At 37.4% G+C, this 144,179-nt stretch overlaps 3 protein-coding genes across 22 annotated transcripts; 1 reads left to right on the top strand and 2 right to left on the bottom strand.

The window, feature by feature from the left end:
• Positions 1-16,104: 16,104 nt before the first annotated feature.
• Positions 16,105-37,012, bottom strand: RBM5 (RNA binding motif protein 5). Of its 2 annotated transcripts, none has more exons than XM_034440830.3 (25): positions 36,518-37,012; positions 35,674-35,728; positions 32,915-33,125; positions 32,338-32,499; positions 31,397-31,466; positions 30,883-30,956; positions 28,796-28,879; positions 26,024-26,084; positions 25,807-25,872; positions 24,916-25,076; positions 24,401-24,498; positions 23,883-23,970; positions 23,204-23,281; positions 21,834-21,897; positions 21,519-21,610; positions 21,036-21,114; positions 20,538-20,629; positions 19,932-20,093; positions 19,392-19,538; positions 19,235-19,306; positions 18,900-19,079; positions 18,250-18,324; positions 17,643-17,740; positions 17,431-17,560; positions 16,105-16,729 (listed from the first exon to the last, which is right to left on the bottom strand). In XM_034440830.3, exons 2-25 carry the CDS (start codon positions 35,688-35,690, stop codon positions 16,604-16,606), a joined length of 2,487 nt encoding a protein of 828 aa, XP_034296721.1. In that variant the 5' UTR covers positions 35,691-35,728; positions 36,518-37,012; the 3' UTR covers positions 16,105-16,603. The 2 variants fall into 2 exon arrangements, with proteins under 2 accessions (XP_034296721.1, XP_034296711.1); XM_034440820.3 differs by having other exon boundaries at positions 36,410-36,831.
• A 2,820-nt stretch (positions 37,013-39,832) lies between these two features.
• RBM6 (RNA binding motif protein 6) lies at positions 39,833-110,783 on the bottom strand. Of its 16 annotated transcripts, none has more exons than XM_087887673.1 (21): positions 110,657-110,783; positions 106,711-106,798; positions 94,675-96,200; positions 93,959-94,048; positions 93,229-93,298; positions 80,596-80,669; positions 56,393-56,467; positions 55,510-55,585; positions 51,786-52,085; positions 51,511-51,671; positions 50,010-50,107; positions 49,285-49,327; positions 48,599-48,656; positions 48,115-48,206; positions 47,876-48,022; positions 47,512-47,601; positions 45,551-45,805; positions 44,383-44,457; positions 42,823-42,920; positions 41,998-42,127; positions 39,833-40,089 (listed from the first exon to the last, which is right to left on the bottom strand). In XM_087887673.1, exons 3-21 carry the CDS (start codon positions 95,743-95,745, stop codon positions 39,964-39,966), a joined length of 3,129 nt encoding a protein of 1,042 aa, XP_087743799.1. In that variant the 5' UTR covers positions 95,746-96,200; positions 106,711-106,798; positions 110,657-110,783; the 3' UTR covers positions 39,833-39,963. The 16 variants fall into 16 exon arrangements, with proteins under 16 accessions (XP_087743799.1, XP_034296755.1, XP_034296764.1 ...); XM_034440864.3 differs by having other exon boundaries at positions 94,675-95,980; XM_034440873.3 differs by having other exon boundaries at positions 51,786-52,079; positions 94,675-95,980.
• On the top strand, positions 110,782-132,937 carry MON1A (MON1 vesicular trafficking associated A). Of its 4 annotated transcripts, none has more exons than XM_060688436.2 (7): positions 110,782-111,369; positions 115,506-115,875; positions 119,901-120,062; positions 121,923-122,390; positions 126,970-127,735; positions 129,306-129,453; positions 129,935-132,937. In XM_060688436.2, exons 3-7 carry the CDS (start codon positions 119,942-119,944, stop codon positions 130,073-130,075), a joined length of 1,644 nt encoding a protein of 547 aa, XP_060544419.2. In that variant the 5' UTR covers positions 110,782-111,369; positions 115,506-115,875; positions 119,901-119,941; the 3' UTR covers positions 130,076-132,937. The 4 variants fall into 4 exon arrangements, with proteins under 4 accessions (XP_060544419.2, XP_060544418.2, XP_060544417.2 ...); XM_060688435.2 differs by having other exon boundaries at positions 110,786-111,369; positions 119,922-120,062; XM_060688434.2 differs by having other exon boundaries at positions 110,790-111,369; positions 115,506-115,871; positions 119,922-120,062.
• Positions 132,938-144,179: the final 11,242 nt, after the last annotated feature.

The raw sequence follows: 144,179 nt of genomic DNA, 5'->3' as shown, positions 1-144,179 counted from the left end.
AGTAATATTTCAGACATATGTTAGATGAATCTCTCGATACTAAATTAACTAAATTAGTGGCTACAAAATTGACAGGTTTTGATAGGTGAGAAGAAAAGGTTAGAATCTACATACAGAAGCGGCAATTGAATAAGCCAGCCAGAAAGAACAGAGGAACATGAGAACATATAGTTAATAGATGGATGACAGAAACTGCTAGTATACATACATAAAAAAGTCTATTTTTGTTTTATAGAATACTTCAAACTTTTATAGTGTTGATCATTTGAAGCCTCTCAAAAGAATGGGTATACTCCAGCATATGATTCTTCTGCTATGAAATTTCTACAGTAACCAGGAAGTCACAGTGACAACAGAATTTGGCAACACCAAATGGTTTACTATCAGAAAAGGAATCAGACAGGGCTGCACTCTATTTATCTCTTCAGTACATAGATTGAATACTTCATTTGGTCCAGAGGCCTAGAAGAATTAAAGGTTGGAATCAAAATCAACTGAAGGAATGTCAATAACCTGAGATGTGCAGTTAATACTGGCTTGGTTTTAGAAACTGAAGAAGACCTAAGAAAGATTGTTCTATTCCATAGTATGATGTGCAAGAGCTGGACTCTGCACAAGAGTCACGAGAAAGAATATTCCTTGAGCCATAGTGCTGGTGAAAGTCCCTTTGTCTTTCATGGATAGCCAAGAGAACCAACTTTCAATACCAGATGGTTCAATCCAGAACCAATCAAGACAGTCCAGAATATTCATTGAAAGCCAACCAATAACATAAAACAAAACTATCATACTTTTGAAACATCATGAGAGCGATGATGCTAGGCAAGATGGACAGAAGAAGAGGCTGACAACTCATGATCTGGATTGGCAAATGATTGGAAGACACATAAATCCCAACTTCAAGAACTGCAAAATGCAGTGAGAGACAAGACTTTTGAAGAGCTGACATAGAATCCTCGCGAGTTGACTTGATTGATTGTACTGTATTTCTTTTAAATACATTTTCTTTCTTATTTATATTTTTAAGTTATACAGCTTCATTAATTCTTCTTCATATTGCTGTCACCAGGAACACTCACCTTACAGAGAGAATGCTTCAAGCTGCAGTGCTAATAGGCTCCAAAAAATCTCCACCACTCTTTTTATCATTCTCTTTGAATAACTGGGCCTAGGGCACTTTCCCTCTTGAGCCACATCTTATCATTGAGCTAGAGCAATATATTATTGCAGCTTCAAAGAATCTATTGATCCAGGTGGTTAGAAGGCTGTACCAATGCTTTGTAATTCTGTTTGACTTGTTCACTCTGAGGCAGAAGTAATCATTACCACCGGGAGGAATTGCATAGGGAGGAAGGAAAGCCAAGGTGTTTTAAACAAGGGAATGTGGACTGAGAAGAATTCCGAGATCTATTTTCTTTGCTCGGTGAAGAGAGAGGCACCAGAGATTGTGTGGCTGAAACACAAAGAATGGGAGTTCAAGAAAGAAGATGCTCTAGGGCTCTTACTGCCCACACTTGGAGCACAGCAAAATACAGTAATTTAAAAGGAATCCAAATGGATAACAGAGTTCTACAGTTTGACCTCCTTCTTTGGTTTATGGGGATACCAAAATAAAGATCAACCACTTGCAGAAAAAGGTTTGAAAAACGAGCATCATTTGTGAAAGGCAAGTCTCCAGTCAAAGGATTGGGGAATCAATTTGTACAAAAGTCGCAATGGATCGTTAAAGTCTTTCATGAGACTAAGAGATTACTTGTACAAAGTATCTACAAGTTGTATTCTACTTCTTTGGTTTGATACTTTGTATCTTATTTATCACCTTCATCCTTTACGATTTAGGTCTCTTTAAAGTTCTGCAACTTTGTATTTCCAACTTGATATTTTTCAGTGTGAGATATCATAAAGTCTGGAGGCATTCAGGAAATGCTTCCCATATGGATCTTAACATAAGAAAAGCAAAGAGTTAATGTCTAAGATGTTGGACTGTGATATGGATGTCTTCCACAATCCCAGTCCATCTTAGAAAAGAGAAAGGCTGCTCACTGCTGCTTGCATGTTGAGATCTACACGGAAAGTTATAGAGTGAACAGATTTAAATAAGCTGCTTTCCAGTAATCAATGCAAAACGTGCAGGGAGCCAAGAACACGTCTGCATGTCTGATTTTCAAGCTATGTACCCTCTGAGAGGAAAATGTAAACATACACATTAGAGGTGATGATTTCTCCTTCCAAATAGCACTCAAAAAGAAAGTTAGTTTTGGGACAATGTTACAATATTTTGGACCCAAATGGACTCTTCGTGGCAGCTATGAGGCAAACAGAGCTGCAATGGCCACCACATATAATTAGGCCCTGAGTTAACTATGGCAGTAATTCCAGACAGAAATCCATATCTTGACTATATATTCACTGTTCCAAGTTTATTTTTCTCCTAACTGAGTTGACACGTGGTTCATTTTCCTTGCTGTTCACTCAGCACCTGTGTGGAAAAACAGATGGCTGATGGATTTGTTGAACTGTTGCCTTGGCAGAAGTACTATGGCCATTCTGCTATGCCAATGGGAGTTTCCTTTCCAAGACTAATAACAGTTAGAGGAATGCCAGGAAAGGAGGAGAGAGTTTTTAAAAATTCCTCCCTAAATGCCAGTGTCCTGAAGAAAATTACCTTCCTTCAACTCAATGTTGGTGAATAACTATTCCAAAAACATTCTCACTAACACAAATGTTGAATTTAGGATATAGGTTGATCCCAACATCTGGCGGAAGGAAACAATGGTCCAAAAAGCTGTCCATATTATCCAACCTTATCCTGATGCACATCTGGATGCCACCTTATTCTTTACATTCAGTACGAACCGAAGTCAGCCCTGTGCAAATAAATTTCTTCTTCACCTTGTTTATAGTGTGTGATTGAAAAGGAAATGAGCCTTGTTCCATCAGCATCAACAAACAATTTTAAAAATCCAAACAATAAAAGTGATGCCAACCTTTGTTCTCAACCTTTAAGCAATGATCAGCGCTTGTGTGCTTTCTGGAGAGTAAGGATCAGTACGGCAAAGATAATCTTTTGAGATTGCCCTGGGTGCCACTCGCTTCACCATGCCCATATTGTCAACAGCCTCTCTTGGTTAAGATTAGAAGTTGTTAATTAACCATGTTTTGATTGGAGCAGCCTGATCAGAGCTCTTAGTCCTGACTCTTTATTTACTTTCCCTTCTCTCTTTAGTTTAAAGAAGGAAAGCTCAGGGTCTGACTTGTCATCTCCCCTTGCCAGAAGGAGGATATTTTTGAACAAGATCAATAGACCCAAGGAGAGAATGAGACGGGGAAATGCATTTCATCGACCAGCTAAATCTCCATGCTGGGAAACTCTCCTCGGGAAATTGTTTCCCTCCAGTTAGAAACAATCACCCAGAGAATCAAAGCACTTATTGTGTGCATGGCTCTTTGCCAGCAAGGACGTGACAGGGGCTGCAGACGTAGAGGTTTCCTGAGGGGGCGCTGCAATCACACACAATAGGAAGAGTAACCTATTGTTCCAGTAGGATGAAAGGAAAACAGTTTTTAAAGGCTGGGCTGGATTAGACTAGAGATTTCTAGTCCAATATTCAGTCCTCGCAGTGGCCAACTAATTGCCTACAGAAAGCTCAGAAGCAAGACATTGGGGATATTGTATCACTCCCGTGGATACTGAAATGTTTATAAAATTGGAAATAATACAATAAATTCTTTAAGCCTTAAAGTGGTGGGGTATTGTCTCCATTCCAACATTCGCTTTGGGCAGCAGCAATAGAGAAATGATCCCCTGTCAGTGACAATTTGCTCCTCTTCAGGACTTAAAATCAAATTGTCATTTCAATGTCTAGGTAATAATGCAATACATTGGGTGAATATAGGCAGGTCCTCGACTTACAACAGTTCCAGACTTACAACATCTAGTGACCATTCGAAGTTGCAACAGCACTGGAAAAAAAGTGACTTATGACCATTTTTCACCTGTATGACCAGCGCAAATCCCCATGGTCACGTGATCAAAATTCAGATGCTCAGCAACTGACTCAGATTTCTGACGGTCCTGGGGTTATGTTATCCCCTTTGGCAATCTTCTGACCACCAAAGTAATGGGGAAGCCAGATTCGCTTAACCTGCGCATTTAACAAATGCGCCCAGCAGGGTCATAAAACGGGACAAAATTCACCTAACAAGTGTCTTGCTTAGCAACATAAATGTTGGGCTCAATTGTGGTCGTAATTCAAGGACTACTTGTACTAGGTTTACCAAATAGAATTTACCCCTTCGCATGAAACTCTTCGATAAATGGATTGTCGGTCTTGTCCTGTCAGGTGATTAAAAATGTTTACAATCTTTGTCTTCATCTCATGACAGTTTAAAGTCATGGCAGCCTTGGAAAAAGTGACTGACGACACAGTCTTGAAGTTACGACCATTGCACTACTGTGGTTGTCAAGCCATCACAATTCAGGCAGTTGGCAACCAGCTTGCATTTACAATGGTTGCAAGTGTCTTGAAGTCATGCGACTGTGATTTACAATCTGCCCAGCCAGCTTCCAACAAGCACAGTCTAGAAAAGCCAGATTCACTAAATGACTGCATGATTCAGTTAATGACTGCATGATTTGCTTAACAACCATAGTGATTTGCTTAACAACTGTAATAAAAATGGGACATAACATTGGGTCCAGTTGGGTGACTTGCTTAATAACTGCATCACTTAGCAACCAAAATTCCAGACTACTTGTAGTATGTAACTGTACATGATTGGAATTTGGAAGAGCAGAGGTCAATTCTCCTAATTTACCATTTGAAAATACAACACAAATAGAATAGAATAGAATAACAGAGTTGGAAGGGACCTTGGAGGTCTTCTAGTCCAACCTCCTGCCCAGGCAGGAAACCCTACATCACTTCAGACAAATGGTTATCCAACATCTTCTTTAAAATTTCCAGTGTTGGAGCATTCACAACTTCTGCAGGCAAGTTGTTCCACTGATTAATTGTTCTAACTGTTAGGAAATTTCTCCTTAGTTCTAAATTGCTTCTCTCCCTGATTAGTTTCCACCCATTGCTTCTTGTTCTAACCTCAGGTGCTTTGGAGAATACTTTGACTCCCTCTTCTTTGTGGCAACCCCTGAGATATTGGAACACTGCTACCATGTCTTCCCTAGTTTCTCTCTTCATCAAACTAGACATACCCAGTTCCTGCAACCGTTCTTCATATGTTTTAGCCTCCAGTCCCCTAATCAACTTTCTTGCTCTTCTGCAACATCATCTTTGTTGCTCTTGTCTGCACTCTTTCTAGAGTCTCCACATCTTTTTTACATCGTGGCGACCAAAACTGAATGCAATATTCCAAATGTGGCCCTAATAATCTAATGTGACCTAAATGATTAGTTTACTACTAAAAATGCAGCTCTAGAAGCACTAATGCTGTTCTGAATTTCCAAATTGGAGATTCTTAGGTTTCTCCTACTGGAGAAAGCTGAGAAGTGTAGAGTAGAGTAGAGTAGAGTAGAGTAGAGTAGAGTAGAGTAGAGTAGAGTAGAGTAGAGTAGAGTAGAGTAGAGTAATAACTTTGTCACTTTGAATGTACGCTAATTGGCATACATTAAAATGAAATTTCATTGCATACAGCTCTCAAAGGGTCACCACCTCCAATATACACTACATAAACATGGCAAAATAAATAAATAAATGCATGCATACATACATACGTATGTACGTACGTATATACATATATACATACAAAATTATGCATATATCCACATATATTATACATATGTAGACTTTCTCTTGGAATATTTAGTGTCTAATAAACTTACCCTCTTTGTCCTTTTAGACTTAATATAGTCTAAACTCTAGGTATAGATATAGAGTTTAGATAAAACTCTAGATATAGTTAATGAATTGGTTCTAACTCAGTCATGTATGATCTCCTAAATATGGATCCTACTGAATAAACAAGAAATGTTTACTAAGATTAGCTAAAAATTTCCTGTCAAACCTGCGGGATACTTGATTATTTGTTTTTCAAAAGTCATCTGGATACCGCCATGATCAAAGCAAGACTGCATTTCATTGTTGTCATGTGATAGTTCTGAGCCAGGAACTGTAAGTATCCAAGTATTATTTACATTGATTTGATTCGTTATTTCCAGTGTGAACAATTGTTTGTAACTCTTCATCTGTGATTTCTGTATTATTTATATTTGTAGCCAGGGTTAGTTAAGTTGAATTAAATGTTTGGTCTCTGAGGGCTGTCCAAGGGAATGGACTATTTTGATTGAAATAATTGCCAGAATGTGAAAAATTCTGACAGTTGCATGCAAAGCAAAGAGAAATGTCTATTTTATTCATTTTTGCTTAATACTCATGATTGTTGGAGTTCTTAAATAGCAAAAGCTACAGTTAATCCTGAAGGTGCTTTATTCTTTGCTAAATAGCTAAGAAATCTGAAGAAAATAAAATACTTTTTGTTTGTTTGCTTGTATGTGTTCTTTTTTGTTCCCCACAATAAATTTTTAAAATACATATCTATGACTATACATGGAAATATGATATTGGTATAAGTTGGGGTTGTTGTTTTTTTGTCAGAGTACAACTGAAATGGACCTTGGAGGTCTTCTAGTCCAATCCCTTGCTCAAGCAAGAGACCCTATATAACTTCTGGAGGCAAACTGTTCCACTGGTTAATTATTCTCACTATTAGGAAGTTGAGAAGACTTCAAGAGAAGGTTGCTTCTCTCTTTGATTAATTTCCATCCATTGTTTCTTGTCCTGTCCTCTGGTGCTTTGGAAAATAAATTGATCCCTTCTTCTTTGTGACAGCCCCCCAATAAAATTGTGGAATATTTTATAAACAAAAAGAATTATAAACATGCAAAACAGACTACATCACTGAATGTTCTTCTCCGGGACTCTGAAAGTTCTCTGATGTATTAATTATGAGATCCGGGAATGCGTCATTTAAGATGTGCTCAGTCTCCTTGCCTTTATACTGTAATTTTACTTTGCTGAGATTTGCACCTGAAGGATGCTTTGGGAAAATCATAATTGGTTTTCCCTAAGCTTCTCTGCAGTGCCAATATAACTACAAGTTATGCCAAATACTAGTAACACATTGGTAGTTCCTGTTTTATAGGTGACTGTATATGTTTGGCAGCCCTCCATAAATCAACTCGTTGGTTTACTTGGTGACTTGCCCAGAATGGGTGGAAATTTACTGCTGTGTTTATTAATGAGTTTTGAATTGAGAATACTTTTAACTTTTAGTTTATACCTTGCTTGTTTGAAGTTTCTAAGTTTATTTGTTCCGAGCAGATACACTATGATGAATCTGTGTACAGTTTTAATGAGGTCATATGTTTTAAACTCTTTAATAGCAGCTTAAGAAACTCTGGATCCCAGATGAAGTCAGATGTTTGCTTAAAGTCAGTGACAACCCTTTTCCATACTTTCATGTTTTAGAAGTTCGTTGATTGATGTGTATATTACAAAAATGTGGTCAAAGATCACTTTTTTCCATGAAGAAAATTGGTTTGGCTTAATTTGAGTAATTACATCTATCAGTATGGATTATTGCAAGGGAATTTCATTCATATATGCTTCTGCCATGTGTTATTATATGCCTTGTGGTTGTCAGCTGAATCAATAAAGAGAAGGTCTTGGTACAGCAATCTTTCCCAATCGTATGCCCTCCTCACATTTTGGACTTCAATTTCCAAGAGCTTTAACACATATTTGTATAATTAGTGTCCCTCTCCAATGTATTTATCATTTGCAGGATCCAGTCCAGGTCGATCACCAGGAACAGAGGTTTTTGTCTTCCGAGCTTTGGACCTGTGCTGGAGCCCATCTTCAGAAAACCTTTCTCTCACCAGAACATTCTGTTGAGTCAGAAGTTCCCTGATATTAAGATGTTACCAGGTTTTTTTTAAAAAAAGAAGAAAGTAAAAATCAAATTTAGGTCCATGGGGCATTTCACGAATTCTGAAATTTTACACCATAATTTTGCATAGCAGATCTTAAATTCTTAAACTGTATAATTTGTAGATAAAGTAGGTTACATTTTATGGGATAGTCAGATGTGTTCACTTAATCTCTGCTCAGAGCTTGCCACTAACTTTGGGAGATGGTAGAAATTGTTGATTGGAGTATGAGTGAGTAAGAAGGGGTGCTGGAATTGTGCCTTCAGTGGCACTAAGTCTTCAGCACATGATGGCCTAATCATCAAAAGGGGACAATGACAAATAGCAGAGAGATTGAGACTTATTCCGTGTACTCTCATTGTTTATCACTTTGACTTTTTGTTTAAGATAATAATTTTAGATCACCCCCTTCTGCATTTATACATACAGTACTTGCTTACTGAGTGTCTCTCTGGTAGGATGCAGTTAGCTAGGAGCTAGACTTTTAGGCATTATATATTTTCTCATTTCTGTAATAATTATAAAGGCTATTTCACTAATAATAACTCAAATTAGGTACTCACTTTCAGGAACACACACAGAGAACAAATAAATCTCCTATAGGATAGGCATATTTGTCCATTGGCACAAATGTCTGTGGAGATTCCCTTTCATCCAGGTCAAGGTTGTTCCAAAGGTGCTTTTTCAAAAAAAATAAAATAAAGTCTAGTTGCCTTTTGAAAAAGCATATTTGGGACATCCATGACTTGGATGAAAGAGAATCTCCATAGACATTTAGTTATGCACTTTGGGATGAACATCCTTCAGATGGTATTGGGAGTCCAGATAAATCTTTCTATTCTCCACCATTCAGTCAGAACTGAAGAAGTTTCTTGGATGAGAAGCAAAATGTCTTCAAAGAAAAAACAAAGTCCAGTTGCCTTTTGAAAAAGTACCTTTGGGACATTGGTGCAAATGTTTCCTTACTTACTTACCATACTTCCTTTGGCCACCAGACTTGCTTTATGGCACTTTTAAATTATCCTTGGTCATGGAAACCCACTTGTTATATCCCATAGCATTATTTCTTGCAGGTTCTTGACAACTTTCCAAGTGTTATTCTTATGCAGCACATCAGTCTCTTTTTCTGCATCCTTTTTCCATTTACCTCCTTTGTGGCTGATATCTTCTTTAGGTCCTTCCTTGTTCAGGATCCTTTTAGAGTTCTTCCACTTGTTTTCTCTTGCCAGTAAAGCATATTTTTCATGGTGAAACAGCATTGTGAGAATTCTTACAGGACTTGGACTCTGATGCCTCAGTTCCCCCTTCTGGCTTAGCCAGATAGTCAAGTTCCAGTCACATAATGAGGACCTCCCTAGAAGAATGTGGTCTTTGTGCTCATTGTTTGCTTGGACATGGAGGACAAAATCAGATACCTTGTGGATATTCTCATTGTTCCTCACCCCAAATACAGAATGATGTATGTCTTAATCATTTCTGGTGCAAGATCTTGCAGTATTATGAGTGTCCAACTTCTTTACACCTGCAGTTCAGTCTCTTTTCTTTTGACACATAAGCTGCCTTCAGTATTCTATCACATATGGTGCTACATCTGTAGCTTTCATCTGGAACATGTTTTACAAATAGCTGACTGTGCTAACTGCTTCTCCCCAGTATTTATTTGCCAATGCTGCATCTTGCAGTGTCAGGCACGGAACAGTTTTCCTTCTCTGCCATTATTATTTTCTGATGTATTGACCTTTATGCTTTTATGGATAAATCCCTTATTGGTTCAGTTACCACCGTATGTTATTTGCTATAGATTCACTATCTATACACATCTGAAACTTTTTCTCAAACATTGCTTACTAAAACCACACATTCTTTCAATTTCTTCAATACTTGACTTGTTTTACCATCAAAGTAGCAAAATATGAGTCTTGTATAGGCATTTATGTAATTTGGATCAGTGGTGAAATCTTCCCCGGTTTCCCACCGGTTTGCTGCCTGCGCATGTGTGGTGCACACCAAGTGCGCGCGCATGCACAGTGCGTGCCAAATGCATGCTGTGTGCATGCATGTCCAGTGCAGACCAAACACACGCTGTGCATGCATGCGCAATGCATGCCAAACACACACTTTGCATGGAAAAAGGAGGCTTGGGAAGGTAAGTAGAACAGCGAGGGAGGGAACAGCTGTGCCGTGCAATTTAGATTCACTACAAAGCAGGATTTCCTGCTTTCTAGTGATTTTAAATCACGCGACACAGCTGATCATCGGAAATACTTGTTTTGAGGAACCGGTAGCTTTTTATCACTACTGGTTCACCCGAACCGGTAGCATTTCACTGCTGATTTGGATATATTTGCTTCCAACTAGTGTACTGATATGAATTGGCCTAAATATGTTACTATGCCCTAGTTGTAATGACTCCTTTGTCTCTTTTTTTTCCCTCTTCACATTTATTGGCTTAACATTTATTTTTTACTTTTATACAACTTGCACAAGATTGTTAACTTTAGTCTTTTGCTTGGACATTCCAACTTATAAATAGTAATTGTGTTTCCTATACTCCATCTTCCTGGGCCATGCATTTATGCAATGTTTGTGATTCTTGTTTTATCATCCATGCAGTCTAATTCCAATAATCTTTTCTCATCCAAGAAGCTTCTTACTGTTTTTCAGTTAAGATGAAGATTGTTCTATTGTAATATGTAATATTCTACTCTAATATGTTTAAAATTAAGGCAACAACCTGTAGCTCAGGTTGAACCGTGGAGTCCTTGGTCCTCTCTGAACTTGATTGTTTAGGTAAAGTGATTGTGGTAAATGATTAGGTAAATCATGATTAGGTAAATCAGTGCAGGTCTGCTCAGTTTATATATAGTAGCTTGTCCTGCCAGTGTTGGTGGAAGTGTAGTTTCCTCCTTGGTAATTCTGATTATGGTATTGTTTTCTAGTTGTCTCCTTATTTACAACTAATCACTACCTGCTTTATCATTTTCAGGTTATTTGATCCTCCCTTGCTTGTATGGGTCTCTCCTCGTCCAATACAAAGATGATTCTTTAACACTTTCACCTTGAACGACTAGAGGGATTTTTTTTTTCCTTCCAGCTTTTTTAGAAGCTGAATCTTTCATTCCATTTCTATTCTAATTTCATTCCGTTCCTTTTTTCCCCTAAGCTTTCCTTTAGTTGCTTAAGATAATTATCCTTTTTCTCTGTTATGAAATCTCTTTGCGCATTCATTTCACTTTTACAGAAAGTGAAATAGTCTGTGTGAGAGAGAGAGCATTCCTGGGAGCAGAAAATTGACCTGAGTGATGATTTGTGAAGGTTTTATAACTAAAACTGAAAGGAAATACATCAGATATGGGCAAAGCCTGGTAGTAAGTTAGTTGCATTTTACCAAGAAGAGCTGGACAACATGTGCTTGAAACAAAGGCAGAAGAAAATGACCTAAAATCAGCAGTATCTTAGACAAAAAAAACAGGCAGAGCAAGAGTTAACTCTCCATCTATTTCCCACTGTCTGTAGCATTCATAGGTGATGAGGTGCTGAAGACTAGTTACATTCCAATCCATAGATTTAGAATCCTGGCTACAGAATGAATGGAATTTCTGCACTTAAATTTTGTCTGCATTGTGCCATTTGAATTCATGGAGCTGAGCTTTTCATTTACGTTAATTAAATGTATAATTTTGCAGAAATTACATTAGATTTTGCATTGTCAAGATGCATATTCCAGAAGTTTCAAAATGCTGAAACAATGGAATTCACCATGGCTAATTTCTTAACATTTCAAAGTACAGCATAACAAAAACTGATGCATATCAGTTCTTGGTCTCACAGAAATGATAAGGTCAACCTTCTAAAATTTAACATTAAACTGCATTTTCATATATATCTATGATACAAAAATTATGTATTGTTTGCTGTCGGTTCAAGGGATTATAGAATTTATCACTTCTTCCTTGCTACTTTCGTATTGAGGCATATGGAGGCTTTGGAACAAGATAATTGGTTCCAGAACTAATGATCTAATGATAAAAGTTGATATGGCATGGAAAGCGACCAAGGCGTACGTCCTGGAGAGTCAAAGGATACTAGTATTAAACAGAGAATATGATGCAAAATCAGCCGGCCATTTTGAATTTGTAAAAACCCTTCGTCTCGTGAAAAGAGAGTTTGTTGTTTAAAACTGATGATTACTATTTTCTTGGCTCTCTATGGACATTTTCTAGTTTTTGGATCAATGGACAGGGCCTTATGCTTCGGGACAATAGGTCTCAAGTTCTATTCCTGGTCAAGACAGAGACCGTGGTCTCAGATGAGGTATAGATGGATAGAATCAAGATCTTCTGATTGGACTTTGTGCAAACCATAGTAAAGGTTTCTTTATCTTCCCTCCCCCAATTGTTTTAACATGGCTGTAAGGTGATTTTTCTACAGACACATATGCATGTATATCACTCTAAATTAGGCTGGTTAAAAATGAAATATAGCCAGACTAAATGTTTAGGAACAAAAGGACTGCAAGAGGAGTTCTAGAACTGTAAGCAAATCCCTGGATTAAACAGTCAGTTTTACTTTAGTTCCATTGTTCTACAAGGTTGTTCCCTGATCACAAGCCATTGTTTTTTACCTAGCTCTGGCAGACCTTGAAATATCAATAAAGCAAAGCTTGCAAACCTGCTATTTTATCTGGCACTGATTGAAAGGAAAATCACCGGAATTACATCAACTAACCTTGAAATGGTCAGCTTCGTGTACATCTAGTTTTTGCTTACTGAAGGCAAGTGCTTTCTCTTGCATATGCATGCACTTGATGACTCAAGTTGCTGGAAACAAATAGCAGATGCTCCCTTCAACTATTAAACTACCACCTAAGCTAGAGAAGAGCAGACTTACAAAAAAAAAGGATGTACTTATTTAATTCTTAAATTTTGGCAGGAAAGAAAGTAGAAATTAAAGAAATTATTGCCTCAGATATTTCAAATCTGTTTAAATCAATTATCAATTTTTTGGACTTCTGGATATTAAAGAGATGTAAGGCAAGAGAACGATTTATTAAAAAATACCATGATACCGGCTAATTTTAATAAGTTTGAGTCAAACCACCATTCTGGAATATAGTTTGCCCCATTCATGATGTCAAAGGTAGCAGTCACTCTATTTAGTGGAAGATCTGTACTGTTTTGAAATATTGCTCAATATAAAAGCAATGAGGAAGTAAAGGGAGTTAATTATAATTATCATCTATTCCATCAATGCACCAGTATGATTCCATTTTTATAGCATAGCATGAAAGCATAAAAATAATAAAATAGCCTTGAAGAGTAAAAAAAGATACAAAGTAAGATATCTGGATGGTATAGAAATAAATTACAATGGGGGAGTGAAATGGGAAAGCTGCTCTACAAGTAAATTTTCTGGAAAAAGATTGCCTGTTTTATTTTAAATCCTGGCATTTGAAAGATAAGGGAAGCCAGGGTTATACATGTGGTGGTGCTGTTCTAATCTTCTGATGCCACCTATGGGTGGAATAAGAAAATATTAACAATTCCTAATCCAAAGAAGTGGAAATTGGGTTTTGAAAGCAAGAGAATAAGACGGGCCTGGTGGCTCAGCAGACTGATAGCATTGTGATTAACACCAGCTGTCTGCAATTACTGTAAATTCGAATCTCCCCAGGCTCAAGGTTGACTCAACCTTCCATCCTTTCTAAGGTAGGTTAAATGAGGACCCAGGTTGTGGGGGCAATAAGCTGACTTTGTATAAACATACAAAAGGATGAAGGCTATTGCTTAACACATTGTAAGACGCCCTGAGTCTCCGGAGAAGGGCGGCATATAAATCAATTTTTTTTAAAAAAAAAGGGGAAAAAAAGACGACAAATTAATGAAAACTGATGAAGTAGGGCTTCATGGACTTCTCTGAACAGGGATTTTGAAAGTTGTGACACTATATTCTTAGAAGCAAAAGCTGAAGAGGTTATATTTTTAATACTTGTACGCCCACAAATAACTGGAAATCTAAATTCCCAAGGAACCAGCTATTCATCTACCATGTGAAAACCTTGCATGCATTTGCCAATTTTTGTGAAGCAGCAAATCTGCTCAGTGGATCAGATCCCATTTTCATTGTAGAGCAGCAGTTCCCAACCTTTTTGGCTTCACAGGCCAGCAGCAGGGGGAATTTTGCACACACAACCCAATCCCATGCATACGCAAATGACTTTAAATGCTCACCAGCCACTTGTGCAGCCCAGTTCCCAACGGGTCATGGACCGATACTGGGACCTGTTTTAAAGTATAAAACATTGCAAATATTTGGCACTGTGGAATAGCATTTATGGACCAGCTTTTATCGATATGCTTTGCTTTATTGTGATTCATTGCAAAAATGGCTTTTGGTAAGAACAGTAATTGCAAATTGTCTGTAAATTGCCTTAAAGCAACCTTACTCAGGACCATAATAAACTTCCATTCAGGGAGCCAATGGATGAAAGCTATTCCTAAATTACATTACTGGAGTTATACTGCCATCTAGTGGGGATTATATATGTTGTTTCTCTATAAGACCCAATTGTCTTTTTGATAGATTTAAAATATGCCTTTGTGACCTCTATATAGATATTAAACTATTCAATGAATGTTTTCAACTTGACAAGCAGCCCCCAAACCAGCAACCTCATCATTGTTGCTGCTTAGTCATGCTCTCAATGCCATTGCCTTTTCCATAGACAATTCATTCCAAATACCTTGTACAGGTTCTTACTCAGTTTTTGAAATGGGTTGGAACATAATTTGCAGCCAACTTCCTCTAAATGCATCAAATTTATGGCTGAATGCCACGCCAATCAAGGCATGAACTACAGTAATAAACTTGATGGGCTCAATTTTTGACCCCTTAAAACTATGGCGGTGAAAAATCTTTCAGCAGTATTGGGAACATGTGGGGTTTTTTTTTTAGGTTGGCACACATGCAGAGCCACCACACCAAGCTGAAAAATTCAAATTTCCAGGGACCTAGTCTGGCAAATCATCCAACTAAATATGGTTCAGTAAACATACATGCATTCAAATGGCATGAAGAATGCCACTGAAGGCTAAATAATATTCTCTATTTTTATTTCCCCCTTCTTCCCTAGGGAATTCCTATGTAATGCTTATTAGCAGCACAGCCAAGCATGCCCAATTCCATTATTGATGTCACAGTTTATGCCTTCGGATTTAGCCTTGGTTTCTGGTTGCAGTTTTAGTGTATTTGAGCACGGATCAAGCTAATAGTTACTTCTTGGTAATTCAAATATGTAGAAAAAATTGAAATCCCAATTCAAAAGCAATTCCGAATATAATAATAATAAATTAACTAATTATTAGCTATAGTTCATGACTGTATAAAGTTCATGGGGGGTAATGAGTACCAGTTGCCCAGGTAGCAATATTTAAATAAGAGTTTATCATTTTCTTTTTAGCATATTAGGATTTGGAAAATAAAAAAGCACAAAGTAAATAAATAAAATGAAACTTTCAGCTGGCATAAACCTGAAATGATGTTCTATAGAAAAATATTTGCATTTTGAATTCTCTGTCATCAAAGTAGTGTAAGCAAAGTAGTTCTGATGCTTTGGTGTATGCTGGAGCATCAAGGGCCATTAAAATTGTTATAAAACTAGACAGGATACACAGGCTTCCTTTCTCCCACATTAATCGTTCTTGTGCATATCATGAAGCCCTTTGCATTCCTAAACAGGCTCAATACTGGAACAGAGCTTTTCCTGTACTACAGATGCTACCTAGAGTAAAATTGTTGAAGTAGTATCATCCCCCCCCCCCAAAAGAACAAAACCCAATCATCCAGAAGCCAAGAGGCTTTCACCCGTCTGATAGGAAAATAAATGGTAATTTTCTTTATTGTAGCACAGTAATCCCTTCTAACAATTGTGTCAGGAAGTAGCACACTATCTCCAAAAGAGTGGGGATTTCATACCTCACCCCAGCTCAGACTGAATGAACATCCTAAAGAAATGCTGTCCTAAATTACCATTTGTTGCACACTTTTCCCCTGCTGATGAAGACTAAAGCAATTCCCATTCATTCCTGATTTTCTACTTATGATTAATTTAAATTTATTTAATCCACATCACAAAATAACCCATGTTCCTTATAAAAAACTCAAGCTTGGTTCAGGCTTTATTTCTTTTTAAAAGAAGTCTGGACTGGCATCTAGAATCAAAATCTTCAAAAAATCTATACAAATACATATGTTACAAAATGTACAGGAAACTGCCAAAAATGATAAACAATACAAAGTAAGCAGAGAACAGCAGTGTCAAATCATATTAACACTTCCTTAACTGCTCCACAGGACAGAAGTGGTTTTCAGAATACACAAAACTCTGAACACAACACATTATTTTACACTATTTACATAAATGTATAAAGATGCAGTATCTTCTTTTTAACTTGTTGGGGTTCTTCCAACATGAAGCCACAGTGCTTTGCATTCTATGATCTATCATGTACCAAGAGAAGCAGTGCTGGAAGGAAAAGAAAAATTAAAATAGAAGTGATTCCAACCCACAACCTATATACTGCAGTGCCTCCAAGGCCTTCAAGGTTTTAACAGTCAGTTTGGAAGAGTGAAATCTTATGTCTCCAATATGGACAAAACTTATTCCATTTCAGTGAATCGGGCAAACATAGCTTTCCGTACGGCATCTTTGTATGAGTCAGCTGTAGAAACACCGTAAGAACTACCTTTTGCTCCTAGCCCAGCTCCCCTCATTCTCACTTGAGCCTGCAAAAGAAAATAGGTATCTTAGCATTTTCAAAGAACAGTTGTATCTCATGCTTCAAGACATCAATGTTTAAAGAAGGCATTGTTAAAGTAACTAGAATCTATTTTTCAACATTAAGATCTTGCTAGGACAATGTCTTCCTGACTATGGTGTGGAGACCATGCATGGTTGTAAAAGCTAGCTTCTGATCTAGGCAAAAATAAACTAAATTGAACACTATCTTGCCAAATATAGAGAAAATCAAATTTTACTGGCAGTCATTTGTGTCACAGCACATACAAGTGCTATATTGCCAGAGGTTTTGCCACATTGTGGAAATCTAGACGAAAAAAATAAACGGGAACCACTGTCCTACAGTGCATTTAATGTGTGGATTTTAATCAAGTATCTGGACTTAGAAATCATATTACTGTTGAGATGTTCCTAAAAATAGTATGAGGGAACAAATCAAAAATACTCAGAGAAGACTAGATTCTAGATAAAGTAATTTTACTAGCTTTCATGGGAATTAAAATAAAACATTTCCATTAAATTATAAGAAAATCTTCCACAGCAGTAACCACCAATCTGGCTGCTGCTGTTAGCACCCAAAGCCAATAGAATCTTTTTTTTTTTCTGCTTAGCAAAATCTTTCAAAATCTCTATTTTCTAAAATTTACCGCAGAATAAATTCAGTGTTACTATATAGATTTATGCTCACCTCAATTGGGGCTGTGATGCCTTGACATTTCCTTCCTAATCCTGACCCTTCTCTCCACCCCATGGCCTGCAGCATTTTGTTGCCAATATTGCTATGATCAATGCCATCTTTTGTGGGCTGTTCATAATTCCTGTAGATAAGCAATAAATACTTAACCCTTAAAAAGATCTGGGAAAAATATTGCAACAGTAATTGTAGTATAGAATACTTACACAGTGCCTGCATCAAATGCTTTTTTCCGCTTTGGTTCTGGTGGCTCTGGGATACCATATTTCTCACGTCTTTCAGCTGCTCTGTCTCTGTATTTCATCTGAAAGATAAATTCCATTATCACATATTGTTATCCTATTGCTTTGAGGTAAGAAAAAACATACTGATAACTGAAGAAAAGACCTCTCAGTAACATTTGCTATTAGAAGGAACCTATTCTACTGCCATTTGAGCAAGTGATTTTCAGAACTAAGATTTGTTACCTAATGTTGTTAAAAACAGCACTAAAAGGCCGTATTAGAACATTTTGAACACAGCAAACAAAAAAATGTTTATTCGCTGCACTGTAAAGAGCAACCACATACGAGCTTTTGATTAAATAGTTCATCTAACATCTACACCACAAAATAGCAGGATGCATGGTAATATTATCTTCTGTGTATCCCAACCAATGTCTAGTAGCTCTAAATGTGACAGGCAAGAAATCTGTTTTCTATGAATTTCATGTATGTTTTAAGTTTCAGCTCTGAATCTTTGTTTTTTAAATGTATGTAGCAAGTTTTATGATGCTTATGCTTTGAAGGTATTTATGCTCTTTATGGTACTAACCTCTCTCTCACGCATTTCCAAGGCTTCAAGTTCTTGCTCAGATAGCCTAGATCTTCTGTAAATGTCCATATTTTGCTAGAGAAAGAATATAACCAATGAACATGATAATAATTAAGACTGATTTAGGTGGTTAATAAAATGCGTAACCTTTCTAATGCAGAGTACTCAGACAATATAAACTTGTATTATAAACAATATAAATTAAATAGTCAATATCATTAATCTCCACCCATCTATTTAGCAATGTTTCTTTACTGCCACAATAGAAATAATACCACTGTTAATCACATGTGTAGATCTCTGGGGGTTGCACTCAAGGCTTTCCAGAGCTGCAAGCAGCCCAGGCCTCATATTGTGCATTTATAACATTTTCTCCATTCTATAAATGTTGCTTGTTCATTTTACATGTCCAGGCAGTGTTCAAAAATCGAAAATGATCGAACACCAGAAAAAACACTATCATCATTACTACTATATTCTGGCTGCCTAGTTGCTGAAGAAGCAGCACACAAATTTAAATCTGTATGTATATTAATAGATACAAAATACAAGCAAGCTCAGAAAGCACCAAAGACCCCTCATTTCAACCCTGAGCTACAAATATTCTCCTTTATTGGTATTGGATATATTGATTTGAAATAGGACTTTACCTTATGGAGATCAGAAAGCTGCTGATGCCTAACAAGAGCTTCCTTGTTGGGAAACTGCCTTCTACATAATAAACATGCTAACTTTTTCCAATCCGTTAGCTTTTCTTCCTCATTCTCCAATCTCTCTAAGAAGTCTTCTTCATTGTCACTATCCCCACTGTAAGCAGCCACCAAACCACGCTGTAAAATAACGTTGAACAATTATAGTGAATAAATTACTAAAAGGGCAACAGGAGATAAGTAGATTGCTTCGAAGAACAACACAATATAGGGATTCCCATTTTAAACAATTTTTTAAATATCACAAAAGTGAATGTAGATTTCTGTACACTCACTTTCAATGGATTATCATCATCACCATTCTTTATCACTTCTGTTATTATTTGTTGTCTCTCAGACAAGGTGCCCTAGAAAAAGAAGAAACCAGTAAATCCAAAATCTTCATATGATAGATTTCTTTTGCATTCCTTGAGTTAGCAGTCAACATTTTACCTTTTTTTCAAAGAGCGCAAAACCAGCATCTGCTGCTGCAGATTCTCTTCTTTCTTCTTCTCTTGCATTCAGGGGCTGAAAGCTGTTCTTGAAGTTCTCCTTCTGCTTGTTTAAGCTCTTAGCCCAACGTTCCATGTCTTTAGCAATCTGAACAGGAAGAATAATTCAATTAACTCAGTGTATAGTAAAACAAAGTTAACATTTCCACTCTATATATTTCTTTTTCTGCCATCATAGCATTTTAGATTATTTCCACAAGTGTTATTTGTAAATTATCTGGTGAAAAGACACATATTTGAAAATATCTACCATAGTGAACTTTCTATCAATGGTTAGAAATTAAAACTATTTTTCTCAGTTCAAACAGCACGATCTAGCAATTAAATAACAATGTCACTATTTTTTAGCTACTCATTCATTGCTTCTCTTTTACACAAGTTTTCTCTTCCTATCTTTTATACTACATAGCTTTCTATAAAATGAGTAGCCACTTATATCAAACAGAATATTGGACTTAGCAGCTTTCATTTTAATTATCACCTGTTGAGCTGTTTTACTCTTGGGTTTCTCTTTCTTCTCTTTTCCTTCTTTGGCTGAAGGTGCGTTATTTTGCTGATATGATGTACCTTCTGCAGCAGGCATGTAAGTCTCTTTTTCACCATCCCAGTACAGATACTGTTGTGTAACAGCATTGTAGTAATACTGAAAGAAAAAGCGAACTATTTATCTTTCATGCTGAAAAAAAATACTTTTACTTTCTAACTAAGTTGAAATGAGAAATAAGAATGAAATTTGTAGCCATAGTATCTGCACATAAAATGCTACACAAATTCATCTCTACACAGCTATAAATTACTTCCAATACTACTCAAAAATGAATTTGATGCTAAAGGCCTACTAGTTAAAATCACACTGCATCTTTGAACAAGATGTATTTTTATGATCCAGTACAGCAAGCAAACATGTCAGAATACATTGTTTCATGTACATTTTAAACTGGCTGTCCAAAAACAATAGCACATATGTAAATTAGATTCTCACTGTTACTTGATCAGCATAACGTAACATATTGACATTTCTCAAGTGTCTGCATTTCCAACACAAGAGTACTTTTACACTTAAGAAAAAATAAGGAGAGTTGTATACCTGAGAATTTGGGTCATAATACAATCCAGTCACAGGATCATAGTAGAAACCTGATGATTCATCATACTGATATGTTGAAGTGTCTGGAATGGCTGCAAGTTGAATGGATAAATTACTTAGATTAAATTATTGCTTTTCTAAAAAACCAAAAACGTTATCTTGAATTCAAGAATATGGGGAGATGTAACTAGCAGGCACAACAATAGATACTAATCTAAATGTAGGACAGAAAAAAAACTGTCTTAGAATTCTGCTGATTAGTGAAACAAATAAGCAATTTCTTTTACTTCATCCCTTAAATGTCTAGTTTATTTTTAAGAAATAATTTAATCCCATCACTGTCCCATACTTTCCCCAATCCTTCAGAAAGTAAGTTACACTTTCTGGATTTATATCTCAGGAAAACAATAAACTGAATAAATATAAATACTGATTGGTAACGGAAGCAATAGTTATTTTCCACTATCCAATGCTTCATCTAGCAATAGTTAATCTCACCATACTTGGTGCCAGGAACTATACCAGTTGGAGAACTGGATGACACTTGAGAACTAGTACTTGGTTGTGCAGCTTGCGTCTGCAGAAAAAAATATCATAAACTTAGAAAACCATAGCATTTATTCAAAAATACATAAATTTTCTTCAAGACATTATACTCAGAATAAGCAATTTATGTTTATGTGTGTTATTCAGACATATTGACACATGCAAAAAATATTATACTAAAATCAATAAACAGCTCTTAAGGCCAGTTTTGCACATACAAGACCCACAGTTCAATTTCCACTCAATTACTATCTCAGGCAAGTCAATACATCTTAATCCACAAATCAATACCTGTGCAACCAAACAGACAATGGGTATAATTTAAATTGTGCTAAAATTAAGATGAATATTCATTAAAATAATTTCACCTTGCATTCATGCAATGAAGTTCTACACTAAACCAATATTTTTACAATAGAAGACAACATAATTTACCGGTGTATCAGCTGAAGTGGTCTGTTGATTATACAACTGAGGACTCTGGGAAACAACAGCAGCTGTAGTTGTACCAGCAGTACTTGGACCACCTGCCAAAAAAAAGTGCATTGGATATTCCATGAAAAGCTCAAAATCTAAAATAGTACTGATAGAACTCATTGGAGTGCCTTGATTAGCAATTTCATTTCCTGGGGGAGTATTACTAATAACTATCAATTTATTACTTAAGCCAGAGTTGAATCAAGCTGATTAAGATGCTCATACAAAATTATGAAAAAAGTGTATTTCTCTGACACAAAGAGGAAAAATTACCAGAAGTTGTAGTTGTATCTGTGTCCAATGTTCCTGCTTGATTTTGGTAAAATTGCTGATAATCCTGTGAACATCATGCAATGGATTAAGATAAGGTTACTGTTTCATGATATGGATCCTTTAGGGAATGGGGAAAACCCTCATCCTCAAATGATCAGTTACACAGGAGTCAAGAGAAAAAACAAAAGTCAATCTATCCATCTAGGGAGAGCGCATCAAACAGAGCCCAGGAAAATCAAATGATGGACCACCAATCAAAATAATCTTTCTAAGGTGAGCTTTTAAAAGGAAGGGGGCCAGTATGATTTTCATTTTGTTTTATCCTTTTCTTTCTGATGAGAAAAGTTGACTCAAAACATGCAAGCATCCCTCAATTTCCAGAGATGTGAGAACTGGAGATACAAGAAATATATAGCAATTTAAGAACTACTGTACTGGAAGTTCAAATTAGAAATTTATTTCTCTCTTTCCTAAAAGTGACAGCGCTAGCATCTATCTTGTAGTGTTTCCCCAGGAGGTATGGAAAGATAAATGGCAGGCCCCTGCAGCACCCCTCATGGGAGGTCAGAGGCTTAATCCCTGGGCATGGATGTGCAAGCAAGTCCAATTAAGAATTCAAATCAGGAGAACAGAAGGATAGTTCCCCTCCTCCAAGCTTTTATTTTGAAGTTAAAAGGATGACTATCAGAAAGAAGGCTTTTTTAGTTGTGACCTTCTGGACATATCAATCAATATAAATTCACAAAGTACCAATATCCCATTTACTTCAGGGCCAGGCTAAGAAATCATCATCTTACCTTTTACATTTCTATCATTTCAGCCTATTTTTGGTGTTCATCTAGTATAGCTTAATTTGATTAGCTTTTATGCTGCATTTTTTTCATGCTGACTTTTGTACTGCTCCTTGTTAGTGGCTTTATAATGCACAATTGTGTATTTTAATAGTTAATACATTTCTTCTGTTAGTTCTGTATTAATAGTTAGTACATTTACTTTGCCTCATCTGCCCAAATTTTCACCATCTGTCATAAAGTTTATGGTCCAATCTTCCTAAGAGGTAGTTTAAAGCATACAAATGACTATGGAGATTCTCAGTCATCCAGATAATGGTTGTCCCGAAGACGTTTTTTCAAGAGGCAACTGGACTTTCTGTTTTTTCTTTGAAGATGTTTCGCTTCTCATCCAAGAAGCTTCTTCAGCTCTTCCCCACCATCGAGTTAGAGTTGAAGAAGCTTCTTGAATGAGAAGCGAAACGTCTTCAAAGAAAAACCAGAAAGTCCAGTAGCCTCTTGAAAGAGTACCTTAAAGCATGAAGAACACTTTCCTCCCAAGAACTTCAAGTCTTAATTTCTAATACTATTTACACATACCTGAGTGTACTGATTGTAACCATCCTGCCCAAGTTGAAGGTAGTTGAAATCAACAGAGCCTCCTTCTCCACTCTGAGGCTATAAATTAAAGAAAATGATTAAATAGTAAATAGAGCAAAGATTGTTCACATGAATGCTTATTATCAGTTCTGAAATCTTGCTTTCCACTAGCATAGAAATTCCCAAGTTTCTAACATGAACACATTTTTTAATTTTGAAAATATGATCAACATAAAGCCTTCAAGACACTCAACTCTTATCCATTAAAAGGCAAATTGATGAGGCTGCTCTCTAAAACCCAGTCTCTCAGGATGCTGCAGCCTCAATATAGCACTTTTATTTCCTTTTCCTTGACATATTTATAAACAAGCACTGAGCTACAACCCATTATCATTTTTATTCACTAAAATGAGATGTATTCATATTCAAAGCATTGATGGATATAGTGTCCCTGAGCGACATGGGTAGTTTTAGAAGTAGGAAGAATGAAAGAAAATTTATGTTTGATTTTATCACTGTTTTATAGCATGCTAACTCACTTTTGAAAAGAAAATGACTTAACTTTTGAAAATTAAAATGCAACCAAATAGAGCCCATGGGACCTGCAAGGCCAAGAGAAGAATCTATAGATACTATACTATAGACTTAGGAATCAGCAACTTTAAAAACAAATTCCTACCTGGGTTGATGACCACTGAGCAGCAGCAATGGCTGTGCTAGCAACAGAGAAAGCACTGACACGATTGCCATCTGGGAGAAGCAAGTCCCTGAAAAAGAAAAAGACAGTTATGTCTATTTCATAGGCAACATTACTAGAAATCATTGAGGAGCTTCAAAACAAAATTACAAGCAAATTACAATGTGGCTCAACTGTTGATAAACTAATTGCATCAGTTTCCCCACTGTATTTTCTGGAAATCAAAATAGTACTACACAGAATAAGAAGATAAATTGAAGATTTTTTATTCCATTACTTATCAAAATAAATGCTTAACTCCAAACATTTAGCTGAATTTAAATGCTACTATGAAATAGGGCTTATATTTTTAATGAGTACACACACAGAAACACATAAAACTTGTTTTCTTTGTAAAGTTTATTCATTAAAATTGATAGCTAAGCAATGAAGCAGCAATATAAATTTCTAATTGTACTGCATTTTAAGAATTGAAAGACAACTTTAGAAGTATAACTCACTTTCTAGCACTTTTTGCAAAATCCACACCAATTGTTTTGCCATCTATTTTCAGAGGTGGCTGAAGACTCTGCAAAATCTGCAACAGCTGAGAAGCATCCTAGGAAAAGTAATTGTTGGTATGAGACAAAGTTTAAATTGTTATATACAACCATTGTCAAAAAGGATTTATAAGAAAAAAATTCAACTACCAAAACTTCGTAAGGAAAAAACCCAGTACAATGCATTTATTCATTCAATTCAGATAAGATTTTGTATAAAGGGAATTCAGAGCTTGACATTAAAATATACATATCAGGATATTAACAATGTTATGGTCATAATAATTATTACACCTATTAAATCATGTACATATTTTTATCAGGAAGATAAATCTGAAGATATTTGATTTTATTATTTATGCAAATAAAAAGGGTTGCACACATCTAAACTGAACTTGAATGTAGGAAATATATACGAAATTTAATATTGAATACACACAAAATTTAATACTGAAATACAATAAAATATACTTTACCATGGCTGAAGACAACTGTACAAAAGCAAAGCCTCTATTCTGCTGGGTCTGTTTGTCTTTAATAAGGCGGATATTATTTACTGCCAGTGAAGCATATGGTGATAGTGCTGTCATGATTGATTCCACTACTGTATGAGGAGCTATATTTCTCAGAATAAGGGCTGTGGGAAGATAAAGATATGGTTAACACTTGTTCATCCACGGTACAATAACAAAGAAGAGATATACATAAAAGTCTATAATGCATTATAAGTAAAGCAAGGAAAAACTACATATTTATGAAATTCTGAAAAAGACCAAAAATTTATTGATATAATGCAGCTATATATGTTAGATTATCTATCATAATTCATGCTGGTACAATCCTTTCCGCACTTCCCAAAGCAGGAGTAGGGAAGGACAACCATTTTAGTTTAATTAAAATTTTAAAACCGTTCACATGTAATTTCTCTTTAAGGTAAATAAAGAGGCTGCAAAAAACAGTAAATACTAAGTACTAAAACTATAAGGAAGGACTATCTGGTGCAGCTGATGAATGAAAGAGGAACAAGAGCAATGCTGAGAAGAAATGAAAAAATGTACTCCAAGATTTGACAATAAAAGCTAATCAAAAAAGAAAAACAGAAGAAAAGAGATGTTAACTGCAGAATTCAGGCTGAAGAGAGCAGGATAAAAAGTCTCAATGCTCTTCATAGAAAGGAAAACGTCATACTTCCCATACTTCGTCAGGTTACTCATTTCTCCAGCAACTTTAACTTGATTTTTTTATTTCTTGTGAATTTCAGTTGTAAATAGCACCCCCCTCCCCAAAAGAATCTGGGTTGATGTCTGCATAACACAGAGACATACCTCTGCTAACCTATTTTTACAATACAATAAGAATTAACTTACTATCACAGTAGTAATCCACAGACTGTACAGCTTCTGGTCCTCCAGGTGGCACTTCCTGTTCTGAATCTTCATTGCAAGATAGGTGGAAAAACAAGCTTAATAATCAAGAACCTTGTGTTATGACATCAATAGACCTCTACCATGTCAGAAATGGAATTACATGCAGTTCAATTGTGAAATAAAAATGTTTAATATAACTTATTCAAACAGAACTTACCAAATTTATCTGCTCCACAACGGAAGCATTTTAGTCGCCTCCTGAAGTTGTAAAGGCAGCACTAACAAATAAACAAACCCATTACATTTTAGATTATACACCTGATCAAACATTCTGTAGGATAGACCATACCTGTAACATTGTTTTTAAAATAACCCATGATGGTAGTTTCATGTCATTACTGAAAAAAACTATTAATATCAATTTATTACCCAGCAAGAAATTGCAATAATGATAACACATTTGGAATTTAGTAGAATTTGCTTTGGCACCCATGAGCTTGATAATTAATTGAACTCCACAGTCCTATCCAGGACAATAGAAAGAGTACTAAATAAAATTAATATTGAACATTATGATTTCAGGGAATGCTTTAGTTCCTGAAGCTACAATTTTAAACATTAAGCTCTGTGTATTTTTAAGGTCTTCACTGTCCAGGAAGCATTCTAAGATATGAGAAATGGTGTTACAAAACTATTTTATTTCTAAATCCAATACTCTACATCTTCAGTATTAAAATACAATTTCTGCATAAATGAAAGAAATTAATGTAATGACTTTTAAAAAATCTCTCAAGGTATTATTAAGTCAGTTTTAATTACCAGACCTTAAATATTAAATAAAGACAAGATAGTGAGGAAGGAGAATTAAGAACTGTAACCCACGACTTCATGGAAAGCTGAGTGTGAGCTGATTTTTAAGCAGGAATTTATATTTGTTTAATTTTAATATTTAATTCCTGGTTCAAAGGTAAGCTCTTTTTTCTCTACCATTATGTGTTATGCAGTTGCAATATTGTTCATTTTAACTGAAGGGTAATGGAAAGGCTCATGTTTCCCTTCTATATATGAATGTAAAATCTTAAAATGCTGACATCTGTAAAAACGCAACAGTTGTTTGTATCTGCTATTGTTTCTTTTTTATCTTCTTTATTGTCAATTTATGAATTTGGGATGAACACTAATCCTATTCACTAAAATCTATAAGTATATTTAAAACTCTTAAGCATTTTTCTAGTGTTCTAAGCTTATGGGCGGAGGAACTTTGAGCTCAGGAAGGCACTTCTCTGAATGTCATTTCAAATTTTAGCATCTTTTGATTGGCTAAATATATATTCCAGATCATAGAAGAGCGTATAATTAACAGAGCAAGTTACGTTCCATTTTTGCTTTCATTAGTTATGTAATAGTGAAGTGGCTCAATTATTGATAACCTTTGTTTATTTAGCATAGCTTTTAATACTTTGTTAATTACAATGATTTTTAGGTATTTACTGATTAACATGCCCAGGGTCATTTATATTGTGATCGGTGCCTATATAATTAGGTAAAATAAATAAGACAAAGGGAAAACAACTTATCCCTGCCTATTCATCCACAAAAAAAAATATTTATACAGGGTGGGAAAGGCCAGGGCAATCCCTGGAAAGGGTTGGCAGAGGCTGTGTGCGGAATACAGGAAAAAAAGCTTGGTAGACTTGATGCAAGCCAGGAGCACATGAACACTGGGGGTGGGGGAGATGGATGCTACAAGACGAAAAGTGCAGAAATGCACAAGCACAGGGAGGCTGGTGTGTGGATGGCATGGTATGAGGGTAGGAAGACCAGGGAATGGATGATGTGGCAAGGGAGAATGGCAGACCACTAATGTAGGAAGGCAGGAAGAAATGACAACAGCCAACTTGTGATTCTTGCTGCCAGCTTTCCCATTGATTTTGCTTGTAAAAAGGTCAGAAAATGATTATGACTTCATGTTAAAACTGTAGTAAGTGTACACCAGATGCCAAGTGTCTGAATTGTGATTACATGACCGTGGAGGCACTGGAATGGCTGGTACTTCAAAAGCCAATTTTAAGTATCACTTGTTTAGCACCATTGCACCATTACTTAATGAACCAGCTATTAGTAAGCAGAGGCTACCTGTAGGCAAATTTACGGCAATTATCTTCTTTCCTCCACTGTGGAGAAAGTAATTTGTGAGTTGTCCTATGTTTGTCGTTCCTTTTACTGAGATTCCCAAATACATGTGCATTATAGATACTAAGGTCTCCTAGTTTTCAAATTGCCAACTACTACTACTTTGCTTTTTGAGTGTTGAAGACAAGCCATATGTGAGTACGTAGATTAAGAAGATACTTTAAGTCAATACACTGAGAAGTGTGTTTTTACTAGAACATTACTATAATGAAGTAAATCTATTGCTGTTACTTTAGATTTGTCTTTGTGCAGGAAAACTCTCCAGGCTAATATAGGATATTCAACTAATGCATCCATTGATTTTGTGAAAAATATGTTTACAATTTCTTTCAGGGTTTTTTTTTTATTTGAATGTATAAGCCACGCAACTCCCATGGATTCTTTTTCTCCTTTATATATGTTTTAATAGTTGATTGGTTAAGTAGCATTATGAAAAGGAACAAAAACAAGAGAGCAATTGGTTATTTTAAATTGAGAAGCAACAGCAGTCTCACACTAAATGAGTTCTCATTATTTTAAAATGCAATGTCACCTATAGTAATGATCACGATGGCTATTTCCACATTAACATACATATTTTATTAAACGCTATTTACTTCTTTTTAGCACTTCTTATAAATTGCTTCATGCTAAGCTATTTAATAATATCTGAAGTTCAGATATTTTATCTGTTAGTAGAAGTGAATAGTATGAGAATGGCTAATTACAATGGAATCTGTTAAAATACATTGAGGGAGCTGGGCAGTTAGTTAAGAATATGTATGTGTTAAAAATGCCTTTGTAAACACTACCATACCTTGTTACAAAGCCAGTCTTCAAATTTAGGTCTGGGGTTGCTGTAATGCATTGCAATTTGTTTCCCTTGAACCAACAGCTTTTTCTGCAAAAAAAGCACATTTAGTTATTCCAGTATCACAGAGCATGTGTCGATTTTCCCATGGTAGAGCACACTTCGGAGGATTCAGTGCTCATGAACTAAATGGACAAGATATGGGGAGGATGCAGAGAACCAACCACCGCCTCCTACACTCTGCCCATCCAATCCTGCAGGACATGGGCAGTAAGAAAATGGGATGTGCAGTGAAAGCAAACAGAATCAGGGAAGGTTGATCAAGCTGCCAAAACTAAGTGCTGACATGGAACCAGAAAGTGTCTCTACGGAGATCAAAATTCGTAAAGACATGGCAAAACACTGCTTTAAAGTATTAAGTGACTGCTTCACTTCTTTCCCCAGGACTAGACTTTTATAACTTCAAAACATATGAATTGTTTTCAGTTGTTTTCTTCATGATGTGCCCTTGAAAGTAAAGTAATTCTTGTCAAGATGACCTTATACTTCTAAGAAGCTAAATTAAAAGTCAGGAACTGAACACATGTTCAGCATAACTGTTTTCTGACTAACATGTTATATGAAAAAGCTACCGTGCGAATAGGAAGAAAAGACACAATATCCTAATATTTAATAACCAAATTCAACCGCCACTGACTTTTTTTTGCCAGTACAGTAATTATTTGTTTTGCTTTTGGTGCCCCTTCATACTTAGCAAAGTACTGGATAAGCTACTTAAATGTATAGAAAGAAGCCAAGTTTCTGAATTTTAAATTTTGTTCCTGAATATCCAAAACCTGTATCCCCTCTAAATCCTTCAAGTCTTTTACAGCTCTTCAGAGAGATGCACCTTTAAATGTGTCCAGGGGTTGTGTATGTTGACGAAACAATGATCTAATCTTAAAATAAGAGCTGACTTCAATAAGTCAAATTCTAATAGAAATAGTAAGAGCTTAAAAAGATTGAACAGACCTATGGTGCAAATTTCATGTTTTATTGCTACACTAGAAAAATGAGAAAATGGCCCAAAACTGGAATATGCACACAAACAAAATATGTTGGCATATTTACAATATATCATGTTTGTCTGACAGTTAACAGCAACAGGGCCAATAGGAAGGCTCAACTATTTTTTTCCCTAACACTAGCGTGGTTATGTTGGAGTGGATTTGAAACAGGATTCAAGATGAAAATTGACACAGCTTTGTATATATTAAAATTATGATTTCATAATTTGCTACCCTGATTTGTCCAGGTATTCATTCATGGACCAAAATTGCATGCTATATAAATCATACGGAACACTTGTTGCATGCAACAATTGGTTATTCCCTTCAACTTAATTGTTGGCCACGATATGAATTTAAGAGAAAGACAGTGTCCAAACATTTAATAATTAAAAATAGCAGTAAAATTCACATTAAAATCTTTTCTCAAATTTTATAATATAACTAGTTTTGCTCCTCGTATTTTTAATTTGGTCTAGAGGCACAGTTCTAGCTTGACAGCAATGCAGTAAAATAGTAGTTATGCTATTAACTGCTGAATCAAAATACCAATATATCAATATCTTGGAAATATACATTTTAATGCCTTAATAGTGTTTCTTGTTTTGATTATTCAGTCATTTTAAAAGCACTCCATTGCTTTTTAGAAACATTACTTGTTAAGTCATAGTGAAAATGTTTTTCCAGTTAGTTATCGCTATATAATCTGTAAATTTAGTTTTATAATTATTGATACCATACATCAGAAAAGTCTTTCTAGCTCAATACATAATAGGTTTTTTTTAAAAAAAGTCAATTAAATCAATCAATTTAGACACTTTTTGAGATAGCAAACTTTTTTATAGAAAGTAAATGGTCCAATTGTATTTTGGGGTAAAGCTATGAAATTTTAACAAAAATTTTAATATATACAAAGCATTTCATTTTAAGGAAGTTATGATTTTTAAATCAAACCACTCCTTCATTCAGTTTTATTTATTCCTTTTTAAAAACTGTACAGACTTGTTCCATGTTCAGGAATTATCTAGACTTTGTGAGTGAAGCAACCTGATTGGCTTCCATCCAGCTGGTAGCATCTTGAAAGTGATAAAACTCCACGAAGGCGAAACCACGGCTTACACCTAGAGACAGCATTCAGATATAGACGGGATACTTGTGTTAGTCAGTTCCTTTAAAACAGGTGAATCTCTCTCCAACTGCTTCATTACTTCATGACAAAGCAGTTTTATAAATGCGACGTCAACTCTGAATTTGCTTCTTGTTTTGCCATGGCAAGGAAACCAAGCTGCATTAATAGGCTACTTGAACAAGATAGATAACCATGCAATGGATTACTAAGACTTAAGAATCGAATTTATGGTGTTACTTACCGACATGTTTAAATATATATAAAAACTGAAGGCTTCTTCCACTACCTATAGCCTTTCAAAAGGCTAAATTCCTTATCCATGGCAAACCTTTCATTTTGTTTTGTACTTGCAGGTGAAGGGGACTTTTGGAAAATGTTTTAGGCCTGGGGAAGAGGAAGGCTGTGCCAAAAAAATAAGGTTAATGCTCTCACCTGTCTTTCTCTTCATCAATCTCACATCTGCAGGCCGAGGGCCTTCACAGGATTCAATGATCTCTCGTATCTATATGCGATTTTAATAATACTATTAGTGTTCACAAATTAAGCAAAACTACAAAGAAGGAAAACAACAGTCTGGTATTAACATGACTTCCAAAATTTATAATTATTCTAAATAATTTAGAATCGGAGTTAACAGTAATTGAAGATTTCAGAACAAAAATAATCTAGAAATCCTTAGGAAATAAGATCTGTTATGTCATTGTTATATGGTTCAAAATTTATAGATGCCAATCTTCAGCTATTATGTACCATGCTAAGTGATCAAGTTCAGTATAGTGATTAAGGAATTAAGACTAGAAGCCACAGGCCAATCAATTTTTTTCCAGTCATAGGAAGCTGATTGCCTATAGTATTGATGAGAAACTTCATCAATACTATAGGCAGTTCAAGAACTCTAAAAAGGGGGAGGGGAGGAATCATATGTTGTTCATCTATTTCTAAGATATTTCAAAACAGCGATTTTAGATTTTGTCCATATAAACTAGATGAATAAATACATTCTAGAATTTATGATGCAATGCTCTTCTTCTGAATTCTTATTCACAGCTGCCAAAATAAAAACTTGTAAAATGAGCAATCCTGTGAAAATAATTGGGTGGTATAATAGGAATCATACAAAGGATTTCAACAAAACTCTTCCTTTTAATCAGAGGAGCAGCTACCAGCAAGTGTTCAGTTTGGGGGAGGAGAGAATACTTCCTAACTGCAAAACAATTGGATACAAGGCATGGAGGCTACTTTAAAGAATAATTGTTATAAACACTCAGTTCTGAAATATGAAACAATATTAAGACATTTTCAGTGCTGTACAGGCTCTTAAAGAATTATTCTGCAAATTAAAATGTTTAAGTTAACAATAAAAAGTTACTTACATCATAGTCTGTAACAGTAATAGGGAGCCCACGCAACATGATGGTCTTGCTTTCTTTTTCATCATTTATGTCATTTCTATAATCATGTTCTCCATAGTCTCCATCAGAATGATAACCATCTTCTGATTTATCACTATTACGTCGCTCCCGTTCACGCTCTCTCTGTCAAGTAAATCCAGCAATTATAAGACTGGTCGCACAGTAATGCAAAATTAACTTAATTTTAATTTAAAAAATTAAAGATTTAAATGTCATTGTAACATTCACAGACTAATGTTGTAAGTAGAAAATATTGTTTCTGTGTACAATGTTCTGTAAATATTTTCTATAATTAATTTAAATATAAAATTTTGACAATCTCATTTCTATACAAAGACTCCCTGAAATAAAACATGATTGCTGGTGATTACATGAAACCTATCTGTGTAGTCTACTTGACAACAAGGAGATAGTTTCATCATTGCTTCCTTCTTCTTCCTGGTTAAATCCAACCAGGAAATATACAATTGATATTTAGCAAAAGAATACTATGTACTTATTTAACCAAAATCAAAAATACAGTAATCAGTTATCTCACCTCAGGGCTGTCATAATCTCTACCATCATAATCTCGGCCATCATAATCCCGACTATCATAATCCCGATAATCATCGTATCTGTCATTTCTACGCTCCTCACTAGATCTTTTATAGTCAGAATCCCGACGACGGCTTCTGGAATCCCGTTCATCTCGATCTTCTCTATCTATAATAGATCCATATCTTCCACTCCTTTCAGTTCTGCTCACACTGCACAGAGTTTATAAAGTCAAATAACTCAAAAATTGCAACATCCATGCAAAGATTATATAATAAAAAACAGAGCCAAACAGTACTATATGGTATAAGGAAATCACCATGTAGCTGGAAATGTTTGCCATTTTTGGAGTATTTAATTATACTTTGCATGCATTCCTTTTCTTCTAAAAACCCTGTGAATCTAAGTCAAGAGAATGGAGTTTTTATATTAAATTAAATCCTACTCTGATTTGTTTATTTAGGACTGATTGTGACTGCATGTATGTTTTTAATTTCTTTTACTTTTAAAGAATATTTAATGTTCAAAGTCCCTATACTTATTTTTAAAAACTTACTTTGCAATATATGTAAACAGCTACATAATAAGCTGTTACATAAAAAAGAAACCTAATCATTATATTTTTTTAAAAAATATGTTGAAGGGAAAAACTTTAATAAATCCTATTCTATGAACCACCTAAAACAAAAGAGACAGAGTAAATCCCTAGGAAATGGGAGAGATGATTGAACTTAGGCAACTGTAGGTTATTAAATAAGTGACCTTGTATATGTAAGAGTTACTGTACTCTTCTGAAACCTCCTATTTTTCCACTAGATAGAATCATTCATTCCAGAAATGGTTTAGAAATTTCTACAAATTCTTCTGAGTCCTTCGGGAGAAGGGCGGTATACAAATTTAAATTTAAATAATAATTTAAATAATAAATAATAAAATAAATCCTCTGAACTGGAAGTGGTTCATGAAATTCAGATATGATCTCGCTCCAAATTAATTCAGGATGAAATCTATTTTATTCAGTATACCATACTTAGAATACCAGAAACTGCTTCCAGTTTAGTAGTGAGATTCCAGCCAACTACATCAATTCCAGAATTGCAGGACCAGAATGGTCCAGAACGGTAAATTTGGGCCATTCTTACTGCAAGCCAAGGAAAATAAACTGACAAAAATTGCACAATTGTATACTGTATTTTACAGGAAGTGTTTAGTTTTCAAACTACCAAATGTGAAAACAGTGCATATTGTACAAGTATATTCATCAGAAATGAGCCGCAAGACAACAGCTTGAGAATCTATTTTGTCCATAGCTTTTAAAACAATGATTTTATTTGTACTGATTACTGATTTCATTAATTTACCTGGGATTTTTAAGATACTCAAAAAAATTATTTCCTTGACCAATTTTTCTATAGTCAAAATGGTTAACAGCACCCTTCATAGATTATCAGTTCATTTGTTGACATTTCCTTCCTAAAATACATTTATTAGTATCTGTGATATAAAAGCTTTATTCATATTTATTAACAGTTATGCTCAAAAGGTATTAGTGTTCTAAACTGCCATTTGTCAGGAGCTTGTGTGAATACATTTGAAAAATAAAATCCCAAATATGACTTGCCATGTATTTCACTGAATATCTCAGAACTCATTTCCAAATATCATAAGTCTATTATATTGAAATAGTATTATTTGGACAAAGTATCAATGAACTGTCAAACTAATTCTAGAAAAAAATCAAAATGATTTTGTTCATATCCTTTTACACTAGTTTCATATAATTCTCATACGTTCTTATACACTCCTAGTTCCTTGTTAAATATATAGCTGTGAAATTTAATCTATCATTTTCTGTTACCCCAAAGTAATTTACAGGTAAACCTTGGCTTAAACCATTCATTTAGTGACTACTCAAAGTTATAATGGCACTGAGTGACTTATAACCATTTTTCACATTTATGACCATTGGCAGCATCCCCATGGTCATGTAATTAAAATACAGACATTAGGCAACTGGCATGTATTTATGACAGTAGCAGTGTCCTAGACCCATATGATCAACTTTGGTGACATTCTGACAAGCAACTTCAATGAGGAAGTCAGATTCACTTGTTAGTAACTTAATAACTAAAGGGTCCTTAAATAAGGGAAAACTCACTGTCCTAGCAACAGAAATTTCGGGTTCAATTGTGGTTGTAAGTTGAGGGCTATTTGTACATACATCCTTAGCTAGCATTTCAGCTGGTATGAAAAATGCATCCATTTATTGGTAACAGTATTCCATGTTATCTTATTTACTCCAATGAACAGATTATCAGCTATTTGTTCTCTTTACCTTTTAAGAGGTAGAAGTCGGTGACTTCTATATGGCCCTAAAGTATAAAAAGCTTTCATTTCTTGGTTTATTAAAAACACTTTATCCCTTCCCTAGCCCTAGCTCAGTGACCTCATGAAGGAAACTACTCCTAAAATGGCTTCTTTCAGACAAAGGTAAGAAAATAGGAAGGATACATTATGCTTTTCTCTTCCTGAATTTAATTAATACTGAGCTCCTGAACAAGGCTAGAATATTTGAAGAAGTAGAACACTATAATCAATCCAAAGTGTGGTGTGATGGGAGGCAAAGAAATTTAATAAAAATAAAACAAATAAACACTGCAGCGCAAATCAGAACGTTCAATACTGAAATATAAGGTTCTAATTTTATTTACCAGACTGCCTTCAAAATATAATCTGAACATTTAAATCAGTATTACATACCGTTTGTCGGAACCCATCCTCTTGTCTTCAATTCTTGATTAATTAGAATATCAATCTAGAAGTTTGTTAAAAAAAATCAATGCATAATTCTTTACATGAGCTTGCTTACCAAAAAAACCCGCCCCTATAACACCATATATGTTAGCTAAACATGGCCGTCCATACTTTAAGCTTATGCTGTCTCTACGTAGAAAAAAAGCTTAGTCAATGAAACAAATTGCTTACGTAAAGCAAATCCAGATATGCTCAAAGCCTGTTTAAGAGGCAGAAGCTCGCATAAAAATAGACGTTGAGTAAATTAACAGCGAAACAGCCTGAGGTAGATGCAGGGGGCATTTAATGGTAACCGATTCTCCTCAATCTCTGCCAAAATATGTAAAACCAAAGCGCCTACAAAGACTGGTAATTGGAAAGACAAATATGCGACTCGGAAAGGAGATATGCCCAACTAGCTTTCCAAGCCCCGAATAAAAGAGGATGGGCGAATCGCCCCATCCGATCGACCAATGGCGGGACCCCGCCCTCTGCAGAAAGTGAACCGCGGGCCTACTTTAAGCGCCTTGGGCTTCTCCGAAATGGCTTTTTTTAAAGTGTCCAAAGAGAATTAACAACTCACTTGCCTTTTTAAAAGCAAATTTATCGCCATCGTTTTGTCAAACACCCAAATACGGATTCCTTACAACCTTTATATTGCATAGCCTTTCTCTACGTCATAAGCTTCAGGTTCGGTACTCACCGTGAAGAGAATAACGACTCGCCGCCACCGCAGCAGCCGCAAAACAACAACCAAAAAGCGCCACAGTTTCTCACAAGGACTACAAAATGGCGACAGCGTCGAACTCACCGTCTTCTACCCACAATTCTCAGCACCTGCTACCTCCTCCTTCGACTCCTAGAATATTCCAGCAAGTAGAGTGCGCACGCGTCGATCTTTCGTTTCGCGAAGCATTCTGGGTGATGTAGTACTTTTGTTTTCCCAGACCACCAACGAGCCTTATGGGGAAGGAAGACCCCGAGAATAGCGATGTTAGTCTTGCGTTTGTTTTTGTCCCATCGGCACAAATCCTAGCCTTTTCATTCTATCACGGTATCTGATAGTTGGGGCCGGGCAGACCTCCATCTTGTGAGGCTGATCTTTCTGGCAATCTCGGCCATTTCATAAAGTTGGCGACGTAATATGAGAGGCCCTTGTGGTAAAACAAAGGCGTACAGTGCTAGCATGAGACAGATTCTCGCTGTTTGAGTAGCTTGAGCTGTAAATTGATTTTTTTTTTAAATTATGGTCACGCGCACTACTATTTGATGGTCGTTTCACCGATGTTGGAACCTCGCTTTAGTGAAAATGGGGAGTGGCAAACTTTTGCTTTATGGGCACAAGCGGTTTTTTTTTGTTATTCTATAGAAACTTTTTTTACTCAGAACTCAGTTTTACTATTGGTAATTGATAATTATAAGGAATAGAGCACGACTGGGAGTTTTAACATTTAAACCCAGCTGCAGAAACGTTTTATTAAAAAGTCTGAAAAACTGAGTTAACCCCATTCTATGCTTTTTTTTGGCAATGGCACTACTGAAATGAATCGCAAAAATGAGTGCTTTAAATAAAAACACAGTACTACGAAAGGGTAATCTGAACCAATAATTAGTCCTCGATTTACGACCACAACTGAGCCCAAAATTTGTTATTGAGACATTTGTTAAGTGAGTTTTGCCCCATTTTACAACTTTAGTTGCCACAGTTAAGTGAATCAGTGCAGTTGATAAGTTAGTAACAGGTGTTTTAACACATGGGTCTGATGGGCATTTGCCTGTGGGCCCCACAAGCAGAGGCCCCATACTAATCTGTTTGTTAACCCCAATGCACCTTGTATCATATAAATACAGCAACTGTATAGCTTACTGAATATTATTGTGTTTCAAGCCTTATGTATGGTTCAAATATTTATCAGCGTTGGCGAACCTTTTCAGCACCGAGTGCCCAAACAGGAGCGTGCACGGGCGTGCATGCATGTCAAAAACCAGAAGAGCAGCTGCCTGGTGCGCATGTGCACACTGGGAAGATGATCATCTGGTTTGCAGTGCATGCATGCGGACTGGCCAGCTGGTTTTCATGCATGCATGCACCCCAGAAACTGGAAGACCAAGTGGCAGGTGTGCATGCACATGCCGGCACACCAGAACCCAGAAGAGCAACGGGTGATGGCTTGCGGGCCCAGAGAGATGGCTGTGCGTGCCACTTCCGGCACACATGCCATAGGTTCGCCATCACAGGTTTATTATGTTGATTAGTTGTTGCTGCACAGCATGTTTTTAATGTTTCAACACCGATTTTGTTGAAAGTGCCAATAAAATATATGTTTAATTTTATCGACCATTTACATTTTTTTCCTGTGAGTAGTTGTCATAGGGGCCCCAGTACACTGCTTTGCCCGGGGCCCATAATGCTGCTAAGACAGCCCTGAGTAACATGGTTTTTAAGTGAATCTGGCTTCCCCATTGATTTTGTCAAAAGCTTTCAAATGTGATCACATAACTTTGGCACACTGCAGCTGTCACAAATATGAATCTGTTGCCAAGCATCTGAATTTTGATCACATGATCATGGGGATGCTACAAAGGTCGTAAGTGTGAAATTGGTCCTAAGTCACTTTTTTCAGTGCTGTTGAAACTTTGAACAGTCACTAAATGAACTATTGTAAGTTAAGGACTACCTGTAGTGATTCATGAGGTTGTCTTATTCATTGTACATAGCATCTTAACTAATAAATATGACTCTGGGTAACTAATAGAGAATGTGAGGAACAAAAATAACATACCAAAATAAGATCAAAGACAAACTACAATCATATTTACATTCTCAACCATTGGAAAATGAGCTAAGCCAATGCCCTTGCCTAGTGCCTCGGGGAGGGGCCAAATTTTCAGTGGTGTACAGCCAACAGGATTGGGACCATCCAAATCTGAGATACACTAATCCAAAGGGCAGGCATCATGACAGAGAAATCACATCTTCTGAGACCTACAAAATGACATGGGATCTGGAGCATGCCAACCCTACTGAATCTTGTAGAATGGGCAGAAACAACTTTAGATATGCAGTCCCCAAAATAAGCTGGCCATGTCATAAAGAACTTTATAGGTTGTAGACAGCACCTTGAATTGCACCAAGACAGGGAGTTTTGAAACAATAGGGGTTTACGAAATAGAGGTATTACGTATGTATTGTGATTCATTATAACTTGTGGGAACCAATTGTAGCTACCAAATGTTTTCAAGGACAGCACATTACAAAAGTTCAAGAAGCTGTCCAATGAATGACAGAGTAAGGTTTGTGATCTATAAATAGCCAAATTAATGCACAAGACTGATTTTTGCAAAGGCCCCTATTGGTCACAGCTTTTCCTTAAAGAGGGGCTGAGGGTCTCAGCACACCCCCTCTTCCAAATTGCACAACAATTTTGTCTGGAGGAGTATATCTAAAACTAAAGATGGAAGATCTCGAGATCCAGGAGATCTAAAATTCTTAGCTATTTAGTCTTGCTAGGTTTAAGCCTAAACTTATTTTCCACTTCCAGCTTCTAGAAAGTGGGGAAGTATCTTTATTTCGTTGGCCAGGGTAGTTTAGCTGAGTATCATCAGTGCATAAGCTCCATACAGATGGAGGACCTCATCCAGCAGTTTCATGTAGAAATTGAATAGGAGCAGAGAGCCCTGACAGATACCACAAGGAAGAAATGTATAGCTAGAACTTTCTCCTCCAACCCACACCAACTGAAGCCTAGCCTGGAGGAAGAATAACCACCACAGCACTGTGCCCTCCCACCTCAACTCTGAAAGACAATCCAGAAGGATACATGAACAATAGTATCAAACATCACTGAGAGACTGGGGGAGGACAGCAGGATGGATGCACCCCCTTCAATCCCATCAGATTATTAAGCATTATCAATGGTATCTCAGTATTATATACCAGTCATCCCGAGTGAAAAGCATATTGTCCCTTTCTTTGCTATAGTATTTTTCCCACCAAATATATGATTTGTGGAGATAGCAGAATATAAACTGAATATAAAACATCTATAAATATCCAGAAGGCTATAATTTGATATATCTAGTAATTTTTCTCAGAAATTGGAGGGGGGGAGAAAGAAAACAAAGATGTTTTTTTCTGTTTTATTTCAAAAACAAACAACAAAACACACTTCAGCAGCAAAAAAGAAAAAAATTACAAAAAGAACACAAAGAAGGGACTGGAAGATACAAGATGTTTGGTGTGATTTCTTTCCATATTTATTCAAGTTCCTTGTAGCGCGCAAACATGACTCTCCGCACTGCATCTCGATAAGTTTCATTAGATTGCCTTCTACTGGGCCTTCCTTGGGTTCCTAAGCCAGCTCCCTTTTTCCGATTTTCTGCCTGAAAAAGAAATATGTAAATCTCATTGAAACAATTATGCTTTTATTGCCAGAGAGGAATTAGGTTTTTAAATAATATTTCAATCTCTTTTAATTATTTATAATTATTAAGCACTAAAAAAATTCAGTATTACTTCCCTTGTTACTTATCTGCAAGAGAGGAGAATTTTAACTTATATTATACTTATTTCATTCTAGAGTTTAATATATCTACTCCACTTTTTCCCTTCAATTAAGTCCTCGAGGTAGGTATTCTTATTAAAACAAACAGGCCAAACCCTCAAAGATCCCAGAGCCATCAATCCCAGAGTCAGCTAGTTGAGATATTTTCTAGACAGGAAATTGCTATAGTAAACTGTACCAGATCAACTTCCAGTAGGGCAATATCTTGGATGCTGCAATTATGGTGGATTTCACATAAACAAAAGAAAACCCGCTTCCTGACTTCAGTGATCGGGAAGAAGTAGAAAAAAAATATCCTTGAGATAATCATGCCTTAACTAGTTTTATGGAACCAGTTGCATACAAATCCATAGAGTTCAATATCCTTTCAGGAAATGAGGTAGTGAGATTGTATCTCATGCTCAGATTATGAAAAATAACTTTTGCTCCTTCCACTTTCTGACTATGCATATTTCAAATAATAATTTTATCATGATAGAAACAGATTTAATTCAAATCTTCGTCAGTGCACAACATGTCCAATGAGATTGGTTGAGCTCCCTCAGTGCACCCCCCAACACAATACAACTCACAGTGAAGACAGAAAATCCTAACCCAATAAATCATATTAACAAAATACCCAGTCCTATTGCACCAGTGTGAATATATAACACATTGCGCCGGCCCTGCAGTCCATCATACTACATAGTTATGATGTTATTTCTCATTCAGGAGTCTGACAGTCCACGGATAAAAACTGTTCTTCAGCCTGTTTGTGCGGCTGGCTATACTTCTATATCTCCTTCCCGATGGTAGGAGGGTAAAGAAGTGATACCAAGATGAGAGTCGTCCCCGAGAATTTTCCTCACTCTTCTAAGGCAACAAGCCCTAGCGATCTCATCTAGTGGTATCAGGGGACAGCCCACGATGTTTTGTGCTATGCTCACCACCCTCTGTAATGTTTTTCTATCCACAGCTGTCAGAACAGCATGCCATACCGTAATGCAATAAGTGAGGACGCTTTCTATTGTGGACCGGTAAAAGGAGGTCATCAGTTGTTGTTCCACCCTGTTTTTACACAAGACCCTAAGGAAATGGAGTCTCTGTTGGGCCTTCCTGGCTACCTGGATTGTGTTGTTTTTCTAGGTGAGCTGAGATGGACTCCCAGGAATTTAAAGGAGGAAACTTTCTCTACATAGCCCCCCTCAATGTAAAGTGGGGCAGGTTCCTCTCTCTTCCTCCGGAAGTCCAACACCACCTCTTTGGTCTTGCTGACGTTCAGGTGCAGGTTGTTTTTTAAGCACCATGTGATAGTTTTTGACCCATTTTTGGACCATGCACACAAATTGTATCTCTTCTGGAGCATTTCTTGCTCTCTCTCTTTTTAAAAAAAATATTCAAGTAGTATTATTAAGCTATTCAGACTGATATTCTGTATACTGTAGCTTTTCAGTGAAGACTCTCAAACATTGCAAATAAAGACATCAAGTAATTTTTCAAGTCATTCTTGATTACTGTTGTCTACATGGATTTATCCATGCAGTCTTCTTGACAATAATACAGAAGCAATTTGACAATTACTCCTCCTATGATGTTTTTCCAACTTCCAAGCTTGGTTTCTCAACATGAAATTTTATAGTAATCTCCAATTCAAATACTGGCTGGATATAACATTCCTTGAGATAAGTAAGGTCATCTAGATGCTGCCTGTTCAGTAAACATTCATTTGTAAAAACAGGATATTTACCTCTACTGGTGAGGTCATGCCCTGTTCATTGCGCCCTAGCCCTGAGCCTTCCTTCCAGCCCATAGCCTGCATCATTCGGCTTCCTTTGTTATTGCTCTCAGTTCTTCCTTTGTCTGTGGGTTTATGCTCACTGCAAACAAATACATGAGGGAGCATTTTAAGAAATGTACAGTACTTTTTGTATACATGCTTATAGATTAACTAGAATCTTAGGAGCCAGGCTGTCAAGTGTACTTAGATTTTTCTTTCAGCATAGGCATTTGCCAAGTTCAGCCTGAAAAACATGCATCTGTAATCCAGTATATTTTAAATTTACATAACCAATATAAGAGAATCTTAATACTTAAGAAGTAACATGTTAAATAATTCTGTGTATGCACTTTCTTTCTTTCTTTTTCTTTCTTTCTTTCTTACTTACTTACTTACTTACTTACTTACTTACTTACAATACATGAGTTATATTGAATCAAGCTAATTTTTGCATCACTGCAAAAATTTCAGTAACTAAGAAGGCTAAGTTGTAAATACAAAACTTAACAAGCCATTTTCTTTCAATGTTCTATTTTCATTTTTAAAGTAAAATAACACATTAAAAATAACATCATAGTATACTTTTGAGCTTTAGTTGTTTTAAAAACATATATCCTGTTTTATCATTAAAATCCCAAAGCAAGGCTATAATTCATCACAAAAACAATCCCAGTACTTAAATTATATAATTGTAAAATATATTAATTTCAAATACTGATTTTATCACAGTCTCATGCCATTTAAAAAGACATAGAAGCAGCTGCAAGGACTTATTTCATGAGGCTGTGTCAATACCTGTCAGAATTTCTGAAGTATTTTGGCCGTTTTCTCTCTGGAGATTCTCGTTCCTCAAATCTCTCTCTTCGGTCATTTCCCTTTTCTTTAAATTTTCCCTTTTTATTAGAAAACAGAATTACTAAAAATGCTTTTACTGATGTTCCCTCAACTCCCTAGTAGGGAGCCTTAACTGAAAGCCCATGCATGCCCAGCTAAACCAAGAAAGAAAAATCTGCAGTCATAGAAACACAGGGCTGGAAGGAATCTTGGGAGGTCTTCTAGTCTAATTCCCTGCCCATGGCAGAAGACCTTATTCCATCCCAGACAAATGGTTGTCCAATCTTTTCCTGAAGACCTCCAGCAATAGTGCTACTACAACTTTGGGAGGTAAGCTGTTCCACTGATTAACTGCTCTCACTGTCAGGAAATTTCTCCTTAGTTCCAGGTCAGATCACTCTTTTAACAAGCTTCCATCCATTACTTCTTGTCCTGCTCTCAGGTGCTTTGGAAAATGAGTCAACCCCTTCTTCTCTGCAACACCCCTCAAATACTGGAAGACAGCTATTCTTTAATGAAAAGAAGGACTAGGAGTGACATGATAGCATTGTTCTGATATCTCAGGGGTTGCCACAAAGAAGAGGGAGTCAAGCTATTCTCCAAAACACCTGACGGCAGGACAAGCAGCAATGGATGGAAATTAATCACGGAACGAAGCAGTCTAGAACTAAGAAGAAATTCTTAACAGAACAATTAATCAGTGGAACAACTTGCCTCCAGAAGTTGTGAATGCTCCAACACTGGAATTTTTTTAGGAAGAGATTGAATAATCATTTGTTTAAAATGGTAAGCAGGGGGTTGGACTAGAAGACCCCCAAGGTCCCTTTCAACTCTGTTATTCTATTCTATTCTATTCTATTCTATTCTATTCTATTCTATTCTATTCTATTCTATTCTATTCTATTCTATTCTATTCTATTCACCCTTAATCCTCCTCTTTAATAGACTAGACATGCCTAGTTCCCTTAACTGTTCATCATATGGTTTAGCCATTTTCATCTTTGTTGCTCTACTCTGTACTCTCTCTAGGATCTCAGCTACATCTTTTTTTGTATCTTGGCGACCAGAATTGGAAGCAGTATTCCAAGTGTGGTCTCACTACTGCAGTATAGAGCAGTACTATCACTCCTCATGATCTTGATGCTATCCCCTTGTTGATGCAGCCCAGGATTGAATTGGCTTTTTTGGCAGCTGCACACTATTGGTTCATATTTAAGTGATGGTCCACTAGGCTATCAAGTTCCCTCTCACTATTGTTTGAGCAAGGTACTACCTATTCTATACCTGTGCATTTGGTTTTTCCTGCCTAAGTGCAGGACCTTACTTTTCTCACCACTGAACTGTAAAAGTAAAAGCATTACTTTGGATTTACCCAGTGGATGTTCCTGCCTGCATCTAAGGACATGAATACATCCAACAGATGGGACACACATTGATTTAGTGTTTTGTTCATTTATAAAAACCCTGTTTCCTCAAGCCATATTGCAGCAGATATAAGGCAAAAATAAGTCTTTTAGTCACCTCTCGCTCTCGCTTCTCCAAATATGCCAGTTCTTTCTCTGATCGTTTTATTTTCCAGTGAATCTCTAAGTTTTGCTGTAAGAAAAAGCAAATCCTTAAAATATCAGCATTAGGATTAGCAATAGATATTTGAGAATAATGGAAACCCCAGAGTAAATTGTAATACCAAAGGCTACCAAAGTTCTACAGAATGCATAGCACAATAAGAGGAAACTTTTATCAAGGTACTCATTAAAGCAGCCACATTTTTCTTTCAAGAAGAGATCTTAGTGTGCTCTCTTTGTATTTAACTGTTAATTTTGATTAATTGAATCATATGAATGTTCTGCTGGAGAAGTCATAATCAGCTGTTTTGTGATTCTCTGATAAAGAGCCCCACATATTTCCATCTAAACTACTCTGATCTTTCTTAAAACCTCACATGCTCCCTCTCCTTTCAAATATCACCATAGATTTAATACATCTGTATCGTGTCAGCAACAATCACAGTTTTCTTTAAATCAAAGTTAAGATCAAGATTTAGAAAAAGATCTAATTCTTTGTCATACTTTAATATTTTGTCACTTAATGCTGAAAACAGTAAGAAGCAATTTGATTACATTTACCAAGTCAAGGTGTACATACTACATCTGAAGGAAGCACTTGTGAAACATGGAACTTCATTTTTTTCCAGTTTCCAGTAACCATTTAATGATCCACTTTGAACTACAGTAATATCTACTTCTATTACTAAGAAAACAATTCTTATGGCAAGTCGGTTTTCCCAGTCATTCTAAATCTTGTGTGCAGGAGGCAGTTTACATTGCTTAATTTTTTTTAGTTGACATAATAAGAAATTAATTGTGAAGAACTCAATTGTGAATAACACAGCTTTTTCTTTTACTGAAGATTCTACATGTTCCTATGGCAACCCCAATTTTTGCTTAGTTATCAAAGCCATGTCCATAATGAACTTGAAGAAACAGTCCAATCTATTAATTTTTGACTGCAGGTATTTGGGTAGGTTCCTTCAGTATTTGCAATGTTTGCACGGTAGTATGGTTCAGAATTCAGAACTGATATACTTAATCTGAAAACCTGTTTAATTTCTGTTTGTATTTCTGTCTAACTTGCCAACTATACTAAATGTACAGCAGAAGCTCTCAGAACATATTGCTTCCTTTCTTACTTTGTGAAGGTTGGATAGTTGTTGATGTTTAATCAGAACCTCTTTATTTGGAAACTGCCTCCGGCAAAGTAAACATGCTAACTTATTCCAGTCCGTCAGCTTATCTTCATCGCTTTCAACCTTTTGAGTCCGTTCCTCTTGCTGGACTACTGGCCGTGATGGCTGTGGCTGTGGCTCTTCATCTTCTTCTTCCTCGTTGTCGCTGTCTCCACCATATTCTCCCAAAAGCCCTATCAGAGGATTCACCACCTTTGGCTGTAGAAAAGGGATAAAAGAATGAATTCACATGCAGAACTGAAGGAAAATCTAGTCACTGTGTTTGAATGCCTCAAATGACTAATATGACATCAAAGATAATATGCTTCAGTCTGAGCATATAATTAATGTATTATATAGAGTAATAAATAAATTGTACATTAGAAAGCAGATCCAAATTCAAATTCTACTTTATCATGAACTAATCCAATGGCATTTCATTACTATCTGTAATAGAGGGGATATAGTCATAATGTAATGACTTGAAATCTGAAGTGATTATGCAGTCATGCCAAAACAAATGGAATAATTTTTAAAATATAAAAATTAGATTTTAAATAAAGCAATGCAATAATAGTTATAAATAAATTTGCAATATTACCATTAATTATCATTTACATCTTAATATACTAGCACTCTTCAATTACAGAGTGGGAGCCATGTTAACATACTACTAAAATTTGAACCCAGATCCTTCCTATTCATTAGACTTCAAAATGTATCACTTTACCTTTGTTCTCAAATTTACCTGTATCTCTCTCAAAGCTGAACACTATTCATGCTGAAATTTCATTGATTTGGGTGAAAACTATGCTAATGTTTCCCTATGTAAATAGCTTTTGATAGAAAAACATGGTTTTCCCTTATTTATGAATTATTTAAAAGGAACATATTTTAATAATTTTTTTATTTTATTTCACCTTAATCTGTCAACATCAAGTTGCCTAAAGTACTGTATAATACTGAATAGATTACAAAAATAAAAGGCAGCTCCCTTCTTCAGTAACATGCAGATACATTGTTAAACTATATAAACTGAATGGATAAATGAAGCTCTTCTTTTACTAAGAGACTAAGCTTTTAAATGAAGGTTACTGTATATGAGCTGCAAAACACAGATGATTATCTGAAAACAACATACAAAATATACAAAACTGTATCTAGTGATTTGAATTTTTACAGGCCAGGTATAATAGCCACAGGCTAGATTCAGTAACTTGTGTACTATCTCCAGTGTCTCTATGCCTTAAATATATTGAATCTGCCATAGGTCATGGACTAAGAGCAAAACCGAAATTCAACAACCAATACAAAAAACTAGGCCTAAAAGGACAACCATATTAAATTAAGTCAGCATTCTTCCTTGCTCATTTTTCTTAAATTCTATTAGAGGTCTGTCTGAGATGAGAGATGACCCATGCTTTACATTTAGTACCTCAGGAATGAACACTAAGTGAGAGTCCATCCACAAGAAACAATAACGCAAAGGTTCCCCATATCACTAAATAAAATAGATGGGTCTTTCACCACATCTATACCTTCTGACCATTCTATTATTACAAACAAAAAGATGGAAAATTCAGGCAAACTACAAAAAGTCTACTTTTTAAAGGGCTTATAGCTTTAGAGAGAAACCTCTTGAAGAATTCAAAGATCTTTCTTGCTTTCTAAAAGATTTTGCTTCAGGTGTGCTCTGCCATAAAACAGCCTGTAAAATAGCTATAAAGTGTACAACTGTGCCCCTTCCCTACACCCAGAACATATTAAAGCCAGCTCTCCTGAGACTCTTAGCTCAATCCAAAAGCATGATGGAATATGGAACATATACTTAAAAGAGTATTGTCAGGAGCATACTTTTACAAATTTAGATAAAATTACATTTTAAAATAAATTATTGCAATAATTAAATAATACATTCTTCTTACTGGAGGAGTACTTTCTTCTTTTTTCAATATTGGAGGTAGTGGCTTTTTAAAGACATCTTCTGCAGAAAATTTGTCCTCTTGATGCTCATTCTGAAACATTAAGCGACAATTTAAAAATTGTTTACAATTCCATTGCTTACATTTTCTCTTTCTCTCCATTGTTCCTACTTACTAGGACAAGTATAAGAACAAAATTTTTTGTACTTGACTATTTTATTTGCAAGAAAAAAGACAAGCTGGGCAAGCCTGTTATTCATCCATATTGGTTGAACAGAATTCCAACCCTTTTTCACTTTCAGCATTTTATACTTTAAATATGTAGGTTACATAAATTCATAACAATGTTTTCATGACCAATAACTACCTTGGCTGATTTATTTTTATGTCTTTCTCTTCTCTCTCTATTATCTCTACTAGATGGCTCATCTCTTTCACTGGTCCTTTCTTGGCTTTTATAATGCCTCATACTAGATGGTGGTGGTGATGCTTCTCGACCCATTGGTATTTCTCTCTAGATAAGGGGAAAAAAGGATTTTTTTAAAAAAAAGAACATTTCATAATAATGAAAAGAGAAAAGGAACTCATTTATGCATACAATCTCACCTGAGTATTGGAATCATAGTACACTCCACTTATGGGATCAAAATAATTTCCAGTATCTGGATCATAAATGAATGTAGACATATCAGAAGAAGCTGAAAGATGTAAAACATATCAGGGCAATTGTTACAACTTATACCTGCCAATCTGGGGATTGTAGCAGTTTATAAATAAACAGACAGGTAAATAGATAATCCTTTAAATAAAACAGATATAATCTTATATATTCTGGTTAATACGATAGAAGGTCCCAAAGAAAATTGAAGTCCATTTCTATTCTATTCTCATTTATGGTTGCATTTTGGGTTTTTAGGATATTTATTACTATGGTTTTTATATTTGGATTTGCTATTTTTATACTTTATATTTTATTTATTGCTTTGTGCTGCCCGAAGTCACTTTGGTGAGTTGAGCAGCTACATAAAATTGGTTAAGAAATAAATAAGAAAAATATTTTATAGTACAATAAGATTAAAAAACAACCTACACTCTGATTTTCGTTTCTGTGTGTCAGTGCCCCTTCTGTCATTCATGCTTCGTTTGCCCTGAAATACAAATAGAATTTTAAAATAAGAAACACAAATTTGCACATACCAAGTGATAAGACCGAATAAAATATTATCTGATATTTATCAGATGCAAAAAAATACATCTGTTGAAATCAATGTGCTCATTCACAGAATGCCCGATTGTCATTCTTATAAAGATCTAGTTTTCCCATATTTGAAAAAAGCAAGGAATTCCTGCTCCTTTATAAAGACAGCAAGAAGAATGGAAACTTGAAATCATAGATCATCATACTTTATTGTAATGGCATATCATGGTAATGGTATCCTAGATTTATCACGGTTAACCTTGGAATCTTCTTAGAACTTAGGATATAGCCATTTTTCTTAAATTTTAGAAAAGATTATTTCTACCTATACACTTTTATTTTTATAATTTAAACACATACACATGTTGGCCGGAGGGTGTGTATGTAACATTTTAATTATTCTGAGTTTGAGGGGGAATCAACTGTGAAGTTAATAGATCTTGCACATTTTTTCTGGTTACACTCACTGTCATAAATTAAATATAAAAATATACTTAAGTTTAGGAAACTAAACATTTGAAATGCTGGATGGCAGCAACCAATTTTCTTCGAGTGCTGTCATAGATTACAAGCAGTACCTGGTTAAAACGAGAAATATCACCTTGGTCTCCATATTCATTTCTAGCAACAGAAAGAAGACAGTCATCAAATCAGTTTAAGTGTTCCAAAAATACTACATGCAGTTAGCTAAGTATTCTTCACAAAAACTCTCTCATTGGACCTGCTGAACTATTAATAAGGTGAATGAAAATACTGTATAGTGAAGCATTGTTTTTGAATTACAGCTCATGCACAAAATTTAAAATCCTGACCTTACAAATCTTCCATACAGACATTAACTCAATAATTAATCCAATATGTCTTGATTTTACCATTTTAATTTAAATTAATGTTGTTACATCATCTAATGCCAGAAATCATTGTCAGTATTAAAAATTACCCAGAAAGTTGAGATCAACTTTTTGAATTTGCTACAGAGGATATTTTGACATGAAACGTCTGTGAACGAAATAATATTGCTATTAGAGTTATATCTAATTTTTCATTCAAGCTACTCTTAAATTTTCTCTCAAAATAGCTTAAATGTGATGTATGCTCATAACAAATAATTTCTTTAGAGAGATATTATAAAGGTAACACCACTTGATAAGGACATTCAGTTCCGCAAAATCATAAAGTATGCTAATTTATGAAAACTTGATTGCCTAAGCTTTCTTTGTTTGCATATTCAAGTATCTATCAAAATGACAAAATTCACAAAATGAAATCATATCAATGAATGTTGTAGTGACATCCCTATTACCTCCTCTTTCCTGTAGCTAGGTTTACATCCACAGCACGGCCCTCAATGCTGATTGGTGGATCTAGGTCTTGTAAAACTTTCACTAACCGGCGTGCCTCCTATAATGAAAAGAATCCAGGAATAAGCAAAAAGTAGGGATCTGGATGGGGACAATAGGTTTCAGCTGAACCCTGGCATGACAGAGTGGCTGTGGGTGCGGGGGACCCCATAATCCAGTTGTTTATCGTCTTTAATTCTGGATGGGGTTGCACTATCCCAGGCAAACCTGGTGCACAACCTGGGGGTTCTCCTGAACTTGCGACTCATGCTCAAAGACCAAGTGGCAGTTATGGCTAGGAAGGACTTTGCACAACTTTCTGTTGTGTACCAGTTGTGCCCTTAACTGGATCATGAGGCCCTGCATACGTTCAGTCATCTCCTAGTCATCTGTTGGCTAGATTACTGCAATGCATTCTGAATGGGGCTAGACACAAGAAGGAATTTGAATTCACCTCTCGCCTTGACTACTGCAACGCTCTCTACATGGGGCTCCCCTTGAAGAGCACCCGGAGGCTCCAGCTGGTCCAGAATGCAGCAGCGCGGGTAGTGATGGGAGCAACATGGCGCTCCCATGTAACACCGCTCCTGCGCGAGCTGCACTGGCTCCCGGTGGTCTTCCGGGTGCGCTTCAAGGTGTTGGTTATCACCTTTAAAGCGCTCCATGGCATAGGGCCTAGCTATCTCCGAGACCGCCTGCTGCTACCGACGACCTCCCACCGACCCGTGCGCTCCCACAGAGAGGGCCTCCTCAGGGTGCCATCAGCCAAACAATGTAGGCTGGTGGCCCCCAGGGGGAGGGCCTTCTCTGTGGGGGCTCCTACCCTCTGGAATCAGTTGCCCCCGGAGATAAGAAGAATCCAGGACCTCAATGCCTTCCGTCGTTCCCTGAAAACCCATCTTTTTCAACAAGCCGGGTTGGCCTAAGAAGAAATTTTTAAAATTTTAAAATTTTTAAATTCTTTTAATTAGTCTGTGATTCTTAACTTTTGGGCCAAAATTTATATATATTTTTAAATGTTTTAATATTTGTATCCTATGTTTTTTATCTTGGCTGTACACCGCCCTGAGTCCTCAGGGAGAAGGGCGGTATATAAATTGGAAATTAAATTAAATTAAATTTCTTTTCAGGAAATTACTATTACATTTATGCAATTCAGGAAGCAGGCTTATTTTAATAAACTACAATTAATAGTTTGAGTGTAATACTGTGATTCAGGAGCGGGAAAGAAGAAAGTACAAGCCTGAAGCTTGCACAGGCTTAATCTTACAATGCTAAACCATGGTTAATTGTTAAGTACAAATGTAGCTTCTGTTTGATAGTTTTGGATACAGCAGTGTGAGGAAATTTTAAAAATGTAAACTCATAATTACACAGGACACTGTATTGAAGATAGACTCTCAGAAGGAAATAACAGCTTAGTGTTTCGTTAATGTTAATGTAGCAATGAGAATGTCAACGTACAGCATGAGAATCAAGTTCAATGAAACCATAGGTGTAGCCCATCCGACCAGCTTTGTTCTTCATTACCCGCACACTTGAAGTAGAGAGACGGACATATGGTGCTAGAAGTCCTACAATCACTTCCGGTGGAGTGAAGCGAGGAATGCGTTTTAACATAATTGCTGTGAAAAGTGTAGCAAGGAGAAAAAAAGAATCATATATGTACTTCTGTTCAAATTTAAATCATCATTATAGAAATAAATTAGACAGTAAGTCCATAAATACGATCAACTTACTTTTACTCTCATCCTCCTGACGCTTATTTTCCACAGTATCTCTCCTTGAACCACGGTCTTGATTTTCTTTCCGGGGTGGGTACATTTCAAGGTCCCTCTTCTTTTCTTGTGTGAGCCACTCTTCTCTGTTTTTATCCTTCTTTTTGGGTTCAAATTCTTGAGGTGGGCATGGCAGCTCAGAATCTGGCTTTTGAGGCGGCAGTTCTTGAGGTGGAGCAGGGTCTTCGACAGATTCCCCCTTTGGGCTTGGTTCTTCAGGTACGGACTCTTCCTCCCCCTTTTCAAGTTTTTCTTCTGTTACTAGGAAAACAAATTTAATGAAGTCATTTCAACAAAAACACTATGTTAACACTATTTTCCTTACAGCATTATACAAGAATATTTAAATACCTTATTTGGATGGTTATGCATTATAAACGTTCCAGCTAAGAACACAACAATTTTAGACTTGTACTAATCCGTGAAATATGGAAAAAATTGTCACTATCTCCATGGGTCTCTACTTTTCTTCTTTTTTCATGTGGTAGTACTCCCCGTACATTACAATATCACTGAAAAGTTTCTATACTATACTCTTTGACCAATACACAAAGAAAAGCAACAAAGAGACATGCAGACTGAAGAGCTGTTACAAATCCAATCCAATGGATTTACTATAAAGGTCCATTTTTTTCAGCAAAATCAAGACACTTGAAAGTGAGTGTTTTCACTAATTCCTCAGGCAGTGTTTAGAGCTCTTCTGGGAGAGGACAGCCCTTTTGGCAGGAGGATGCTACAGAAAATAACTCCTATGTGGAACGGTTTAGCAACCTTACAGATATCTCCCAGGAGAGTCTTTTGGATGTGAAAGTGCCAATATGGCTATGCTTTGAGTGAAGGAGCTCAAATTTATGTGCCATCTTGTGTCCATGATTTTATGTTTTTTATCCACTGTGTTTTTTACAATCGATAATTTTAATGTTTTTCAATGTTTCTATTTTGTAAGCCGCCCTGAGTCATTGGACACAAGATGGGCAGCAAATAAAATTTATAAATAAATAAAATAAATTCCCTATGAAGGTTTATTCTTTATCTTGTAGCTAGTTTGATGCATGTCTTAATCCATCTGGAAAATGAGGCTCTACAGCCCAGATGAGAGTGACAAAAATATACTAGGAAGCTCTCAAATCTGATGCTCTAAACTCTCCTGTTCTACTGAGGAGATCCTGACAGTTTGCCTGACATCCAGTTTGCATGTTCTTTTTTAGGTGAGTTTTGGTTTGGGATTACTTTCTGCACATAATATAAATCGGATTCAGCTTGAACATAAAGGTCTGTGCATGGATTATGGTTGGGTAATGCCAAACTTCTTCCTACAGACAGCGCTTCTATTTCTATTTCTATTACTTGCACGGTTCAACATGATATGAAAGCAACATGTCCCTTTCTTGGAGAACATTTCAAAAGCCATTACCTTGAGGGAATTTTCTTTGATTGAATCACTTCATTGCCTCTAGCACTGCTGATATGGAACCTTGCTCAAGGTACTGAGTTTGTACACGTTATCATTTATCTCTGAAGACTGTCAAGGGTCAAGAGATATGGATGGTTGATTCAAAGAATATATGCAATTAGTTGTTAGATGATCGCCTTTCTTTGTTTGATGAGATCAGGTCATTTTTTGAGCTCCAGAACTGAATCCAAATATTATAAGATGTGCACTAGCTAAGAACTGTTCTTCTCTACATTAATCAGAAACCCCGATTCTTAAAAATTAATATGGCCAGACATCTTTCTTTCTTTCCTCTGTTCAACTGAGGACGTAAAATAAGGAACCATCGAAGAAAGTGCATGCATGTATTTTCCAGGAAATCATGGCTGATTATGGTCACCAATTAACCTTCATGGGACTCAACGGCAGAATTAATGAAAGGGCTTGTACTGGTAGAGGACAACCTGCAATTTGAATCTCAGGAACTTCTTCCGTGAGTGGTGATTAAGGTGTGTTTCTTTCATAGGAGAATTAAATGATAATTTTCTGTTTCAATATGACAGTTTTCCCACTTGGGTTTCAGAATAGTGCATCAACCTTTGTTCTTCTTAGGAACAATGGAAAAGTAAACTTCTGGCATCATATCATGGGACCTGTTTGATCACTGTATGGTCAAGAGGTAGTTATTGGCCTCTAGTACTAGTCAATGTTTGACTGATTTGCATGACATACAATCCTATCAGATTGTCTTTAAAATTCATGAATTTTAACATTACACATTTAGCTATGGGCTTTTTTGTTAGCCTTTTGCCCAATAATGATTGCCCGTTTTTTATAGGAAAACTTTCCCTTTTGGCTGGAATTGAGGATAGTATGGTTTGTTCTGAGATCTCTGCCACTCTCGAAGATGCTCTGGATTACATATAGTCTTATGCTGCTGGCAGGTATAGTGGGAGCTATAGGAGTGATGGCTCCAGTTCTTCAGGCCAAGAATCTTGCAGACTCTCTTGATATGCTTGGTGGATTCAGGACTGGTTGTCATTTCTCTTCCTCATCTAGGGACATCTGTCCCATCTTTCTCATTTATTAGTCCTGAAGGGAAGTATCTGAGCTGTATGTCATAGAGAGGAAAGGAGCTGGATATTTCTCCCCTCATTTGGTGGCATGACACTGTCCTCCTGTTCCTTATTTTCTAGAGCGGTAGTCTAAATAGGAATTCTCTGGAGTAGAGGGACCAAGAATGGATGTCTTTCTCAATTCTTTCTCCTCATTCTTCCAACATGGGCTGTCCAGCTGTAAAGGAGAATCCACGTTTGGTGCATTTCCTGCTTTTTTCCTCTATGATAGGGTATGTAACCAGCATTATTGGGTTCAAAACCTAAAGGGCATGGTTGACTGTTATCACGGGAGGTCTCTCCTGGGATGTGAAAATGCATGAGGTCCTCAGAGGAGAGATATTGCCTGGTACAACCAGTAGAGTGATTCTTGTGCTGCAGTTCTATGGAAGGGCAGTGAGGGAATGGAAGTCTAGCAGCATTGAGGGAATGGAAGTTTAGTGGCATTGACTTCTGCTCTTCTTGTGACAGGCCATCTAGCCTATGAGAGAAGGAAAAATGAGCCTAGTAGAGGCTGCAGGCAACTGGCACTAGATTCTCAAAAGGGATATTGGTTGTATTTCCACGCTGTCTCCCTTACATGCTCTCACATGTCGTAAAAATCTTTTGATGTGTCCATGAACAGCAACTTGCTGTTTATGTGTTTTTTGGCTATGAAGTCTGTCTCTACCTGATGTCTTAACCATTATACCAAATTGGCTCTCTATGAAACCTCTTAATTCTACTAAGTAAGTTAAATAAGTTACTAAACAAATTAACAAAGATCTATTTAGACTATGATCCTGGCCACATGACTGGCTGGTGGAGCTACTGGTTATTTAAAGTAACAGAGCAGATTTGGAGAAGAGAAGATAAAGTGGACTCGGAGCTCTAAACCCAATCTCAAGAACTAGTGAGAGAGATACTCACTTTCATATGCTGTAGTTCTGCTATAAGAAAAGATTCATTCTCTTTTTTATTTCTTGAATGTTTATATCATTTAAAATTAACAACTTGCATTAAAAACAGAATCTATTGTTTTGATCTAATACTAATAATAATATATTGGTGTATACACCAAAGATCTTTATTCATTGCAAATTAACACATTTATTTTGGTACTAAACCAAAGTTAAAACAGTAACAAAAGTAGGCTCACCATCTCTTGGTAGTTTACAGAAGTAACAAGATGAACGATACCCTTCTGAACGAAACCCTACCGTGCGTGCTTTACACTGCAAAGAAAAAAAATCTTATAACCTTTGTCTTTTGTCCCTTTATGCAACTCAACTTATAAAAACAAAAGTGGTAAGTTAAAGAAGCTTAGTGTTTTACCAAGACTCAAGCTACATGTTATAACACAATGTGTGTGAGTCACCCATCTACATCTGCAAGGTAATGAAGTAAAAGGAGCATGCTATGACTTTAAATCAATGTTCCTAAACAACGGAAAAGGAAGGATGAGGACACAGACACAGATTTTCACTTCGCATAAATACCTCTGAAATGCAACCTGTGATTCAGAAGAATTCTTTATTTAGGTAGCTCGTTTATGAACATACCTTTCTTCTACCAATGGGACACATGTGACTCCAAGGTACTGGTTGGGAGGAATCTACATTCAAATCTTTTACTGAATAAAATTCAGTGAGATGTATCTAATGTTACATAGCCAAGACTCCATCTAGATTGAGATTGGGATAAACCCCATAAATGAAACAAAACAAAATTAAGCTAATTAATATACAATAGACAAACAGGTTTCCATATATACAATGGATCATCCATGTATGGAAATATAGAGGGCAAAATATAGCAGCAAGTTGCAGGGAACAAACAAATCCATGTCACCAATGGTTTCAGATAGGAAAGAGTTGACTATGACTCATTTTATCCACAAAGGCAACTAGTGTGCCTTAGTGCTATGAGATTCCACTTGAAGAATCAACCAGTCAGTTAAGGATATTTTCATCAAGCTATTTCATTTCTTTCAAACTCTCTATTAAGTAACTTTCCATAAAGTTGTACTTCTACATACTTACACGCTTGCAATACCAAAATTCAGGGTATGGACTATATTCAAGTGTGACCTGTTTACCACCAATCATAAGATGTCCCTGTTGAAATAAGAGAGAGAAAATTATTAGTTTTTTTTTAAGTAAAACAGAAAAAATAAAAGATAGACTTACTAGGAATAGTGTCATCTAGCTGACAAATATCTGAAATACTGGTAATCAATGACAATACCAAAGAAAGGACTCTTGCATTCTAAGCACATATGCCTTGGATTGCTACAAAACTGTAGAGCAAAACATCAGGCCCTATCTCTGTAAAAGTAAAAAAAAAAAAAAGGGGGGGGGGGTGTCAAACAATAAACTGCCTTTTCGAATAAAAATATATGAAAATGTTACTAACATATCAGACAAAAACTGCTAGGAAACTGGAAATCAGGTTAAATTTTATATCTTTTCAGATTAAGCTAAAATTAATAACAAGGATTATTTCATATTCTCATCTTAAATCATTAATGTATTATCTATCTAGATTTGATTTCATTGAAATAACATTGTAATAAACGTTTGCATAGTAGGCAATGTGTTTTATGACACGGGGCTGGTATATTAGTATTCCTTATTTTAAATTCATTTGCTATTATTGTTAAGATATTAAGCTGTTTTTTGTAAGTATTTTCACACAAACTTTGATGTGTGAAGTTATGTCAGTATCTGATGTTTGGCTTCCCTATTTAGTCTAAAATGTGCACTTCAATGACATTATCATTATGTTAACTCAGATCTGTAATAAAATATTCTAATAAGAGCAAAAATAAATTATTTATTTTCCAATTTCCAATTTTTCTTTATTAAGCTTATACAAAAGGGGAAAAAATTCAAGGTCAATAACACAAGATTTCCAAGGCTATATGAACTAGGTTAACAAAATTAAAATTAGCCAATATAATCCATAAAAGAAAAAGAGAGAAAGTAAAAGTACTGTAAGGAAATCATGATTTCCTGTGAAACAAAATTTCCTAGAACTCTGGACTATCACCAGAGTGAAAAATCAGATATATAATACCTCAATGGAAATTTTGTTGAATATATCCATCTAAAAAGATAGGCCTTTCATTATCTGGCAGAGATATGAATCTGATTTTCTAGAAATCTCATTTTAGATGAAAAGGTAAACAGTAGGACCTATCCAATCTTAGCTGATTTCAAAAAGCTAAGGAGATTTGAACTTGGTTAATACTCAACCAATGAAAAAACAACCAGGAATAATATAACAAAATAATTTTTAGTCCAAAATTCCAAGAGTGAAATAGATGTGAAAATATCCATGGACACTATAAAGAGAATATAATAGCTACAAACAAGCAAAATTACTTTTACTCCCTTCAGATGTATACAGAGATGCTAATAAATATATTTCAATGTATTGGCATAATCCTTCCCTTTTCCAGTATAAATCCAAGGAGGATTATTAAAGCAGGAACTTTGGCAGATATATAGGAAGCAAGTAGTAAGGGATGAAAATATTCAAGCTAGGGAATAACTTGCCCATCACACTTTTTTAAAAAAAATGTGGGTATAGTTTTTGAACCCTAGTTATTGCTTAATATATACAAATAAATCCCATTAAAAGAATTTGAATATTCCACCAATATTTCTATTCATTTAGGAACTACTATGATCATGTCCCCCTATAATATCTCTTGCTAGACAGTGGCTGAAATGATAGCATTAAACATTATGTCTAGAATATAATTTCATCTGTAAAATAATGCATACTATGTTTATTTAAGGTAGGAACTCTTCTCCTTACAGGTCCAAATAAATACCATGTTTCCCGAAAATAAGACCCTGTCTTATTTTTTATTTTATTTTATTTTATTTTGAATTTGTATACCGCCCTCCTCCCTGAGGACTCAGGGCGGTGAACAGCCAAGTAAAAACATCAAGTACAAATATTAAAATACAATTAAAAATATATATAAATTTGGCCCCATTAATTAAAAATGATAAACAAAACAATTAAAAACACTTAAAAAATTAGGCCAGCCCGGCTTGCTGGAAAAGGAAGGTTTTAAGGGCACGGCGGAAGGCACTGAGGTCTTGGATTCTCCTTATCTCTGGGGGCAATTGATTCCAGAGGGTAGGTGCCCCCACAGAGAAGGCCCTCCCCCTGGGGGTCACCAGCCTGCACTGTTTGGCTGATGGCACCCCGAGGAGGCCCTCTCTGTGGGAGCGCACGGGTCGATGGGAGGTCGTCGGTGGCAGCAGGCGGTCTCGAAGATAGCTAGGCCCTATGCCATGGAGCGCTTTATATTTTTTTGAACCCTGAAATAAGCGCTTGGCCTTATTGCCATGTGCTCAAAAGCCCGATTGGGGTTATTATCAGGGGATGTCTTATTTTGGGGAAAACAGGGTATATTAAGCTTTCACTTTTCAAATTCCTGAGTCTCTCCCCAAGGCTAAGAAACCAGGCCAAAAACAACTTAGTAATGACCTCCAAGGTCCCTTCCAACTCTGTTCCTGTATCATCAATCCATCTCCCATACACTCATGCAGAGAAAAAATACTGATTTTTAAATAGTGGTTCTTGGAACTAAGAAGACTGTTCTATATTAGCCATTCATGTTTCAATAATTGTTCATTTGGGACAAAAAAATCAGTAGGCATTTCTGTTTACATTTTTTCCAAGAAATGTCACTGGAAGTAATGAGAATTTAGGCAATCTGATTATCAACCAAAGCTAATTTCCCAATTGGGGCTCTGCTTCCAGTCATCTAGTATTTGTGCACGTAGACATATATATAGATAGATCAAGCATAGGCATTTCTAAAAAGAAATTAATAAATAAAAATGAAATGGGAATGCCATATCAAATACTGTACTCACAGCTCCTGAAAAAAATCAGTGCAAAGTTAAATATATTTAAGAATAAAGTTTTGATCAACTGTCAAATTAACTTTCTAGCAAGTATGCTTAAAATTAACTAAGGATTGGTGGGGTGTGTGTGCGCGTGCCTGTGTGTGTAAAAAGAAAACTGTCAGGAAACTAAAACTGAGCCTCCCAGAAATGTTATTTTAGATAGTTTTCAAGTTCAAATTTTGTATAAGGTGCTTAATGTTCAAACTTACCTTCCTATTATTCCACAAGAACTACTAAGAAATTATTCTAAGGCTTAAATGCATTAAATTTATTTATGATTATTTTATTAAACCAGAGTACAGGAATATAGTCATTCATACACTGTTAAATTCTAACATCAGCTTCAGCCACCATGGCCAATATCAAAAATGAAGTTGTAGTCCAACATCTTGACAGCTACCAGTTAGCCATCCTTGTCAATTTTATTAATTTTTCATAATTTATAAGTTGTTGTAACTTCCTTCCACCCAAATAGATAAGATTAAAAAAATACAGAGCCAAATTCAAGCCTATCTTTGACTTCATATATCAGCCAAAGGAATTAATACACTGCCCATTTCAACTTGTGCAGTCATTTCTCCCACTATATCTGAGAGTAACCGTTTGCTTTCAAGTCTTTGGGCAGTGCTTAATTGGCTGTTTCGATCTTAGTCCCAGGCTCATGTGACTAAGTACGGTAATTAGATTTTATGTACCCACTAAGATCATCTAATGAATTCTTCTTCTGTATGGAGTCCATTATTCAAATTCAGTACTTTTCAGATTTCTTCATTAATTTAGAAATTTTTTATGGCTGACCTTTTTGTCTCATTGCCCCCATTTTAGAATGATTATTAGCTTTCTTTCACAGAAAACATTTAATGGCTATCCACAATAATTTAATCTAGTGTGCTTGTTGAAGGCTAATGTTGTATATAACAGAAAAGAAACAAACAGAGGAAACTCTCCCGAAGCAAGAGTTCATATCTCGAGGCTACCAGGAAGCATGTATCTCCCCAAAGTAGTAAGTGTGATCCCCAGAATCACTCCAAAAGTTGCTCAACTTTTAATTTCAAATGCAAGAGAAGGGATTGTTACATAATTACTTAAATATAACTAATTTTAATTTCCATGTTTTTATTGTTTATTGTTTGAATGAGGGCTAGGCACACCACTCTCTGTGTGGTTCTCACTGCCTTAAAATAAGTATTTCTGAATTTCTTACCCAGAGCATAAGCCACCACAAATCAAATAAAATATGCCAATACAGCCTCAATAAAATACAACAATTAGAGATTTTTTCTTTTCACAAAATAGAGTAAATTGAGTCTTTTAAGAAATAAATTTCCACAATTGATATCTTTACACACTTTCTACTATATACCGTAATAGCACTTAGCAATAGCACTTAGACTTATATAGTGCTTCATAGTGCTCTATAACTCTCTCTATGGTTTATAGTTAGCATATTTTCCCCAACAGTCCTCATTTTACTGACCTTGGAAGGATGGAAGGCTGAGTGAACCTTGAGCCGGTCAGAAATGAATTCCTGGCAGTGGAATGCAAAGTTAGCCTGCAATACTGCATTCTAACCACTGCAACACCACAGCTCTTAATAAGAGCTATAATGAAACCTAGCAGAAGTAATTTCTTTCTGATCAACATTTCTCAGTTAAAGCTGTAAATTCCATCTTCATAATATGTGAGCAAGAATACTGTTTTTAAAAAATAATTACATTTGAAAAATAAGTCAAATATATCTTGTGTTGTCCCCTTATATGGTACATCCCTTTAACCACTACAAGCCAACTTTATTATCCAGCTATTCCAACTCAATAAAAAAGTAGGAGCACCTCTTTGTAAATAGATTTTTATTGAAATAAGGTCAAGGCATATAATACATCCTTAATCTACCAAGATTAATGTTGCTATTTATCATATTATCTTCATGTAATCTGTTTCCATGTTCGTTTTATACAAATATGAACTGTGATGTGCCAATTTAGTTTCTCAGCTTCTTGACCCTCCTGTTTTCTTATATGGGAGGTGGTTTCCAACCTTGAAATAGTCGATCACCTGAAACACAAAAAATATTAGGGATAATATAGCCATATTGTATATTAACTTATTTTAAGTTAGTTTGTATTAACAATCATAGTTACTACTTACCAGATGGCAGTCACCAGCACCAAGTTTTTCTTTGTTTAAAAGAACTAGCTGTGTAATCAATGCTGTATTGCTCATGGATCTCACATTTTAAGAAGCCATCAATTCCATTAATCATTCATCAATTTCTCACCATAGTGAGAAGTCCCAAAGTAAAATACATCTTTTATATTTTGAAAATCATTTACTAGTTTTAAATCAGAAACATTTACTTATTCCAGCAGTTTAACAGCAGCTTTAGAAAAGAACATGCTAGTTAAAATTAACATCTTTATGTTTTATTTTAATATAGTAGCTTTCTACTTCTACCACTAACCTAAGCAAACAGATTTTTTCTTGATTCTCTTTCCTAATTTCCAAAACTGTTTCCAGAGATTTTTGAAGCAGATTTCAGAAGTTATGCTTTGTTTTTTATTTTTAAGTAAACATTTTGATAATAATCACATTCATGTACATATTTCATTAAATGTCAAAAATAATTACTAGAAATTAGACTAATCTCTAAGTTGCCAAGCGTTCATATTCACTGCAATATATTAATGTCAAGGGGCATACCAGGGGTGAAATGTAAAATTTGTTACTACCGGTTCTGTGGGCGTGGCTTGGTGGGGGGGGATTTAATGTGACTGAGTGGGCGTGGCCATTTTTTTTTTAACTTTTCAAAGCATTTTTTCTAATGCTTTGAAAAGCCTCTGCCAATCAGGCAACTCAGCTGGGATCGTCAGAGAGGCTTTTTAAAAAATGCCTCTCTGCCAATCAGGCAACTCAGCTGGGATCGTCAGAGAGGCTTTTTAAAAAATGCCTCTCTGCCGATCAGGCAACTCAGCTGGGATTGTCAGAGACTTTTCAAAGCATTTTTTTACCACCTCTTTGATTTAAATCGGATTTTTTTTTTATTTAAATCGGATTTTTTAAAATAAAATGCTTTTTGAGGAAAATATATTACCATCAAAAGGTTATTCCATCATGAAATAAAGATTAGTTTTTTAATTATGTAGAATAAGGCTGTATATGTTTAATTTTTTTGATAAATAAATTCCATTAATCCATTCACAATGCCATGCTCTTCCAGAGGTTTTTGTAAGATTATTGGGCAGTTTCTCTGCCTACAAGATATTATCACAGATGCTTGGTTTACTTTTGCAGTTCTCAAAACTGAATTTGACTCAACAGAGATCACATGCCTCTTCTTCACAGCAAAAATGTTATAACATAAACAGAGTTGAGAAAAAGACCTTAATCCTATTGTTCTACAAACCTATGAATACAGAGCCAACCCCTTCAGTGCTAAGTTTCAAGAAGTTCAGTGAATAGAATAGAAACAATATTTTTCTGATTGTTTGGAGTGGAATAGATCTGCACAAGAAGTAAGTGAAACTAAGTGTGAGGAGGAAGGGGCAAGCAGACAAGCAGTACAAAATGAAAGTGAAACTTTCTGAGCACAATACTGCACAGCCACAGACAAACAAGTCTTTGGATCTTTTTGTGTGTATGACCTGAGATTTATCACATTCTTTCCTTGGAGGAAAAAACCTATAATGGCAGCAGGCCATAAAAGAGACCCAGTTTGGCAATATTTTAATGAAGTTCCTTTACCTATCGGTAAGGCAGGCATGCGTGCAAACTGCAAACACTGCAACAAAGAAATGCAAGGCCTGGTGACCTGAATGAGGCAACATCATGAGAAGTGCTGTGATGAAGATGACCAAAGAAACACATTTGAACAGGCAGGATCTTCAGGTTAGTAAACATTTTTATTGAATCATATTTCTAAAGACTGCCTTGAACTGTCATGTTTGAGCAAAATTATATTTCTTATTATTACTGCATGTTACTGTCATTTGGTACAGTTATGAAGAAAAGCAAATACTCCTTTTGGGGCAGTGCTGTGTACAATAAGCAGAAATTGTATAAACAATAAAATAACAGCATTGACTTTTTTGTTTGGGGAATTCATGGATTCTGGAAACTATCCACCTTCAAGATCACCATCCTCCTGTTCTACAGTTTCAGAGTTATCCATCCAAGATAGTGCTTCATTAGCATCATCATCATCAGACACCCACAGCCACATATCACTATCACCTAAAAGAAAGAAAAAACTCTTCCCTCCTGGAACCACCATAGATAAGTTTGTGATAAAAACTAGCAGATTAGAACAAGAGTTAATTGATGAAAAAATTGCCCAGTTTGTTTATGCAACAAACTCTTCTTTCCGTCTGACTGAGAACCCACATTTCATTAATATGGTTCAGTCACTGAGACCAGGATACAGTCCACCCAGCAGAGCAGATGTTGCAGGGAAACTGCTGGATAAAGTGCATGACAGAGAAATGGAGCAATGTGCAACAGCTCTGGAAGGTAGAATTGTTAACCTAAGTATTGATGGGTGGAATAATGTCCACAATGATCCTATTGTATGTGCTTGTATAACAACAGAAGAAGGGAAAGTCTTCCTTGCACAAACAATTGATATGTCAGGAAATGCACACACAGCAGAATACTTACAAGAAGTGGCAGTAAAAGCTATAATAATATGTGAACAAAAATTCAAATGTCTAGTATGCAGTTTGGTCACAGACAATGCTGCAAATGTATCCAAGATGAGAAGAAATTTAGAAGAGCAGGAAGGGAATACAAAGCTAATAACATATGGTTGCAGTGCTCATTTGCTGCACCTCTTAGCCAAAGACTTAAGTGTTCCAGAAATAAAGACTAATGTTGTTGAAATTGCTAAATACTTCCGTAACAATCATTTTGCTGCAGCAGCTCTGAAAAGGATGGGTGGAACCAAGCTAATGCTCCCACAAGATGTTAGATGGAAGTGGTGGACTGTTTTGAGCAGTATATCAAGAACTGGCCTATTCTGATGACAGTTTGTGAAGAAAATCGAGATAAAATAGATGGCACTGTTACGGCCAAAATCCTCAACATTGGGCTTAAGAGAAATATTGAACATATGCTGAGCATCCTGAAACCCATCTCTGAAGCTTTAAACAAAATACAGAAAAATTGCTGTTTTATTGCTGATACTGTTGAAATTTGGAAGGAATTGAGTGAACACTTAAAAACAGAACCACACATGGACAGAATTAAATTACAGGCATTAAAAAAACGAATGGGACAAGTACTGTCTCCAGCTCATTTTTTGGCAAATATTGTCAATATCCAGTATCAGGGTCAAAACTTAAGTGCTGAGGAAGAGGAGTTAGCTATGACATGGGTTTCCAGCAATCATCCATCTGTAATGCCAACTATAATAAACTTCAAAGCTAAGGGGGAATCATTCAAGAAATATATGTTTGCTGAAGATATTTTAAAGAAAGTCACACCAGTGAACTGGTGGAAGTTACTTAAGCACTTGGATTTAGAGACTGTTCAAGTAAAGATTTCACTTTTAACAGCAGTAGCTTTTTCTGCAGGCATTGAAAGAATATTCTCTTCCCTTGGACTCATTCATTCTAAATTGAGAAATCGTTTGGGACCCGATAAAGCAGGAAAGCTTGTTTTTCTTTTCCAGATTATGAACAAAGAAGAAGATGAAGATGACGAGTGAGCTACAGAAGACAGTATTTAAGTTTTTCATGTGTAGGCTGGGCTGACAGTCTAAGTTTCTTAAAATATATATATTTTGTTTAGCCAAATTAGTTAACAAACATGGCTGTTTGTTTAAGCAAATAACATATGCTGTAATGTTATTGTTTCAGTTGAATAAATCTATTTAAATTGTTATTATTAAGGTAATGATTATTTTTCTCCTTCCTAAGTACAACAGCAAAGTTGTCCAAATATGAATGATTAACCTATTAAACTGGGGATAAAAAAACTAATATGAAAAGTTGTTATTCTAAAAATCTTCATCTACTTGCATATTAAAGTTATACCAGCAAGAATTAGTCTTTATGTAGAAAACTATGATTTAAATCAAGCCTTACTGACTAGTGATTTAAATCAAATCCACCCTGCTAACTTGTAACTCGTTTTGGAAGCTAGTATTAAGAAACTAACATAAAAATCTAATTCAGCAAAGATAGCAGCTGCTTATGATTAGCTGGACTCTGCCAGCCTTCTTTCTCATTCATAAAACGGCATGTACCGGTAACTAATGACCTAGCAATTGGGATCCCAAGAGCTATTACAGAATCTTTCGAACCCTTAAGCCTCTCCTCCCCCAACTAATTTTAATTTCTGAAGAGGTAGCCTTCTCATTGCTCATTGCATCTCTCAGATTCCTTCTAAAATTCCTCTAATGCCACATGACTGCCGTGCATACAAAATGGGGGGATAAGGGAAGACTGATGTGCATGGAAATCACGCTGTGATACAGCTTCAACAAGAGATGCTTTGTAACCATTCTGGCATGTTGCAAAGAACTTCTTCTTTGACACAGCCCAACCATATAATTCTTGGGTTGCAGCCATTGCTGTATTCACTACAGGAATTTTTTATGTAAAATAAGCCCTTCTTAATCATTTTTCTATATTGACCTAAACTCTAAATATGAAAACATATATAATTTTTAAATCATGCTAAGAACATTTTACTTTTCACAAAATTTATCCTTCCCTCATATTTCAGAATTCAAACATTAAGTGGAAAAATTAATCTTCATACTGTGTTTCTTTGTGTTTGCTTATATGCCATCCTCCTTAAAGAGACTCTATAATAATTCTCAGAAAATTAACTGCTTTCTTTGAACCCATTAGACAGATTCCCATCACTATCTTTCACAACAAAATATCTTTCTGATGATGCTTTTAGTCAGAAGGGCAAACTAAGAGTGTTCTCTCAGTGCAAATAGAGAAAATATGTGACTAAAGAAGGGGAAAACAAAATATTGCATCAGAAGCAAATTTAAAACCCCTTAGGCAAAAATGTATGAATTATATTTTATCTATCTACCTACCTACCTACCTACCTACCTACCTACCTACCTACGTATCTAATTTCTATACTACCCATCTCACTTATATGACTCTGGAAAGTTTAGAAATGAAACCATGTTTTCCCCAAAATCCCCTGATAATAAGCCTAATCGGGCTTTTGAGCACATGGCAATAAGCCCAAGCGCTTAGTTCAAAAAAATATAGGACAGGGTCTTATTTTCAGGGAAACATAGTATAACCTGTTCCCATGCTGTGAAGGGATTCAAACATAATAACAAACACCCTGAATTGGAGCCAGAAGCAAACTGATACCCAACGCAGCTCATATAGCAGAGGTGTCACAAGCACAATCTTAAGGTACACAGAACTGCTTGTGCTGCCGCATTCTCCACAAGCTGCAGATTCCAGATATTCTTCAAGGGTAGCGCCATATAGATAGTACAGAAGGAGACTAAGGAATGAGTGACTGAAAGAAGACACTCTCGATTCAGGAAGGAGCATCACTGGTACACTACATGAAGTTGAGCAAAGGTTCTCCCAGTCACAACTGCCAACTGCTCTCGAGCAAGATTTGTGAATCCAGGAGAACCCCCAGATTATGCACTGGATCTCTCTGGGGCAGCACATCCCCATCCAGGACCAAAGATGATAAACACCAGATACAGAAGAAGTCACCCGCAGCCATTCCATCTTACCAGGATCGCAGTGAAAGGCAACCACATCATTTAGCTCACCAGGGATGGAGATGTACAACTGGATATCATTTGCATACTTATGATATCTCATCCTAAGGTGACAGATGATCTCACCCAGCATGTTCATGTAGATGTTAAAAAGCAGAGGGCACCAAGTCCTGTGGGGACCTCACAAAACAGAGGGCATGGGCTAGATCTCTCACTTCTATCATCACCAACTGGGATTGACCTTGAAGGAAGGAAATGAACCAGCACAGAACCATTCTCCCTCATACCATGCTTGATGGTATTGAAAGGATAGCCACGATAGATGCATCATCTCCATCAGACGATGGTTCATCGTCTCCATCAGACTCTGACCACCAGAGATCATCCAAAAGGACAACTAATGCTGTTTTTGTCCCATATCCAGGCCTGAAACCTGACTGGAAAGAGATCAAACTATTCCCAAATAACAGGGGAAGTCCTCCCCAGGCATTTCCACACACATCCACGCTTTGTATCCAACTGAGAAAGAGATCTGAGCAATTTCATCCATGAGGCAACAATGAAAATTCCTTAGCACAGCCTTGAAGGTAAACCTCCAAGACCCCAGGAGGGTCTGAGTAATCCTAAACAGGATCACCAGTTGGTTATCTGCAGACTCAATAAGAGCAGAGAAATACTGGTGTTTTGCTGCTCTCGTTGCCATGAGGTAGGCCTTAATAGCAATTCTAATTTGTGATTGTTGGATTCATCTTTGACTGCTTTAGACATCTCTTGAGTCTTTTCAGCTCCCTTAACTCTTCCATGAACCACGGGGAGTGCTGGGAGCGCTATGCCAAGAGAGGCCATAAAGACACAATCCTATCCATGGCTTCCACCTGTACCAGGCAGCAGCCAGGGCCTCAGCCAGACTATGCAACAGATTTTCAGATAAACCCACCAGTTCCCTTTGGAACACCAATGGGACCATCAGTTGCCAGGGGCAGACCAATCTAATAGATCCTACCTTCCTGCAGAAGGAGGTAGCCTAAGACTGATCACCCTTGAAGAATAGTTCCAACAGTTCTTTTCATTACTTGAATATGACATATGGATGGTAACCTAGACAAAGATGTACTTGTTTGAAAACAATATCCAAGCTGCCTATGATATCCTTTTCAAATATAACAGTACAGATATCAGTTTTTTGATATAAAAATATCAGTCATCAGTACCGATAGCTAGCATCATATAAAAGTTACTAATGGAGTAAATACTAAAAATTTTCTTTTTGTGATTTAAGGAATATAAACAGATTATTCAGATAAATATTTAGTTCAAATTATACATATAAAAAGGGAAAAAAACCCAAGTGATCTCCTTATACAATCTCTCCTGTGCCTGGCATATCTGTGTTGTGGCCCATCAGCGGCCTGTGCAGCTAGTAGCTGATTCCGACAGTGAGGAGGCTGGTGTGGTGCTGCGCCAGCAGCCTGTGCAGCTGGCACTCGAGTCGGACAATGAGGAGGCTAGAGAAGATGTGGTGCCAGAGGCTGAGCATGCTGGGGGCTGCCAGAGCCACTGCTTTTCTTTCAACATGTATGACAACAGGCAGAGCAACCAGAACTGACATTGAAGTTATTGATGTGGTAGATAGTTTCTGCCTTTGGGAATCACCCATCAATAGTAAAGGAACAAGCAGTCAAAAAATATACTGCAGAATAGCATGTAGTAGACCAGCCGTTAAGGTTTTAGAAACCTTGAGGTATTCAAACTCCCTGATGTATCTATACCTACAAAAATCAGAACTGTGGAAGCCCACAGTTGCCTCTATAAAAGCTAAAGTTGAACTCTGAAGGAACAGGTACGAAGAGTACAGGTAGTCCTCAATTTATGACCACAATTGAGCCCAAAATTTATGTTATTAAGTCAGACATTTGTTAAGTGAGTTTTGCCCCATTTTACGACTTTTCTTGCCACAATTGTTAAGTGAATCACTGCAGTTGTTAAATTACATGATCACATGTTTGTTAAGTGAATCTGGTTTCCCCACTGACTTTACTTGTCAGAAGGCTGCAAAAGGGGATCACATGATTCCAGGACACTGCAATTGTCATAAATGTGAGTCAGTTATCAAGCATCCGAATTTAAATCACATGACCATGCTACAATGGTTGTAGTGTGAAAAACTGTCATAAGTCATTTTTTTCAGTGATGTTGTAACTTTGAACGGTCACTAAATGAACTTTGAGTCAAGGACTACCTGTATTGAGAGTTCTGAATTTTGATGTTGGAAAAGATTCCTGAGTGTTGGAAGAGATTTTTGAGAATACTATGGACAACCAAGAAAATGAATCAATGGCTCATTTGAACAAATCAATCAGAGTTCTCACTTGAAGTACAATGACCAGGCTCAAATTATCCTACTTTGGACACATTACATGAAGACCAAGTTCTCTAGAGAAGATTCAAATACTAGAAAAGGAAGGAAAGAGTAGATAACAACAGCAAGATGGATGGACTCAGTTACAGTGATGATGGGTGCATTGTTGTAAGGCCTCAAACACCAAACAGGAACAGATCATCATGGAGAAAATGTATCTATGTGGTTGCTAGAAGTTAAAAAAAAAAAACCTTGATGGCATCTAATCATCATCAGCATCAGAAGACTAATTAACTGTTACTCTTAAGTGGACTCTTTATCAGTATTTCTGACATAACCCATTGCTGATATTATCTTTAGAGAAGTTTTTCAGCAAGACATGCTGAAGTAAGGAAGAAACTGGAAAATCTACATATAGATTACACATGATCTTCTGGTTACAGTTGTGATTTACTGTTTAAAAAGTCATAGCTCATTTTATCATGTCTTCTCTCCTCTTAAACAGCATGAGGATGTCATTTAACGCAGAGAGTTCCAACCAGGGATGAAATGTTCCTGATTCGGACTGGATCGCCCGATCCGGTAGTGATGGAGGCGGGTGGTTCGGAGAACCGGTAGCAAAAATCCCTGCCCGCCCCCCCCCTCCCATGCTCAGCTGAACCGCACAATCATTAGAGGCTTTTTTTTTTTACTTTTAAAAGCATTTTTTCTACAACCTCTTCAGCCGAAAAAAGTGCTTTTAAAAGTAAAAAAAAAAAAGTCTCTGATGATCGTGCGGCTCAGCTGGGATCATCAAAGGCTTTTAAAAGAAAAAAACTTTTTTTCTTTTAAATGCCTCTGACAATCCAAGCTGAGTTGCCTGATTGTTAGAGGCATTTAAAAGAAAAAAAGTCTCTGCCGATCAGGCAACTCAGCTGGGATCGTCAGAGCCTTTTGAAAGCATTTTTTTACAACCTTTCGCCGAAGAGGTTGTAGAAAAAATGGGTTTAAAAGAAAAAAAATTGGCCACACCCACCCAGTCACATTACCCCCCCTCCCACCAAGCCACGCCCACAGAACCGGTAGTAACAAATTTTAGATTTCACCACTGGTTCCAACTCTACCAGGCTTTTAGAATGAATACCATCTTGGTGTTCCAACCCCAAATATATCAATATCGAATATGGATATAGGTAGTGCTTCAGATGCTCTAAATAACTTGATTTCTCTCAGCAGACTGAAAATACAAAACAAGAAAGGGCTAAATGAATATTAATCAGTTACTAAAATTTTCTTTCGTGCAATACATTGGAGTTGCAGGGAATCAGGTGACATATAAATTTAATAAATTATATTATAGTCAAAAGATTTTGTGAACTACTATGCAAGCAATCCATTTAATGTATTTTAATATACTTGATATATGAGGTGACAGAAAGTAGCTTTGATATACAATATATACAAAAATTAAATGTTGAGTAAAATCTCTGTATAAACAGTAGACTTTGATATCACTGTCTTTTTCAGCTATCAGGAGCAAAGTATTTTATGAATATGATGGATTTTGCATAGGACTATTTTTCTGTTTTACTGTTAGCAGACATTTTAAACTAGAAAAAAAGTTATATCAACAATTATAGCTAAGTACCCAGCCACATGATTTTCATTTCTAATACTGATAGGCATTGTAATTTATTTCTGTATTCAATGAAGCTCTGTGCTAGAATCAGCATTCTGTATTGCATTCTACATAAGTATCTCAATGTATTCATTCTTTTAAAGCTCCAAGTAGTAAACAGCCAAATACCTAAACTTAATGTGTTTCCATATTGTTCAGTTTCTATACCCATGATGGCGAACCTGTGGCATGTGGAGCCATGTTGCCTGGCATGCGCAGTGTCGCCCGTTCCTCTTTCGGGTTTTTGGCATGCATGCACGCGCAATGATCAGCTGGGCTTTTTGCATGTGGCAATGTCAGAAACTAGAAGAGCTAGTCTTCTGTTTTCCTGTGTGAGTATGCACGCCGGCCAGTGTGCCAGAAACCCAGAATAGTAGCTAGCTGAAACCGGAAGTTCAGTAGCTGAAACCGGAAGTTCATTTTTGGGCATGCACATGTCCCCTGGGCAGCTTCTCTTCCGGGTTGTGGCCTAGATACGCCCGAAGCAAGCACATGCGCTCCCTTTTCAGCACTCGGTGCTGGAAAGGTTCGTCATCACTGTTCTATACTCTTGCTGATGAAGCATTTTAAAAAGGAAAAAGTCGTAATTAAAGCATTTCTATACAAAGTCTATTGCTATTGCTCCTGATTAGATAAAAACAGTCAGTTTTTATATTCTTCTGTTTGGTATTAATATTACTTTATATTATTATCCACCAGCAATAATTTCATCAAAGCGAAGCCATTTCTTTTTCTAAAGCATAAGTCAAATGGAAATTAATTGAATTGTGGAGTTTTAGCACCATTTATATGCCTAGTAAACAAAAAGCATATATATATACAACATATGGGCCAGCATATGTTGCACACTATGGTCAAGGAATGTACCAACCTATCCTGCTGTAGGAGGAAGTTAGGACAAAATTTTTAAGCCTGTTCCAAGACGGCACAAATTAGAAGAGGAGCAATTAGAAATTTTGAAGAGTCAATAATTTCTAATGTAGGGGAACTTTATTTCCAATTCAACTCCATTAAGTATGTCCATGTTACAAGCCCAATTTGGATTTAAAACATTATTTTTACTTCAAGAAAAATATCAAATCACAGTAACATTCTACAGTGTGAAGGTACAAAGAGAAAAGAAATAGCATGTCAATCTATACCTTCATGGAAATTTGCAGGATTCAGAGAAGTGTAAGAAAAAAGCACCCAAAAATAAAGTACATAAAAATTAAATTAGTTTGAAGGCTAGAGAAGAAATAATTTTCAACATATGGATGAACTGACTGGTTCAACAGCAGCAACCAAGCCTGAAGCAATTTTCACCCACCTCTCCTTATGTTAAATGTTCTAATATTAACAGGTTTGAGCAACCGGATAAAACATTATGATGGATTTTTCCATCATTCTTCATTCAAAGTGCAGTTTCAATGTGAATATACAATAAAAGCTTATATTTAGGACAGAATTAAGAGTGTTGTGATCATCAAAATGTTGATTTCAACTATGATCAGCCACAACAGTATATCCCATAGTTAGTAGTGCTAATACTTGGAAGACCACAGATTCACCACACTATTTTTATGAGTTTTGCAGAAGAAATAGCAGATCAGACGGAAAAAAATAAAAGACTAAGTGACAATGGATTTTCTCTCTTGGTTAAATCATTGACATATCTTTCTTTGCACAATGAAAAAGCATGCAACAATCAATTCAACAATGCACCAATGTAACTAGATTATAATGTTAACAGACCTTAACAGATCCCTCAACCCAACTTGGCAACTTCCGTCTGGGACGGCATTCCACAATCTTGGTACTATCAGCTTTTAGTATCCATCTACCAGACCACAGCATGATACAGAAACCAGCCTCCTATGCTTCATCAAATATATTCATACCCTTAAGTATTCTGGTTATATCCATGGGTTTCAAAAAATATCAACCTGAATTAGCCCAAAAATAGCTAGCTACAGACGATTCTAGCTAGTTTAATAACAAGAGGCACAAACAATTAATATAATGGAAACCAATACAGGTAGCCCTCAATTTAGCACCAATTTAGCACTCGACTTAGCGCACTGATCAGCTGTAGGGTGCTATTGCTTTAAAGCCGATGCCACACTGCAAGGCGCTCTTACCAAAGAGGCCGAAGGAGCCGTTTGTGTGTCATGAAGGCTTTTCGCGGAGCCGGGACCTTACTTTTCTGAAGAACTTGATGTTTTTGCTTTTCCTGAATAAATCTTTAAATTTTCTCCAGCACCTTTTTCCATCTTCCCTGATTGAAGGCTGAGTCAAAACTGGGTATGCGCAGCCTAAGGAGGCATGCCCAAAGACCTGATTGACTCAGCCTACGATCAGAAGAGCAGAGCAACCCATGCCTTGGATTTTCTGCCCAGCACAATGGAGAAAAGTGACTTATGGCCGTTTTCACACTTACAATTGTTCCAGCATCTCCATAGTCATGTGATCAAATTCAGATGCTTGGCAACTGATTTGTATTTATGGCAGCTGCAGTGTTCGGGGCTCATGTGATCACCTTCTGCTACCTTCTGATAAGAAAGGTCAATGGAAAATCCAGAATTCACTTAACAATTGTGGAAAGAAAGATTGTAAAATGGGGCAAAATTCACTTAACAACTTTCTCACTTAGCAACAGAGATCTGGGGCTCAATTGTGATTATAAGTCGGGGACTACCTATATCTTAAAACACTGCCCTCACACTATGTTCAAGCCCACTGAAAAAATGTATAATATAACTCGTAAAAGATTTTAACTCTATCAAATAACGTGTTTTGTTCTCATTTACTTTCCAAAAAGCCATCTGTTACCATCTTATTCATTTAATTAACTTAGATGAGAACTGGATTCTCATCTTTATAAAGATTGAGAATAATTTTATCATTTTTACCCCACCCTTAATTTTCCATCTTTTTACTCAAAGCAAACCAAACATGTTATTTCTTTACAGAGGCTAGAAAAACAACAAACAGTTCCTAATATTTCTTCAAATGTATGTTTCTTCAAAAATACTATTATTTTTCTTTCATTGAATATTTCAATACAAATAAAACCATTTATGCTTAAAATTTCTCAAGACATTGCAATACTAAGCTAAATACAAATAGGATGCATTGTGTCTATTTAATAAGTTCAATACAAAAATTTAACTAATTTAATTAAAATTAGGTCTTCTCAATGTAAAATTAAGTATGTCCACTGGATATGGAGTATAGCAACGCTCCCATCTGGATGTCAGCTAAATTTCCTTGCAATTTAATGTAGGCAATTTACAGCACTCATGTTTGTTTCTCACTGGTACTGAATGTATTGCAACAAATCATTCTCAATGATGCATTTTCACAATTACAGTTCAATATGATCAAAATATTCAGGTCAATACATAAACACAAAATTTGGACTGGAGAAATGTTTGCTATTTTTATGCTGGAATCTAAACAATTTCAATATCAAGTTTCTAGCTACCATAGTTATTTATTATCTGTAAAGTACTTTTTTCTCCAAATAAATGTCTTTAAAATTAAACATAATTAGATCATTTTATTTGGATAACAACAAAAAAATTGTTTATTCCAGAATGTAAATATACGACATCAAATCTATTTGAAAAATAGACCCACCTTTGGGGGGGGGGGGTGATGTGTGAAAACTAAGTGAATTACAGAAGTAATTTCCCACTTTCCCACATACATGGAATCCCAAATATTTTCTTGGGCCTGAATCTTTGGTGCATATAAGATGAGAAAGCATACAGGAGCCTGGGGCTCTTTTCCCCTTGTGTCATGATTGGCTAAAGTATGTTCTTACTGAATCAATAATAATAAACTCCAATTATTTTATTGAAAAAATATTATCCTTGCCCACTTTGGGGTTGGTATTCTACTGGGTTGACAGACACACAAAACAAACCTAGCTAGAACAATGACAAACCATTTCTCCTAGTTACCAACAGATATTCATTAAAAGTCTTCTAGTGCGCCTTTATGAATTATGATTCAAAGAATCATAATTCAAATACATTCAGTAACCCTTATTTATAAGCCACATATTCTAATGCTTTTTACTGAATGTATGTCACATAATGAAAAATGTGCAATGAATCAGAAATGGATCACCCAATCCTGTAATATATTCCAGCGACAGAGCTACAATTTCATCTACTTCATTTTTGCAAGATCCTCAAGGCCATAATATGTACAATGACCTATAAAAGCATCCTTCAATTTTTGTAAATTAAATTAATTTGGACTTCATAACATAAACTGAACAACAAAAAATGAACATAAAGAAACCAATACTGGAAATATTTTCATCTTTATGCATTCAGCAAATTATGAAGTTTCATGGACTGAACTCTTGAAAAAAAAGATGTTTTATAAGCAGCAATACAAGTAATCCTCAACGTATATCAAGTTGCTTAGTGACCCATTTTGACGGACCTCCCAAAAGGTACTTATGACCCAGCTCTGAAGTTCAGAAGGCCAACCCCACCCCCGTGGTCACATGGTGCATTTCAGGAGCTTGGCAACTGACCTGCACTATTTTATTTATTAAATTTATTTATTTATTTATTAAGTTTGTTTGCCAACCATCTCACCAGGACTCCCGGAGGCTTACAACATTCAAACCATAAAATACATATATAATTAAATACAATAAAAATACGGATTATGATTAAAAGATTGGGAGGGAGGGTGCAGAATATTCGGGGTGGGAGTGGGATCAGCTATTAGTCCATCAACCACCTCCAGCATGATACTGTCCCATTGGAGCCCCAAGCCAACAAGCAGAGCCTGGTCTTTAAGATCTTGTGGAAGGTCAGAAAGGTGGAGCCAATCTTACATCAGGGGGCAAGATGTTCCAAAGGGCAGGAGCCACAGCAAAGAAGGGTCTTCCCCTGGACCCCGCCGGAATTTCCTGACTGATGGGATCGACAGCATGCCTTCTCTGCCATTTAAGGATTTTTGCAGCATTCCCATGGTCACATGACCACAATTTATGATGCTTCTGCATCAGTGCAGAAATGCCCCACAACAAACAATGGCTTCGCTTAACGATTGCTGTATTCATGACTGTAGATTCCCTTAATGATGATGGTGATTAGCTTAACAATTGCCACAAAAAGAGGTTTTAATATCAGGTTGGTCACATGATGACCTGCTTTACAATCATCATGGCTCAAGACCATAATAGGCAGGCTCTTTTAGTAGAGGACAACATGTACACAAAAGGAATAAACAACTAGTTAGCTTTTTAAGTCTTACGTTTCCATCCACTGTCTTAATAAAAATACGTCAATGACTTGCCTAGGTCATATTTTTAAAATTCTTTTATCCCACTGTGGGAGTTAATGTTTTTTTCCTAAAGATAAAACAAAAATCACATGAAAGAACCCAATGCCTTCAGAAAAAAAATGAGCATTCAACAATACCAATTTTAATTAATTAATTAAATACTATTAAGTATTTCATTTTCAGGGCTGTTCTTTAGCAGAGAAATGAAAGAGTTAGATCCTAAGCGGTGAAAATGCTTACGTGGAACATGAATTCCAGTTAGTACCAGTGGTGGGATTCAGCCAGTTCGCACCACTTCGGGAGAACCGGTTATTAACTTTCTGACCAGTTTGGCAAACTGGTTGTTGGAAGAAAGCATTAGGGCAGAGAACCGGTTGTTAAATTACTTGAATCCCACCACTTAGTACATATTTATTCATACAAGATTTTTTGTAGTTTGTCCCAGTAATGAATTTTGAAAACTGTTATCTTGCAAACATACTGATATGGAAACACCCACCCACGCCAAACCAAGCAACAGACAACTTAAACCATGCTATCCAAAGACAAACTTTGTACAAATCCTTAAAAGGAACACAGGATGCTCAGGAAGCTTGGTTGAACATAATGTATGTATAACAATAAAGGCAGAGATATCACTTATAGCTTGCGTCATTTGCTTCATCACTCTGCAATAAATAATTACACTATTGCGAATACCAAACTCTAAACTTCAAATAATTCCCTCTATTCAACGTAACAGTAATTCAGCAGAAATTTATTATGTTTAGGTTTTGCCTTTCATTCATTGCTGCCTTTATTAATGTAGCCAAACAATGTTTCTAAAATGCCTGGGGAAATTTCAACTTTCAGTTTTAATCCAATCAGCTAAAACAGACCAAACTGCCAGAAAAGTTTATATTAGAAAAGTTTGTATTAAAAACGGGGAACAGAAGTTTTATATACAGAATGAAATCCCCAGGAATCTAAAACATTCATATATTCATGGAGAAAATCTATGTAGTCACGAAGAGTTGAAAATGACTTGATGGCATATAATCATAATCTCTCTCTCTCTCTCTCTCTCTCTCTCTCACTCACACACACACACACACACACACACACAGTCAGTCAGTCAGTCAGTCAGTCAGTCAGTCAGTCAGTCAGTCAGTCATCACTCCAGGGTCACTGAACAAAATCAAGATGGACCTGGTCAATCTGAGTTAATAATCAAAACGCCACAAAATTTAATCGTAATATAAGTACCAAAAAAATGTGCTTAGCTGGAATACTCATTCCCTTCCCCCGCCACCCCTATCTCTGAGTTATTTGAAAGAGATGGATGCAATATATGTTTCTTCACTTGCAAAAGGAAGCTCAATAGGCTATTATTAGGCTACTCAACTGAAAAGAACTCAACATATCAATAAATATTTTCGATAACAACTGGTTTAGGCCACACTTGAATAAAAACTCAATTATCTTTTAAAGTTTTCTTATTTTTTTTACAGAATTGAACAATATCCTTCACTAAGTTCAATCTTTTTAGAAGTTACGTAAAACTGAATTGCCCAACATCAATAAACTGAGCAACAAAAGTTATTGTTTGAATTAATTATGGCTCCAAAACCACCAAATCATAAGCTGTGGACTGTAGAAATACTTTCAGGTTACCTAAAATGAAGTATGATGTATCATAAACTAGAAAGAGAATGAGGGAAGACGAGGCTGCTTCCATTTTTTGGCAGTTTGGTGATAAAAATGGGTACTGAACACAAAATTTTGTGGTTGGTTCTTATCAGTGAAACCTTTACAAAACACTAGTCATATTAAACATAAGACAGTATTTTCTTTGCTGGTATTTATATCACATTTGTAGGGTTCATAGGCAATTGCCTGATGGTCAACTGAAAGTACATTATACAACTATTTTGTATTTCCCACCATTTAAACAGCCAATTTGGTATAATGGTTAAGGCATCAGGCTAGAAACTGGGACGACTGTGAGCTCTAGTCCAACATTAGGCATGAAGCCAGAGAGGTAACTGTGGGCCAGGCACTCTCTCTCAGCAGTAGGAAGAAGGCAATAACAAATCAGTCTTGAAAATCTTGCCAAGAAACCAAAGGGATTAGTTCAAGCTATTGTCCAGACTCAACACATGCAGATTTAAAAAAAACAAGAACACATTTAAATCCAGTGAAATTAATATTCCACTTCTTTTACAATGATAAAGGAAGCTTAGAATTTCAGTGTTAAGCTTCTGTTCAAACTGCTTCAGAACTTTTATATATGGAGAAGACGTAAAAAGGATGGTTATCTTATCATTTTAACGGCTTGAAATTACTGTATTTTTCGGAGTATAAGATGCTCTGGAGTATAAGATGGACCTTAGTTTTGGGGGAGGAAAATAAGGGGGAAAAAATCTGCCTCTGCCTACCAGCATCCATGGTATTCATCTGGCTAGCATCCTGTCAGTGTGTGAGACTATTTGGAAACAGTATTTGCTGTGTGAGCAACAAGGAAGGAGACAGCAAGTAGCCTGGGTGTGGCTTAGGTCAATTGTTCTAAAGCTGCATGCTGTGCTGATCACTGAAACTGAAACTCCTCTCCTCTGCTTGTGTTTTGCTTGCTGCTGCAAACTCTGACAGTCCTTGCAGCAAATAGCGAACAGCCAGGTCAGCTTCAGCACATTATTGCAGCCTGATTCAGCACGAGCAGCTGATTGGCGGGTGGATTGGCTTCCCGGAATACCCCAATCAGCTGTTCCAGGCTGCAGGGATTGCCATAGATCATCGCCTCTCCTCCATGCCTCGCATTCTTGGCTACATTCGGTGTATAAGATGCACCCAAATTTTCACCCTCTTGGGGGAGGGTATCTTATACTCCGAAAAATATGGTAATCTTAAATACAACTGTGTATTTGCTTTTAATTCTACTGAGGAAGAATTATATATTACAATAAATGTAGAAGAAAAACAATAGGCCCATTGGAAAATCTGGCTGGAGTTCATTATCTACAGGGACAGCAACTTCATAATTCTGCCTTTTTTAAAACTACCAAATCTAAAATTCTAGTTTAGTATTGATAATTTGAACAATATAGGAAAGAATTGTGTTAAAATGGGATAAAAATATTTAGCACTGCAATGCTTAAGTATTTTATGATTTTTTTTGGCAGTTGGTGAAGTTTCAGTGTGGACAATGATAAAATTGAGATATGTGTTGACAAAAAGATACTCTGACACTGAAAAGCTGGTCTGATTTATCTCAGCCACACTTGATTCAATTATGAATCTGAACAGATGTTAATATTAACTTATTAATTTAATTTGTTTAAAAATGCATCATTTCCTAATAGGAAATTAGTCTAATGCATCATTAGACTAATAGGAATTTAATGAGAAATGTTATCAATTCAAAAATGGGCCTAGCTGAAACAACATAAAGCATTAGATGATAACGTTCATACAGTTTCTATATGTGAAAAATACTGGGCTCATTTTCAAAAGAAAGGCATCTGTCTTAATTATCTCAAATATCTTAATTTATGATTTTTACTTATAAAATTACCAACATGAGAATCTAGCCCACACTATCACTGAGTATATAAGGGTGGTTTCTTATTTCTTAAAAAAAAAAAAGAACATTAAAGATATTCAGATTAGCCAGGTACATTTGCGGTATACTAAACCTCTTTTGAGTAGCTTCAACTTGCACACAATTAATATGAATGCAGGCAGACAATATAGTTCCATATATCTGCACCAGATAAAATCACATAAACAGATGGAGCGAGAATGCAAACAAGATTTTTCACTCAAAACTGAGTATTAATGTCTAGCATAAAACCAAAACAGGTGCAAGTATATATTCAAGCATATAACAATGTTGCTTACAGAATAAAGAGTTTGCAATACAGTCAAGATTGTCAGTTTGCTGTGACGCAGTCAAGAAAGTAAAACACCTCAGATTGAATGCTTATCTTGAAATCCACTAGATACGCAAACTCACAAGGACAACCACCAGAACTGGGAGCATTTTCCTTTACTACCACACTTCGAATCTATCACGCCAGCAAAGCATGAACATGTGAGTGTAGATAATTCAGGAAAACTGTGAGATTTTGTAGTGAAAGATTAAACCTGCTTGTATTTCTGGAAGATGTGAGGATATTAGCTGCCATAATGTACATTTTGGAATAAAAAGCCTTTGTCTGAATTTTGCTTTTAAAAAAAAAAATACTAAGTGTTGTCCACCCCACAAAAATATTCTTCTAGCAGCATTTTCAACCGAAGTGTAAAGCAACCTGGTTGGCTTCCATGCAGGCGATGGCCTCTTCCAAGAGGGAAAACTCCACGCAGATATAGCCATAGTTGTAACCTGGGGACAGCATTTAAATACAGACGGGATTTGCGTTAGTGCCAGAAAGCCATATTTTTAGCATCCATTTCCCCCATTCCCATAGCACAACCCGGTTATCACCACCCTAGACTCCCCACAAAACAAAAGCAACAGTTGATGTTCTTTATAGCTAAGTTTCAACTCAGGTTTGGTCTCAATAGTGTCATAAACCTAGTCATTTTCACTTATTCTGAATTTCTCTAATATAGTACTATAAGCAATTTGGACTTAAGGAAAGTGTAAATAGACATATACTCAAAGAAGTAAGTTAGCACTTCAGAACTAATCTTATTACAGAAACAGTTATCTATTTCACAAATTCAGGTTATTGGAATCAGCTTCTAAACCAATACATTAACCATGTGAACCAATAAAACCCAAAGTAGTTTTTAGCTTATTTTAACTTTTCTCTTGTAGGTAGGAGTCCAGAAATCTATTTTCATTCAAAGTGTAGAATAAAATCCAGAAATTTCTATCCTACCTTTAAATTATAATCTGATTTAATCCAATGTTCTGATATATTTTTAATATCTTAAAATACTTTTATTCTACACAAAGTCAAACAACTATTGGATTTGTTTATGTCTTTCTTAAAGAAATGATTAACCATTCTATATCTTTTTTGGTAATGAAAGTTATTGTAAAAAGGAATACACCTATCTGAAAGAAGAATCAGACAGGTACATAAAAACATCCTTACCTCAAAATTATCAAGGACTCATAATCATCTAAATTAAAGCCAAGGTTTACTCAAGGGAAGATGTGCCACTCAAGGAAACAATGCAAAGTTTTCATGGCTGAAACTGCAAGAATTTGTTTGTACTAATACAATTATAACAAACCAGAGACTATTATGTGATGGAAGCTTCAACTATTCAGACCCCCTTTTCCACAAAAAACTCATACCATAAATATGATGTGTTCTGTCCTAGCTCAAATGTCACACATGAATGGAATAGAATTAAAGTCAACTCTGTAGTAAAAAGAAGTTAAATGAATCCAGTTAAAATGTGAATATGGTTAGCAACTCAATTTGACATGGATGTACCATGTATTTATATTTATTAATAGATAATGTGTCCATGTGGCATACATTCACTACATTTTTAATTATACTCAAATTTATATGTCTGTTTAACCTAAAAACTCTAAGGGACTAACAATTCCCTATTACAGTGATTACATTTAAAACCACAATACATTTATCAAATACAATAAATCTAACCAGCTCTGCACCTTCTAACCAACTTTAGGAACATGCAGAGCATCATCCCATTCCATCTCCAACAGCCAACAAAACAGCCAGGTGTTGACTGCCTTCTGAAATACAAATATAGATAGGCCATACTTATTCCCAAAGAAGTCCACAACAGAGAAGGCTCCTCTCAGAAGCATTTCCCATAAACATACTTTCCACTGTCTTATACTTATAGGCTGAAATAAAGTTTAAAGATCGAATTGAACATCCTGAATTGCAACCAGAAGCTTATCAATGTACTTCCCACAATATCTGTCTCATACGGGTAAATTGGGAATTGGGAAATAACCTACTATCATATAAGCAACTGCATTTTGAACCAGCTATAGCTTCTAAATGATCCTCAAATTCTAATAGTCTAGACCGGGGGTCAGAAACCTGCGGCTCTAGAGCTGCATGTGGCACTTTGGGCCCTCTCCTGCGGCTCCGTCAGATGATCCCACCACTGGGTGGCCCCTCCCCTCCCCTCATTCCTTGCCTGCCCTGAGAAGAGAAGGGCGACTGCAGCAGATGGAGATTTCCTCCGTATTCCAGAGCGGGAGCGAAGCACCCCTCTACTTGCCTCTTTTTCCGGCCCTTGTTGGTACTGTGCACACTTCGGCCGCTGGGAGAGACGCATGACTTTGCTCTGCGCCGAGACACTGGCTGGGCTGCCCAGCTGCAGCCAATGCTGCGTGTTGTAATGGGCTCCAGGAGGACGGGACGCTGTCTCCCCCATTGTGCAGCGCGCTAAGTTTAAGTGCAAGAGCAGCAAGCAGCCACGGAGGCAGCGAGAGGAATATGGGGAGACACGTGACTTTCTCCGCCCCGAGACACCAGCTGGGGCACATCTCCCCGTATTCCTCTCTCTGCCTCCGTGGCTGCTTGCTGCTCTTGCCTTTAAACTTAGCACGCTGCACAATGGGGGAGACGGCGTCCCCTCCTCCTCCTGGAGCCCATTACGATGCAGAGCATTGGCTGGGACGGCCCAGCTGGTGTCTCGGGGTGGAGAAAGTCACACGTCTCCCAACAAGGGCTGGAAAAAGAGGCAAGTAGAGGGGTGCTTCACTCCCGCTCTGGAATATGGAGGAAGTCTCCATCCTCCGCAGTCGCCCTTCTCTTCTCAGGGCAGGCGAGGAGTGAGGAGGGGAGGGCGAGGGGCGGGGGGGGGCAGCCAGCCGACAGGGAGCCACAGCAGGGGGACGAAAGAGCTTCATTTATCTGGGAAAGAAAGAGAAAGAGAGATGGGAGAGAAAGATGGAGGGTAGAGCCAAGGATTTTGTTCAGTATCTGTATGACAAAATCACTCAGATTCAGGAAGATCTGGACTCCAACTGGGTAGTCTCAGGGGAAGGGACTGGGGCAGGTCTTGAGAATGTTATCTGGGATGAGTTTGATCCTGTGACCCCTGAGGACGTCGACAGGATTCTGGGCAGACTGAACGCGACCACTTGTTTATTGGACCCGTGTCCTTCCTGGTTAGTGCTGGCTTCCCGGGAAGTGACACGAGGCTGGCTCCAGGGGATTATAAATGCTTCGTTGTGTGAGGGTGACTTTCCCACTGCCTTGAAAGAGGCGGTGGTGAGGCCACTCCTCAAGAAGCCTTCCCTGGACCCGGCAATGTTGGTAAACTATCGTCCGGTCTCCAACCTTCGCTTTGTGGAGAAGGTTGTTTAGAGTGTGGTTGCGCAACAGCTCCCCCAGCACCTGGATGAAGCGACGTATCTGGATCCGTTCCAGTCGGACTTCAGGCCCGGGTACAGCACAGAAACGGCACTGGTCGTGTTGGTAGATGATCTCTGGAGGGCTCGGGATGGGGGGTGCTCCTCTGTCCTGGTCCTGTTAGATCTCTCAGCGGCTTTTGATACCATCGACCATGGTATCATGCTGCACCGGTTGAAGAGTTAGGGGTGGGAGGCACTGTGTTGCAGTGGTTCTCCTCCTTTCTCTCTGACCGGTCGCAGTCTGTGTTGACAGGGGAGCAGAAGTCGACCCCGAGGCCCCTCATATGCGGGGTGCCACAAGGGTCGGTCCTCTCGCCCCTCCTGTTCAACATTTATGTGAAGCCGCTGGGCGAGATCATCCGTGGTTTCGGGGAGAAGTACCACCAGTACGCTGATGACACCCAGCTGTATATCTCCACCCCAGACCACCCCAACGATGCCCTTGAAGTGATGTCCCGGTGCCTGGAGGCCGTGCGGATCTGGATGGGGAGGAATAGGCTCAGGCTCAACCCATCAAAGACCGAGTGGCTGTGGTTTCCGACGTCCCGATATAATCAGTTGGTGCCATCACTGACTATTGGGGGCGAATCATTGGCCCCCATGGAGAGGGCGCGCAACTTGGGTGCCCTCCTGGATTCACGGCTGTCTTTAGAAGAGCACTTAACGGGAGGATTTTTTATCAGGTTCGCCTGATTCGCCAGTTGCGTCCCTTTCTGGATGGGACTCCTTACGCACAGTCACTCATGCCCTCGTCACCTCCCGCCTGGACTATTATAATGCTCTCTACATGGGGTTCCCCTTGAGGAGCACCCGGAGGCTCCAACTGGCGCAGAGTGCGGCCACGCGGGTGATAATGGGAGCGACATTATGTAACACCCCTCCTGCGCGAGCTGCACTGGCTCCCAGTGGTCTTCCGGGTGCGCTTCAAGTTTTTGGTTACCACCTTTAAAGCGCTCCATGGCTCAGGACCTGGGTACTTGCGGGACCACCTACTCACCAATAGCCTCCCACCGGCCGGTACGCTCTCATAGAGAGGGGCTCCTCCGGGTGACATCGGCCAAACAATGTCGACTGGCAGCCCCCAGGGGGAGAGCATTCTCTGTGGGGGCACCTACTATCTGGAACGAGCTCCCCCCGGAGATACGGAGGATCCCGGGTTTCTGCGCACCTTCCGCCGCGCTCTAAAGACCTTTTTATTTCACCAGGCGGGCCTGGCCTAACTTTCTCCCTCTTTTTAAACAATTTTAATAATTTTAATATTTTTAATACTCAAAAGTTTAAATTTGTTTTAAATTGATTGGGGTTTTAATTTGTCTGGGACAAACTATTTAATTCGATTTTATTTCTGCTTTTTAAATTTTGTATATATGTATTTTATTGTTGGCTCTTCACCGCCCTGAGTCCTTCGGGAGTAGGGCGGTATATAAATCAAAGTAAAAGTAAAGTAAAGATGAGAAAGAGGGAGGGAGAAAGAGAGAGGGGGGAGAAAGAAAGAGGGAGAAAGAGGAGAGAGAGGGAAAAAGGAAGGTCGGTAGAAAGAAAGGAGAAAGATGAGAGGGGGAGGGAGAGAGAGGGAGATAGAGAGGGAGGGAGAAAGAGAGAGAGAGAGAGCTGTTTAAAAGAAAATATCTGGAGCGACAGAACCTGGGTCAGTGTGGCTGGAGGGTGTCATGTGACTGGATGGGAGTGAGTGATGTTGAGTTGGCCACGCCAACCCAGGTTTTGTGGCTCCCGGTGTTTTGTTTTTTGTGGGAAACTGGTCCAAGTGGCTCTTTGAGTGTTTAAGGTTGCAGACCCCTGGTCTAGACCATGGGTGTCCAACCTTTTGGCTTGCCTGGGTTGCACTGACTGAATAGGAATTGTTTTGGGTCACATGCAAAATATAATATAGAATATATATATATATATATGACTAATAATGTTAAAAGTTTACAATCTTCTGAGGACACATTACTAGTTGTCCAGGGCTGCATATGGCCCATGGACTACGGTTTGGATATGCCTGGTATAGACAGGTGAAAAAGATCAGTAACTGTTAATAAAGCTCCACCCATTCCAGAAAATGTCATAACTAGTAATACCTATGCCAAAGCTACACAAACTTTCCAAACCATAGGTTTCACTTGTACTTCAACCAAGAGCCATTAATTTCTAGATTATGAACCTGCTTTCTACATAGGGACATAATCCCTTCTAGAGAGTCCAAGATGGACAGAAGCTTCTGAATAAGCAGCCACTCCACCTTGCAGAGGTTAAGCCTCAAGCTTTTTCTCCCTACAAAGACTCTTAACAGTCTCCAGGTATCAGGACAGGGATATGACTGTACTTCTTGTTGAGCCTCAGGTAAAGATATACCGCTTTACCACAGGCTGACATATAGCTTCCAGATGTTAAATTATTACGGTCCATGTTGATTTATATGCAATGCCAAAAATTTCCCCAACACTTGGTGCAAAGTTTCCTATTAAAAGTTACATAGAAATGCTGATGAGAATAGAACTTCAATGATGCCCTAAATTACCATACATATAAAACAACATTTAAACATATATATCATAACATTTAAACCAATGGTGAAATCTAAAAATTTTTCCTACCAGTTCTGTGGGCATGGCTTTGGGGGGAGGGGGGTCATGTGACTGGGTGGGTGTGGCTATGTAGTCATGTGACTGGGGGGGTCAAAAGACAGAAACTCACTTTAACAATGTCCTGCTGGAGCAGGGGGTTGGACTAGATGATTTCCAGGTCCCTTTCAGCCCTGGATTGATTGCTGTGCTCTTTCAAGGTATCCTCTGAAGCTATGTCTAGTGCCAGGTTTGTGGTCCTTCCTTCCTCTCTTTTTTCCCTCCCTTTCTTTCTTTTTCTTTCTTTCTTTCTCTTTCTTCCCTCCTTTCTTTCTTTCACAGCAGCCCCCCACCCCCCATTTTTGGCCTAGCAGGCTTCAGGGAAGCCTCCTGGGAGCAAAAATGGACTTCCCCCAATAGGTAGTAAAAAATGCTTTAAAAAGTAAAAAAAAAAAAAAAAAAAAAAAAAAAGGTTCCGAGGATCACACAGCACAGCTGATTGTCACAGCTGATCGTTGGAACTTTTTTTTTACTTTTTAAAGCATTTTTACTACCGGTTCGGTAAACCAGTCTACATTTGTTACTACCAGTTCAGGCAAACTGGCCTAAACAGGTAGCATTTCACCCCTGATTTAAACCTATAGGGTTACCAAATTATATATGCATGTTTATCCCTATTCCACATTGTTTGTTTTATGTTTGTTTTATTAAATTTATATACCACCCTACTCCCAAAGAACTCAGGGCGGTGAACAGGCACAGAATAAAATACATAAATACAAAAGTTAGAAACAATTTAAAACCAAATTAAATAATTTAGCCCAAGACAATTAAAAAACCCCATAATTTAAAACAAATTAAAATTTCAGTTTAAAAAATTGAAAAAAGGGGAGAAAATTAGGCCAGGCCAGCTTGCTGGAATAGGAGGGTCTTAAGAGTACAGCGGAAAGTGCGCATTTGCTGCTGGAAGGAAAATGTACATAACAAATGTAAATATTGTTTCATATTTACAAGAAATAGGATGCATCATAGTAGTCTCATTTTAATAGCATCCGTAGACTGTAGTTCTGCTAATAATATTGGTATGCTCCAAGTTGTTAAATTCCAGATAAATAATCACATTCAAAACAAAACTAGAAAATCACTGTAACATCTTTGTAAAAAAAATTAAAATTTAGCTGTGATTATGATGTACACCAGGGATGTCAAACTGGTGGCCTGCATGCCGGATGCATCACACGTAAGCCAGGCCTACCCCAGCTCCACAAATTGGGAAAATGTCGTGAAACATCACGTGACATGGCGAGTTCGACACCCATGATGTACATTATACTCAACAGAAAGAAATCCCATGGTAAATACCAAAATGATAGAAACATATAAAATTACTCATGGTGTGGTGAAGTTCTCTCTCTCTTATAATATTAGAGCTTAGTGAAGCAGAAAGACAGGAGATTTGGGCAAATAATAAAAGGAACTTCTTCACATATTTATTTATTTATTTATTACATGTATTTATATGCCGCCATTCTCCCGAAGGACTCAGGGCGGCGAACACAAGTTAAGAAACAAATACAATAAAATCATAATTTAATCCAAATAATTAATTAGTAGTAAATAATAAAGCCCGGAATCAGTCTCAGCCTATTTATATTGTAGAACATAGCTGAATTAGAGACACACCACTAGAGATTGAGATAACCAGCATTTAAAATGGCTTTAATAGGAAAGCTATTAAATTGATAGAGGATACGATTCTCAAGATATCATGATAACCATATATTACTAGAAACGTTTTACTTCTCAGAATGACAGAATCAGAGCTTGTCATGAAGCAACCACTGACATACTCTATTCATATACAGTTCTTTTCTGATTTAATTAGAGTTTGTTTTGCTACCTGCTGAGATTTGAACCAGAAATATGAGAGCATGTGAAGAATAAAACTGAGCAAGAGCTCAAATTGATATGATAGGGACTGAAGAAATACATTTATATGTAATTTGAAATATTTATCCGTAGCTAAATCACACATCACCATTATCTGTGAGGATAATGTTTATTATATTAATACTCGATCTTGTCAGATAAAATGTCTCAGTGGATAATCTTTTAAAGACTAATAAAAATTACCCAATTTATATTGACTATAATACAGATGGATCTGATTCCATGAAGAATAATTTTTTTGAATTTTACCCCACTACATATTCTCCATCATGATATCATAATGCAACTTTACTTTCCCAAGCATTTAGTTCTCAAAAATTATTTAAACATAATCATTTGCTAGATCTGGAATCACGATTTTTGCCTCATATGATAGAACCCTGTTTGGTTAGTTATCAGTATAGCTAGCAATAAGGCAGGAAAAAGTTGTCAAAATGGCCATTTTTGTGTTCTACAAATCTTAGGAAAAGAAGTGAGCTGCTATCAAGTCTTGCATTTTAATAATTTTCTTCTAAGGTAGAAGAAAGTTTAACTATATAAACAATTACTTCATTCAATATGGGCAGATGCATATTCTCCCATTCCCATTGAGATGCTCAATGAACTGAAGAACTGAAAAATTATTCAGTGTACTATAAAAGAATATAATGGAAAAGAGTAACCAGCAAACGTTCCTTTTCTCTTGTGTATATATATCTGGCGATTAAAGACAGAAACAAGCCAGATTTCTAAATACTGCAAAAAACAGGTAAGTTGCTTTAACATTTATAAGAATCTTAAATCAGGTTTTATTAGGGTAAAAAGTGACACCTTATCTCTTTTGAATTTCACTTGATAATTCTTCTGATCAAACTAAAGCATCTTCAAGGTGCCCCTCAGTAAATGAGCAGTAAAACAAACAAATTGTTCAGGTCTATAAAATATTCAACTTTTACAATAGACTTGCTTTATATTTACTACACTTTCCATTCCGCCCAATATGGGAATATCTCTAAATGGATTACAAGTTATTTATAATTTTTTAAAGCAAACAAAAGCAGCAAAGTAAAACAATACAAATAGCAAAGTACAATTAATATTAGTTCAGGAAAAATGTAGAATATAAATCCACTAGTTCACAATTATGGCCATTTAAATCAGAGTACAAATGCCAGGGGAAAGAACAATGCCTCTGACACTGAAACTGTATTAATTCAAGGGCCTACCAACATTTCCAAAGGAGAGTAATCCAAAATTCCACTACCAGAGGGTCTTCCATGTGGAGCTACTGATTTTACTTCCCTTGAAGGATGCATCTAGAAGATGCCCAACAAGAATCACTAGAAAATATGAGCAGGCGCATATGGGAAGATACATTTTAAAGATATATTCTCCTGATGTCGTTCAAAGCTTCAATAAAAACACCACCACCAAAATCTTAAATTGAGATCAGAAATATATCAGCATTGAAAATAGCTGAATAAGACACATCACTAAACACAAACTCCACTTTTCTGGGATTTTCATCTCAAAAGATTCACTACTTAACAAGTTTCAAAATGATATAAATGATGTAATGAAAATAAGAATGTGCATGTACTTACTACACTTTTATAGATTATCCTATTTTAATATGCTATTGTTTTTTTTATATATAGAAACTTTATTGAGGTTTTTTTTTTTACAAACAAATATGCTAAATATGCTTTAATATGCTATTGTATCTCCTGTAATAATAATAATAATAATTTTATTTCTATACCGCCCTTCTCCCGAAGGACTCAGGGCGGTGTACAGCCAATTTAAAAACACAAGACACAACAATGATTAAAAATTAAAATAATTAAATAGATTTGGCTGGTTTAAAACCCCAAAAATTTAAAATACCCCAATTTAAAATTATTATGTTGATAGCCCGGCCTGGCGGAACAACAGGGTCTTCAGTGCGCAGCGAAACACCCAGAGGTCGGAGATCTTACGTATTTCCAGGGGCAGTTCATTCCACAGGGCTGGGGCTCCCACAGAGAAGGCCCTCCCCCTGGGTGTCGCCAGCCGACATAACTTGGCTGATGGCACCCTGAGGAGACCCTCTCTGTGGGAGCGGACTGGTCGGTGGGAGGCTACTGGTGGCAGAAGAGGGTCTGTACTTACTACTAATAATTAAGTTTCCACGGCAGCTAAAATATTTTAGTGAGAAAAAATCTTCCAAAAATAAATTATATTTTGATGGTTGTCTATAATTTGACCAATGCCATACACATTGATATAAGGAAATGGGAATGCATTTGCTATACAATCTTTTGCAAATCTAAGTTAGGCAATATCATATCTTTTTGATACAAAATATGCAACGCCACAATGAAAATGACGAATAGTATTTTTAGTCCACGTGGATCCAAAGGATGACACAGACTGTAGCTGACAGTAAGTAAACATAGTTTGACACTACTTAAAGCATGCTTATGCGCTGCATTTTCTTCACACTTGCAATAATTTTTTAAAAAGCAAATTGTGGACAGCTATGCTTTTTGCAGCACTGTACAATATAATGACCTTATCTAGATTGCAGTTTTATAAGCGCATTTCCTGCACATTATTACTTACTTATAATATAGTTTTCCCATATCATATAGCAATTAGCGTATACACTAACTATGTACTACATACCATGTAAACAGAATATATGCTTACCCAAAACATGACTATCCTATTCTAATTTTTTACATATATAATATAGAAATATATGGGACCTTACATGTAAAACTATGTTTAAAGAAGCTGGCATACGTTAAGAGAGACAGACATGAATTTAGTAAACCAGCGGGCCTCAACCTTTGCGGCTTGGCAGCCTAACTGAGTGGGGAGAAACTGGCCACGCGAGTGGCGGGCCAGCACACACATGTGCACAGCTCCTGTCATGCAAGCGAGAACAGAAGCGTTCGGGGTGTGGTCTTGTGGCCTTCCACTCACGTGGCCCAGTTGAGAAAAGGCCATGGCCCGGTAGTGGGTTGCAGCCCACAGCTTGGGAATCCCTGTAATAAGCTATACCAAGTAGTTTTTATTTCTATTTTCACATAATATTTGCAGTGCTGTGCATCATGTGGCAATGTGCACATCAAGATTACAAAACATCAGGAAACACTCAAAAAATAGAACTTAGGTTTGACCATGAATAATTTTTATTTATCTTAAATTTATATGCCTCCCCCCTTAAAGATAAAACAACCAGATTATACAGAACAAGGTGGTTTTACCAGAAGTTTGACATTATTAATATTTACAAGGCCCCAAAATATAAAATTATAAATAATACTAGTCAGGTATGTTAGAGGAACCAGACTTCAAACTAATCAGAATATTATTGTTGCGCAAAAAGTATACATTTGAAGGGGAAAAGGTTTTCCACAATCTACTTTCTAAAAGTCTTGCTCATTATTCAAGACTTATAAGTGTTATAAGTTCTTACATAAATATAAGAATTAGCTCATGGCTTTGTGTTTGGTAAAAGTTGCTGGATTGAGTTTTTGCTTTCAAATAATGAACTTAGATTAAAAAAAAATGTGTAAAGATAGATATTTTAATTCTGGAAAATTATTCTCTTTCATGCTAAGAGAAGATAGGTCACATAGATATAAGTTAAATACACAGAAATTTGTGGGATAATAACAGAATTCGGTATTGATATAGATTTTTTTTCTAATTTTCTCTGCATATCAAGAAATATCTAAACAGCAAGCTCTACTTGGTGCTGAAATATACACTATTAAGCTGACTCTAATTTGTCTTCTAGTTGCTTTCAAAACAGATTGCAGCAACGGGGGGGAGGGGGAGAACCAAAAACATATTTTGCACTTTTGCTCTATAAGATCTGTAATGTTTGTTTCCCTTATTCTATATCATCATGTTGAACTTTATGAGTATTTATTCCACGCCAGCATATTACAAATATTCCCTAATAAAAGTCATCTGATACCAGTAATGGACATAAGAATTGGAGCCAGGAAACTCTCAACAAACCATTCTCTGAAATAAAAAGATAAGTCACCCAAGTGTCACAGGATTCATAAGTAAAGATTTTAGTGATCAGTTTAGAGTTATTTGCATCTGATTATTCTGATGAGAGGAATCTTTTAAGGATAATATGTCAAACATTCAGGTACATCTTGAGATACATTAACAGGAACAGAGTCCAAATCACAGAAAGTTAATTGTTTACTATGACCTGATCAGACCCCATTTCAAAAAGAACAATGTTAATTGAAACAGGTTCAGCAGAGAGCTATCAAGATAGTAAGGGATCTGAAAACCAAACAATATCATGAACAATTAAATTATCTGGCTATGTTTATCTTACAGAAAAGAAAACTGAGGGGAGATTTAATAGCTATCTTCAGATAACTGAAAAGTTCTCATATGGAAGAGAGATTGGTCTTATTCTCTTTGGTCTCATAACAGAAGACAAGAGCCAGTAGATTGAAATTATAAGAAAGAAGATTGAGGCTATATATCAGGAAGAATTTCCTAAGTGTACAAACTGTGACCGAAGTGCAATGTACTGCCACATTGCATGGTTAATTCTCTTTCACTAGAGATCATCAAACAAGGGCTTTAAAGTTATCTATCAGATATTCTAATAGATCCTGAATTTGTTCCAGGTGATTGGACTAGATGGATTTCATGGTCCCTTCCAATTCTATGATTATAAAACTATTTTTATTGAGATTGCTATAGGAAAGGTATTCCAGAGACAGTTTTTTTAAGTCACTAAAGACAAACTTTTACTAGTCTTGAATTTTATGTTAGAACAAGTTTATCTTCTGTCTTTCAAAGGTATCTAACCTCAGTATTAATGCAGAGCTAAAACAGGTGATTTGCAACAGACTTGCTAAACCTAATCCTGAAAATGTCAATTCAGTAAAAAGGCAAGTGAATAGATCATATGCCCCAAATTCTTCTTAAAATTAAAATTATAATGCTAGCAAGAAAAAAATTGTACTGACAAGGCATAATGGATCCTCTGATCAATAATTATAGAAACATTAATGTAAATCTAACAAACTTTAAAAAATTGAAAAAAAACCCACCTGTGGTATAATCTTTTAGACGCAGGTTTTTCACTGGTGTTCCATCACATGCTTGGAAAGCATTGAGAATCTATAAAAACAAAGTGTCCAGGTAAGTGGTAATGCCTATATTATACTGAACATTTAAACATTGAATATTCATTCTGTTTGGTAGCAAAACAATGATTTCACATTAATGGAAATGAAAATGGAAAGCACTTGACAGTGTAAGTTAAAGTACAGCAAAGACTATGTCACAATAAATTCATTTTTGCTACATGTTTTTGGAGGGTGTTCCCCTTCAATTACTCTAACATAGTTCAGGTTGTCCTCATTCAGCCACCACTTATTCATCCATTCGAAGTTACAGCAGTGCTGAACAAGGGGACTTATAATCATTCCTCCAGCTATCGGAGTATCTCTGCTAGTCATATGATTGCAATTCAGCCATTTGGAAAGGGCTCACCAAATGAAGGCTACAATGTCCTACAGTCACATGATTACCAGTTGTATCCTTCACTGCCAGCTTTTGACAAGCAAAGTCATTAATATATTTATTAAAACAATGTTAAACAGTCAAAAGCAAACTGCAGGCATTTTTTTTTTCTTTTCTCTCTACAGTCTCTGGAACCCCTTCTAACTGCATTGTTAAATTCTGTTTTTCTATTATTTAGAACTGAGAAACATAAAAACTATAATATACAGTTAGTGTATCATCTATTACTAGGTAAGCTTCATAAACACAACTTACATCATCTTTTGTAGCAGTTTCAGGCACTCTTCCTAGTCGAATCAACTTGCTTGGCTTGGTATCTTTGAGACAGGTTCTATAGTCCTGGTCCTTAAAAATAAAATTCAAAAGGATTTTAAAGTCAACAATGAAGTAGAGGAAAGATGCAACAAGTCAAACATAGTTGAAAGTGTGTAAATTCCCTTAAAAAGTTACAATATAATCCATAACATTTTATCATCAAGGTGCTAAGACTGCATGTAAAAGGTATGTCCACCACTAATAGGAAGTGTCAATTTATAAGAAACAAATTAGAACTAACGAAATTAGGCAGAGAAAGCTGTACGGAAGACTCAGTGTCATATTGATTAAAGTGTGAAGTAAAGGTTTATAGGTTCAAATTCATCTTCAACCATGGAAGCTTATTTCCATGGATTTAGGCTGACTACTATCCCTCATACCAATCAGATTGTTTTTATGAGAAAAACCTGGAACAGAGGAAACTATGCTTATCATCTTAAACTCAAGAAAAGGCAAAATATAAATCCAATTAATAATCTCATGTTACAATACCTTCACTACAATTTACAGATTTAATTATACAAGGAGTGAGGTGAAATGGTGTAAAGGAGTTGATTTCATTACAGCTCACAGCTTTGATTTTTAAAATGTTATCATCTTCTAGTAAACATTTTATAAATGTGATTAAGATAGAAACTTTACAATAAATTGCATACCTGAAGATCTGGTTGAGAATCTTTACAAGACTTCCCATCAGCAAAAGATTTGCCATGTTCATAGTCAAAGACCCGACATCCTGGAAGACGATGATCTACATCTCGATACTCAATGCCCCTGTAGTCTGTATCCTGCCTTCCAAGGAAATCCAGATCACTTTTTTCTTTTAGTCCAGGCAATTCAGCTACTTGCTCTTCTTTTGCAGAAATCTCCTGATTGCTAACAAAGCCCTGAGAAGGCTTATCTTGGTCCAGAAGATTAGGAAGAGGATTGCGGCTATTTTGGAACTCTAGAGAAGATTCAGTCTTAAGATTTTGTTCTTGGGGTTTTTCTTCTTCTCTGGCTCTCGATTCTGAATGTGGCAAATCCTCATTCTGAATACTCAATGAAGACCTGTCTCTAACAACTACAGTCTCTTCTATCTTGCATTCTCTATCTGCTAATTGTACTGTAGATTGACTGTGATGAAAGTCTACGTTAGAGTCTGCTGAGGGTCTCTCCCTTTCTGCAAAATCCAGCGGTGGTGGGGCATCCCTACCCCTAAAATCCTGATCAGCCTGAGGTTTTGGCCTATTTCTGAAATTTGAGGGGGGTACATCTCTGTCTCTGAAGTCTGAATCAGCCGCACCCATATTTCTCAGATCTGTATCAGGTACATCTCTTTTCCTGAAGTCTGAATATGGTGGCTCTCTGCCCCTATAATCTTGTTCAGGCATGTCTCTTGCTCTAAAGTGTGGGTGTGATCCGTCTCTATTTCGGAAATCCAAATCAGATGTTCCTCTAGCACGACAATCTGATGAAGTATCATCTCTGCCTCTATAGTTCACTGTATGAGCTTCCCTATCTCTATAGTTCATTCGGAATGTATCCCTATTTCTATAATCCATAGGAGGAACATCTCCTCCGCTATATTCCACAGCTTGGCCTTCTCTATCCTGAAAATTTCCAGAATACATCTCCCTACCCCTAAAGTCTGGAAGGAGTGGTACCCTAGCTCTGAAGTCCAACTGTGAATCATCCCTACTCTGAAAATCTGAAGGTGAGTAATCTCTGCTTCCAAAATCATGCATATGACCCTCCCCACCTCTGAAGTCACTACATGGTCCATCTCTACCTCCAAAGCTGAAAGTAGATTCCTCTCTGTTCGCAAACTGAGGATTGAGGATGCCTGGGAGTCCCTGGATATCAAAAGGAAGTGATTCTCTGCCAGAGAAGTTGCCAGAGTGTCTTTCTTGAGCAAGACTATCAAGGGGAGGAGAGTAATCCCTGTTCCACCCGGGAGCAAATCTTTCTTCTTGGCTCCCACTGTAGAAATAAAGACAGTGTTATTCATAATGTCCTTCGAGTTTGTAATCTACACATCAGCATGTTCTTCTCTAACTTTAACAGAGGTGTTCAACAGTAAGATCCGCAGAAGATAGTGATGTTTGGTAGTTTAAGAGGTGGTAGTATACGACAGACGTGATAAGTAAACTTGCGCACTCTTATGTCACCATAATTCCCAGAAGAACTCAACATGGAATACCTGAAATATTAATGAGTTAAGGTAACAATCTACATAGTCTCACAGTAAATTAAATTGGGAACTTTAGATAGTTTAAGAGGCCGCCATAATTATCCTGCATGCTCCTTCAGACAGGAATATTCCTTAAACCTGGTTTTATCACAATTTTAAAAAGGAATTCTTGTAAGCTCTCCTATGAATTCCTTGTTCAACATTCAAAGAAATGATTATTATTACAAGGCACTATTTCAAGGTGTGGAAACTTCTACATCTTATCTTTCCAACGTTACGTACTACTTATTACCGGTTGGAAGGGAACTAAAAGTATACTACACCATTTTACAGCAAAATTACATTTCATAAGTTATTTCACAATTGCATAAAGTTGGAAATAGCAATAATATTCTTGACAGTATTCCTTTGCTAGTATACTTTTTAATTAAAAATGTTTATTTTGGCAGGTGGTCTGAAGAATTTTATTTTACCCTTAACATAACATGATTTATTTAGGATACTTAACTCATTCCTAGAGAAAAGTGCACTTATATATTTGAAATTAAGGCTCAAAACTATCTCTAGTAAACTCGGTTTGCAAGAATTTGAGCAAATAATTTATTCAAACACACTAAGAACAATAAACATAAATACAAATGTTTTGTTGTTTCCTTTTATACTTCTAGTAAAGATATGGAATAATTAGCCCTACTCCTGATATTGATGTTTTTTTACAATTCCTTACTAAGACTAGCAGTTCTTGAGTTACTAAATTGGAAGCATACAAATTCCTAAAAATTTGAAACCATCCCCCCCTCCCTCACGAAGACATTTTTTCTTCTGAAACCGGTCCCTGAAGTCAGGGACCACTAGGATACATTATTAAAAAAAATAGGGATAGAACAGCTTCAAATGACATCAGCCTTTCATTTCCCTCATAACAGTCAATAATGTAATATACTTTCCCTTCCATCTTTGCCCCTTGGCTGCCTACCTCCTGTCTTGTTAGGTGGCAAGAAGCCCCAGAATCACAGGGCTTTGAGGCTGCTTGCCACACCCTGGAAAGCTGTATTTGCCGTCATCTTTCTGCACTCTTGACACCCCTGACACCCCATGCTCCGCTACCCCAACAGACCTTTCCCATCATCTTTTTCCTGCTGCTGTTGAGATATGCCCAGCCCTTTGCATTACAAAGCCCCTTTGCAGAAAGCCAGCAAAAGAAAGTCCCTTTGTACCACGTTGGTAGGCTCAGCTAGGATGGGGCTTCCTGGCACACCATGGCTCCAGGGCTGCTTCTTGTTTTCCTGTTTGCTTCTTATTTCTGCTTCTTGCAGTACCCTGGGCTGTGGCAGGGCTTCCTGATGAACCTCAAGAAGCAGAAGCAAGCAAGTAAACAAGCCAAAAGCAGCCTCAGACCCACGGTGGGTCGGGAAGCTCTGGCCCAGAAGCATGGTGCAAAAGGCTTGCTTTTGCCAGCTTTGCACAAAGGGGCAAAAGGCTAGGCTGGGCACAATTCATCAGCAGTATGGAGCACCCAAAGGTCTGTTGAAGTGGCAAGAGTATAAGGAGGCACAGGACCGAAAGGACATAAATGTGAAGGTGTAGGCGGATAGGGGAGTTGGAAGCATCCCTGCTTCATAAGTCTGGATGGATTGCCAAGTGCCCAAATTTTATCATGTGACCTCGGGGGCACTGCAGTGGTTGTAACTTTTTGACACAGAACATAAATCTCTTTGTTCAGTGCCCTGGAATCTTCAGTCATTGAATCAATTATTGTAATTTGAGGACTACCTATATTCAGTGTGAAAGCACGAAATATATTTCAGATGATCTAACATAAATATACATGTACAATTCAGTGGCTCCTTAAACAAATTGAACCTTTCCCATAGAAATTAAAGAGACATTAATTTATGGGATCTGTGCAAGCCTAGGAAAAGGTGTAGCTTGTTAAGGAGTTTATAAATTCTCCTGAGTATAGCCATATGGTTGCCCAGGGGTGCAGAGAGATGGCAAAAAGCTTTTGCCTCAGAAGTGATCATCAGAACGTTTAAACTTTAAACAAAAAACAATTCTTCATGATTGCTTAATCCTGCAGAATTGCACTGGTGTTTTATAATACATCTATAAAGGACTGAACATATTCATCACTATCACTCACATACTTTATACTGGAGAACCTCAGGTACTGGTTAACAAGTTGAGAATGCCCTTGCTTGTGTAAGTAGCACCTACAGCAGGGGTGTCAAACTGGTGGCCCACGGTCCACATGCGTCATGTACAGGCCACACCCACCCCAGCTCCGTGAAGGGAAAAACATAGCAAAATGTCATGTGACAGCAACGTGACACGAGTCTGACACCTGTGACCTACAGAAACAGTCTAATTAGCCAAATTGTAGTAGGCTAATTTACTTTCAAGTATGTCTATGGAATCTCAATCAACTAAGGCACAGGTGGGCAATATTTTTTTCCAAGGGCCACATAAAAAATTGAGACTGTTGTGGAGTGCCGAACCAATGTAACTTAATTTGATGTTCTCAAGCTCCATCAATTCAACTCCTCAGGCTGCTCCAGGAGAGGGACAAGCGCTGAGCAGCACAGAAAAATGCTTTCTCTCCAGCTAACTGAAATAACGCAGAGAGACTCCTTAGAGCCAGACCTGATTTAGTTTCTTCTCCTGCCCCTTGCAGAATGCTTTTTACATTTGATTTCTTATTTCCGATTAGTGCCGGAAAGTGATAGCCAAAGGGCCAGATGTGGCCCGGGGGAAGTTAACTGCTCAGGTGTGATCTAGGGTCCACAAATCTTAATGCTTTCTTAATACTTTTAAATCTAAAACTATAGGTGGAGTTAGCAATTAACATTCCACAATGCATAAATGTCATTGATCAATAAAGATAGTCCTTGACTTACAACCATTCATAGTTATAATGGCACTAAATAAAAGTGACGTATTACCTGTTCTTGCACATATAACCATCACAGCATTTCCACTGTTATGTGATCAAAATTTAGGCAATTGGCAAGCAGCATGTATTTACGATAGCTACAGCATTACAGAGTCAAGTGATTGCTATTTGCAACTGTCCCAGCCAGCTTCTGACAAGCAAAGTCAAGGCGAGAAGCAAGCAATGGTGGCAAAAAAAAGTCATAAAATCAAACTCAACTCTCTTAACACCCACCTTACTTAACAAGGGAAATTTTGGTCCCAAATGTGGTTGTAAGTTGAGGACTATCTATAAAAGGTATAAAATCATTTTTCTTCTAGAATGTTTAGCGAAAAGGTGCAAGAGGAAACTGCAAATAGAAAGCTCAATGAAATATGTACATTTGTATTTGCAAAATAACAAAAAGTTTCACATCAAAACCACTGTTTTTGAAAACATGTGAAATATGTCAAAGATAATAAATTGTTTGCAGCTGATAAACAAAAATCAACAGGCCATTACCATGACAGATACTATGTGTTTACAGAAGTGTTTACAGAATCTAAATATCAAATTACCAATGTCTTGTAATATGCTTTTACAACATTTAAAGATCTATCACAGCTTTGATATAAAGGATGATCCCAACTTCTTTTGAAAGAAATTTAAAAGACATAACCTTGAAAGATATATAGTCCTTACAACCACAACTGCAACTGAAATTTATGTTGTCAGTCATTGCAGTCATAAAAAGAGTCAGATCTGATTTCACAACTTATACAGCAGTCATTAAGTGAATCCAGCTTCCCCAATACCTATTTTTTGCCAGAAATATGCCATAAAGATTAAAAAAACACAATCACATAATTGCAAGACACTGCAATTGATTGTAAATGCCAGCTAGTTGCTAAATGCCTGAATTGTGATCACATGACCATGGAGGTAGTACAACGGTTGTAAGTATAACTATAGGTCATACGTTTTTCTGAGGCTGTTGTAACTTCAAACAGTCATTAAATGAACAGTCGTAAGTTAAGGGCGACCTGTATTGAGGGAAGGAGAGCATCCCAAGGAATTACACATATAGCACTATACCTACTACTATTTTCTTTCAATAGGTGGTTCTTTCTTCTAGGGGAGGCTTCCATTAATAAAAAGGGGGAGAAAATTAATGTTATTTCCTTTCTCCTTCCATGGCGATCCCTCACATTGTTTTGAAGGATCATCCAAGCCTCTGGAATTGATTTCAGGGGTATAATGGGGTTTAGTGAAATTCATTCAAGTGAAAGAAACATTGGCAGCATCAAAGCCCATTTTCTCATGAGAGAATACTAATGAATAAAAACCACAGAATCAGCAGAAAATAAATTATTGTGGTTTCTGAAAGGATTTCAGAATTTCTGTAATTAAGATGAAAGTCTTAACAAAGATGCTTTTTTTTTTTTTGTTTCAGACATTACCAATACTTGCAACTGATACTCTATTTAAACAATGGCAAATGGATATTTCTAAGTTTATATGCCAAGGGAAAACCCAAGAATTAGATATAAACTATAGCAAGATGTTAAGGAAAGAGGGGGTTTGGGTTTACCAGATTTGAAACTTCGATGTTTGTTGTTTGGTCTGGTGATGAATTAAGATTTGGATGGCACCATTATTTATGGTATGACAAGGTTAAAGTAAAAGTTGAATTTAACAACCACTTTGTTAGTCATGCCATTCTAAGAGTTTGGAATAAATATAAAGCAAGGTTTTCTTATGAGGATGCCTCTTTGGGTGTGTCCTCAGGAAGCTTTTTTCAGAAGAGAAATGGTGGCAAAGCCAAACTGGTAGACTTATGGTAAAACCTTTTAATTTTGGTGATCCTATCCTCAAGTCTAAGGAAGAGCTAGAGTCAGGATTTGTCTGCCATTGGTTTACATATTTACAACTGAAAGAAGATTTAAATTAGACAGAGTTATGGGCTTGACTTTGTTAAAAATGAATTGGAAATCCTACTGTGTGGTAGTGATGAACATATTATTGCTAAGGTCTATAAAACATTATTGAGTTCGAATTTGGAAACTGAATATGTAAAGCACTGTATGATTCAGGGGGAAGAAATTTTGGATATAATGTAAAGCTTTAACAATTGGAGAATATGTGGACAAAAGTTTTAAAATTTACACTAAATTACAATTTAAAATAAAATTTCTGTAAGATTATGTTTTTGTTGGTATTTAATACCAGATAAGTTAGGGTTAGTGTTAGTGTTGTGTATAAAGGTATTTCATGGAATTGCAAATGTAAAGAAGGGACTTTTTATCATTTATGGTGGACATGAGATAAAGCAAAGAAATATTGGAGTAGGATTCATATTCTAATAAAGAAGATTCTTAAAGTGAATATAAAGATAAAACCAGAAACTTTTCTTTTGGGTTTAATAGAAAAAGACTTAGGGAAAAAATTGGAATTTTGATGTTATATATGTTGATGGCAGCAAGATTATTTTATGCACAAAAATGGAGAGACTCTTCGATCCCCACAATGCACGAATGGCTGCAAAAGTTGATGGACTTATCAGAGATGGCTAAATTGACTGCTTTGATAAAAGAAAAAAAAACCACAATTACTTTTGTTTCTACTTGGAAACCGCTTATGGGCTTTGTGAATGAGGTGGAAAAAAATGAAACTTTGATTTTGGGTTTTACTGACTGGATAGATTTGTTGTTATAGAAATGGCTAGTTTGTACTATTATGTAAAAGTAAAAGTTGAGGTTTAATGTTACTATCTTATACTATTGCACCAAAGGGAGTCAGAAGTCAATGCCTTTTCTTTTTTCCTTCTTTTTCCTTCCCTTTTCTCTCTCCTATTTGTCCTATTATTTGTTTTTGTATTTTATATTATAAACTAATAAAAAGGACAAGTCGCTAAAAAAATAATAAAGAGAAAGCCCTGAAGGAAATGATTTATCTGCAAATCTTGCAGTTGGCTTTGAGGCCTGAGTAGGGGACTGAAACATCATTGACTGAACTTGTGGATAATCTCTGGTGAGGGTAAATGCTTCCATACTTGGTCTCCATCGCTCAGTGGCTTTCAGTATTCTTCTTAGGAAGCTTAGGGAATATAGAGAAAGAGGCAGTCTTGCAATGATTCTCCTTCTTCCAAAGTTGCTAATAAAGGAGAGATCTGACCCCAGATTCCTCTGTTGTGGGATCCCTCAAGATTCTGTTCTCTCCCCATTCCTGTTTAACATCAACATAGAGCTGATGGATGAGATCAACTGCCAGCATAGGGTTAGGTATCATCAGTATGTATGAATTCATCAGAGACATAATTGGGAAATACTTGGATTGCTTCAATAAACTCAACATACAATTGCTCTTGAAGGCCACTCAGAAGTTTCTACTGGTCCAAAATGCAGTGGCATTGAAAATTATGGGAGCAGGAGCTCCCAGTAGGCTTCAGGTACAATTCAAGGTACTGATTATCAGCTATAAAGCCATTCATGGCATGAAGCCAGGTTATTTGCAACACCGCCCTTCTCCACTTGTTTTTGCTTGACCCTCTAGATTTGGCAGGTTGGGGCATGCTCTGGATGTCATCTATTAAACACTGCCATCTGGCAGAATCCTGGAAGTGAGCTTTTTCTTTCACAGTTCCTGCTGGTTATTGGTACACGATAACAATGAAATTTGTTTGGCTCTGACCCTGCTTGTATTTTATAAATTCTTGAAGACCTGGATGTTCTCCCAGGCATGAGGCCTATAGATTGGTGAGCCCATTGTTGTGATTGTCTTTGGCATCACTGTAGTTATGTGCTTTTGTTGATCGCTCTTGAGTGCTGCTGTGTTATTACTGTATCATATTATTATTATTCATTATTTTAGGTTAGAGTTTTGATTCCTGTGTTCATTGATCAGTCATGATTCCAAGGTAGGCCGCTCTATAAATTGATAGAATAAATAATCGTTTGCCAGTGCAATTTGATCACACCACGAACTTGCCCATTTTTAATATCTCAGACACTGTTGAACATACACAACAATTAATAAACCAGAATAGGATGAGGAAATTGCAAAAGGGACAAAGAGATGGTTCACAAGGAGAAAAAATACAAATAATATTTACAATTATTTATATGATCTTACTTATGAGTAAATGAAGCAGGATGGAAACCCAGTAACAAAAGTGACTAAAATTTTAAAATACGTAAACAGAGTTAAAGACTGAAATGCTGTAAAAAGAAAGAAGGGATGGGATGATAAGAAAAAGAATGTAATAGAAAATTCTGTTAACATTGGAGGTTTAAGAAAGAATTGGAATGAGGATGATTAAAAACTAAATCAAATAGTCACAGAAAATTCTGCAACACACAAACATACGAAAGTGTGATTACAATGATAGTCAATAATTCAATCTTTTTCTCCATCCATCAAAGGTCACTCAGATTTGAGGATTGACCTGTCAATTCCCTTTCCCAATTAAAGGTAGTGATTTTAACTATCCCCATTTTTAGATATAGTATTTCTTTCTGTTCTTTCCAGTAAACCAAACCCCTATACTACATATCCAAAGTAGAGCTATGTGAATTCTAAATCAGTGACAGCATGAGTTAAGACACAATTGTTCCAACTTAGCTGATTTAGAAAACAAGGTGCATTTCTTTAATCAAGTTGTACTAAAGCACTAACTATAATACTAAAAAGTGTAGAAGAGGAATTTTTCAGGCATAGAAAGAAGCATGGTATCAATGCAAGGCAGATCTCTGTAAACAAATTATTTAATTAATAAGTCACAATTAAAGCATTTCAATTTGTCTAACTTATCTGATGGAGCCACTCATAAGAGGGCCTCCAAAAATGGCTAGATATTTTGTTTTTAGTCTCTGAAAATTGGTATTGAAATTAAGGTAAAATATGCTACAGTTCTTACAAACATCATCATTTTTAGAATCTCCACATTTTCATATTTCTTGCTCTGATGCTCTTTAAAAAAACTATTACTAGTATATAAACTAGTCACTTAGTGATCTTATCTCTCATCAAATAACATACTTCACAATGCTATATTGTATGATGAACTTTATCAGACTCCTTTGAGCAATATGCTATTATCAGAAATCCTTTAAGGTGTAGACACTTTAATATGCTTTTAGCATATTAGTCCCAAATTTAACACATCCAAATGTCTCATCTATCTCATTGTTGGCAATAAGGTCTTTGGTTTGATTCTTCTTCCCTAAGCAAAAGATTGCAGATTTCTTGTTATACAGATCTCAAACCATGTACAAAAAAACCCCCTCAAAAGCCATGCAAATATTCTACAAGATAAGAAAGTGTGACAAATAGTCAAATTTTAAGCTGGTGTAAAAAAAATACCACCACCCATATAACAGCATTCCATAAACAAGGCACTATAGGTAAGAAGGCCCTTTGCCATATTTATACCTCATAGGATATTTTGGTGCTATGGAGGGAGGTGATGTTTTTTTTGTAGTGTGGAAGTGCTATTTTATTTTTGTATTTTTATTGGCTGTCGTTGTGAGCCAGTAAGATAATTGTGTATAAAATTGGTGGCTATACAGTAAAAGTTCAATAAATAAATAAAACATACAAGCATGCCTAAATCATGTCCTTAAATCCTTGGGTCCTAAACAATTTGGGTCTGAAATATCATTACATCACTTAAATGTGGATTGAGAGTAAACTATAAACCAGTGCAGTAAATAAGTATTTACAGCTATATGTTATTAAGTTATTTCAGATTGGCTAAAGTAAATCTTAAATAGAATCTCCACAATGAACCTTCTTGGGCTTGCTCTTCTTGCAAGAGCAGCTGTTGAGGATCATCCAGTTGTCTAGAATGGACTAGGATGAGATATAGGAAGAGGCAACTAGATGGGGAAATCTTTGGTAAGGAATGGCTGCAAAACATTTTCCCACTTTTTACAAGTATCCCTAAATTGAAGCAACCATCAATATTCTTGGGTGAACTAGAAGTATAATTTTTGGAACTGCTACAATCTACCATCTTATCATTATCTTTGATTCACACTTTTCTTTTACTAAATTCATTATTAAAAAAGCAGTCAATGAATTCATGTGCCTTTTCAAATTCTGACAAGTCACATCATACTCATGAATCTGTGCAGCAAGATTTTTTTTGCCAATAAATATATTCTTTTAATATACTTGGATTCTTAACCTGAGTCACTACTGATCAAAGAAAGCTTTATAGAACAAGATCAATATTTTGCTTATGACTTGTGTATGCTACTTGTATTTTAATAATATTCAGCAATTATGAGCCTACAGCACATGATATTTTTGATCTATGCCAATCCATCCTGGAGCTACTTCACACTTCATTGGTACTTCCATAGATTTGTACCTATTTAATCTGCATTTAGTAGGCACGCTATATGCATAAAGTGTAAATACATCTGCTTTTGTCTTTTTAATTATTGCACATTCATGATTTAATTCATTTCCCCCAAAACTATAAATGTGCTTTTCATTATTATTGTTAAGTTTCTGCCTTCAGGTTCCCAATCTGTGATATAATGAATGAATATTTGTTTTCTTATATTTTATTAACTAAATTATAATTAAATTGAGACAACATAGTATGGTAAGCTATAAACTATGATTTATAACAGTAGTTAGGTTCAGACTACATAATATACTAAAACCAAACAAGTCTTGCTACAGCATAGGATAATGTGTGAACTCAGCAAACATACAGTAATTGCTGTTATTAACTTTTCAGAAGTTTTAGAAGACTCTATAATAGTGTAAGGTAAAAACCAGAAAGCCATAGCAAAGTATTAGGTAGCCTCAAATTTATGTCAAACTAATTGCTCTTTGATCATATAAAAATGAAATTCTTATTTGACCATGCATAATGTCCTAAAACTAGGCAAACGCTTCTTTGCACATTAAGACCAAAAGCAACTCAGAAAAGGTTTCAGATATCTATAATATACAATACCATTAATGGCATGGCAGAGAATATTCTAAATGTCTCTCTTATCTTTTTAAATACAATTTTAAAAACTGCACTAGCATAGTTATATTTCTCTAAGAGCATTCTGATTGCATTTTTATTAAGGGCATCACATCTTTGAGTTGCACAAGGTGTAATTATATTCATAGAGAAAAAGTCAGCCATTCTAGACAAACCAAATAACACAATATGTTAAACTATTGATTGTTTCCTTTGAATCTTTCAGCCATAAACACTTCTAGAATCCAGGTCACATGTAACTTTTCATTTTTTAACATTATATGTAATTCTCTAAATTCTTGGATTCTATTAATCCCATGAAGAGAAAGTGCTATTTAAAGCACATAAGGAGCTATGCACATAAAGAATTGAATTTACTGTTACTCTACATAAGCAGAACCACCTGCAAAATGTTGACATTTAGATTGTTCCTGTTCAACATTTCAGCTAGGTCTTTCTCCTCTATGATGTTCCATGCAATTTCCCTTCATTTATCTCTTTTCTGGAGAGCCATCAACTATCCCCCATCCTACTTTTATCCAGTTGTAGTAAATGTTATTGCACAATGTCAATGTAGGACTGCTATCATCAATAAACATATTTCATATTGAAATACTTACCGGAAAGGACCCATTCTATTAGCTGAATGAGGGTGTCCCCACATTTTGTTCCAAGATATCAGACACCAGATAGCAAATTCTGAAGAATCTATGGAATAGAAGAGTAACAAGAACAAAATGTAATTATCCTAAGTAAGCTATATAAATCAGCAGGCATGTTAGCTGATCAACCTATTTAAAAACTTTCATATTTTCTTGAAACACTCAGCTAAAAGTAATTCTGAGAATTTACAGTATTTCAAATAAGATTAATTCAGAGTTTCTAGGGTTCCATCTTATTCACCACTACATACTTCTGAAAGTGACCAGAGAAATTTCTGAATTGATTCCAAAAGATTCTTATGTACCAATTACATTGTTTTACCTTATTCAGAATGCTCTAATTAAAAGATATAAAAGTCCTTGGTGCTCTCTGAGCATGATTATTTGCTTGCAGACATTTTATTACCTGACTAGGTAATATCATCAGTGCTTGTGATTGTGGGGTTTGTGCCTGTTTATATATAGTAGGTTGGGGGTGGGTGTTTTTTCCCTTGGTAGTTCCTTGATTAGGATATTAATTTCTGCTTGTTTGTTTGCTGGAGAGGATAGGCATTTTTGTTGCCTCTTTTTTATTGTCTCCTTTCAATGGTGTGTAATTGTGGTTTATAGCTATTGATGGCTGATTTGTATATTAAAAGATATAACCTAGAAAACAAACCAGCATATTTCTCACACCATCTTTTGGGCTTCTTCCAGTGTTTATATCAGCCTCTCCAATTTAGTGGTTTTCAGATACATTTGCTTATACTCTTATTATCACCAAATCAAACTGAAGACCAGTATATATATCAAATAGCTTTTATATCCAGTAAATGCAAATATGGTAAACACTTCTTCCCCTCCAATTTTTGCTTCTTCACGAAAGATAGCTAGTTTGCCATTCTATCTTGCCTATAAGATCACATTCTAACCAAGAAAAAAAATCCTTAAGCAGTAAGACTACACAGCTGAGTAAAATTCAGTGACAAATGCACACTATTTCTTTTCACAAAATACATTCTCCTTTTAACACAAAGTACACTGTTTCCTAGAACAAAGAATCCAAAATCTCCTTAAATTCAGTATAGAAAAAGTGAACTGGAATACAGAGCACAAGAAGCAGAGCAAGGGGAAAAATAATCAGAGTCTAAGTAACAATGAGAAAATTATTTCAGAGATTCAAAAGCATTACTACATTAGATAGACCCAGATTTTTTTTCTCATCAGCTCATTACTATTAACTGAAATAAACACATTTAATTTTAATCTTCCTTAACAAAAGCTAAGAAAATTAACATTGATCCCTTGAATAGAACCACACCTTAGAGAAAATCACTCAAAAAACAGCTATTCGGGCTGTCTCAGTTTACAGATTTGTGGACGTGATGTTCCTAAAGTTGAGAAATATTTTACTTTTCCCCCCAAAAGCATATATAGCTATTGAAAAATATATTTGATGACACCAAACAGATATTTCCACAATATTCTAAAGATGGGCGATCAGATCTTCGGGGCCCAAGGGCACAAATGGGTCTATAAACACCTACCAGATATTTTTAGTGATGTGAAATGGAAACTTTCCCTAAGAAAGTTAGGCTTGTTTGCATGAAGAAATTTTCCTGCTTGATAACATGTTTTCTGGAGAAACAAACAAAATTGATTTTTTAAATAAGTTCATTTTTTAAAAACCATATTGTTTCCTCAGAAAACATTGTATTATACCAAACAGGTAATTTTATTTAGCAACCCAATTGGGGGCAGCAACCAGTCTAAGTGAAAGCATGATAATGCTTATGAACATACTTCAGCTTTCCTTTGCATTATGCAAAGATCATAAATGAGGATTGATAGTAAAGTTACATTTTTATCACCACTGTAATTTCAAACAGTTACTAAATGAGGTAGTTGCTAAACAAGGACTATCTGTATCATTGTCTTTTTCCTTTTTTAAAAAAAACCCTTTAAGAAAGGGTTGTTTTTAGTATCGTTTTTATTATCAAAAAATCTCCTTGAACCCTTATAATTACAATACCCATTTTAGAAAATGAAAGTAGTGGGCAACTTCAGCTCAGTATTTTGTTTAGAAATCTAGTAAGGTGATAGGAAGCATACTGAAAGACAGGAAGATGGGAGTTACCTCATCGCTTAATTTTTTAGTAAGCAGGTGCTTTGGGAACCTCACTAGAGCAATCATTTTATGATTAGACACTCCCCCATCCAAATTATCTGATAAAGACATCGACAACAAGCTCAAGATTCTAATGTATTTGGCAAGAAAAACAAATTGCCTACTAGCCTTGCTACAAATTCTAAACTTACTTCTAAAATCTCTTCAGCAACTTTAGTTGATTTGGCTCCTGGGAGTATATTTTGTTTATTTTTCTTCCACTTGCATTGACTTCCAGTTTGTTTTTAAACCCAATTCAAAATATTAAAGGTCTTTATAATTTAAACCCAAGATGTTCTAAAAATCCAGCAGCTTCCATTAGAGCCATTTCCCAACAAATACACAGGATTCCCTTCCTTATCACTAACTGATGCACAAGATTTGCCATATAGGATAAGATCTCTTCAGCATTGTTGTCTAGATTCTGAAGCAATTTTCCCTAGAAGCACCATTGCTTTCAATGTTCAACAAACCTGGGAAAAGTATCTTTTTTCATTGATGTTTAACAATATCGATTTTTTTAAAATGTTAGCCAATTAAAGCTTTATTTGTACGGGAAACAAATATACAAAACCTAATAATTTTTTGTACCACATAAATGTATTTGCGGACATGCCTTACTAGCAATTATTAATTTTTTTACCAATTGTATTTAAAACAGATCTAATGCAAACAATTTATGTTTGACAAGTATTTTAATAACCAAATTTAAGTACGTGCTAGTGATACTATTTTAATTTGTTTTAGTTATATTTATTCAATTTGAATAAATATATTTATTTCAACCTGAAACACAAGCATTCTAATTCTCGTTAATACAAAGACGCTGGCATAAATTTGCATAACACTTAATTTTTCCACACACACCAAAAAAAAAAAAATACATGCAACAGTTGCCATTTTGGAAAGGAATTCTATCTGTACAACAAAGGGGAAACCGGCTGACAAATAAGCATTTTAATTGACGATATGAACAGAACAGGTCTGACTGCATAACCTCACTAGAGAGTCCAAAGAAGCCCTACTAAGCCCAGTTAAATATAACAGCTCTGTACCAAGAGGTTCAACAGCAGCGATTTTCTTACAGAAGAAAAACGGTTTCCGCTTTCTGCACCATTACTTCAAATTACTGACTGCTCCTATTCAAACTGCAATGCTCCTCCACGGGAGAAGGAATAGCCTAGCCTAGCCTAACACACAGAGGTGTAACATCTGGGCCCTGTAATAGCAGCAGCGGTTCTCAAGGTAATCGGGGAAAAAGACCTCCGGCGACGCTGTTAACCGAAGAGATGAGAGCTTTTAAGATGCGCTCTTGTCGATTCCAACCTCTCTCAGGTAACCCGGTCGCCCTTTCCGTTCGTTTCCAACAAGCAACACCCTCCTCTTCCCGAACTGTTTTTTTTTTATTTTTTCTTGGCCCTTTATCCAACTCACCTTCGGAAAACAAAGCAAAACCGCCACCCGCCTCTCTATTTGCTCCGAGGCGTGACGGCTGAACGTGAGGGAGACTTAACCTCGGCCGCGGCCCTGTCAGTGCCGAGCGCGTTTCCCGCGTATCGTATCTCCCAGGCCAATCTTTTCCATCACCACCACCACCCCCCGCCGACGCCCCTCCCCACCTCCAGAGCGGGCGACGCTCCAACGCAGGAGATGAGAACAACGGCTAAGCACGTCCCCGCCTCCCTTTTCCTCCCCTTTCCCCCCCCCCCTCACACCAACCCGCGCGCGCGGGGATCCTGAGGAGGAATAAATGCCCACCAGGCAGGCTCAATCCACCGCCGCTCTCGGGGCCTTCAGCAGAGCCGCAGCAGAGCCGCAGCGCCGAGCGAGACTGAACCGGAAGTTCCGGTACATCCTGCCACGTGACGCGCGGCCCCTACGTCTTGCGGGCGGGGCTTGGGTGGCGCCTGAGAGAGACCCGTGTAAAATTAAGGCGGGCTGCGCGATTTACCTGAGAAGCCGCGTTTGGGTCGCCCCTTGAGGGTGTTTTGTATTAAATGTTTTCTTTCTGCCTTTTAAATCGACGCGTAATGTAATTTGGCACTACATTATGCGTGGAGTGACATCAAAGATCTAGCACATTATATCGGGAATAATTTGAGAATGGGAAAATACAGTAATCGCCTCTTAATCTGATGTAGTACTGAACTTCGACTAATATTTGCAAAAGATCTCATCCCTGAATATATAATTAATTTATCCACGCCTACCATTACAAACATCATTATGAATGTTAAAACTTTGTAAGGCATGGCCTTATAAACGTGGGCTGCATTGTGTTAAAACATCACAAAAATCCTGAGAACAAAATGGCATCAGGAATTATATCTTTAGTATGTCTGGGGTGTCTCACATGCTATTATGAAGTGATTCATCAAGATTCATCACTTTATCTCCAAACTTAAGCTAGACTCCAATGTTGGTTGGAGTGGATGGTTCAACATGTATTAACTCGGATACCATTCTCCGTGGTAGGTATTGGTATGTAATAAAAATATTTCATTTTAAAATTGCTTGAGAAAGAGTACAGTATAAAAAGAAAAGCAACTGCAATTTCACCTTCTAGGACAAGAATAAGTGACACAGTACCAATACTTTGGGCCCCAAAGTATAATTGAAACCATCACATTTCCACCACACCTTGCTTTTTTATTTAGCATGTTCAGCACATTAAACCATGTTGTTATTCTTATTGTTATTCTGGTTATCACCTTTAAAGCGCTCCATGGCTTAGGACCTGGTTATTTACGGGACCGCCTGCTACCACCAATAGCCTCCCACCGGCCAGTACGCTCCCATAGAGAGGGGCTCCTCCGGGTGCCGTCGGCCAAACAATGTCGGCTGTCGGCCCCTAGGGGGAGAGCCTTCTCTGTGGGGGCACCTACGATTTGGAACGAGCTCCCCCCGGAGATACGTAGGATCCCGGATCTGCGCACCTTCCGCCGCGCGCTTAAGACTTTTCTATTTTATCAAGCTGGCCTGGCCTAAATCTTCCCCCTTTTTAAATGTGGAAATTTTAAATTTTAAATTCGTCTTATTTATAGGGGTATGGGTAAGGCGTTTTAAATTGGGGAGCCATTTTAGATTTAATTCTGTTTTAAACGTATTTTAATTGTTTATATTGTATGTTTTTTAATTTTGGCTGTTCACCGCCCCGAGTCCTTCGGGAGAGGGGGCGGTATAAAAATCTAATAAATAAATAAATAAATTATGGGCACGTGTAAACCCAACCACTGTGCCTTGTTCAACAAACCATTCAAATATGTCTTATGTTATAACTAGTAGTGTTTTATATATTTAACTAGTTTTTTTAATGATTTTGTATCCTTTTTAAAATCTTTGATTAGGAGGCACCCAAAGTTGTCTGAAAGATGAATTAACTATAAATGTTTTAAATTAAATAAATAAATAAATATTGGAGGTTGAAATCTCTCTGAGCATTTCTAAGGACAGAAATCTGATTTAAGCAATGTCTATTGAAGCAGATTATTTTGTAATTAAAACAAAATTTAGGTTTATTTAAGAGCAACTTTTCATAAGGATAGGCTAAGGCTATCATATCTTACCAGAATATAGAATAACAGAGCTGAAGGGACCTTGGAGGTCTTGTAGTCCAACCCCCTACCCAAGCAGGGGACGTTATACCATTCTGGACAAATGGCTCTCCAACCTCTTCTTTAAAACTTGCAGTGACGGAACACCTACAACTTCTAAACGCAAGCAATTCCACTGGTTAGTTATTCTCACCGTCAGGAAATTTACCCTTAGTTCTGCGTTGCAGCTCTCTTTGATAATTTCCATTGATTACCTCTTGTCCTGCACTCAGGTGCTTTGGAGAATAGGTTGCCCCCCCCCTCTTCTTTGTGACAGCCTCGTACATTGGAGGACTGCTACTGTGTGTGTGTGTGTGTCCCTCCCAGTTCTTTCCTTTGTTAGATTAGACATAACCAGTTCTGCAACCATTTAATCAAATGCTTTAGCTTCAGACCCATAATCATCTTTGTTGCTCTTCTCTACACTCTTTTTTTAGTCTCAACATTTTTTTTGTATTATGGTAGCCAAAACTGGACACGGTATCCCAAGTGTATATAGCAGTAGTAATACTTCATGTGATCTTGATATTATTTCTCTGTTGAAGCAGCCTGGGACTGCTTTGGTTTTTTTGGCAGCTACAGCACAGTGCTGGCTCATACTTAAAAAGTTGCCCACTAGGACTTCTAGATTCCTCTCACAATTACCGCTGTCAGCCAGGTGCCACTTATTCTATACCTGTACATTAGATTTTTCTTGCCTAAATGTAAAACCTTACCTTTCTCACCACTGAATTGCATTTTGTTGAATAGAGCCCAATGTTCAAGTGTGTCAAGAACTTTCTGAATCTTGAGCCTATCTTTTAAAGTGTTGGCTATTCCCCCTAGCATGGTGCTGTCTGCAAATTCCCCTTCTATCCTGTCACCTAAATTGTTTATGAAGATATTGAAGAGTGCTGGGCCTAAGACAGATCCTTGGTGTACCCCACTGCATACTCCTCTCTATATAGATGTAGTTCTATTAAGACTACATATTGACTGCAGTTTGTCAGCCAGTTACAAATCCAGCTGGTCATAATGCTATCTATCCCACATTTTCCTATCTTACCAAGAAGTAGGTTGTGATCTACTTAATCAAATGCCTTACTGAAGTCCAAGTATACTATGTCTACAGCATTTAGTAATTTTGTCAAAGAAGCAATAATATTTGTTTGGTATGGACTGTTTTTGACAAACCTATCTTGGCTTTTAGTAATTGCTTTGTTTGCTTCCAGATCACAGATCCATTGTTTGATTATCTTTTCCAAGATCTTCTCAGGCATTGATGTCAGGCTGATTGGTCTATTGTTTCCTGGATCCATATTTTTTTCTTTTTTGAAGATGGGAAGCACATGGAACCAGGAACCAGGAGAAGAATCCAAGAGCATACGCTTCATGAATACATCATTAGAAAGAAAAGCAGAAGGATATGAATTATGATTAGCAGTCAATTTGTTGTGGGGAAAATAGGGTTATTAGATATGTATGTTCTGTGTAAAATATGAGTTATATGTAAAAAAAAGTCATAATGAGCCACGGTGGTGCAGTGGTTAGAGTGCAGTACTGCAGGCACTTCTGCTGCCTGCCTGCTGCCTGCAATTTGGCAGTTCAAATCTCACCAGGCTAAAGGTTGACTCAGCCTTCCATCCTTCCGAGGTGGGTAAAATGAGGACCCAAATTGTTGGGGGCAATATATGCTAACTCTGTAAACCACTTAGAGAGGGATGTAAAGCATTGTAAAGTCTTAAAGTGCTATTGGTATTAAAGTCTTAAGTGCTATTGCTATAATAAAAATATCATAGTATATCATATGAAGCAATATCCTTTTGACATAATTTTTGGGGGAGATAAGCATTATCATTGAACAAAGAATTACTGTAAATGCTCCCCAGAGTTAGAGTCATCACTCTTATTTATGGGACCAAAACTCAAGCTGAAAAATAAGGAACTTATTTTCTACTTAATTTTAGCAGCTAACCTAATAATTGCCCAACATTGGAAAACTTTAGATAACTCAGCAATTGAGGTGTGAATTAATATGATCTTTTCAACTGCCACATTAGAAAACATTACAGATAAAGTTAAAATAATAAAACACCAAAGGAAGGGGCCACAATTCTATTAAATTTGGGCAGACTTTATATTTTACCTTAATTGTAACCAACCCACTTCTGACAACATCTTAGCTGGTGAATAAACATAAATGTTTATATTACTTGTGTCTTTATTTTTTAGCAGATCTTTTCCATTTTATGTATTTTTATTCTCTGTACAGCCTATATATATGTCAGTTATTTGACAACATTTGCTAACCACAGTTCTTTCTAATATGCCTTGAGGAAAGAGCATTATTTCCAAACTGAAACTCATTAACTGATTATTTTCTTGTTTGAATAAGCTATATAACAAATATCATAAGCAATTACTGTTCAACCCCATAAATATACAGATAATATCTAGTAGTGAATCATGAAAGGGATACCAACTTGGACTTAGATGAGAAAATCCAGAAGAGGCTTGCCTTATCCTAGGATTTTTTAAAAAATACTGTAATAATGAAATATCCTTTGCCATATTGGAAACCAAGTAGTAGGATATAGAATGAAACAAAATAGAGTTTAGGCATTTTAAACTCAGCTGCTTAATTGTAATAAAGGATGATGCCTTGTTTTATAATCCTTTTAAACTGACATAGAATATCACAATTATATTTCTTTTAACTGGTGTGAGGTTTTGTAATAATTCCTTTTTAGTATCTAAAGAATATCTTCTTTGGAAGTAACCCCAGAAAAAATTCTTTTTAAGAAAATGTGCATATGGCGCTCAAAACATCAAAATAAAAAGTGGTATTAGATTTTTAACTTCCCTTTGTCTATAACATGGGGATAAAGATCTTGACCTCTCAGTGTTCCTTTAAGATTAGAAATTATACATTTATCGCACATTTAATATCATATCAATTTTTATTATATTTTCAACATTACCAAAGAGAACAATAAGTTCTGAATAGTCTAAATCTACGTTTCAAATGTTGGCAGATGTGGATCATTTTTACTTCTTCATTAGAAGCGAAACCCACAGCAAACTACAGAATTGTGGACTACAATCCCCAAGATGCACTGGGAACTGTGGCATTGAGAAAGTGACCTTTGAAAAAGGAGAAGTAGGTAGTGCACAGTACTTTCCTGGCTGCTGCTGGAGAAGATAGAATCAGTTGGCGAGATTGAAAGGCATGCTCTGGACTCCAAAGGCAGAATTTCCTAAGGAGACTCTGCTGACTGAACTCCTCCTCCACTTCCCCGGGAGCTTTACGTCCTTCCCCTTCTGCTCAGATTTCATCCACAACCGGAGAAGCAGACTTTCACTGACGTTTTCTCTGTCGACAGCTTGTTCCTGTCAAAACTGTAAGTAAGTACCCTTTATATTCCTGAACTGAAAGTATAAACAGGAAGAAATATACAGAGTTTAGGCCTGTTGATAGTTGTCTTCAGTTTTGCAAATATTCTCAGCGCTGTCCTAGCAACTGAAACTTAGCTGTTGTTGAAGATGACAATGAAATGCAACTTAACTGAATTTCATGCAAGTCCGTCTTTTATGAGATCTGAGCCATTTACCAGAGTCTGAAAATTAAACAGGTTTGAGTTGTTACTGATGTGTTCCAACAGATTTTTCTCCAAGAGTGATAGCTAAGATAACACATGGTGGAAGGAAAGTGAAGGGTCGACATCAGTACACATGCCCAAACCATGTATTAATTTGAACTCAGAGTATCATTTAGGAGGGAAAGATTGTACAAAAAAGCAAATAATTCATGTAAGAGAAATCTGCAATTTAGTTGTCTATCTTCAAATAATCTAAATCACCAAGCAACTGACTGGTTTTCAGCATCCTTTTCATTTCCAGACAAATACCGTAATAATAGAATAGAATAGAATAGAATAGAATAGAATAGAATAGAATAGAATAGAATAGAATAGAATAGAATAATGTTATAATGTTATAAAATAATAAAGTTATTTTGAAATATTTATAGAATAACTTTTAATTGGCACCTCCCCCTCCTCCAAGTTTAACTCTGTAACCAGCTTGGGTGTAAAGTGCAAACTGAGAGTGAAAGAAGAATTTGCATCAGTTCATATTCTTAGGTATACATGGTTGCCTGTTTGTGTTTAACAGAAAGTAATGAAATGCTTTCAGGTACAGAACCGAGAATGGCTTGATTTGCCACTGCTGGTAGCAAAGTCTAATTGGGGACTTCAACTCAAGGGGGGTGGGGGGGTGGAATTCTGTCATTCAGGGAATTTTTTTAAAGCTACTATATCTGGGTTGCCAAAATGTAAACAAGTACTACATGGTAGCAAAGTTAGAATTGTCTACATTGCCTTGCTACCATTTAGTGCTTGCCCAGTGTTTTTGCTGCCCTGATATGGTTGCCTTAATTCTTTCGCACTTGTGAACTCAAATGACACTTCAGAAGAAGTTCAACACCAGTTTAAATAGAGCTCCAGATTTGGTCTTATAAATGAATTTTATTTTTGTTCTTCATATAACAGTCTTTACCAGTCCATGGAACTAACTCCCTACAAAGAAGTGTGTAGGAGCTATTTACCTGGTACGCCAGTTCTATAAAGATGCCCTGACATCAAGAATATAAATGGGTTAATTGTGAACCCTCAAAAGCAAATAAACACTAGAAGTCAAGAGGGAAGCAAAAATCTGAATCATGAGGGTAAGAATGAAGTCCAGGCTAGCTCCTGCAGCAATGAACACTTATTTCTAGATAAGGCACTAGTTGGCCTTGAGAAAATGAAAAAGGAGCTTTACTAATCACAATTTATTGAATTACAGAGGGCTAGAGATAAACAAGAACTATAACGATACCCAGGAAGAAGACAACCCTGAAATTAAAATGGCTCCTCTGAAATGAAGGAAAATTAATTATAAACACAGATACAAATTTGTGCAGTGCCCAGCTTCCCTACCAATTTAGGATTGCCATCTACAATTGAAACCAATCCCAGAGACCCTCCACTCGATAAATATGTTCAACTGATATCCTTGTATATGTGTTTACAGATTTTTGTGTTGTTATGTTTGTGTGTCAGTTTGCGTGTATGGTGTACAAAAAAAATGTGGTATTAAAATTAGTTGTATTAACTAGTTAGAAAGAATTGCCAGTAAATTGATATCTCATTTACCAAATGAGATTAATTATCAAATGCTTTTCCCATCTGCATTATTATGGCCTTCGTGTTTTCTTAGAAAAAATAAAGGACAAACCTGAAAAGGGACCAAATCTGAAAGAAGTTCATAAGGATTTAAAATTTATTTACTTCTCACATTTAAATGACTGTATTCTCATAAAAAGCGACTTTGAATGGCATACAACAATCAATAGCAATAGCAACATTATTGCTAAAAATAATCATTATGAAAATGATGACAAAGTCATCATTAGAATAAAAAACCCTAAAAAATAAACTACAGTATACAAACCACACAGAGAAAGTAAAAGATCTGAAAGACAATTTTCTGAAATAAAGGATTGTCTCATTTATAATAAAGAATGTATAGTCACTGTAGCGCATATCAACTACTGTCTCTCAGCCATAGAAAACACACAAGAACATGCATATATATTTCCCCTTCCCAGACACAGCAACAAAGAAAAAACAAACAGTATGGAGAAGGTGTGAAGGAAAGAGGTAATTGGGAAAAAATGGGGGAACAAAACTGAATTTAAAAAAAGATGAGGTTGGGAAAAGAAGTAGCTGGATAGTAAAGGAGAGAAAAGGAAGAAAAATCCCATTGAGGTATTATAAAAAGGATTAAATTTTCCTGGAAAACTTCTAAACAAATGTTAATCTTTAAAAGTATCCAAGCTTTCCAACAATAATGGCTGTAACTATCTTTACCTCATTTGGGAGGTGGGAAAAGTCCTTCCTATTGGTTAAGTAAAGTACAATATTAGGAAAAAAATGCTTGCAATTGAGAAGCAGCTGTGCCAAATTATTCATGTGCTACATAAAAGAGATGTTATCTGTGGCCCACAAATAGTTTTATTATTATACTGTAACTCTCTTCCACAGGCTAGAGCTAATATGGATAAAAATCTAAAATATGTCAAGAGAATCAGGTTGCTTAATGTTCTTACATATGGACTCAAAAATATTTCAGAAGTGTGTTAGACCCTGAACAAACACAGCATTCTCTGTTAAAGCTGACACATTTTTTTCAGGCTATTATGCTAGTCCCCAAAAAGATATGATTGCTTTAATTAATTTTCTTGAAGTAATGGTGAACAGTTCTACAAAGGTGTCAATGCAATGTACATCTGCTGTAAAAAAAGGCAAAGAGCAAGTTAGGAATAATAAGAAATGGCATTGAAAGTAGAGGTGTCAATATTGTAATTATTACATTATAACATAATATAAATCTATGATGTGACTATGGGTGGAAAATTGTGTGCAGTTCTGGTTGCTGCACCTCAAAAAAGATATAGTGGAGCTAGGGAAGATTTAGAGACAAATTAAGATGACAAAGAGGCTAAAGCAATTCCCCTATCTTTCAGGAAAAGGCAGAAAGATCCTGTGTTTCCTTTAAATCCAAAGCATTTCTTCCAAACTTTTGTTGGAAGTATGTGCAACCATATTGTTTAGATCAGTATCTTATAATACATCTGATCATCTCAACCAATCATGTTGACTGTCTGACCAGAATTAGTCACTCAGGTTTTTGAAAATGTGTTGGATTCAAGGACTTGCTTAGTTTTAAGTTTATAAGATGTTGCTAAGGGACTTTTCGTCATTACTTTCTAATGGTCAGAAGGAGGAAAAAGGAAAGACATTTCATCTGAAAATCATTGGGCTGCTCAGTTTGTTCCTGGATATTGTGCCAACCCTCTTACACTTGGAGCAGAAGACATTAAAGAAGACATTAAAGAAGTTGTTGGTTATATTCATATAACCTATTGAAATGTAAATTCAGACACCCACATTGTAGCACGGAGCATTATGCAAATACAGCTCTTACATTTAGTTTATAGACCTTACATTTAGTTCAATGCCTCATATAAAACCAAGCAACTGATCGACAAATCAGTTAACATGGGAAAATGTTCTGTGTAACCAGACTTTTTCATAGATCTGTTTTATATTCCTTATCCTGAAAAGGTTGATTATACTAACGTGTTTCTGCCCTTGCAGTGCCCTTATATAGTTAGTATGCTAGAATGAAACTCAAATGTACTTGATTATTAATTCAGACTGGAAAGTTCTAAATTTTAGGGACTATTATGAGCTGTCCAGAATTACATGAGATAGGCAGACACATAAGATCTGTAAATAAATAAATAAATAATAAATAAATCAATCAATCAATAAATCAATCAATCAATCAATCAATCAATCAATCAGGACAATAAAGATTAGTAGGCTTGGTTTGTTTGCTTGCAGATCTCCACTAGTTTCTAATAATGGCTGCGGATGTTTATAACAAGAAGGATGTGCCGAATGGGTCCTTGGCACCAACTGGTGAACAGCAGTCCGAGAGGTCAGAGAGTCCAACACCAGGATTGACCCAGGGAACAGAACCAGGTGAGTCACAGTAGACATATATTGTGCAATTTTGGATGGAATAATGTTATTACACACAACACACACACACATACAATTACGTTATTATTTTGGGCGGGAGGGGATAAATAGACCAATGTCAAACTCAGAAATGGGGTAAGAAATAATGAGCCAAAGAAATTAAGGAATGAGATAAAGAAAAGGTAATGTAAGTAAATCTAGCTAAAACTATGCACTATATTTCATCTTACCTTTCTATTGTCGCACACCATTGTTGTTTATAACATGCCAATTCACTACATACATTCTTTTATTTTTTTAATATTCCTTTCTGAGAATCTCATCAACTCCATTTAACAACACCTTTCTTAATCTTTCCTCTCCTGTTAATCCAATTCTTTCTTTTTTCATATATATATATATATATATATGATATATTCAGAGAGAGTATGGATATGCATTATTATCAGCTCTATTTTAGATGATAGTAAGACCTTCTTCTTCTTTTTCTAATATTTTAAATTAATATCTTTTTTGGTAAGAGGGAAGAATTTCTATACAGTGGTAGCTTATTAAGAAGAATAGGAGAGCAGCCAGAAAGCAGCAATTATTATAATTGAATTATAAAATCCAGTCAACTAACCTATTTTCCACATGAGAACCATTCCTAAATAAAAACTTGCATAGAGAACACCATAACCAGTGCAATGTGTAGAAAGAAATATTAAATGTAGCACATAGTCACACTAAAATCTCAACAAAACACTAACATTAGAAATGCCAAAACAATACATTAAATGCCTAGGAAAGTAATAGCTTTACCTGTGTCAACATTATAATAATAAAGATATCAGATCAATTTCTCAGAAGATGGCGTTTTTTCTGCAAATCGGGAAAAAAGTCTTTGCTACCTGCTCTGCCTTACTGGAGAAACTGTTCAGACAGCCTGATCTCAAGCTGATTAAGTGTTATATGTTAATGTGTGAACATTTTGTATTGGGTCCAGAAATAGATGGCCAGCCGGTGCAGATGGCAAAGTTATAAACGTATGATTAGATCAAGTCTAAAAATCCACTAAATTGCTACCCAAAATCCTAGTCTCAGGCTGATATGAAAAAGTGTGGTCACTTTCCTGGGTTTTATTAGGAAGAATAATAGTAACATGTCCAGAAATATCAACAATTATGCAAGGAAAAAAAGGGGGGCCTACAAAACAAACATATCTTCATGGCATTGTGGGAGGGAAACCATCCGGAATAAAACATGAGCAGATAATCCTGATTTCAGATTCTGAGACTAATTAATCCCAAACCATATATTTTCATAGAATGAAAACCACTGTTTCTGCTTAATGGGCCATATTCCTGTGAATCTACGACTCTATACTCTGAGATTCTTAACTTGATTTCAGATTATTATTGGGAACTTAATGCTCAGTTTTTCTTTGACTGCTTTAAAATACTTAATATATCCAGCCTTCTTTGACTAATATATTAAATGTACCTAAAGAATATGCATATCCTACTTAAGGAAGAAAGACATAATGAATTTCAAGTTAAAAGATCTGCCTGTTTTACATTGTTTCCAAAGGAAGAACATCCATTATGATTTAAGGGTGGTATGAAATGTTAATTACAATAAATGTAATCTTCTAACCTTTAATATTTAAATGTAACCCCTTGTTCCTTAGTTAACACAAAGCACAGAAACAGAAATGTTAGCACAATTTTAAAGAAAAATTATGATTTATTTACCATTTTATGTAGGGCGATGCATTGATGAGGTTTGCAAGTCATTCTGTCTGATGCCTTTGTCACAGCTTAAACTGTTGCCTAGTTCTGTTCTGAAAAACTGACCACTTATCCTGGTATTGTTTATCAGGGGCAGGCCAAGAGGGAGCCATATTTGTTCACACTAGGTCATATGAGGACCTAACTGGTACAGACAATACAGAATCAGCAGCCAAGAGCCCAGGCGAGAGGGAAGAGTCTCAACGTGATGAGCTCAAGATAGAAGAGATCAGCAAGGATTTCAGTGAACTAAGCACACAACTTACTGGTATAGCACTGGACCTGGAAGAAGAGATAAGGCAGAACAGTGAGGGCAATTTGGAACTCTCGCCACAAGGTTCACGTCGAGATTCAGTCCTATCAGGGAAAGAAGAAGAAGATATAACCATGGAGGCCTGGCGTATGCATCAGAAGCATGTCTTTGTTCTAAGTGAGGCAGGCAAGCCCATATACTCACGATATGGGTGTGAAGAGGCTTTGTCTACTACCATGGGAGTAATGATGGCTTTGGTCTCCTTTGTAGAGGCAGAGAAGAATGCCATCAGATCAATTCATGCAGGTACTTATTCACACCCTTCTTCCCGACAAAGTAGGCCTGTTGGAAAGTAGAATATGGTATGAGAGAAGGACAAAAGAAATGACAGTGCAAAGTCTTCTGCAGAGATATCAGGATGACATAGTCCTGATTTTTACCCAAAACAATCCAAAATGCTTCTGTAAGTTATCTATTTATTAAATGTACTCACCGCCAGGGGTGAAATGCTACCGGTTCCCTCCGGATCACAGCTGTGCCATGTGATCGTCGGAACCTTTTTTTTACTTTTTTAAAGCATTTTTACTACCTATTGGCCCAAACCGGTAGTAAAGAAATGCTTTAAAAAACTAAAAAAAAAAAAAAAAAAAAAGGTTGCGACGATCGCGTGGCACAGCTGTGATCGTCGGAACCTTTTTTTTACTTTTTTAAAGCATTTTTACTACCTATTGGCCCAAACCGGTAGTAAAGAAATGCTTTAAAAAACTAAAAAAAAAAAAAAAAGGTTGCGACGATCGCGTGGCACAGCTGTGATTGTTGGAACCTTTTTTTTACTTTTTAAAAGCATTTTAAAAAGTAACGAGTAGTAAAGTAACCAGTAGTAAAAAAATGCTTTAAAAAAGTTTTTTTAAAAAGTTGGCCATGCCCACCCAGTCAAATGACCCCCCCCACCAAGCCACACCCACAGAACTGGTAGCAACAAATTTTACATTTCACTACTGCTCACCGCCCATCACACTGTCACGTGACTCTAGGTGGCTTACAATCCAATAAAACAATATTATACTGTAAAAGATTAAAACAGTAAGACAATAAATACATTAAAATTAATAAAGAAATAATTTAAAATAGGCAGGGGGGATTTGGTTGAACTTAACAAGTTTAATAATTTGATAATATGCTATTTCATCTTTAGTTTAGCATCAGGTAAGGCCTAGATTAACAAAATTGAATGTTTCTGTAAAGAGCAGATCCAAAGTCAATTTATAATAAAAGTGATCAAAATCAATGTTCAGAGAGAAGAACATGACTAGATTGCTAAAATCTAGGGTCGAGGCTGGGCCCTGCGAGGGGGTACGGCACCAGGGATACAGGGTCGGATGTGTGGGAGGGGGCGGGAGCTCAATCCAGGGAGGGTTGTGCAATCAGTACTGTAGGTGGGAGGGGCAGATATGGGGGTGGCAGGGAGCCATATCATGTTTTGGGAATGCGCACTCGCTACCTTCGAGCGATTGCGCGCTCCGGTCCCCAATGCCTTTCTCGTGTCCCAGGTGGCTCAGATCCTCAGGCTCTGGACCTCCGGCTGATGTTATGTAACGCCAGGTGTGTGGTAAATAAAGCCCCCCTCATTTATGATCTTATTCAGGAGGGGGGAGCGGACCTGGTGGGTATACCAGAGACCTGGTTGAGCCCGGAAAGGGGGGTGCCCCTTGTAGAAATGTGCCCACCAGATTTCCGGGCATTCCATTAGCCGAGGGCCCAGGGGAGGGGCAGGGGGTGGCAGTTGTTATTAACAAAGATCTATGTCCGAGGGAGACCATTGTTCCTCAGATAGCTGGATGTGAGTCCCTCCTCGTGAAGTGCGACCGTGGGGTGCAGGTGGGTCTGCTGATCATGTACCTGGCTCCCTGCTACGTGGCAGCGGCCCTGCCCGAGCTGCCTGATGTGATAGCTAGGGTGGCAGTTAGTACCCCCAGGCTGATGGTTGTGGGGGATTTCAACCTGCCATCGGTTGGTGACACATCAATGGCAGCCCGGGAGTTCATGGCTTCCATGACAGCCTTGGACCTGACCCAGTTAGTTCAAGGCCCTACTCACATGGGGGGGGACACTCTGGATCTGATTTTTGTCTCTGGTCAGTGGCAGAATGATCTAGAAATAGGGGATTTAGTTATGCAGCCCTTGTCATGGTCTGATCATTCACTCCTTTGACTGGATCTTCGAACCACTACCCCTCGCCGCAGGGAGACGGAACCGGTCAGATGGTTCCATTCCAGGTGCCTGATGGACCCGGAGAGGTTCCGGAGGGAGCTTGGGCCACTTCCTGAGGCTCTGGCCCACAACTCGACTGAAGAACTAGTGGCTGCCTGGCATAGGGCAGCCACTGGGGCTTTGGACCGCGTCATGCCTTTGCAGCCTCTGACTCGGCACCGATCTCAATTGGCTCCTTGGTTCTCCAAGGAGCTGAGAGAGTTGAAGTGCTGGAAAAGACACCTGGAGAGCAGTTGGAGGGCCAACCGTTCCGAATCTGACCTATTCTGACTTAATATGAGACTGGTGAAGTCTCATATTAAGACCTACCTAGTGGCGATCAAAGCGGCAAAATTTAATTATTTTTCCGCTCTGATTGGGTCTGCGGATAACCGCTCAGCCGCCCTGTTTAGGGTGACCCGCTCCCTTCTCCATACGGGAGCGCGGGAAGACCCCTTGCAGGGTAGGGCTGAGGACTTTGTGCACTATCTGCACGACAAAATTGCTCAGATTCGAGAGGGCTTGGACTCTGACTGGATGGGTTCAGATGGGATGACGGAGGTAGGTCTTGAGAATGTTAGCTGGGAGGAGTTTGACCTTGTGACTTCGGAGGACATGGACAGAGTCTTGGGTAGGCTGAATGCGATCACATGTTTGCTGGACCCGTGTCCCTCCTGGTTGGTGCTGGCTTCCCGGGAGGTTACACGAGGCTGGCTCCAAGGGATTGTTAATGCTTCTTTGAGTGAGGGTTTCTTTCCTGCCACTTTGAAAGAGGCGGTGGTGAGGCCCCTCCTCAAGAAGCCTTCCCTGGACCCGGCTGTTTTATCAAATTATCGTCCTGTCTCCAACCTTCATTTTGTGACGAAGGTTGTTGAGAGTGTGGTGGCACGACAGCTTCCTCAGCACCTGGATGAAGCAGATTATCTGGATCCGTTCCAGTCGGGTTTCATTGGTCATATTGGTCGATGATCTCTGGAGGGCTCAGGACAGGGGCTGTTCCTCTGTCCTGGTCATGTTAGATCTCTCAGTGGCTTTTGATACCATCGACCATGGTATCATGCTGCGCCGGCTGGAGGGGTTAGGAATGGGGGGCACCATTATGCGGTGGTTCGCCTCCTTCCTCTCCGGCCATACGCAGTCTGTGTTGGCAGGTGGGCAGAGGTCGACCCCAAGGCGCCTAGTCTGTGGGGTGCCACAGGGGTCGGTCCTCTCACCCCTCCTGTTCAACATTTATGTGAAGTCACTGGGTGAGATCATCCGTGGCTTCGGGGTGGATTTCCATCAGTACGCTGATGACACTCAGCTGTACATTTCCACCCCGGGCCACCCCAATTATGCCCTTGAAGTGATGTCCCGGTGCCTGGAAGCCGTACGGATCTGGATGGGGAGGAACAAGCTCAGACTTAACCCTTCCAAGACTGAGTGGCTGTGATTTCCGGCGTCCTGTCATAGTCAGTTAACCCCATCAATGACTATTGGGGGTGAGATCTTGACCCCCTCAGAGAGGGCTTGCAACTTGGGACTCACAGCTGTCCTTAGAAGACCATCTGACGGCTGTGGCCAGAGGGGCTTTTTATCAGGTTCGCCTGATTTACCAGTTGCGTCCCTTTCTGGATCGGGACTCCTTACGCACAGTCACTCACGCCCTCGTCACTTCCCATCTGGACTATTGTAACGCTCGCTACACGGGGCTCCCCTTGAAGAGCACTTGGAGGCTCCAACTGGTCCAGAATGCGGCCATGCAGGTAATTATGGGAGCGACCCGATGCTCCCATGTAACACCGCTCTTGCACGAGCTGCACTGGCTCCCTGTGGTCTTCCGGGTGCGATTCAAGGTGTTGGTTGCCACCTTTAAAGTGCTCCATGGCATGGGCTCTGGGTATCTATGAGACCGCCTTCTGCCACCGATAGCCTCCCATCGACCAGTATGCTCCCACAGAGAGGGGCTCCTCCGGGTGCCATCAGCTAGACAATGCCGGCTGATGACCCCCAGGGGGAGAGCATTCTCTGTGGGGGCCTCTACCCTCTGGAATGAGCTGCCCCCCCGAGAGTCGTAGGATTACCGACCTGCGTACCTTTCGCCGTGCCCTAAAAACATTACTATTCCAACAAGCCGGGCTGGCCTAAATAATAATAATATTTTTACTATTTTTAATGTGTTGTTTTATTAGAATTTTCGGCCAATTGATTTAATTGTTTTAACTTGTTTTTAATTTTTCTATTGTCGTGGTTTTATTTCTGGCTGTACACCGCCCTAAGTCCTTCGGGAGACTCAGATTTAATTTAATTTAATTTTTAAAAAAAGGATGCTAGTGTCCAACCTATAGGTGGAAGAGAATTAATCAAAACTTCTTAAGTAAGAACTTTTAAAACCTAAGAATAATTTTAATTAAGTCTCATTACTGCTCATAGAAGTACTAAACCTATAGTTTGTACCATTTTAGATTGCAGGTAGAGATTAATAAAACATCCCTTGCATGCAAAGACCGATCATTATCAGAAGATGGCAATTCCCAAGAGTAACCCTCACTGAAGTAAAAACTATTTTTAAAAGGGCCTTAGGGTTACCACTGTAGCTCAAAATATTGACGCACTTTCTCTCATTCTCTCCCTCTCCATTTTGACTCTTTGCCAGATGGATACAAGGTGGTCTTTGTGCGCAAGAGTCCCTTGGTGCTTGTTGCAGTGGCTCAGACTCGACAGTCAGAGCAAGAAATTGCTCAAGAACTCCTTTATATCTATTACCAGATAGTCAGTCTCTTGACATTGACTCAGCTTAACCGGATATTCCAACAGAAGCAGAACTATGATCTAAGGAGACTGTTAGCAGGCTCTGAGCGTATAACTGACAACTTGGTAGACCTGATGGCTAGAGACCCCAGTTTTCTCATGGGGGCAGCACGTTGCCTGCCTATGGCTGCCGGAGTCAGGGATGTGGTGAGTACTTGCCTTCAACAAGCCAAAGCTAAAAGCCTGGTATTTGCCATCTTATTATCAAAAAACCAATTGGTATCACTTGTGAGGAAAAGGGACCAATTCCTTCATCCAATTGATCTCCATTTACTCTTTAATCTCATTAGCTCATCCTCCTCATTTAGAGAAGGAGAAGGTTGGACTCCAATATGCCTTCCCAAGTTCAATTCCAATGGTTTCTTCCACGCTCACATTTCTTATTTGGAACCAAATATTGACTTGTGCCTTGTCCTGATTTCTACTGATCGTGAGGACTTCTTTACTGTATCTCACTGCAAGCAAAAGTTCCAAGAACGCCTAAAGAAGCGCGGTGTTCATCATGCTCTCTTGGAAGCAGTGCGTACTCCTTTCTACAGTGTCTCCCAGGTGGGAATTCCAGACCTTCGACATTTCATCTACAAATCTAAGAGTTCAGGACTTTTTACCAGGTGAGAGTCCATTCTGGGCAACACCCATCTTCCAGCTTCTCTCTAGTACTCTGCAAGGATAGATGGGATTGATTTAATCTGCATTGATCAGTTCAATTTAGTCTGTGTTGGATAGTCTATTTCAGGAGGATGGCATCCATAGTTAGTCTTGCGACATCAAGCTCCTACTGAATTAATAAAACAGATTAAATTACAAATTGACACGCACAATATCTGTCCAGGAAACAAAAATCAACTCCGTCTTTTGAGTTATAGGTATTTGAACAATCCTCCTAATAATTTGTTGGTGTTTTACGCTGGCCAGATTTCAAAACCTTATGGCCATCAAATCATGGATACTTATGTCATTATATAGCTACTTTAGTGAACAGCAATGAAAAGTTAACATAGGTAGTCAGATGGTACTACAAATGAGAAAGACAATGTGGTTGCATAATCCTATAGAAAAGCAGCACCTAAGAACTTAGTTTTGCCATAGAGTTTGTTGTCTAGTTGAATAGTCTAATCACTTTCAAGAGACATTTTATATCCTCAAGAGTCCAATCCAAATTACACCTATAAATTAATTGTAAGGAGATAGGTAAGTACTGTGGATGCACTTCGAAAATATTGTTTGTAGAATCCTTTTCCTGAACTGACATGGGAGGTAATTATCAAATCTGTCCTTCCAGTCTAGCAGTATCTTCTTGGATGAAACAAAAAAAAAAAAAAGAGTGTTACAGACAAGAAAAGAGTGCACTCTAGTTCCACCTATGGACCATCTGTATACAAATATCTATATCCAGTTTATGCAAAGAAGTGTCCAGGTTTGTTGGGTCACAGGTTATACTTTACTTTTGTTGGGCTGAGGTCCACACAAGAAGTAAATAAGACCCAGAGAAAGAACCAGGCAAGATCAGGGAGAATTTAATTTCCTTCTACGATATCAAAACAACAATTTGGATACACAAAAAACACACAAAAGTTCAAAATCTTTATTATATAACAAATACCTTGATGCAAGTTACAGTGTGTTATTTTTTTTTCTTTGCATATGTTATCCTTGACTTTGAATTGAAAAGATCAAATAATTTTAATGCTACATAATAACATCGACATCCAAAATTATAACTAATATTGATAGACTATCTTCTTTTTTCTTTTCCTTATATACTCTTAAGGTATATAAATAATAGAATATCAAGAATTTGTCATTATAGCTTGTAATTATAATCGTACTGACATTTTTAAAAAATAAAAATAAAAAATGGCAACCACTTTTAGACAGGTTCTCTACCTTAGGCTTTGAGAGACATACTGTATGTGACCCTAGAATGACTAAGTCTAAAGAAGGTCCTGATCGCAATTCTCAAAAGTATCTGATTGATAAAATTTCAGCTCTAATATTTAAAGTTTCTGTTTTAATGATAGATCATCCCAAAATTGGGATCAGGGAACATTATTTAGTAAAATCACTGGCTGTAAACTCTGCTGAACTGAGAACTTTTTTTCTCTTAGGCAAAAAAACCTAGTTATTTAATTTACCTTTATGACAAAAAGGATTATTCAATGAAAGTGTGTTTTTTTCCAGCCCAGAGATTGAAGCTCCCTACATCACTGAGGAAGAAAAGGAAAGACTCCTGGAATTGTATCAGTACTTGCATAGCCGAGCTCACAATTCCACCCGTCCTCTCAATAACATCTATTATATTGGATCCAATGAAAATCTCCTGGCCTGGGTAAGAATTTATTTCATTACTGCAGCTTCTAGAAAAATTGTAGTAAAAGCAGGACCTAGTCCCAGATAACTTTATTACCTGGAAGATATATTAGTGTATTAGTACAACTGAAACCTTGCACACTTCTTCACTTACAGCAAATGGCCCAATGAAACAGGGCAACAATTATCTGTATGTAATAAAAACAATAGGGGCAATTTGCTTTACATGTCGACAGTAACGTGAGAGTCCCAAAGGTGCTTTTTCAAGAGGCAACTGGACTTTCTGGTTTTTCTTTGGAGACGTTTCGCTTCTCATCCAAGAAGCTTCTTCAGCTTCTTCAACGTCTTCAGAGAAAAACCAGAAAGTCCAGCTGCCTCTTGAAAAAGCACCTTTGGGACAGCCATGACCTGGATGACTGAGAATCTCCATGGACAAGTAACACGAGAGGAACTGCTTTGCTCTGATTGCATATTGTAATAGAAATTTAAACTTTTTCCAGGTGACCAGTGCTTTTGAACTCTACGTGTGCTTCACCCCCCTGGGTACCAAAGCAGCAGCTGTCAGCGCTGTCAACAAGCTGATGAAGTGGATCCGTAAGGAGGAGGACCGGCTTTTTATATTGTCACCCCAGACTTACTGACTGTTGTGACCTGGGCTGCCTGCCTTGTTCTGAATACTCCAAAACTACTTCCTGTGTCTGCTGGGAGTAGACATAGTCAGTTTCTCGTCCTCCTTCTCTCTCTCGCTCTCTCGCTCTCTCTCCCTTTCTGGGGAAGATTTCCGGCCCACAGTGGATATGTGCATAAGGAAGGAGTTCTCTGGGTAAAAGAGCTTTTGGCTGACAGGGTGCACACGGGTATCAGAAGAGTCCAACATTTCAGGGTTAGTTTCAGATATTGCATCTAGAATTGGAACATAGACCTCCTGCCATCCTGTAAGTATTATTTGAATCTGTTTCAGCCTAAAAATATGTCCTTTCTACCATTTTCTGCATATTTTGAGGCTATGTTAAACAAATCTTCTTTCCCATAACTGATTTTCTCTACTGACCTTTTGAACATAGTGCCACAGGTATTAAGTTTTCCCATCTCTCTTAATCTTGACTAATTGGGGGAAGGTAGGTTGGTGGCTTAGCAAGTGCTTTCTCATAGGATTTTCCATATAAAGGCCTGAACAAATGCACAGAAGGTGTGGCAAACATATAGATAGTGAGGGAGAAAACAGTTTTATGTCCCTTTTATAGGAAGATAAAAAAAAAAAATCCCAAGGAGGTTTTTTTTCTTTTTATGACTCAAAAACATGCTTTGCTCTTTGAGATTAACAAATTTAAAGAAGTTCACAGATTATCTTCAAATTGCTAGTGAAGGACTGAAGTGTAGTAGCAAAGGCAATATATAAGTATTTTCAATTAGAGGCACTCAGATCCTCCAGTAAGTGGCATGAACCTAGTAGTTGGAAAATATTTTATAAATTATTTCCACTCCTTCCTGTGAGTTTCTCCTTAGAACCCATTTATCTAATGCTTATTTTTAACTGGACCAAATTCTTGATTTGCAGAGTCCTGGTGAAACCATATCCATGCTGTTATAGGCTGTGTAGTCTCTTTATTTAACAAACAAACATACATTCAGGGAAGAAAGGTTTGAATCATTGTTAATATGTGAATGCTCAAGCCTAACAATTATTCGGGCAAGAAGAGCCAGATTCCATACTAGTGTTTCACTAGTGCAACTTTCAGATGTGTGGACTTAATTTCCCAGAATTCCCAAGCCATGATGCCGGCTGGGATCCACACATTTTATAGTTGCTGAGATTGAGAAATACTGGCTTGTAATGTTAAAATAGGTTATTCCAATTCATGCCAATGCATCTGCTCCAAGAATAAGAGATAGCATTGTGAAAATGGGCACCCTATGGTAGAAATCTGTTTACATCCATTCTTCAATTATAGGAATTTTGAACACAATGGAGGTCTAATAGCTAAATTTGGCATATGGAATCTTTTTGAAATGATACTGAAATGGTGCAACCTCAGAAATAAGTTTGTCATTATATTGTGATTTTTCAGAACACCCCAAAACAGTATACTGTCACTTTTTAGAATAGAACTTTTCAACATCAATATGTAATGTGTAATATGTAATGTACATGAGTGAAGGGGGAAAACATCTTTGAATGTTGGAAAAGGTTTCTGACAATAAGAACAGTATGACAATGGAACCAGTAACTGAGAAAGATATTATGCTCTCCTTCTCCTGGATATGACTTCACGGGGGAAGCTAGACAGCTGTCTATTGGGGTCACTTTATTTGGAGATGTATCTTGAAGGGTTGGATTAAATGGCCTTTTCCAGCTCTTACATCTGTATATGTTTGTGTGTTGGGGGCAGAGAAAGGAGAGAAAAAATAATCACCAAAGTAATGACAGGGTTCATCCAGATACAACTGCAGATCCATCAAGGAAAAATGACCTCACCTTCCATACCCTACACTCCTGCATGTGTTCAACAATGCCAGATCTCTGATTCTATTTGCTTTAATATTTCTTTTTAGATTTTTGTCCCGCCTTTTTTTTTTTTTCATGTACAGCTAACAGTAGCAAACATACCAATATTCCTTCCTCATCCTTTTTCTCTACATGCAGACATGTCAAACACGATAGGCCCAGAGTTGTCCTGCGGGGTTGTTCTGGAGATAGCAAGGGACTGGTCTGTGCCACCCTGGCCTCAACCCACCCTACCCCACCCACACTCATCCAGTTGGCCACGATGACCAGGCCACACCCACTCCAGCCCCCCAAGGGCAAACAAAATCCTGATATGGCCCGCAATGGGATTGAGTTTGACATCCCTGCTCTACAACAACCCCATGAGGTGAGTTGGACTAAGAGAGATGGCTCAAAGACACCCAGCCAGTTTTTCCATGCCTAAGGTAGGATTAGAACTCCCAGTCTCCTGGTTTCTAGGCCTACAGGTTAACCACTACACCAAACTGGCCCTTTTTTTCTATTTTTAGTTGCACACTGTAAGGTGCAACTAAACTGTAACATTAAATGAAACTGAGATCCAGTGAAATTGTACATGTCCAGTGATGGTGTCATGGATATCTTTCTAGACCATTCTTTGATCTATAGTTTCATCTGGAAAGGGTTATTATGTGTGATTCAGGGGGAAAATGTTAACAGGTAACTCTAAAAAAAAAAATCAACACACAATTGCCACAAGATGGCAGCAGAACACCAGATTGTGAAATATTTTCTCAATATTAAAATAAAAGACATAGTAGATGCTGAATAAATTACTATTCACAGATGCATTTTCTGTATTTACAACCTATGGATTCAGTGTAATGTATACTGCTACTTCTCTGAATTTAATAAAAGAGTTTTATGGGACCTTTTAGATTAACAAATGTACTATATATCACAAGATTTCATGAACTACCACCAGTTCAACAAATGCTAAAATTCTACTATGTGCTGTAATAAATTAAAGTGTGGAAAACTGTTGTTTTGATTTAACCAACAAGCACAGCTGCTTGGGTTAGTTCAATATGTAACATAATGTGTACATGAGTAGCGATGAAAAGATGCATAGGGTGTTTGAATGATAGAAGAAGTTTCTAACAATAAGAAACTTTTTGACAGTGGAACCAGTTACTGAGAAAGATGGTGGGGAACTGTAGGAAAGTATCTGAGTTAAAAATCATAGAGATGCTGAAACCCTCCATAGATTTGCTGCCTTTAATTTATTCTTTGGAAGTTTTAAATTTTGAAATTCCAAGCTAACAGAATCCCCATTATGAACACCTCAATTATCCAGTAGGAATTCTTTCCCATATACTTTACATGATATTTAAATACTTAATGTATATATAAAAATATATATACATACTTAATGTGTATATATATATATATATATATATATATATATATATATATATATATATATATATATATATTTAATGTATCAATTTTCTTACTTCTTCGTAGGGTTTATGTGTGTTTTTCTTCTAGCCAACCTTATGGTTACGTAGGGAAAACCTGGCTAGAAGAAAAACACATATATTTAATGTATTATATAAATACTTAATGTCTTATGTAGTATTTTGATTAAGCAAAGTATGCCATTTGAATTTTCTTACTGCCACAACCAAGTCACGTTTCTGTTTTAGTAATACTTGCTATATTACTAATAAAGGAGAATATTTGTAGCTCAGGGCTGACATTGGCGCTCTCTGAGCTTGCTTGTTTTCTCACAGACATTTCATTACCTAAACTAGGTAACATCATCATCATCACTAACACTAATGATGTGATCTAGTTTGGGTAATAAAACATCTGCAAAAAAATAAGTAAGCTCAGAGAGCACCAAGGACCCCTAGCTTGCTATATTATTTGTTCATTTAACGTTTTGAATACTTATTGCATCAAATGCCCCAAGCCTTGGTTTATTCTAGCAAAATCAAGCAACCTTATTTTAGGGACATGAGAGTGGTTTATAAATACCTCACTTTTTGTTTGTTGGCTCTTTGTTTCTGTTTCATGTTTTTAAATTCCTTTTTTAAAAATAAAAACTGTAAATTTAAAGACAATTTGCTGTATATAAGACAATGATTAACAATGTTAGCAGCTAATATGCTAATAATGCAGTAATATGCATTCAAGTGGCTGTCTAACGAAACAAACTTTAGCTTTAGGAAAATATGAAGAAAATCCTGTCCCCGAACTCAGATCTTCAGATATCAAACAGCAGCAAACCCTGCTAAGCCACACTGTGGTTTGTCTGTTCTTAACTTAGCATGTTAAGCAAATCTTGTTGATAAAACCACAAAACCATGATTTATGCCAACAGTATATTCAATAAAGCACAGTTAAACCCTGGTGGAAGAACATTTTGTTCTCTTCTGAAATTAAGAAAACTTGCATGGAAACAGAGAGGTAGCATAATAAGTGTAGTTTGATCCTGGGGCTGCCTGTGTCTGGAAAAAAATTAAGATGTCAACCTCATCACAATGCTAATTAGAGAACACAACTATGTCCTTCCACCCCACTGAACAACAAAACATCTCATTTCAGTCTTACAGACAGAGGCCATGGGGTTCATTTATGACTCAGTGTGTTGGGGAAAAATCAGAAATTGGGGAAATGATGTGCCAACACAGCCTCTGCTGCTTTTGAATTCTTAGTGGTGAAGAAATTAATCACTTCACCATACAATAATATCTAAGGCATGAACCCCCGGCACCTGCTTCATAATCCCCAAACCAGTAAAGAATTATGCTTTCCATGAAGGTTTATCATCCACAGGTTTATGCTGGGCAACTGGTACATCTTTATCATGCAAAGGACATTGTGATGGGAGGTTTCCTTGTCTGAAGTTTCAGTCCCACCTAACAGGATACACCAGGGGTTGGTTCTATTTACCTTTACTACCGGTTTGCAACGGGAGTGTGTGTGCATGCTTGCTTAGCTCACGTGTGCACGCACACTTCTGCGCATGCACAGAAGCTTCTGCACATGAGCAGATCATCCATTATGACGTCCGGGCGGAGCCTCCCGCCGCTTTTACTACCAGTTCGGAAGAACCGGACAGAACCGGGAGCAACCCACCACTGATATACACCACTGTCTCCTTCTCTTAGTATGCATGACTCACTAATTACTCCATGCACTACTTTTTTTTCCCCTTTCCCATAATATTATCCAGTGTCTGACCTTATTGGTCTTTGAAACGATGGATCAGCAGTTCATCCTATAGATCCGTGGATGGCAGCAAAGAATTAGATTTTGTGCATTTTGCAGATGCCACCTAGTGGTCAACCAGAACAGTGCAGCCACCAGAGAAATTACATTGGTGAACTGGAGGCTGGGAAAGGAGTTCAGTGTGGGAGCTGAAAACTACTTTAAGAACATTGTTTGAAGAGAGCAAGAGAGGAGGTGAGGTTCCTGGAAGGAGCAGCCACATGGAAGAGAATTCCCTGCCTGGAAGGCTGCAGAAGTACTATAAAAGACAAGTCCTTTCGCTTACACTTTCAATTACAGGTAGTCCTCATTTAGTGGCTGCCTCATTTAGCGACCACAATGCCATGGTGGTGGAAAAATAACTTTGCAACCAATCCTCACATTTGCAACCTTCGCAGGTCTATAAAGCAAGGGAAAGCCAAAGTCAGATCATAAGTACAGTCGCAGTTTTACTTAGCAATCGTGTTATGATCAAGTTGCAGGTCCCAGTTGTGGTCACTAAACAAATATTACCTGCCTTTGCATCAAGTCAGGGTCAGGCTACTCAATTTCAAAACTTTCCATCTCCTAGGTCAACCAGTCCCATCAATCCTTTTAAAAAAGAAAATGCCACATAAATTGGGGTTCTGGTCTCCACGCAGCTCAAAGAGGCTGGGAGGAAGGCAGAAAAACAGGACATGGTCAGGATGGAAAAGGGTGATTCAACAACTGGAACTACACTTTTGCTAACATAGATCACATCTCTTAAGGGCATCTTTCCCCAGGCACAGTCAGTGCAATCGCCTCGATCGTCAGAGGCTTTTTTTGCTTTTAAAAGCATTTTTTTTTTTTTTGCTTTTAAAAGAAAAAAAAGCCTCTGACGATCAGGCAACTCAGCTGGGATCTTTAGAGCCTTTTAAAAGCATTTTTTCTACAACCTCTTCGGCTGAAGAGGTTGTAGAAAAAATGCTTTTAAAAGCCTCTGACAATCCCAGCTGAGCTATGCGATCATCAGAGGCTCTTTTTTTTACTTTTAAAAGCATTTTTTTCAGCCGAAGAGGTTGTAGAAAAAATGCTTTTAAAGTTTTAAAAAAAGCCTCTGATGATCGTGCAGCTCAGCTGAGCATGGGGAGGGGGCAGGGATTTTTGTTACCGGTTCTCCATCGCTACTAGATCGGGCGATCCAGTCCAAACTGGGAGCATTTCACCCCTGGAGCAGAGCATTGATTGTTTCTGCTGTGGGTGGACAAAGAAATTAAGAGAGTTGGAAGGGACCTTGTAGGTCAGAGGTGTCAAATTTGATTTCTTTGAGGCCGCATCAGGGTTGTGTTTGACCTCGGGGGGGTATGGCCAGGGGGCATGGCCAACTTGATGTCACTCATGTCGGGGGCACCTGTGGTGGCCCAAGTGTTCTACCAGCGAAAATGGGCCCCCGAGCTCTGTTTTTGGCTGGGATGACCTCCTGCAACCCTCTGCCGGCTGGCAGTCCTTCGCTGTTTCCAGGCGGGCACATCTAAGCACCCTGCGGGCCTTGAGTTTGACACTAGATGACTTGTAGGTCATCTAGTCCAACCTCCCACCCAAGCAGGAGACCCTACACCATTTCTGACAGATGGCAGTCCAGTCTCTTCTTGAAAGTTTCCAGTGATGAAGCTCCCACAGCTTTTGAAGGCAAGCTGTTTTATTGATTGATTGTTCTCACTGTCAGAAAACTTCTCCTTATTTCTAGGTTGAATCTCTCCTTGGTCAGTTTCCATCCGTTATTCCTTGTCTGGCCTTCGGGTGCTTTGGAAAATAGCTTGACCCCCTCCCATCTGTGGCAGCCCCTCAAATATTGGAACAGGGCTATCATGTCTCCCCTTATCCTTCTCTTCACTAATCTAGCCATGCCTAGTTCCTGCAACCATTCATCATATGTTTTAGCCTCCAGTCCCCTAATCATCTTGGTTGCTTTTCTCTGCACTTTTTCTAGAGTCTCAACATCTTTTTTTATAGTGTGGTGACCAAAACTGGACGCAGTCTTATAGGTGTGGTCTTACTAATGCTTTATAGAGTGGTATTAGTACGTCACTTGATCTTGATTGTAGCCCTCTATTAATGCAATTTAGGATTGCATTGGCTTTTTTGGCTGCCGCCGCACCCTGTTAGCTCATATTTAATTGGTTGTCCACTAAGACTCCAAGATCCCTCTCACAGTTACTACTATTAAGTCTGCTTTCACCCAGTCTATTTGTGTACTTTTGGTTTTTCTTGCCTAAGTGTAAGACTACTTTTCTCTACATTGAATTTCATGTTGTTAGATAGGGCCCAGTTTTCAAGTCTGTAAAGATCCATCTGGATCTTGAATCTATCATCTAGGGCAGGGGTGTCAAACTCAAGGCCCGTGGGCTGGATCTGCTTTGATCAGGCCCACTGGGCCGGCCTGGAAATAACAAAGACTAGCCCCCGGTGCCTCTGCTAGCAAAAATGGGGTGCGCAGCCCCCCCCACTCCGTTTTTGGCCTGGGCAGCGTCCTGCAAAATCCTACAGCAACCATAATTCCCTGCTTTCCAGCTCTGTTCTCCAGCATACAGGGCAACAAAAGAAGACCATGTGACTACCAGTAAAAAAAAAGTTCAATCAGACCTTCTTACTTCGCAAGATCTTTTTTCCCCTGAGAAGTTGGAAGGTCTGGTTGCACTTTTTAAAAAAACTGGTAGTTGCGTGGTCTTCTTTTGTTGCCCTGCACACAGGAAAACAGAGCTGGAAAGCAGGTGAGGGAATTGTGGTTGCTCTGGGATGGGGAGGGAGTGAGGATTTTGCATTATCATTGTTCATAAATAAGTAGGAACCAGTAAAAGAGGAATGGAAAAATCCCTATCTGTAGATCAGCATTTTTCAGTCTTTGCAAGTTTAAGATGGGTGAATTTTATGCTGCCTGGGGAATTCTGGGAATGCACCTTAAAAGTTGCCAAAGTTGAGAAGCATGGGTCTATACTAGAGTTTAGGATTTTCCATTCCATTTAGAGTTTGGTGCAATTAAATAAATCAGCTGTGGTTTCCTTAACAAATAGTGATTAAAGCGATATGAACCATTACTGTACTTTTTCTGAGAAACTGAAATTAAAAGTTGATCTGGGGCTTTGTTGATTAAATATGAGATTATGGAAATAATGTAGACAAATGTTAATCTTAGAGTAAGAGTTTGATATATTTTTTACTTATATCTATAACAAAGAAAGTTGGAAGTCATTTTTTCGGTTTTCCTTCTTTTGCTCCTTCTTTCTTACACTTTCACTCTTTTTCTTTCCTGAGCCTTTTCTTTTTTCAAACCTGTTTTTTATTTGTTTATCCCTTAGCTTTGTATTTTTTTGATGTATGAGGGACTCAGCCATTATAATTCTACATTCCTTATTTACAGAAATCATATCAAAATTTAGAATGAAATCCACTGAGAGCCATCTCATATAAGGCAGGCTCTGAGTCCCTCTAACCAAAAAGTGTTTATCGATAGAAGAGAATATTTATAGCTCAAGGCTGAACTGTGGGGTCCTTGGTGCTCTCTGAACTGGATGGTTTTTTTGCAAATGTTTCATTACCAAACTAGGTAACATCATCAGTACTAGAAGGGAGTGGAATTTGCTCTTATTTTCAAATACCAATGGCTTGCCCTGTCAGTGTTGATCAGTTGCTTCACAAAAAGTGTTTTGATTGGTGCCAGGTCTACAGCCTCAGGCAGAGAAGGGCTATTCTGCACCCCTCCCTCAAATGTTCTTTAAAATACAGATTTTCCCAGCATTCTTTTAGGAATCTCCAACATGCAAATTGTGGTTACTCATCCTAAAATGAATCCTCTTTACCTGGAGCTTCAAAATTTGTTGTTTGCTGGGAAGGTGTGTAGCTAAAAGTCAGTCTACTTTTAGTCTACATCTGACTTTGGGGACATTTCTTCATTACCAAACAAAAGTGCATTTTCTGTGCCGTTCACACCCCTTGCTCGCTGGATCTGGATGTCACCAAGCAAAGCCCACATTTTGTAATTAACCCCCGCACCCCATTTTGGCTGGCTGAGTGCTGCAGGAGACCGAGTGCTGTCACGCCCACCATGGCCATGCCCCTGGCCATGCTCCCAGTCATGCCCCCTGGCCATAGCCACCTACCCCAGCCACACCCCTGGCCCTCCGAGGTCAAACACAACCCTGATGTGGCCCTCAATGAAATTGACACTCTGATCTAGGGTGTTGGCTATTCCTGCCAGCTTAGAATCATCTGCAAATTTGATAAGTTTCCCTTCTATTCCCTCATCTAAATCATTTATGAAGATATTGAAGAGTACTGGGCCTAAGATGGAACCTTGTAGTACCCTACTGCTTACTTCCCTCCATGTAGAGAGAAACAGTGGCATGAATGTCTGTCCTCTGGAAATGGTTAGCAGGTGTACTTGTGCCAGGCAGGGATGCTCTGTGGATTTACTCTTCAATAATAGTTTTGTAAAGGGCCATTATTAAGAAGATCATTGCATTTGGCTATATTCCCAAAAAACTCAGGCATGGTTTGCTCCACTATGCTTTGCTGAATAAACTATGATTGGTTGTATTCAACATTCCACTAAACCATCGTCTATAGTCTGCCAACCAATGTACATGTAAGTCAATTATATATTTATAGAACAGCTAGAGCACAAATCAACTATATAGTGACCTACAATGATAGATGAATAAAGCCATAATCTACACATTCTACAAAACTCTTTTCCATTATGTGCTCTTTTTTCTTTCCCACAACCTATGACTACTACCGTATTTTTTGGAGTATAAAATGCACCTTAGTTTTTGGGGAGGAAAATAAGAAAAAAGCAGATTGGTGGGTGGATCGGCCTCCCGGAATACCCCCAAGCAGCTGTTCTCAGAGGTGAACTTTAGCAAGGGGTTCGTTGGTTGTGAGCTCTGTGCCTTGCTTTTTTTTCTGCCTCTTAAACTTCTGAAACTCTGTTTCAGAAAAAACTTTTTTTTCTGCCTCTGAAAGCCTCTGAAACAGCTTCAGATAAAAAGGCTTTTTTTCTGAAGCTATTGGTATGTAGATTAACATCTTCCGATCTGTTGGTTATTGTGTCATTCTCCAGATTTGTTAGCATAGTTTGGTTAGAACCTTTACTGATTTGTCTTCTGTTGCTTGCCTTTCTGAGATTTTTTTTCTGAAGCTTCTTTCAGAGGCTTCTTTCAGCCTCTGAAATCTCCGTTTGCGAGGCTGGGTGGGGCTACATTCAGGGTATAAGACGCACCCAGATTTTCACTCTTTTTTTGGGGGGGAAAGGTGTGTCTTATACTCCAAAAAATACGCTATATATATAGCTATATCAAAAGGACAACACTCCAGGTCAAGTGGACTTCAGTCCATACCAAGATATGCCAGGGGGTAGGATAAAGTGCTTTGAATGTTGCTGGACACTGCGGGAAAATTTAATTCACCAACATCTGGAGAACATTAGGTTTCCATTTTTGTCTTCTGTAACAAAACATTTTTTTAATGTCATAACATTCTGGTTAGGGTAAAACCACAGTTGAAAAATGTACACCGAGGCTCCTCAGAGAAATGTGAAAGAACTTCAAGAAAAAGTTTCCTGTTTGGTTGGTTGATTTTTGTGCGTGCGTGTAAGCACATGTATGCTATCTGCTGGGAGGCCAATTCTTCCCACTTACTATTATTGCTAATCAGTTCCACATCTGAAAAAGAACATGTAAGTATTTGTGCCGAGGAAGCAGTGATTACTTTTATAGTTCATATCGTTTTAGGCACATTTCCCTATCAAACATTACTTACTATATCAAATTAATTAACAGGACACAAAGTACAAATTATTTCTATACAGACACATACTGGTATAGATAGATAGATAGATAGATAGATAGATAGATAGATAGATAGATGTATATGTGTGTGTGTGTGTGTGTGTGTGTGTGTGTGTGTGTGTGTATGTATATATCCTTAGTCTCCCAATGGGCAGGAGGGAGCTTGCTGGCTGCTGGAAAAAAAGCCTAGAAACTAGTGGATTGGGATTTCACTGAACTACATAAAAATCTTGGTTTACATAGGAAGAACCTGGCTAAAGAGAAATACATACATACATACATACATACATACATACATACATACATATCAGCATTAATAATAACGCAAATAAAGAAGACCAGAAGAAAAAGCCATGAACATTGTAAACAGAATAATTCCCTTCAAATTCACGTTGTTTACTTGCCCTTTTGTAAAACAATCACACTAATTCAGTTGTTGGCAAATGATAAATATCAACAATCCGTCATGACAAATTATTTCCTTTTCAAATCTGACAGTATTTGCCTAGCGACTTAGTACAGTTGTCCCACATCAAGTACTTGCCATATGGAGCCAGAATCAAGTTTATACTTTGGCTGTTGACACAGTTCTGTACTAGGCTGTGCCGGGGTGGAAAAGGAAGAACAACGAAAAGAAAAGACTGCTTATCTCCTTCTTGGACTTGGAGGCTACATCCTACTAAGAATAGTTAAACAAAGTGTGTTTTTAAGGAAGCAAAGGCTAAAAGGAGACATGATAGATAGCAAATATTTTAGGGGCTGCCACAGACAAACTTTACTCTACAGCAAAGGCACTGAGTAGAAACTTAACAGAGAGAAATCCAAACTTGAACCAAGGAGGAATTTCCTGACAGTGAGAGCCATTAAATAGCCTGAAGCTGTGGGTCTCCATCCATGGAGGCTTTTAGGAAAAGTCTGGACAGATATTAATCTGGGAAAGTATGAGGATTCCTGTCCTGGGCAGGAGGTTGGATTAAGAGACCTCCCAAGTCCCTTCCAACCCTAGAATTCTCCCCTTGTTGTTTTCTCAATTAATATTAGCATGACCCAGTGGTGTGTTGCCCCCAGTTTGGACCGGTTCGCAAGAACTGGTAGTAAAACCGGTGGGAGCAGGGGTGAAATGCTCCCGGTTTGGACGGGATCACCAGATCGGAGAACCGGTAGCAAAAATCCCTGCACACACACACCCACACACACCATGCCCAGCTGAGCCACACGATCATCAGAGGCTTTTTTTAAAATTACTTTTAAAAGCATTTTTTTCTGCAACCTCTTGGCCGAAGAGGTGGTAAAAAAATGCTTTGAAATGTCTCTGACGATCCCAGCTGAGTTGCCTGATCGGCAGAGAGGTATTTTTTAAAAAGCCTCTCTGACGATCCCAGCTGAGTTGCCTGATCGGCAGAGGCTTTTCAAAGCATTAGAAAAAATGCTTTGAAAAGTTAAAAAAAAAAGTTGGCCATGCCCACCCGTCACATTACCCCCCAAGCCACGCCCACAGAACCGGTAGTAACAAATTTTACATTCCACCCCTGGGTGGAATGACCCGGACGTCATCATAAGTGATCTGCACATGCACAGAAGAGCGTGCGGGCACGATGTGAACCAATAGTAAAGGTAAGTAGAGCCCACCCCTGGCATGACCAGCTGTAACAGGTAGAAAGGCAGTTTAGGTTGCCCTAAACAAGGTGTTGACAGTTTTCAGGCTACCAGACTTAGCCTTGAGTTCCACTATAGAAATGAATGGTATCTAAAGCAGGAAGCACTTCTGTAAGTGTATAATAAGTAGCAGGCTCCAGGAAGTCAGTCTGGTGTAGTGATTTAAGTACTAGGCCAGAAACTGGGAGATTGTGAGTTCGAGGCCCTCCCTTAGGCAGGAAGCCAGTCTGACCTTAAGCCTGACCTTAAGCCAGTCAATTTCTCTGAGTCTTAGGAAACAGGCAATGGCAAACCACTTCTGAAAAACCTTGCCAAGAAAACTTCAGAGAGCTGTGTGCAGGCTGTCTCCACTGACTCAAAGGTACACACACAAAAATACTTCTAGGAAGCATTCAACTACAGTCTTGACTGGAAATTGAGACAAGGGAATCTCTGAGGGTGCATTGCCTAGGAATTTCAAAACATAACTCATATGGAAAAAAAAAACCTGTTTCTGGTTTTCTTCATTTAGGTTCCCCTCACACATATATGCTAGTCATTCCCGACTCTAGGGGGCGATGCTCATCTCTGTTTCAAAGCCAAAGAGCCAGCGCTGTCTGAAGACGTCTTTGTGGTCATGTGGCCAGCATGACTAAATGCCAAAGGCGCACGGAACACTGTTACCTTCCCACCAAAGGTGGTCCCTATTTTTCTACTTGCATTTTTTACATGCTTTCGAACTGCTAGGTTGGCAGAAGCTGGGACAAGTAACGGGAGCTCACCCCATTATGCGGCACTAGGGATTCGAACTGCTGAACTGCCGACCTTTCAATCGACAAGCTCAGCGTCTTAGCCACTGAGCCACCATGTCCTTTCTTCATTTACAGCAGCCTTATTGCACTCCTGCTGATGCTTCCTTCAAATAAGATGCAATTAGACATCACTGTCAATCTGCAAATCATTCAGTCAGATTTACCACGAGATTCAGATCATTTTCACTTCACTTCCTGATCATTTTGAGCTTCATGGTCTGTTCTTACTTAATAATCTTAATGGACTTCTGTTATCAGAGATGAGCTGCAGAATTGTTTCAGCTTCTCTTACTGCTCATCTTAACCACAAGGGAAGAAGAATATTAGTTGTTCAACACAGACAGTGAGAAATCCTGCCCTGTCATCTTTTTCCACCCAGGATCTTTAGCTGCATCACCATACTCTTTCGATGGGGTAATAATACCCTTGCTGACCCAACTTGCTAACAAAAATGTTCAGCACAAGGGGAGGAGAAAACAAATTTTGAGGACACTGAAGACAGATGAAATTTTAGGAAAACAGCCTGTGAAATGGAATAAAGTATACACAGTTAGGTTCTGTCACCAATTAAGCAGGAAAACCTGATTATTTTCTGGAATTGGTGAAAATGCTGGACAGGAAATCAAGCTAAGTGTCGCATCTTAGTTACCTGGGTGTTCTCGTGCTCATCTGAACAGCAAGGGGAGAAAAATTGCCTTACTCCCTCCGCCTAGGAAGAGTATGCTAGATTTGGGGCTAGAGTCTAGAA

This window comes from Pantherophis guttatus, chromosome 2 (genome assembly GCF_059756535.1).
Source record: "Pantherophis guttatus breed Tessera chromosome 2, ASM5975653v1, whole genome shotgun sequence".
Taxonomy (NCBI): domain Eukaryota; kingdom Metazoa; phylum Chordata; class Lepidosauria; order Squamata; family Colubridae; genus Pantherophis; species Pantherophis guttatus.
This window is presented reverse-complemented; position numbering and strand designations above follow the sequence as displayed.

Excerpts from the sequence above, each read along its gene's own strand:
- RBM5 (XM_034440830.3), bottom strand. Across the intron at positions 26,085-28,795 it reads AAGACTGGCTTTGTAACAAG|TGCTGCCTTTACAACTTCAG; the intron begins GTATGGTAGTGT and ends TTTATTTGTTAG. Across the intron at positions 17,561-17,642 it reads GCATTTGATGCAGGCACTGT|GAATTATGAACAGCCCACAA; the intron begins GTAAGTATTCTA and ends GCTTATCTACAG.
- RBM6 (XM_034440864.3), bottom strand. The coding sequence starts at position 106,754 with ATGTGGGGACACCCTCATTCAGCTAATAGAATGGGTCCTTTCCG. Across the intron at positions 80,670-93,228 it reads TCTAAAAGATTATACCACAG|GTTACAACTATGGCTATATC; the intron begins GTGGGTTTTTTT and ends TGCTGTCCCCAG. Across the intron at positions 52,086-55,509 it reads CTGTAAACTACCAAGAGATG|TAACAGAAGAAAAACTTGAA; the intron begins GTGAGCCTACTT and ends TTGTTTTCCTAG.
- MON1A (XM_060688436.2), top strand. The coding sequence starts at position 119,942 with ATGGCTGCGGATGTTTATAACAAGAAGGATGTGCCGAATGGGTCCTTG. Across the intron at positions 122,391-126,969 it reads CATCAGATCAATTCATGCAG|ATGGATACAAGGTGGTCTTT; the intron begins GTACTTATTCAC and ends ACTCTTTGCCAG. Across the intron at positions 129,454-129,934 it reads ATGAAAATCTCCTGGCCTGG|GTGACCAGTGCTTTTGAACT; the intron begins GTAAGAATTTAT and ends AACTTTTTCCAG.